The 144179-nt window shown below is 38.2% G+C and overlaps 6 protein-coding genes across 13 annotated transcripts in view; 3 read left to right on the plus strand and 3 right to left on the minus strand.

Annotated features, from left to right (window-relative positions):
- The first annotated feature begins 1067 nt into the window (after nt 1-1067).
- On the plus strand, nt 1068-3081 carry LOC103713851 (serine/arginine repetitive matrix protein 1-like). 2 transcript variants are annotated; one of them, XM_008800894.4, is made up of 2 exons: nt 1068-1309; nt 1407-3081. In XM_008800894.4, exons 1-2 carry the CDS (start codon nt 1205-1207, stop codon nt 2961-2963), a joined length of 1662 nt encoding a protein of 553 aa, XP_008799116.3. In that variant the 5' UTR covers nt 1068-1204; the 3' UTR covers nt 2964-3081. The 2 variants fall into 2 exon arrangements, with proteins under 2 accessions (XP_008799116.3, XP_038971787.1); XM_039115859.1 differs by having other exon boundaries at nt 1141-1309; nt 1404-3081.
- A 3286-nt stretch (nt 3082-6367) lies between these two features.
- On the minus strand, nt 6368-13145 carry LOC103713840 (reactive oxygen species modulator 1). Its single transcript, XM_008800880.3, has 3 exons — nt 12887-13145; nt 10818-10855; nt 6368-6734 (listed from the first exon to the last, which is right to left on the minus strand). The coding sequence occupies exons 1-3, from the start codon at nt 12957-12959 to the stop codon at nt 6621-6623; spliced, it is 225 nt and encodes a 74-aa protein (XP_008799102.1). The 5' UTR covers nt 12960-13145; the 3' UTR covers nt 6368-6620.
- A 1782-nt stretch (nt 13146-14927) lies between these two features.
- LOC103713841 (PH, RCC1 and FYVE domains-containing protein 1-like) lies at nt 14928-31561 on the minus strand. The gene is made up of 9 exons (XM_008800881.3): nt 31068-31561; nt 27851-27937; nt 25523-25612; nt 24043-24123; nt 23681-23875; nt 21451-23589; nt 20304-20450; nt 16620-16993; nt 14928-15612 (listed from the first exon to the last, which is right to left on the minus strand). Exons 1-9 carry the CDS (start codon nt 31122-31124, stop codon nt 15480-15482), a joined length of 3303 nt encoding a protein of 1100 aa, XP_008799103.2. The 5' UTR covers nt 31125-31561; the 3' UTR covers nt 14928-15479.
- Nucleotides 31562-44443: 12882 nt separating this feature from the next.
- On the minus strand, nt 44444-59412 carry LOC103713842. The gene is made up of 7 exons (XM_008800882.3): nt 59234-59412; nt 54257-54361; nt 53507-54166; nt 51450-51520; nt 46168-46638; nt 45830-45921; nt 44444-45097 (listed from the first exon to the last, which is right to left on the minus strand). The coding sequence occupies exons 1-7, from the start codon at nt 59238-59240 to the stop codon at nt 45028-45030; spliced, it is 1476 nt and encodes a 491-aa protein (XP_008799104.2). The 5' UTR covers nt 59241-59412; the 3' UTR covers nt 44444-45027.
- Nucleotides 59413-93045: 33633 nt separating this feature from the next.
- Nucleotides 93046-95820, plus strand: LOC103713843 (two-component response regulator ORR9-like). Of its 2 annotated transcripts, XM_008800884.4 has the most exons (5): nt 93050-93543; nt 93659-93750; nt 93850-93927; nt 94092-94162; nt 95288-95582. In XM_008800884.4, exons 1-5 carry the CDS (start codon nt 93054-93056, stop codon nt 95580-95582), a joined length of 1026 nt encoding a protein of 341 aa, XP_008799106.2. In that variant the 5' UTR covers nt 93050-93053. The 2 variants fall into 2 exon arrangements, with proteins under 2 accessions (XP_008799105.2, XP_008799106.2); XM_008800883.4 differs by having other exon boundaries at nt 93046-93543; nt 93659-93927; nt 95288-95820.
- A 5868-nt stretch (nt 95821-101688) lies between these two features.
- The window catches only part of LOC103713844 (beta-galactosidase), a 60377-nt gene continuing 17886 nt past the window's right edge, over nt 101689-144179 (plus strand). For 2 of the 6 annotated variants that reach the window (XM_008800885.4, XM_008800890.4), the window contains exons 1-8: nt 101689-101789; nt 101892-102068; nt 102212-102385; nt 104592-104778; nt 105489-105728; nt 107062-107208; nt 122882-122960; nt 127624-127807. In XM_008800885.4, the coding sequence (XP_008799107.2) occupies nt 102329-102385; nt 104592-104778; nt 105489-105728; nt 107062-107208; nt 122882-122960; nt 127624-127807 (894 nt within the window). In that variant the 5' untranslated portion in view covers nt 101689-101789; nt 101892-102068; nt 102212-102328. Of the gene's footprint in view, nt 101790-101891; nt 102069-102211; nt 102759-104591; nt 104779-105488; nt 105729-107061; nt 107209-122881; nt 122961-127623; nt 127808-144179 lie in introns of all 6 variants that reach the window. The other 4 variants (XM_008800888.4, XM_039115861.1, XM_008800886.4 and 1 more) reach the window with 4 other exon arrangements.

The following is a 144179-nucleotide window of genomic DNA, read 5'->3' on the forward strand; positions in this document are numbered from 1 at the left end:
CTTAAAAAAAAAAGACCCTCTGAAAAGAGGAGTCTTATTTTTTTTTTTTTTTTAGCTCGGCCCAATCTGATTTATATAATATCCTGGTGTGGTTGGATCTAATCTAGTTTGGGCCTGATCTAACCCAACCCAAAAACCTAAATCACATAAAGCCCTATCCTTTCTATCCTCCTAATTTATTAAATAAATAATTATTTAAACTAAATCCTTCATTGAATTACTCTCTCTTTATTTACCTTAACAAACATATCTCCTCTCACCTATTTCAGTTAAATATAATTTATGCTGATGGATTTTTATTTATAATGCTCTCAACTATATCAATATATAAATCTATAAATATTGCAGTTTGCATGCATATATCCTAAAAATGATGAATTTCTTATATGAAACTAAAGGTTTTTTTTGACAAAACAATTTTTTCATCTAATTTAATAATCTTTGGTTAGATTACAGGTGCCTTTGCCTGGGAAAAAAAACAAACCTAGTATAAATAAGAGGTTCATCCATTTATCCTTACATGGTTATATTATGTTCGGTATTGACAACTTTAACCAAAACAACTATTCATTATTTACACATATTTTACAAGCTATCAAAGTGGGCAAAGCTATACCAAGAATTTAAACAGACCAATGATTTTTTTTTTTTTGGTACTTTAATAGCCATTTTAAGATTTATGCTGATAGAAAAAAATTAGAATGCTTTGAGAGCTGTGCAAGAGGCATGGAAGGCTGCAAGCTTATACCCAACAGATTTGAGTTGTATTTTTAGCATGAAATAATGATCGATTTTTTTTTTGGTAATATGAATTAACGGATAACCCCTTGTGCGAATCTTCCACTTTGAATACTTCTTCATTTATCTATCTGTACATATTGAAGGCGGCTATTGCACGTTCGTAATCTAGGTTTAGAAGATTAATCCTTTCTCGGCGCCTGAGGAGGCAACCTGAACCCATACCAAACAACGAATACACGGCGGGGCCCACAGATGAAGCCGAAACCACAGGTCTGCACTTGGTCGGAGCGCCATGCAGGTACAAGCGGTGCTCTCCGCCAACCTTCTACCTGCCTCGCTTCAAAGGAGAATCTGAAAAGAGAAAGTGCTTTTTTTTTTTTGGCGGACAGAGCGAGTGCTTATCAAAAGAGGGAGAGAGAGCTCCCCATCTCCGCATGCCTCAGAAACTTATTTTTCTAATATAATGGAGGCAAATAACGAAGAAGCCGAAGCCCCCCTTCGCCATCCCTCCAATGTTGCAGCGCCAAGACCGAGACGACCCACCCCCGACCATCCTCCCTACGCCGAGGTATGAATGATATCTATTTCTTTCTTTGCTATCACCTCTTCCATCTTTTTAGTCACACATCGTTTGTGTTCTTGATGTGGGACTGCTGGATTAGTAGATGGTTCGGGTGGCGCTGCGAGAGCTGGCGGAGGAGGGCGGCTCCTCGGAGGCCTCCATCTCCCGCTACATCCAGTCCAGCTACACTCAGCTCCCTCCCGGCCACTCCAGGCTCCTCCCTTACTACCTCGGCAAGTTCGTCGCCGCCGGCGACGTCTCCATGCCTTCTCCCAATCGCTTTGCCCTCCCCCCAATTCCTCCTTCCCCTCCTCTCTTCCTGCCTCGCCACTATCCCATTCCAACCCCCAATCATCATCCTAATAACCCTAACCCTCGTCGATCGTCCTTTCGGCAAAAACCCGCCGGTCCTCAAATTCCGCGCCGCCGTGGGAGGCCACCTAAGAGGAAAAAGGCCGCCGCCCCCTCTGGCTCCGCCGCCGGATGCCTTATGCTTCCTCCTTGGCCAACAACAAGCCCATGTCATGTAACGGATTCGAGCGCATCGCCGCCGCCGCGCCGGGGAAGGGGCAGGCCGCGTAAGAACCCTGAGACGAAGGCTCCGACTCCCGCTGTGCCGGCGACTGTTGGTGAGCCGGTTCCGAGGCCGCGGCTGATCATTCGGCTACGAAGCAAACCTTCCAACCCCATGCCTGATACTGCTGCTGCTGCTGCTGCTTCCGAGATGACGACGGTGATGCAGTCGGAGCTTTCCGAGCCCGATGTCGAAATGCTGCATATGGATCAAATGCAGCCAGAGCCAGAGGGTGGTTTGTTGCTGCTACAGCCTGAGTCTGAATTTTTGCTGCCAGCTCAGGAGCCACCTGAGAACAATGAAGATCAATCACTGCCAACTTCAGCAAAGCCCGAGACCAGGAAAGATCGATCGGTGCCAGCGACAATTAGGCTCAAATCCATAGAGGAGTCATCGCCGCCGGCCGTTCAGGCTAATGCGGAGTCACTGTTTCCGGCCAGTGTGCACCTGGAGCCAGAGCCTAGTGAGGAACCATTGGCATCTGCCCAACTGCATATTGAAGCGAAAGAACTAAACGAATCAATGTTGCCCCAGGTTTCAGCGTATTCCGAACCTTGCAAGGAATTGCTGGTTTTGGACCCAATGCGGGCCGAGCTAGAGGAAGAGTTGTTGCGGCTCCTCCCGCTGCAATCTGAGACTGAATTAGAGTTGTGGCCGCCGCCAGGCCCTGCACAGTCTGCGCTTCATGAAGAACCAATGCTGTCAATCTCTGCACAGCCTGAGACTGAAGAGCAACTGGCACTGCCAGCCCCATGGAGGATGGAGCTTATGGAAATCTCATCACATCTAGCACCAGAGCAACCTGAGTCTATTGAGGAGACATTACTGCAGCCGGAGCTAGATGAGGAATATTTGCCACCTGCCCTACTTCTGCCCGAGCCCAAAGAAGAGCCGTTGCTGCTACCTTCCATTCGGATAGAGCCCAGAGAAGAGCTTTTGTCATTGGCCTCCATAGAGCCTGAGGTTAAAGAAGGGTCATCCCCTCCGGCTCCATTCCCTGCTGCGGAGAAGAGCGAGAAGAGCGGGCATTCTAGTAAGCACAGAAGAACTCATGCTAAACATAGGAGACTCTGGTTTGAATGTTGAGAAGGAGAATGGCCTTCTTTTCCCTCTTCTTCTCTGTCTTGTGCTGTTTATGAATTTGCTTAACTATCTGCTTCTGTTAAGTTTATATGAAACTGCTGACATTGCCTCTGCTTCTCTACTTTTTCATTTATCATGCCATGGTCCAGTTGGTTTGGCTTGTGAGGCTGATGCAGCAAAGTTGATGGCACTTTGATTGGATAAAAGAAGGGCCTGGAGGGATCATACTGGGCTTAACTCTCCTGGGTGAGTGAGGTTTGGTAAGGGAAGACATTTTTTAACAAGAGCCATGCTAGAATTCTGACTAGCTAGTTGCTTATCATTGCTGCTTCCAGTCAGGTAGAAGAATTCACTTCGATAGCGGATGGTTATGATTCTTCAATCCAAATAGTGAGATGCTAAGAATAAATAGATAGGAAGATGATCATAGTTTAATTGAGCAAAGCCTCATTAAACAGGGTTTAGTCTCCAAGTAATCGTGCTTTGGGGCAGTGGGCCAAGTGCCTAGGTGGCAGTGGCCTAGCCCTGTTTTAAGGGTTATTGTTATTTTAGTAGTGCTCTTTTCTTGTTATGCGCCAATTGACATGGCAAGGAAATGGAGGCTCGAAGGAGCATGAAGTCTCAAGCTTGCATATCATCTCAGACAATTTAATTATTATTATTATTATTTTCACTTGTATGAAAGCAATCTTAGATTTACATGATCTGTCGATGAGGACAAAAACTAATATTTTGAGGGTTTGGTGCCTTCAACTACATGAGCATGAAGTCTGAGCACTGCTCTTATCTGAAAGGCAAAGTAACATGGTTGTGATGGAAGTTCTGAAAATTTGATCCTCTGATGTCAAAGTCCAGAATGTTAAGAAAGTTTAAGAGGAGATTCTAGATGATTTTGAAGAACATTATTTGCATTAATATTGATAAATAGATTGAATATTAATTTTGCAAAGAAAAATTTGCAATTTCCTATTATGAATGTTCGATTGATGAGAGCTTCACTGACTGTATCATAAGCAAGAGATGGCTAACAATCTGTCTATAATGCTCTAGAAACTAGTAGATGAAGAAGGATTCAGGGAACAAAGGATGCTCTAAGATAGTTCACACATGGATGGGTGATAAACTAGAAAAAAATGAGGCTATTTATGGATCTTAACCATTTACTATTGATTGTGAAGTTCTGTTGGCGCCTGTTTTGAAGATGTAGTGGTACCAAGGCATCACCACAAATTTTATTGTGTGTGGAAGATATAGTAACATCTGCTATAAACCCACATACATAATGTATCTTGAAGCATTCATCTAAAGAGGTTGATGTTTTGTTCTTTGCCTTCACCAACTTAGGAAGGCTAACTTTGTGGATGGAAGAAAACACAGGCTATTTTATCATGCCTAATGTAAGGTTTTTAGTTTCTAGCATATTTGCTAGCATTCATAGGCAATTAATGCTAACATGGATTAAGATATCTATCTCTCTCAATTAGAATGGAATCTAAAGAATCTCTAGGATAATCAAGGCTTCTAAATATATGTCAATAAATAATGATCAACATATTGCAATATTAGTTAGAATAGGAGCATAGGGTCTTTTTTTTTTTTTTGATAGTATGAGGTTAACTATCATTTTTATTTATTGATCTGAATTTTGGAGATCTGAAAAATTCCAAAAAGAATGTATAAGAGACTACAATACCTCAATATCATGCTGGCCAATCTGCTGGGATAATATATTTGCATCTGCTAAGTTAGTAAGAGATGATATATTTTATTATTATATCAGTGCTAATAGTGACACGTGGTATAAAACTTTGACAATTGTGCAAAATTCATGTGTGAAGGTAGAAGGTATTTTAACAGGAAAATGCATTAGCCTTTTCAGTTTTTATGATAATCCCTCTTTCGTTCTCTTTCTCTACCCTCAATGAAATAAAACTGTGCATATCCTTACTTTAAATTCCACTCTTGGATGGACTGCTTTTTTATTCTCATGCATAACCATTACCACCCTGCTTCCAGCCAATGATATTTATATTTTGAATTGACTAAAATCCCACTCCTTGTGCTGTACAATATACATTTTATTAACCATTGATTAGTTCTTTTCTTTAATCTTTAAATCCTACATCATCACTAACTGCAATAATACAAAATGTTGATGTCCTACTAGGCTTCTCCATAGGAGTCTGTTAGGCTGTTTAATGCACTATTACAACACAAAATCTTGCAATAGGAGACCATCAACTCTGCATTTCTATACTTTCATTAAAATCCACCTATGCTTCCCCCCCTAGACAATGATACAAACTCCTCAGTTTAATAAGAAATTTCATGGCTTCACTCCTTTTTAAGAATCCTAGATTTGAACTAGGATATGAATATAAAGAATGAAATTATACATACATGCATATAGGCGGTTATCTCAAAGTTCGAGTTCGACTCTATTTTTCATAACTGAATCACTGACAGTGGATGGCATGACATATGTATCATGATCTAAATTAATGCTCACACTAAAGTTGCAAGTCAGAAGTAATTCATCTAAAAATAGATAATTTTGTGTTCACCAATTAAGTGTTATTCTGATGTGATTCATTAAAACAGAAACATCATCTTGTTTTACTAATAACAAAGTTAACCGGGTACGACATCGATCTGTTCTTGTCTGCTGCCCCTTTTGAATAAACTTCAAGCAATTTGCGCCTTGTGCATTGCCACAGATGCATGCAATAGCATCATGTTTGCACTAACTCAAAGAGTAATATCACCTCAACAAAGAGTGGAGCCTTGTTAAGTTTTAAGCAACATAGTGGTGCACCGGAAAATTGTTTCAGAATGGTACTGCTTGGCCCCTCTCCTGATCCCTGACTTTTGTTCTTGTTTGGACTAGAATTTATTTGGGGGCACATGAACACTCATAGAATAATTACCAGACAAACTAGGTGATGGTTATAAAGATCAATCGATCTATCAGACCAATTAATTTTTGATCAAATAGAATCAAGGATTTAAGTCTTATCGAAATGGGATAATACTTATAATAGAAAACCAAGACCCAAGATTGCTTCCCATCCGCGTCCATCCCATCCATCATGGTTGGGAACACACCGGATGGTCAGAACAGACTAGGGAATAATTTGAAGCAATTTCTGTTTTTTTTTTAAGGTGTTGATGAGTAAATAAACCCACAACTTAGGTTCTATTGTGTGTAGGCATCCTCCTGTCATGCATGAGATTCTACATTCGCATGCAAACACTTTGAAAAAACTAAATTTAATTTGATCAAATGCAGCTCAGAATGATGAGATGTACTGATTGATCACGGCATCTCTAGTTATTTCCATCTGTAACAGTTGACATATTCAGAAATATTTTGAAAAAATAAATTCAATTTGATCAAATGCAGCTCAGAATGATAACATGTATCGATCGATCTCGGCATCTCTAATTATTTCCATCTGTAACAGTTGACATATTCAGAAAAAAAACAGTTGCCCTTCTTCATCATCAAGCTTTCACTTGGTTGAGAACTCAACCACAGTATCAAACTTTAATACATCAAACGGAAAATAATGTCACATACTCAGAAAACCGGGGGCTTCGCAAGATCTTTATGCAATGAACTCTCAACCCCAAAAGAGTGCAGAAGCGCTCAAGAGGTAGTCAGTAAGATCTCCCACAGTGTATCAAGCTCCCAGCCCCCAAAAAGAGCCCAAAAACTGCTGCGCTTCCGAGCGTGGTTTGTCCGATATATCTGATTTTCAATAATCCTGGAACCTGTAAAACATGTAATCACTAAATTGCGAACATGGTATTTAGTCATGGTGAAAATTTATCTAAAACTGCATCTCGCTAGGTGACAATGGACCTCATAAACTCTGATCAACTGGTGCATGTATGTGTGTGAGTTGGGTTACATCAGAACCAATAGCTTAAATGATTTTTACATGCAAGAACCTACATACAGGCACATATTCATGCACCATTAAAAGTGAAACCACATTCCACAACATTAAAAGTGAATTGGAAACCAATGGTCTAGCATGTTTCAGTTTCCTTTTCGCCCTTCCCATTCTGGTCAAGGGAAAAAGAAAGAAAAGAAAAAAAAGAAATCATACTGGGGGTTTCTATAGTTCAAAAACTATCCATGTGATGATGAATCCAAACATCTTTGTTCTAAAGGACAAACCTTTGTTTCCTCACATGTGATAGGTTCACATCTTTTTTTGCAAGATACTTCTTCATGCATGTTTTTTTTATGGGTCAAACCTCACTCTATGTGAAGGAACCTTGTGACCACTCCCTTTATAGGGAAGATAAAGACAGTTGAATTAAAGATCCTATGATTCATAAGATATGCATGCGATAATGAACCCAAACATCTTTGAAAAGAGAAAGGATAATCCTTCATACTAAAAGATTTACACCTTGCCGTATAGGTATTGAGATGGTATACAGGCATATACTGGTCTGTGCCTGTCCTTATCAGTCCAAATCTTTGCAAGCGGGCTAGTCTGAATTGCACGAGCAAGGACTCGTCTTTGCAGTGAGGCCTAACAAGTGAGTGGTACATGACTGGCACATCATGTCACAGCACAGTAATGTCATGATAACATGCCTAGCCAGCATGTGATTAGCATGGGCATTGAACATTTAATCCTTGCCAAGTTTAAATAGAAGAAAAGAATGACAACATGGAGAAAATTGTTGTGAACTGCAGAAAAGAAATTCTAGGCAAAACAGAAGTCTAATAAGAATGAAATGGTTCTTATGAACTCAACAGATTCTAAGTCCACAATTACTTTGAAATGGCATACTCCCTTGACTTAGAATCTCAGACACATAAAACCTGGTCATACAGAAATTGAACTCTGCAAGTATCTTTATAAAACCTGTAAAAAGAGGTAGGAAGCAGAAAACCTGCTTTCCAAAATCTTGTTTCTCAACATGTAGAAGATGATCACATATCATAACACAATGGTATTTGCATTGTTCCTTTGTTCATGTATTTCTTCAAGCATCTCATGCTGTTCAACTTTCAACCTTGCTACAGGTTATGGACTATCATTTTTCCTGAGCATGTCATACAAGAGCCGAAAAATACTTTCTAAAGTTAGCCTAGACCTCTCAGCTCCAATGATGATTAAAACCAACAAGAAGAATATTTATGTCTGCACAACTAAGAAAACACTCTAGCCTGTCAAACCCATAGACAGACAATATCAATTGCTCCTCAACAACATCCTTTATGTCTACACAACTAATAAAACACCAACATGAAGGATTCCAAAGATGAAATTTATTAACAAAGTGCAATTTAGTTGTGTACAGCCAGGCATGATATATTAGACAATTTACCGCACCTCAAAGGACCTCCTCCACCCCAACCATCACCCTCCTCCCGAATCTCCAAAATAAGAAATAAAAAATAAAAACAAGAACAAGAACTTGAGTTGATGCCATATATTGTTTTGCTGGTTACCTTACACTTAGATCCATAAACATCAAACCAGAAAAGACTCCATGATAATTATACATAATGCTCATAGCCTCAGTATAGCATGTGGCCAGAACTTTTCAGAAGTTTTGAAAAACCAAGATTACAGAAAATGAACATGATCTATGCTAGATGTGACTTATTGATGTCTACAATTTCAGGGGTCCCATCATACCTATATGAGATGAGGTATACACATGGTTGTGTAGGTGGAGAAAACACTTCAGAGTTATTAACAATCAATTCCCATCAATGTTACTTGGACACGCAACACTAGTGTCAAGTGCCCAGAAGAATTCGACATGGGAAACTTCTAAAAGTCGAACAAAGGGACATGTCTATATCTTACATATGTATTGATATATGCATGCAATGAATAACGAGCCAGATCTATGATCCTTAAGTTCATAAAATTTGAATAAATGCTCGCCAACTATTATGTTAGAACTAAAAACTTTCATATATAAGTGCCAATAATAGAGATGTAATATTGATGCATTAACAACATGTTGCTATTGAGTGTCTCGGAGTGTCATGAAGTGTCCCAAGGGCCCAAGGGTCCAATATATTGAAAAATCCAAAATTTGGTGTGTTTAGGTAACACCAAATACCATGATAGACAATAGATAATTAATTTGGTAATGGTAACTGATTAATATGTACAATTTATTACCATATTATACCAGGAGGGCATGAGAGACATCAGGTTAAAATATACCTCCATATATCATGCACATTTTGAATTGACCAATGCAACCCTCACCTCATCTAATTCCAAGTTCATTATCGACAATAGTCCATACTCACCTTTTAGCTGATAATTGGAATCATAATCCAAGTACCATTTGCTAAAATTTCCTCTGTAGACACTTGAAAATTCATTGTCTGCTGATATACAAAATCATGAAGATGCTCGGAGATCAAGTGGATCTTCTGGGGAAAAACTATATATTTAATGAACCATTAGATGAGCGAATCATGCAAATCACTTATTTTCAATGGCTCAATATCAACTATACATTTGTTGTTGCCATATCATATATTGCCTACCAAATAAATGGAAAAGCAAACAATCATTAATAATTTATATCATAAATAGCATGCATCCATAAGACCATACCCATTGCATGGGTATATACATGTAATTAGAATTATACACCATACAAATAAGATATGAAGATGCATATATAAAAGTTATGAATACAAATTCATCATTACTAACTTCAAGTATTACATGTTACTTTTTTGCTACAGGTACTTAAAATAAATAAAACTTAATGTGATAGATAGTAAGAAACTTTAGAATCCTCTTTTGATGCTTCTATTGCGAGCGATCATCCTAAATCTCAAAGGGCATAACCAAATGGTTCTGTGACTCCTATTAAACTATTAATTGTCATTGATAAAATGCGATCATTTGCTTCAATTCTTTGCATGCCTTCAAAATTGAATGGAGAAATTCATAAGACAGGTCACAGCAATAGGCCCACACTGAATGTTGGGGAGTTTGTGCTAAAAGCTTTAAAAAGTAGGAAGAGAAAATAAGCCCATCATCTGAACCAATTGAGCTTGAAGTGATTGCAAACTGCTATTGATCCTGTTGGTCTGCACAAGGAAGATATGATAAATTCTGGTAAAGAAGGCCTCAAAGTTGCATTGAAGGGACATGGGGAAAAGCAACGCAAAAAGTACATTAGATAAAAGTTGCAAGGACCCCAAAATGCTCAAGCTGAGAGAAAAAAGATAGCACACGTTAAGAACACATGGCAAGATAGGACTTCTAAATGTGACACCAAACTGTTGCAGTAAGGCATGTTGTTTATAATAAAGGGCAGTATATGCGTGTGAATAAGGTTATAGTAGACATACATCATATCCAGAGTGTTTAGACAAATCAGTGAGAGGACTAAAACAACTTCTGACTTAATTTACATTGAACAGAAAAGGCCTTAGGTCACTTGCCAGCCATGTGATAAAACTAAAATATTCATACACCCACTACTATTTCTTATTTACATTACATACATGAATAGTTAAACAATTTGCTACTTTTCAACTTTTCAGCTCCTATAGACAGCATGCAATTAGGAAAAAAAAAAGTATCTTTTAAGTCTTCGGGGCACTTTTGTCCTAGCATGCAAAATTTCCACAAACTTGCTCGATGCCATTCACTCGTTACATTTAAATTTGCCTTAATCAGACTACAGTACTAATATAGATTAAGTATAAGCAATAACATGAAGACAAGTACAAGATCAGGGCAACAAGTTTATGGAATTAAGATAATATGATTGACATAAAATATTATAAACAGTTGACAAAATAAAGATGTTTAAATTCGTGACATGATTTAAGAATACTACCTTGTACCTAATAGCTTCATAGGTCCCATAAACCGCACCTGCAAAGAATCATGCTACTCAAACACCATCTACAGTAAATTAAAAAAGTTTAACCTCTTAAAACATACTAACAAATTTAAAACAATATTATAACAAAATTGAAAGCAGATCAAAGCTAAAGAGAATGAAAACATGGGGGAAGGGAAGCACTTTTAAATGAGCATGTGACTTATGCAACAAATGCTGCAGTATCATAGACTGGAACTTGGGAAATTCTTCTTTTTCTTGTTCAGAAAAAAGGGCAATAAGACCAACATCCAAAGATGTGCCAATCATCTTAACATTGCAGGTTATAAATGAGAGACTGATATCTTTTTGATTGAAAGCCTGAGGCACGAAGAAGGAAAAGTAGGGATTTGTGAAAGAAAACTAGCTTAGATATGAAATGTTTGAGGTGGATGAGGTTCTAACAATGTAGAACTTTAAAAAATGACTAAAAAGAGGAAAAGCTAAAATTTCAAGAGGTATAAATAGAGGGTTAGGGAGTTAGGATTGTGAATTTGAATGGAATGTAAGAATCTTCAAAGGGAAGTAACTTCTAATAAACTTTTAATTCAATTTGGTTAAAAGATAACATCAGAAGGTTCACGACTACAATCAATGCAGCATATATCAATTTTTTAAAATCAATGGTAGAAAGTTGGAGAGAAAGGGAGAGACTTGTGGAAAATAAAAAAGTTCCTTGTGGAGGAAAGAAGATGAGAGAAGTAAACCTCATTTTTTTCTTTTTCATTTTTTTTTTTTTGGTACAACGGCTCACAGCCGACAGGTGTGAATGCATCCAACAGAGTCGGAAAAAGGAAGATGATACAATGGAGTATGAACCGACCTGTCGTCAACCCAGGTGAAGCCCCTAGAGTGATCAGCCGCGAAGGAGGCCACCCATTCAAATTGACAAGTTTGAATTAATTTTGGAAGGGCAAATTAGAAAAGTGTGTAAAAATCTGGGGAAGAAAGCAGCTGAACGACATAGTAAAACCCCTTGGTATTGACAATTCTTTATAAGCACATACTCAATTATATAAGTCAATTTAAGGAATTGTTCCTTCATAGAGTTTCTTTGAGGACTATTTACTTCACATTTTCTCATCCCGAGAGTATGTAAGATATAAGATGCAGCAGTCTTATTAATGAGCTAAGTTGAAATAACAAAATAACTCCTAACCAGGGCAAGACTATCCTAAAAAAGGAAAGTGGAAATGGATACATGGTATGCTCCTTGTCGGGTTTAGGTGAAGAAATTTTGCATCATCTTCATTGCCTTCACATGTAGGCTTAGCAAACTTGGCATGCATTTATCGCTGATTAACATATTGACATATTCTAGAGTGCTTCATCATCCTATACCACCCTTCTCATACTGAGGGAAAGAAGATTTAGAGCTTTATACAGAATATGGTTTCGTAGGAAGTTCTGAATCAGAGAAAATGCAGCAAGTTTTTTGGTTCCCAGCTGCTTGATTGGATTGCAGTTTGTACATCAGTGCAAAACAAAACCTGAAAACATAAATCCCAGGAAGGGAAAGAAGATGGTGGAGGGATCATAAAGGCCACCGTTCTAGCAATCCAACATCTTCCTGAATAAGTGTGACATATAAGTAAATTATATGGTGGAAAAATCATATACTAGCTTAGTTGAAAAAAAAACAAAAAAACTGGCTTTCATTCCGACAATTCATGCAGTTATAAAACAACCTATTGATGTTAAATTCGAATCTATTTTCATACAGAATAAATTCGAAGTATATACCAATTTAAGAATTGTGCCCCTATACCTAAATAGCATTTAAAAGAGGAAAAAATGAGATTTTTCACAGCGATAAAACATCCTATCCTCCGTTAATATAAAACAACGAAAAATCTTAACCTCGGGATTCTTGTAACCTAGGAAGAGTATCATAGAGAAGCCTGCGACCCTTTTGAGAAACCTAGAAGATTTATACTTCACAGGGATTATAGGTTTAGGGTTTTAGGGTTTTAAGTGATCGTCGCATAGCCATAGCGCGAGCGTGAGAGTGAGGGATTACATACCGACCGCGCCGCCGACCGCGCCGCCGACGGCAGCTCCAGCGGCGACGCGAGCCAAGCAGCTGTCCCGTGCCATGTTTCCTCTCGGCCTCCACCCGCGTACCCAATCTACTGTAACCCAAAAGAATGGACCTTTGCAGCGAACCGCGCTTTGACCTTATATGAGTCCGGGTCGCGGGGTGAAACTAGGGTTTTTCCGGCGCACCTGGATTTGGTCCCACCGCATTGTCTTTTGGGTGAATCAAGGCACGCAAGAGATGCACCCCAGGTTGCCACCATGAGTCACAAGTGACCTCGGCAAGCACTTTTATCCATCTATCACAAAAAAAAAAAAAAAAAAAATTCTATGATCACAGTTGACAATAGGGAAAATTTAGTATTAGCTCGGTGGTCACACCTAGGGATGCATACAAGCCAAATACGTGCAAGCTAAGTCTAGTTCTAGGTTGACTTATTTTATAATCAATCCGAGTTGCAGCTAGCTCATTTAAATTCTGAGTCAAACTTGAGTTGTTTGGAAAGGGCTCTTTAAAAAGATTTTGTGAGAAGATCTTTCAAAACTTTCATTTATATTTCATTCTTCATAAATTATATTAATTTATAATAATAAATATAAATATATATTTTATATTGGTAATATTTATGAATAATGTAGTTTTGTTTTAGCTCAGCTTGCTTGCTTATTGGACGAGCCAAATTTAGAGAATTATCTTACAAACAACTTGCTAGTCACACCTTCTTGCTTCCAAGGGATTCATTCGAGCTTTGAGTGGTGTTATCTATCAGGATGACCTTACCTAGAATTCTTCAAGTAAAAATTTTAGATTTGCGAGGAAAAGTTTTTCCTCTTGTATCTCATAAACAAAATGAACAACATGAATATCCTAAAGAACTGGTATTTAATTAAAAAATAATAATTTGTTGAGAAGGCACTCTCTTTACTCAGTAAAGTAAATTAATTGTTTGTTAGGGAAAGAATAGAGACAAGATAGGAGTGACGCGATCTGGAATCCATGAGTAAGAGTTTTTGTAAAGGAAGCTGTGAGGGAATGAACTTAGTCTTGGCACCAACCTTCCGATAATTTTTGAAAGTTGCCATAGACATGTTTATTTCCAGGGTATGAACTTTGGAGAAACTTGGAGTAGGATTTTTTTAGGTAAAATATGAACCAGTCGAGGAAAACAGGATGCAGAAACTTGCCTGATAAGTTTTCGTCAAAGATGAACTAGTCCCTGCATATGGCCTGCCGAGACTAGTTCAAACTTCTAATAAGGATTATTGTATAATATCTTTGTCTAAGTGGGGTTAAATGCAATAATTTGAGTCCTAATTCTTGCTTCGTGGTTCAAACTGAATGCAAGAGGTGGAGGTGGCAGAGGAGGAGATGATCCCTGTTCCATATGACTTTGCATTTTAATTTTTCCTTTCTTTTTTCTATTTCAATTCCTTGTCGATTCCTTTTGATAATTATTTTCCATATTATCCCCTCGATCCACATATGCGTCCCCTTGATCTGAAATCTCCTTTGAGAAGGCATCCAAACTTACCTTCTCAGGGGTAACTCATAGCCTTCTTACTTTGATGCAGGCTAGCATGACAAAGTTGGCTTTTGAAGGCATTCCTGCATGGAGAATGAGTTTCCCTACTCAGTTTTGTATGGAAAGATCAGATATTGTTGCCATTCTGAAGTTATTAGCTTGGACACAAGCTAATTTTGGCTCACTCCTTTTCCTCAGCAAAAAAAGTTCAGCCAATTTGCACGTTTGGAACAAAGCTTCATGTTACGAGGGAAAGGAAATTAAAACACAAGTTTGTTTTTGCGGCATTCCTGGCTATCCCCTGACTTTCCTCAGCAAGGCATCATTTCAATTTCACAGAACCAGAAAATGGTAGCCAACACCGTAGAGGTTCTTTGTTTTTGTTCTTGTTTTTCTTCTTGATACAAAGAAAGACTGGCGCGCCAGGATTGGCTCAATGATAGAACTGAAAATTTTATAACCTCTTTCCATCAATTACACCAGAACTCGTCTAATCCAGTGATTCTTCTCAATTTTCATTTATTTCTTTCTTCATAAAAGACAGACATCACAGCCACCATTATCAGATTTTGTCAATCAAAAGTACTGTCTAAATTCAGCAATCAAGGCAGCTGTTTTTATATTACAACTTATCAAGACATAAAATCTTCATGGAGCTCTTGCAGCTGAAATACTAATGCACAAGCCCACTCTTGCACAAATTGTCAGCAGGCAGCTCAACCGTTGAAAATGTGACTTCCTTTCATAGGTTATTGAAAGAAAGAAAGAAAAAGAGAAGGGATGGGAGATGATGCACTTGCTTATGAATTTACAAGGCAGGATATTGCTAGCTGCCTAATGAGAATTTACATTCCTCATGCTCAAACCCACTCTATTTTTCCACACAACAAGGGGGGAAAAATCGTGCAGAATACCAACCACATCTTATACCAGGGCCCTCCGATCTTTCATAGGGCAAAATAAAATATACCCACATTTACAACCATTCAATCAGTGAGAGCTTCCTCATTTCTGCAGCTTGGCTCCAATTTAGGTAACCAATAATTGCAAGTCAATTTCAATGAGATCCTTCATCATTCCCAGCACTCGAGGCAGACCTGTCGACCATGCGCACGTTGTACTGCTCGTAAACCCTTGCCCGGTTCTCAGCCCACCATTGTTCAGCTTGTTTCTCACTGAACCGCTTCCGGCTGATTCCAAACAAAGAATTAGAGAGTTGCTCATAAAGGTGAGAAAATAATATAAGGAGCAAAATGAGACTGATTTTGATGTTATATGTATAGAGTTGCAAACCGTTATGTAGCCAACCAATCAACATGATGATTTGTATTTAAAATCACCACTACATCAGATACAGTATTTCACCAACAGCTAATTTATCATTTGCTTTAAATTACCCTATCAACTCCAATAACTACCGGCTATAAAGTATATGACCACCTTCAAACATTGAAAAATGGAAAAAAAGATGTTAAATTTTAATCATAAAAGTACTTAATGAGCTGATAATGATATACTTATTATCTAACATATATTAAAATGGAAAAACATTTTGCATGGAGAACAGACAGCAAGTTATACACTTCCCTAGCAGATCTTCTGTATCCTGATGTTGTCATACCTAACAATGCAAAATGATCCCCACACATATACATATAATTCAAATGGCAGTTATTTGGTGCTTGCCGTTTGATACAGTCTAATAATATATAATGGGAAAAGCTTGAGGCCAGGTTCACTCCTCCAGCCTCGTAGCTTCAGCAGTTCCCATTTTTTTTTAAAAAAAAGTTCTGGTTTTTCATATTTCCCTGACGCACCTCCCCCCAGAATCATATATACCGGGGTTCCAAAAAAGAAAAAACATCTTGTTTTCCCATTTCCTCTATGAACCAAAGGTATTTATCTTGAAAAAACAAAAAATATAAAAAAATCCTGTTTTCCATAGGATAGAGGCATCTCTCACCAACTGAAAAAAAAATCTTGCTTCAACAAGGCATGGCACCTCTTGATATATTATTAAAAAAAAAAGAAAAAAAAACTTGCAGATGCATTGCACGTGCTGTACTTTAATCCAATATAATAGTACGTAACAGTTATGCAAAGAAAAAGCAGAGTTCTCTGTAAGTAACCATGTGCAAGATAGTTATTTTGTATTCTATTTTGGGATGCGAATCAGAATTTAGTGCTTCAGACATACCTGAACCGGACCCTTTTGAGATCTTTGACACCCCCAGGTAGAGAAGTGAGGGTAATATATACACCTGGCTCATCTTGCTCAACCCATTCAGACTCTTGATGGGGGTCTGCATTTGTCACTTTGCTTCCATTCCTTACTGCTTCCGAATGACCTACTTTGCTCCGATTGCTAATGGAACTTACTCTACTAGAAACTAATGACCCATTTGAACCATTTGACTCTGGGTCATGAGACAAAGTGGTAGGACTGCTCATCTGATAAACAGCTGCAGCTGAAATATCACTTGAAGCAGGATTAGTATTGAAGGATGCCAATGAAGGGAGTTTACTGTTTCTGGCTGCTCCAATGGGTAACCTTTCAGCCATATCCTTCAACTGCTCCAACAAGAAGATTACATCAGAAACAAGACAGAACAGCCAGTACATGCTTAGAAAACAGCAATAAGCACATGAACAGAAATTTCCTTCTAAAATTGCATCTATATTTGGTGATGGCTTTCGCTACTAAGTAGAACTCAGAATAGCAAAAAAACTCATGTACAAAGTGCACTTTGTTTTGCCTCGTAATGTCAAATCTAAAATCTTCCATCAAGAAGAGATAAGGGGCACAAAGTGTCTAGATCATTAGCAAGTAACAGCCACATATCAATTGAAATACTTAATCAACCACTTATATGATTGCAAATCCCTGTCCATTCCATAGAAATATGAAAACCAATTTAACTGCTTCTATGACTACAAATCCTTGTCCATCCCTCCCGAGGAGTTAGATGTTTGATCAGCCCTGCACAAAGCATGTGAAAACTGTACTCATAGGACAAATAGAGCAGAAAAGATAATTGGCCATATAATATAACGATTTGTCCTATGAGCTGAGGCCAAAACATTGAGCTAGTTGATAGTGCAAGCAAATCCCCCTCAAAGCAAAGCTTGGATATACCCATGTCATCAATTTTCTTAAGTCATGCTTCTGTATCCAGAATATATCTTAGAAAGATCTAGCCTGTACATACTTAATGACATTAACAGTGCTCAAATCAATGACTAGTTCATTCATTGAAGACATTAAACTGAAGTTTAACATATCCTACTCTTTAACTTCCCCATAAACCAAGAATTGAGATTATTGTCTGCATGGGTAATGATAGTTCCCAAAAGTATCAAAATACACATTACCATGAGCTGAAACTAAAGATTTAGAAAGCCATTTTCTGCCTGAGATGACTAAGTAGCAGGAACCTGCCTTGCACAAATTTTTTTGAACATGATCAGTGTGCATCTTGGAGGTTTCACTATTCTTGCTCAAACATAAGAACCTAAGGTAGCACACAAGGACACCAAGCAATAAGTTCTATGCCGCTATGAATATATTTTATATAGAATGAGGGTTTTGTGGAGGTGCAGGGAAAAAGAATCCCAAGTTATCTTGGACATAACTCTAGGTTCTTTTAGCAAGTAAATTATGATTAAAATAACCCATACCACAAATTTATGCAGGAACTTTTTACTCAACATCCTAGTCCTCCATGTAGCAGTAAAGGCCTACACAGGATCCTTATGGAGATGCCCAACTTATTTGCTAGCTTCCCAAAATCTAGATTTGGTCATGATCTCACAAACCGATGTTAGTCTACCAAACACAAAATCATATTCCCCATCAACAGTAGAAAAGGGCAAAATTTGCAACGCCAATTTCTTAAGAGTAAATTGTTAAAAGGAGGTTGACATCCTTTGTGGTTCATGATTAGCTAAAAGTTTTGGATGCCACTGGCTGAGTTCATATTTCTACATACTGGCTACTAACTTAAGATAATTTATACATTTTTGTCAGTGACGCATAATTACATATACTTCATACAAGCATAGAAAACAAACTCATCTCACTGATATAGTTGCGCTTTCACATTCTTTTTTTGTAATGCCTTATCACTCCCCATCTCGTAATGGACAACATCAAGAATGGTTCCATGAGGTATCCATGTCAACAATTTAAATTTGAGGGGATCTACAAGATGCAGTCCAGATAAAACTAAGATGCATTCCAGAATCTGCTATGATTTCTGAGAGTGACTTAGGTGCAAACTTTTATTTTTTTAGGTCTTAATGAGCCTATTAGAAATAAGATAATTATATGCAACAAAGAGATTTATTTTCCTTCAAAATGGTAAGATGTAGGATATCTGTATTTTATATTTTGGACATCTTTAATTTTACAATTTGATTTTTTTCTACATCCTTTTACATTGTATTCAGGGGACTGAATGATATAATTCGTGCCTATAACCTTATGCTATCCACGTGTCATATGACATCTCATAACTACACTTCTTTTGTGGCTTTGTAAGTTAAATGTGACACTATAACAGTACCTATTCACAGTTTAACTAGAATGGCATTTTGGTTCCTGTGGTTGAATATTATAGTGACTTTCTAAGTAAACAAAAATAAAACACAAGGATCGTATACTTTTTACCATTGCATGAGAATAACTAGAGAAGATATTACTTTATATAACCAAATACTCTCTTTTTGGTGGGCATATAATCAAATCTTCTGTTAAGACAAACCCTCTTTAGTTTGCCATGTCTATGGTTTCTTCTTTCATCTTGCAATCCAACAACAAATGACTAGCCTTCCCCCTTGGTGGGACTAAATGCTTAAAGCTACGGTGCTTTGCTACTGATGCAACTGCAATAAAGGAAAGTGATGATAGAATTCAGCATTCTCTAAGTTCTTCGTGAATGATATAAGCTTAATTCACTAAGCAAAGTTGCTTCATGCCCGAACTGAAATAAACCACTTTAATCTGTCCCAAATCAAGCAGTCTGGGGTGGATCAAGGTCTATTGGTCCCAAACTTGATTCGTCCCCTAAGCTCAAACCAGCTCGAACTGCAGTGTTCGATGACTAAAACACTCTTTTGCAATCATCCACCACCAATGGAAGGTGGAAACAAAGTGAGGGGGAGTAGTTTATAGGATCGAAGCTTGGTTCTCAATTTTCGAGGCTAGAAAATCATCCTAGCTAGGTAAATCTTCTCCCTTCTCTTTCTTATTTCTTAAAAAATTCAAGTGGAATTTCGTCTTTGATTGAAAAAAATTGAGGGGATTTTGTGAAGTCAAATGTTGTTTGATCATTGGATTCATGTGTTAGAGCATGAATTAACACGAGTCCAGGATAAAAATTAATGATTCCTTATGTTTTGTTGGAACCGAAAACCTACAACCAAAAACTGCATAAATCCAAAAAAAAACTGAAAAAGCTCTTATCAAGGGCATACCAGCCATATCTATCCATACCCATCAATACCCTTTGTTGGCAAAATCCTTGATCTTAGCATGTCTTGCACCCAATTTCAATTGGTTCATCCATGTACTTTGATATTTTGAACCTTAGTTTGTATATATTTTAAAGTAGAGTATGTAACAACAGTTTCAAGACCTGTCCGAAATAACTATAAACTAGCTCTAATCTACAACTGCAATTTAGTATAAACTATCCATTTAATTGCAAGCATGCTTTGCAATATAACTTATAAATAGCTTTGCCCAAAACACAATGCCTAAAAATTCAGAAGTAACAAAGTAATTCAAATCATGTTATTGACTCCAAAACGACATCAGCAAATTGAATATGTAATAAATCATAACTGCAATCATATCATGGTTCAAAATGATGATCCTTACTTGGGAAGTAAGTGACTTTATAACTTCTTTTGCTGCCTTGCACTTTGCAGTTTCTTCCCCTGCAATTGCAATAGCCTCCTTCAACTGTTTGGTTGTTCTTTCCAACTCAGCTTCTTGAAGCTGGGCCTTGCGTGTAAGATTCTCCACCTATAAAACATGCTTCATCAGGAATCATGCATAAGAAATCCAACACATTGCCAAATTTTCCAACAAAAATTAGTGATCTGCACTTGCTTTGCAAAAACTACAAATAGCTGACTACTGAAAGATGTGACATGGATCCACATATAAATAAACAAGTGTAAAGTATATACACCATGCTCATACTGATCAGCCATCCATATATGACAAACGGTTCCATGTCACGTTAGGAATTGGCATGCACTAAAACAGAAAGATACAACATGCTATCCAGATATGCTCAGGAGATTTCCTGTCAACTCAACTTTTTATAGAATACAGTACTTTTGGACTGCTATGGGGGGATGAACTAATTGATTTGAACATTTAAATCACAGAATTTGTTCTTTCACAGAAAATCTAAACAAAACTTTCCAAATAACCATCTTGAAATATACAAATTGAAGAGCAAATTCATAAATTTGTAATAGACCTGTGTGTATCTGACAGGAGCAGTTGTTTTGTACATAAACTATAAATTAAATCAATCAAGTTTAAACCGATGATTCTTCTTGGCTTATCCATATGTGACATATACTTTCAACAGAGATTAAAATAGATATCATCACTAAAGGCACTCTCAGCTCTAAGATGCATAATAGAAGATGAAGCTCAACCATTAGAATTAGGCTCTTCTCGGTATGATATGTATTAATATGATGGTAGTTGTCTATTTTCTCCAGCATAGCACATATCATCTCTAAAGCCTCCGTCAAAATCCGGTAAGCTTTAAATACCTATTTAATGAATGGGTGGCTGACTCTTTGCAGTAGCACCAATCAAAGGTCTATCAGCTCCAGAAGAAGTTGTTCTTGATGCACAGCCCAATATTACATATACTAGAAGTGGATATACAGATTCTCTTTTATTATCATTGAATGTCATGCTTAATAGAATATAATGACATATCATAGAAAAAAGAACATAAAATTAAAGATATGCATGATATGTCAGGTTAAGCACGTACCTGAGTTCTTAATCTAAGAACTTCTTGGCTTAGGCTATCATTTGTCCTTTTTGCATCATCAACAATGACTTTTGGAGATGCAAGCCCTCCCAGAGTGGGTGTTGGTGTTGTAGAACGAGGGGGGCTGGGCCTTCTTGATATTGGTGAAGTTGCACGAGAAACAATTCTTGATCCAGGAACTGAAGCAGAAAAGAACTTCTTTGATGCTCCGAATACTGGATTCAGTGATTTTGAGATGTTAAGGGTGCTCCAATGTGAAGTTCCATTTGGGATGGGAGATACACGATTGCTATTGAATTCAAATTTCTTGTTTCTCTTGGAAGATCTACTTTCTATTTGCTTAAATGACTCCATTGAAGAAAGTCTAGAGGTTTTTATGTGTGATCTAGGATCCAACTTATCCTCCTTCTCAATCATTTCACTGAACCCCTGAATTACACTACCCTTTTTAGTTGCTGCAGAATGAGATGATGAATCACTTTCCAAAACCTTGCTTAACTTGTTAAAACAGCTGTCACAGACACGATACGGTTTGTTAGGATTGGGTGCCATAGAAGCCCTAAGAGACTTTTTACTGCTGCAGGAATGACAAAAGACGAGTGCACAGTGGTAGCAATTATGGCGTTTTCTCTTGAAATTAAATGGCAGGCGGCAGCCTGAGCACATAGAGTGTTCAACACCAGACACCCACTTATGAATACAGATTGCTGCAGTAAAGTTAGTGCCACAAACAACACTTCGGACTTGTTTATCTTTTAAAGCTTCGACCAGTGTTGGGGTATTCCTGTCATCAGTATCGCCATGACCTAATCGGCCATTTGCTCCTTTACCCCAAGTGTACACTTCAGTTCTTGAAGTTAGGACAGCAACATGATATGCCCCACATGATATTTCCTCCACGAAGTTCTTTAGTAGCTTACCTTCAACACGGACAGGGAGCTTTCCATCTGCCTGAGGATTCCCAAGTTGACCATAAACAGTACTACCCATTGTATAGAGATGGCCTGAGGTTGTAAGTGCTACAGTTAGGCTGTGCCCACAGGCAACTTGACAAAAGTTTGGTTCAACCAAGGCAGCCACATAAGTAGGCACAAGTCTTGGTTCTTTGTCACCATGTCCTAGGCGGCCTTTATCTCCATCCCCCCATGTAAACAGCTTCCCTGAAGAACAGTTACTAGAACTAGAATTTCCAGCCATAACTTCAACAACTGCAGCAGTATGCCAAACACCACAAGCTGCTCGCACTGTGCGTAGTCCTTTGAGGGATTCTACTTCCCTAGGCACTGAGACACTTTTGCGATCTCCATGACCTAGAACACCAAAAGTTCCATCTCCGAAAGTAAACAATCGTCCAGAAGAGGTTACAACAGCGGTATGCCAAGGCCCACAAGAAATTGATGAAACATGTACGCCCTCTAAAGGCCCATCAACCCTTTTCGGGACCCAATGGCTCACTTCATTTCCATGCCCAAGGAGCCCAAAATTAAAAGTACCATCACCCCATGTGTAGAGTTCTCCAGAGAGTGTAACAGCACATGTATGGTACTCCCCACATGCTACAAGTTCAATATTCACATTGACAAGAGCATCAATGAGTTTTGGTTGTGCCACATCAGCATCTACTCCATGTCCAAGCCTGCCCCCCGATTCCTCTCCCCAGGTGTAGATCTCTCCTTGTTTCGTGACAAGTGCAGCATGTCTGCCTCCACAAGATATGTTTTGAACATCAAGTATTACAGCAGATTCTAAGGCTTTTGGCACAAGAGAATCCATTTTAACGCCTAAACAGCTTCCAACCCTATGACCACCACCACCTAGAATTCCATCCCCAGTTCCGTCACCCCATATGAAAACATCACCTAAAGCATCACCATCGTCATGACCAGAGCCTTGACTCGATGAGCTAACAGCACTTGACAGACTTACCCTAAATGTGTCCATCACAATGCCCCTTGGATGCCCGTTTGCATTATCTGAGCATCCTGATGACAAAGAGTGCACCGATGCACTAGCAGAATCTGAAGGAAAGAAAACTTTAGGAGGCACAGCATATAACAAACCATCAGACAATGCCTTGTCCAAGCCATTCTTCGGTGGACTTTCATATGGACTTCGAAGTCGAAGGGTTTCACTGCCATCCTGAATTAAATAAAAACCAAGGACTTCCTGTTTTAAAGAATACAATAGTGACAACAACAAATAGAGGGAAATTAAGATGAACAAGGAGCACCTTCTGCATGCTATCACTGCTACCAAAAGGAGAGCTCAAAGGTGAACTTCTACGGGTGTATGTTCTTGGACTATTAGTACCAGAAGACATTCCATCACTTCTAGATTCTGTTCTCCATTTCCGGTGATGACTTCGTGATATCAGTGTTTTAAGACCAGCAAACCAGACTTCAGCTTCATCCTTATCCTTGCAGATCTGGTATAGATTAGAAAGAGATGACAGAACAACTATTCAGCTTTCAAAATTGCGAAAATTATTAAATGGAAACAGAAAAATAATCAAGCAAAACAGGATAACTGCACCCAAGAGTCAATAAAAGCAATAACAACCATAGAAAATGCTCAAAATGCAACAGCACTTACAAGATCCAATGATCTATCGTCATAGATAAGAGAAAATGACTGGCACTCCTTCTCAGGCCGTGGGTACCTCTGAAATATTGCCTGAAAAATAGAAAAGTTTTTCTAATCAATATTTTGTATATTTGAAGAAGTAAACTGCTAAAATATAAATCTTCCAACTTACAAGGATCCGCAAACATTAGTTTCAAGGACCAAAAAAAGTTACATAAAATATTAATAACCCTATAAAATATCCTCCAGTTGTCATTAAGCATCATTATCACTAATCTTTTTATGACACAGATAAGGAAGAGATGTCTGGAAAGAATCCTATTATGCATATCGACCTACGCCTAATCCAAATGGTTGGTTTTAAAAAAATTCTTGACTAGGTCAATTTTGGTCAGATTGGATCAGAAACATCAACCCAATCTGATTACAGCGCTACTCTCTGCCCCCACTGCAAAGGTCCAATTACCCCATATCAAATGAAATTTAACAGAAGTTGAAGTTGCATAAGAATTAGAGTCATTGTACAACTCAAAATCCATCACGAGGTGGTTCGGGAGCATTAGGTGTCCTAGTGTCTCTCCAGATGTTTATGAGAAGGTTTTAGAGGCGGTCAACAAAGACAACCTCACTGCATCTAGTATAATGATTGCCTAAAGAGTCATGTTCGCACCACTATTTCTCCACCCAACTCCTTGAGAAACTGTACAAGGAAAAGATGAAAGAGTCACACATAAACTCATCCAATATGGAGAATCCAATAGAAGATGTAAGGGCACAAATCAGGCAACCCAGCCATGTGTATGTGGCAATCTACCTACATTAGGAGAGGTGATGAAGCAATCTTTGTCTAACACAAGTTTTCTACTTTGAAAGTTTCTCTGAAAGTTGGTAGCATAGCTTTGCTGCTACTTTAGAAATTAATGAACTACACTAAATATCCTTCATAAGAGAGAGGGCCTAAGCACAATGGTAAGGTTCTCCACTCTAACCTAGGTATCGTGGATTTGAAACATAAAAACAGCCTCTCCATGCGTGGGGATAAGACTGCATACATCTGACCATTCCCAGACCCCACAGCGGCGGGAGCCTTGTGCACTGGGTTTCCCTTTTATAGAGAATATTCCTTATAGATTTTTTCTTCTCTCTAATATACTATAATTCTAGGTTAACATTATATTAACAACTTATTGAATAAAATAGACAACTTGCAAACATCAGGAAATTTGATTACTTATACATTCCCAAGGAAGAAATGTATTCACAACTCACATCTTCTTGAATCTGCCTAATGTGACTAACTAGTTTTTCTCTGCACAAATATCTTGCTCAAATGAATAAGGAAACATGTTCATACAAAATGTCACAACTTTTGTTTACTTAGAACTGTTAGGTCATATGCAGTTTTTTTTTTCAGGAATGGGGTGGGGCAGGGGACAGTGATTGGATGCATTCTTCTGAAAACTTAAAACTCTGAAATAGTAGAACTTACAGTGCGTTGTCCAGGCATGATTCTGGATACATGGCTTAATTTGAGGTGTTTCTCGTCTTTGCCTGAGAACCATATTAATACTGATTCATCCTGAAAATGCACAATATGGATAGAGCCATGTTAAGAAAAATACGTACTATAACACATTAATAAAGAATTTCGATAATGAAGAAACCAATGCATAGGTAGCGACAACCAAAAAATTCAGAGTTGTCGACAGATACCATACATGAACGCTCACCACATAAGTGTGGCACACAAGTGCACAGAGTCTATATATCCATTCATGCATGCCTTAATTAACAAATATGTGAGTTGTATGATATGATACCAGAATCAATTGACAACGATGCATCATGGCACCATTACAAATAAAAGCATCCATAGACAATAAATTAATTTGTGCTCTAATTCAAGCAGTATATAGAAAGTTCTCAACTATATAACTTTCACTCTTCTACTTTAGAGATTTAACTATTTAAGGGTTCATGGAACCGTATATTAAGCCTTTTTTGTCAACACAAAGAATGTGTGCATAAGGTTTTTGCCTGTTCAGCCAAAACTAGCTTGCAATCCGTTCACGTTCATGACAAACTAAGCCTCTCAATGTTAGTCCAGTACAGAGTTTGAAGTATTTGGTTTAGCTCAAGCATAAATTAGTTGAGCTGCGGCCAGGAGTCAATCAAGAACAAAGAATAGTACCATGCATACTGTGGTATGCCCTCATACCAGCACAGGCAGGCACCCCAGCAGGGTATAAGCAGTACAGGCTGATAACTGCAGTACATAGCAAGCAGTATGCTCCCACTTCAATCAGTATGTGAATCCATGATACAAGATTTTAACCATAGCTGGTATTATCCAAATATTTCAGTTGTTAGAATATGATCTAACAGCTCAATATTCTTTAATGATTAACACACATATATAGATATTTATCTAAATTATATAATATTCATTGAGCTGAACACAAGCTCACTCCTTTTGAATTGCAAACTCATATTCCAGGCTCAAACATTGCCTCACCCACTAACTAAGGAGCCTTGTCATGTTAAATTCCAAAATTCAGAATGATACTTCTATATTAAGAGACAACAGAAGATACAATATTTTTTAACCATTCTTAATTTGAAAGGCAAAAGAACCCAAGGAAACAATAAATGATAATCGAAGGAAGCTCTTAGTAACCGGAAGCCCAACGTAGGCACCTACCTCTTTTACTCCTTTTGTCTGGTTATTGATCTTTATGGAAATTGGTGATTATAGTTACTTCTAAGGACAGACTTCTTTTTTGCACTAATGCCGCTATGCTGGCATTAGCGAGTGTGTGTTGGGTTAGCCAGCCACTATAGGAACACAATGTTCGAGGTGATTTTGAAAATATGGTGCTCCCAACCAGATGAAGGATAAAGGCATGGACTACTGATGGACTTGATATCACTCCTGATCTTATCCTTCAGTGGTGCCCTCCGAGGATGGTCAAGCAACATCCAATATGGATTATCAACTTCCTGCTACCACCGGCATTTATCAAAAGGGAGGCACAAGATGGTGATGACATCCTCCAAGGTGCTGGTCATTTTACACAATGCTCTATGTATTGTTAGGCTTCATCTCTAAGGTGTTATTGCTCAAATACAGAACTAATTAGTAGTAATCCTAATGCCCAAACTGAATCAACCATTGCAAATTATAATATAGTTATGCTTAGAAGGGGTGGCAGGCATGCTTATCCAACTTACTATACTAACAGAACAGTGGAAGAAAACACTTCTATAAAATAATCGATAACATAATCAGATCAGCATTGCCCTATTCCTGTCAAAAGAGCTTCTAACATTGACAGTATATAATGAGGGTTATGTTCATCAGCTCCGACTCACATATCCAAGATATACCACAATGTATGCTTCCATAAAGTGGCATATTTTTTGATTATTAAACAATTCATATCTACATGAAAAGGTGAGAATTGACTAGAAAGTCATGTTTCTGTTATATCTTTGGTATTTCATGACCTTGTGAATCCACATCTGAAGAGTGCACCAGTTCTTAAAAGACTATTATCTTTCTCAATAGAGCTTACATGACACCTGTAACCTTAGCTAAAACATTGCCACTAGTTTTAAAATAGTACTCTTCAGTGGTAGCACTCAATGGACACATGTACAACATAGTTCCGAAAAATAATGGAAGACCAAATATTGATAAATTTTCTGCCCAAGGAAAAAATAATACAACTAAAAATATGGTAAGTGCAGTATATGAATTTTCCAACCATTCCTGATGAAAAATAGATATTCAAAAATACAATGTAAATATGCTTACATTAGACAGCCTAAATGGGCAAAATTTAGGCTTTCCTCTGCGTCCATACTTGAGCAAGTATGCTCCTTTCTTAAGAGCAGTGATAGCCTGTAATAAAAAAAGTCTGTTAAAATGCCATCTACTCTCTATTAACAATATATTCATGTGATCTTGAGAAAGAACCACTGAAAACAAAAATTAAGTGCAGTAAGATATGTGAAATATCTGCCTTAGAATAACTCTAAAATCAAATAAATGAATGATGATTGCACCATATTAAACCCAGATATTATATACTACACATTTGCATTTTGCAAGACTACAGGACTCTGCACCAGAATGCAATATCATAAGTGAGAGCAAAGCATAAGAATCACTAGAAAAGACATCAATAACCAAAAGCAAAAAAATATAAAAGAGCATGAAAGAGTGTGGAAGTGACTTATGATGATGTAGGAAAACAATGCATGATGTAACAACATAAGGAGACCAATGTTTTGATTATTTGATGGCAAAATATGTCATATTATACAAGTCAGCAAGTTCCAATCTGTAAGATATCTTGTATCCTTTGCAGCATACAGTTATGTTTCATATGCAAGCTTGTTTACACTGTTAACCTTTTGGTGGTCTAAGGTACTAATCATCATTACTCGCATAAGAGTTCGAATCGGGACTTGATATTAGATGTTTCATGAATTTCAATAGAGTACAATGCATAAAACAGTACAAGGAATGTTTGTGCTGGGTGATTTATTGCATCATAGCAGATCAGATTACAATCTGTCATGTCAACTGTCATTGATCCAAAGGATAGTATGTCAGGAGATTTACAAATGCAATTTAATCAATCATGGAAACATTAGTTTGGGACTATCAATAGTTGCTTTAGCTACAGATCCAACAGATCCAACCTCCTACAGGAGAGAATACTAGGGCATCTTGATCAGTTTCTAATGCATCTAAGGTTGAATTGAATCAATCCTCAAGGAAATCCGTTGTCTTCTCTCCTTTCTCTAAATTTTGCTCTAGAAAAGTTGGTTTCTAGGGATATACATCTTCAAGTTCTTTTCACACTACATCTAGCTTCTTGAAGATCAGGATTTTTCCATCAAGGTCGGCGGAATCGGTACCGGGCACCGTACCGGTTTTCCGGCGGCACGAGTCGATACGGGTCATGCTGGGCCTGTATCGACAGAGGAGACGACACAGATTGTGGAAGAGAGAAAGAGAGAGAAGGGGGAGAGATGAAGAAGGGAGGGAGGCCAGCGGAGGGTGATGGATGCTGGTGGAGGGCCGGCCTCGGCCGCGGTCGCTTCCCCTATTTCAAATGAAACGGGGGTCTGGCCGCGGCCTTAAAAAATTTCGCGATTTTTAAGTGAAGTCGGCAAGTTTTACTTTCACGATTGTTGCCACTAGTGCCACCTAACCAGGTGCTTAAGCATTTTAGGTAATGATTGCCCAGTCACCATCAGTTAGAAAGCCTCGAGTTGGCCGGCCAGCAACATGTCGACAAACTCATGCATGCTGCTCTTGTTTGTGAGAGGAGGCAAAGGACCACGGTTAACTATAAAAAGACCTTTATAGGTTAGATATATCTAACTTCAGTTTAACTAACATAGATGTATTGACTCTTTCAATTCTTCCTCTGCACTTCATTTCCTTTCTTTCCTCTACACTTCCTTTGTATTCTTCTTATTCTTGCTCATCCCTTTTCTAACCTTATTCAATATCATTGATTCTTCTTTATTCTCTTCGTTTTCTTTTTCATCCATTTTTTCTTTCTTGTTGATCTCAACAGAAGTAAATGTTACCTTTCCTTGCTTATTTTCCTATTTTCTTTTGTTCTTTATTTGTTTCTTTTCTTCTTACATTGTTTTCTTGTTCCCTTTTCTACTCCTTTTTCTCCTTGTCTTCCTTTTATTTATTTACACAACTTCTCCATCTTCTCTCTAAAAGAAGGGGGAAGGGGGGCAGCGATCATTTGACCTATGTGGACTGACTAGTCATAAGCATCATTTACACATTTAGGCAGCTACACCATTGAGAACCCTTTTAGCTTCTTTGAAAACCTCACCTCCATCCCAGTTTTTTTTGGTCTCCAGTTGCTCATGGACAAACATTTTAACATTATTGACACCTTTCACTGTACCAACACCGTCTCCACCCTACTTCATATGTCCAAATCATCATAAACAATTTTTTTTTAATTTATTCCATATAGATATCACTTTTATTATCATTTTTATGATAATGGACCATCCTCATTAACCAGTACTTTGATGCATATAATAGGGCTAGTCTTGGCTTCTTTATGAATTTTTTCTATTATTTTAACCATATAGTATTCATATGCTTGTTGACTTCATCCGCCCCGCTTATCCCCTATAAAAGACATGCTCAATTATCTCTTAGTTCTTTTTCTAAAATAGACGCAAGGTAGGAGAACAAACTTGACCGAGAATCACTTATCTCTCATTCCAAACAAATCACCGCTGACCTATAAACCCCTCGTTAATCATCAAAGGAACAGATTTAGCATCATAAAGAATGATAAGAACCCGATAAGAGTTGCACGGGAGTTAGGCACTTGCCAGGTCAAAAGACATCACCAAATTCATAATAAATAGGAATTGGGAAACACCAGTATACATATCCCGGAAAAGAAATGAAAGATAATCTTGCAAATGTAGAGTTCCAGGGAATTCAGAGGTAGCAATCAAATAAAAATTATTTTTTAAAAAAAGTCCGTTAAGAAGAATTAGTGTGTAGTGGAAAGACGATCACAAACTAACAAGAAGTTAATAGAACTTAAGAAGAAAGTTCACTAGTTACTCTCGGCAGCTGAAATCAGCTACCAAACTCACTCCAATGATTCTCAGAACCATCATCATATATCAGTTCAAATTTGCAATATGAGTTTTGGCCCGGTAACTTCCATTTCAGAAGAAAAGACCAAAAAGCTTGCAATGAGACACTAGTTGGAGCAATTACTCTACTTTATAAACTCTAATGCGAACACCACAAATCCAAATGCAAGCAAAATGATATTTTTACCAACTATAACACTTAACAAAACCAGCATAAACTACTCTTCTCATCCTTGACTCATCCACCAATACTACAACGACTCCAAATTCAACCATATAAACCAAAAATAAATAATAAAAAAAAATCCTACTTTCAAGAACTAAAAGGGAAAAAAATCAACTAATTCCTCAAAAAAAGAAGCCATTACCTGCTCGATATCCCTCTCGACAGGGGCCGTCCTGCCATGATCCGCCGCTGCCGACATCCCCTTCACCACGAACCAATATTTAGCAGCTCCTCCTCCGCTCCTCCCCGACCGAATCGGACCCCGCACCCATTCTCTCCAAGCAGAGACCTTTCATCCACCCATCCGATCCAAATCCACCAAAAAGCGAGTCAAACTCACAGACTGCTCTCAATGCCTCCAGGATCCACCGAAATTGGTCTCGATTCCTCTTCTCCGGCTACAGATTCGTTCAAAACCTCTCCAAAATCACAGTCCTCGCTTTCTCCTAGTGCTGCTCGGATCCAAATGTCGCAAGCTCCGAGCTCCGAGTGCAGGGGAATCGAGGAGGGGAAAAAGGCAAGAGATCAGTCGCCGAGCCGAGGAAGAGAAGAGAGAGGGCTAGAGAGAGCGTGTGAGAGATGAGGAAAAGAGCTCTCTTCTCTCCTCTCTTAGCTTTTCTTTTACAAAAAAATAAAAAACCAATCTTGCCGTCTTTTATTTAGTTTTTTATTTTGTTTACTGCCGGTGGATCCAATAAAAAGGGAGAAGTGGGAGTAAAATGGAAAGCTTAAGGGTAGTTCTATATACACCCCCCCTATTGCTCAGGACACCCCCCCAAAACCAAAAAAAAAAAATACCCAAACTAACCTTTAGTGTAATTACCATATTGCCCTTGAAATTTTCTCATACACCCCCCTTCCTCCTCCTCCGTTTCGTTTTGAAAAGAAAAAAAAAACACCCCTCAAACCCTCCTTAAACCCCTCCTCCCCCGTTCCCCCTTCTCCCTCTCGTCGCCGGCATTCTCCCGATCTCCGACCACCTCGCCGGCTTCTCCCGGAACCACCTCGCCGGCTTCTCCCGAAATTTTTTTTTTTCACGGTTCGTGCTCCGTTCGGCACTGGATCGCCGAACAAAAGGCTTCTGTTCGGCTGAACAGTGCCGAACAGAAGCCTTCTGTTCGGCAACCCTCAACCGAACAGATCTGTTCGGCTGCACAGTGCCGAACAGAAGGCTTCTGTCCGGCACTGTTCAGCCGAACAGAAGCCTTTTGTTTGGCGATCCAATGCCGAACGGAGCACGAACCGTAAAAAAAAAAAATTTCGGGAGAAGCCGGCGAGGTGGTCGGAGATCGGGAGAATGCCGGCGACGAGAGGGAGAAGGGGGAACGGGGGGGTTTTGGGCGTTGGCGAGGTGTTTTGGAGGGGAAGAGCGGGGTGGGGGGGGTTTCGGGGGTGTAGAGAGCAATTTAGGTGAGGGGGTGGGGAGGGTGGGGGGTAATTTAGAAATTTTTAATTTTTTAGGGGTGTCCTTAGCAAATGGGGGGGGGGTGTAGAGAGTATTTAATTTTTTTTTAATTTTTGGGGGGTGTCCTGAGCAATAGGGGGGGTGTATATAGAACCACCCAAAGCTTAAGGAGACGGGGGACGGAAGGAGATGCAAATGCCATTGGGTTTGTGGCTTATTTACGTCCGTGCCCCTTAGCTTTGCCTTTGCTTTGGAAGTCCATCGGGGAGTTGAGTCGGCGGCGGTCTGGTCCTCCGCCAACTGGCGCTCGTGGAGTTATGGTACCGTACGCGGACGCAGGCCCCGGAGTTCTGCGGACTGGGGTGTGGAATGTGAGTCCGGTCACCGCTCACCCCTCACCCCTCAATCCCCCCAGGTGGGATCACGGTAACAACACCCCCCTTTGATTTTCTCATGCTGGGATAAGCTTTGTTAGTTCTAGTTTTCAAAAAAATATTCATTGGATCCGGAAGGGCAAGAGGTAATAATTGCGTCCACTTTTTGCTCCGAAACATCTGGGTATTGGTGAAGGACGAAGGAGCCTTTCAGGCTAAGTATATTTTTCGTGAAGTCAATAAAACTGCGGACTGGATGGCTGGATATCTAGCTAGTCACTCTGTTAGTACTCTGTGGACTGGAGATGAAGAGCTATCTGTGGCACCCCGAGGTATTTTGTTTTTTGATTTTATTGAGTGTATCCAAACTTGTCAGGTATGATCCACCCGCCTTAGCAAATATATATATATATATATGATGTTTTATTTGATTGGGTAATTCTCCAAATTTTTTTTGTTACCCCTCTGAAGATGAGAAAATACTATTCTATTGTATCTTTTGGTTTCTTAAATAGAGTTGATGAAAAAAGTTAGAAAAGTGCAAAGTTTTGCGAGCCGAAGATGGAATCACAATCTCAAAAGTAGATATCATATAGCAGTAGATGATGAATTATTCGAATATCAGTGACAGGTCTTGTGAAGTTTCTAAGTGTTGATGCTAGAGGGTCGGGTTTAATTTCACCTCAAGTAATTGAAAAAAAAGAAAGGCAAGGCCTATATCGACTATCTTCCTGAAAGTGAGAAAAAAATCACATTACAAGTTAATCATTCATGATTAGTTCAAAACTCCGCTGAGAATTATATATTAGTGTATATGCTGTTGATGGTGATATTATTTTGCTATTTCTATCTTTTCATCTCTCCCATGTTTCATTTTGACATCAATAAATATATAGATTTTTTAAAATTATGTCCTTCCAATTTTTTAAGCTGTCTGAATTCTTTATTGTTCTCTTGATGAGTTTCATCATATATTTTGTAGAATTCTGAATGTCCAACTGTAGATGAATTGCTCCTGAACACCAAACTTGTGACTATTGTAACCATGATATTTCAAAGAATGGACCATGCAAGATAAAGATTGAAGTAGGTGTGAGTGGATGAGGGACCATAAGGAAGATCATGACCAAATGGAAGCCAATATTTTGATCTCTAAAGAGAGAGAGAGTGGAGTGTTTGGTTTGTTAGGAGTTATAATAGTCCATTAGGCTTTCTTTTAGGGCAAAGTTCTCCTTCTGGTTGACTCCATGGGATGAGCAATGTTTAACTGAGATGGTACATTGGCTAAAGAGTGCAGGTGGCTTACTTTCCAAAGACCAAAAGTTGGTTCCTTCATGTGGAGGTGTAGTCAGTAGTGGATGGCCTTATCAATTAGCCTACCCACAATCACATCACTGCTCCAAAGGAAAAGGGATTGGGAGGCCATTGAAACACGCAGCTCCTCAACGTTCCATCAAGGGTCCCCCATGCTAAGGCGAAGGACTTATTACACCCATAACATTCCCTTTTGAGACTAGGCTTTCTAATGGGTGGTGGTGTTTGGTGCGTAACCTTTTTGGTTTGTAGGTCTCTTCATTGCCATGTGATATATCCTTCATGTCCCTCTTTTTCGATTAACCCTCTATTCCACTCTATGAAAGGCGTGGTTTGAACCTTGTTACGAATTTGAGAATCTAACTCGATTGCTTGCTATCCACACATTAATCATCAGAAGATAATTGAATAGACGAGACATGAAGCGAAAGTGCTCTTCATTATCTATACATGCTCTCCTCAATCGCTTGCCATTAATTGATGTTTTGGCTACTTTGGTGCCCTAGGTATCGAAATTCTTTTCGAAGGTGGTATCGTGTCTCCAAAAAAATTCTCTAGTTTCTTTTTTCGATATTTTGCTATCTCAATAATAACAAAAATCTTGATGTATCTTGTTTTTTCTTTATGCATTTCTCAAGCCAGCCTCCTTGACACAAAACATTTTGCCTTGCCAGCTAGTTGTAACAGTGACCTTTTTATTCCAAAGTATAAGCTGAAGAAGAGAAAAGAGAAGGACAGAGCTATGGTCCTTTTTGCCAAGTCACACACCTTCATCCCCAGCTGTGCTATCGCAATCCATGGTCACCTTTTATAAGAAGGTAGGATATACCCTATTCAGTACGCAGTGCAAGGACAAGGCGCAGAAGTGCGCACGAGGCTCACAGAGTAGTGGCGTTCTCGTAATTCCGGTTGACGACAAGGGTCTTTGACGTATCTCTCCATACGAGAGGAAGAAATTAGATAAAAGTTACTGATATACGCACGCCTTATTTTCCCTTTTATGTATCTGCATGTAGCGTGTAGCTAATCGTTGTGAATAAAAATTGGGCGTGTAGTTATAAGGAATCGAGGATTTTTCCAGGGGCTTGGGCCTTTGGGCGCAAGTGCGTCGCGTCAGAGCTCCCGCACGTGCGACCACATTGAGGTTCGGAGCCCAATCGATGACCCAAATGGGCTGCAATCTGACGTGGCGTTAGGACATTGATGCTTTTCACAACGACCCCACGTTTTCCTTCATTAATCTCGTGCCACGGGTGACAGACACACCGCGAAGGAGCGGGCCCGCCATACGCTGACACGTAGGACGGTAATGCCACGTTGGATTCCCTCGGCTTGTGGGGCCCACGGGAGGGATCGCGAGGAGGAGTCCGGACGTAAACGTCATATCAAATGGAGCTCATTTTGTTAGTGATTTGCGGGGATTAATTAATGCGGGCTTCGTTAGACATTGAGTAATATTAAAGTAACCATTTGACTATTTAATAAAGAGTACTAAAAACACTGGTGGGAAAGGAGTTGGTTTGATTTGATTTGATGTAATGGATGAGAAGGGGGGCAAGCTTCTGGTCTAGACCTGTGTTCTAATAAACTAGCCTGACAAGTGTTTTTGTTCTTGGCAACACCTAGATTGCCTCATTGTGTTTCTCCTTTGTTTCTCCTCATTGTGTTCTGGGCAACCTCTCTCTCCATCTTCCTCTAAGTAAATCACACCAACCCCACAAGGGTGGGAGTAATTATAAATTTTCATCTAATATTTTGAAAATTCACAATCCACTATTTTATTTATTTTATTTATTATTATTATTATTTTTTTAGCTTTAGCGGGCGCCTCACAATATACGAGTACGGATGCATCCAATAAAATTAGAAAACAAAATATTATGGAGAGCCCTGGCAGCTCTTCGTCCTACATCCACAGAGTACCGTCTGAGTGATTAGCCACGTATGAGGTCACCAAATCGGTAGCCCTATTAGCCTCCCTATAGACATGCTCAGCAAGAAAGGTCTCGCTAGCAAATTTTCTATTATTATCTTCTTTTTTTTGGTCAAAACGGTATTTCATTTCAGATACCTCTAACGTGAATACAACCAGACATATCAAAAAAAAGTAAACAAAATAAAGCGTGTGGGACGCCATCTAAACTAGACCAGAAGGCCTCCCCAGTATGCCGGGCAAAATAAGAGGCGACCTAGTCTGCTGCACTATTCGCCTCTCGATAGATATGGGCAATCTGACAGGAAGTCAGCTCCCGCACCAAGCTGCGAGTGTCCCGTATCAAGGGGTGACCATTCCCATATGTGTCCACACCTCGTATCCAGTCAATCACTGTAGAGCAGTCACCCTCGAGAACAAGTCTGTCGACCCCCAGAACACGTCTCGCAAATAAACCGCCCTCCCAAGCAGCCTGCAGCTCTGCTCTCACCACCGAACAGCCAAGAATGCTCCGTTCTCCAGTAGCGATAAAAGTACCCCGATGGTCCCTGATCACGAAACCCACGCCTCCAGAGGCGCCATCCTCCGCCATACCACCATCGAAATTACCTTAAGATAACCAGGGGGTGGGGGTACCCAAGAGAAGAAACAAAAACAAAAAACAAAACAAATTATTATTATCTTTCTATTAAATAAACTAACATGCCTTGCTAGCAACATCACTTTTTATATTTTTTTTATTTTTTTGTTATTTGAAATTTTTTCAAACTTCAAATTTTTATATTTGGTCATATTATTTTCAAATATTAAGATTGTAATAATGATGAGAACTTAGACAAGAGGGGCATGCTTATTAAAATTCAAAATATTTATATATAGTTTACTAGATTTAGGCTTTGAAAGTCTAATTATGTCATGTGACTATTCATGACTACTAGAATCTATGGTTGGGAGCAGCATGACCCATTTCAAAGCCATGGCACTAATGGAGCAATTTACAAAAAATATATTACTTTGTCGATGCTCAAAAATAAGAAAATGAAAATGATAGAGATAAAAGGCATGACAAAAATGGAGTAATTTATGATCTATATGTGTATACATAAGTAGATTAGGCAGGACTTACCTACAATATGCAGATGTGCACCAACATGGGTAAACAACTCTTTAGTGTTTAATTCTCAATTACAATTAGATCCCCAATCACACATTAGCAGACTAAAATAATCAAGTCATTCAAATGGAAGCCTTCTTGCTGTGACTAAATTTGAATTGGTGTAAGAAAAACTATTGGAATATGTTCTCAATCACATTTAGCAAAATTTCAACAGCTAGTTTTATATTTTTTATAAATATATAACTTATTGCATGGTGCTAGTCCAAGGTGAATATGTGTGTCATGATACCGTGCATATCGTGGAATATAAATTATGTGGGCTTGTATTTATAATAGTTCAAGACCTCATGAAAAAAAGAGACTAGCCAAAAATTACGTTACGTATCCCTCCCACCCTCCCCTCACCATACACGCTTGTCTGTTTAAGTTATAGCAACAAACAATCTAAATTCAATTAAATCTAATTACAAAAACCTTGCAATGTCCTCTGGTCCTCATGAATTGTTAGCTAAGTCTACTTTGATACCATTTAAAATAATTCGAGATTTCATCTTAAAAAAACTAGCCAAAAATTTGAAGTTTTTAGCTCTATATGGGTACCTAAATAACCTAATGCACAATCGAAATGGGACTAAATATAGATTTGCATGGATTCTCGCATCATCAACATATGTTAGTTTGGCATGGAACAATATGGCTTCTTCTTGCTCCTACTTATACTAGATTTTTAAAATAATACACAATTACAATAGTTTTTGCACATACTAATACCATCCATGTACGCATATGTGTGTGTGTGTATATATATATGGATGTATTTATATCTCTGTGCGCACACATGGTTAGTTGTAACCATGTATAGAGCCAGGGATTAAAAAATCAAATAAATAGGCTAAGAATGGGAATTAAATTTTCGAAGCAACAAAGATTAAATATCAAATGATGGTCAACCAAGAGATTGGTTGTCCATTACCTCGTTTTAGAAATAGTAAAATACAACCATGTGTATCAACAAATACTCAAACTTAAGGCTGCATATGTCAATGTTAAAGCAATAGAAAAATTTAACAATGATCATAGACTAAAATGATAATGAGAAAGAAATATTTAGTGTTTGAGCATAGATATCTAATTTATATCTACTTTCATTTAAACTAAATATAGAACAAATATAAATTCTGATTTTAATACCTAATTAGTACTTGTATGTATATTTTTATTTGTTGAAAAATTATAGATATAGCATTATCCGACCGAATTTGGTCGGTTCTCAGTCTTAATCTTGCAAATAAAAAAAACAAAGGAATGTGTCAAAGGATGGGGAGCCGGTCATTGGGCCATCGTCTTGTCGTGGTGTCACGCAAAAGATAGAACTAATCCCATCAAGAAGTTTGAAGAATCTCTAGATGGATACCAAAGATATTCGTGGTCCCATAAAGATGTCTTGATGCGAGAAATCTTCCAATATTCTTAAGCTGATTGGACTACTCATATCATACACGTACCATTAATCTCAAACGATATTACCCATCTTTTCAAATCCGGTTCATAAATTATTATTTACTAACAACCGCAGTGATGTCTGAGTCACGAAAAACATTGGATTTGACTTCACAGCACCCCGTGCTCCCTTTATGCAACAAGGCAGAGTCTTCCCAAAAGAATGAAAAAAAAAATCTTAATCCTACGTAAATACCCGAAATCAATCTGAAGCATCCTTAATTTACCTAAATTATGAATCAAGTCCGCTCTGATACTATTTATAACAACACAGAATCTTATCTAAAAAAAATTAGCCGAAAAATATTATTTGAGTTTGTCGATTCTATATAAATATTTAAGATCTACTAAGCGAATCATTGATATGAAACTAAACACACGTCCGCACGAATCCTCATACTTTGACATTTTATGGTCACCAAAATGATGATTATTTTTATAGTAAATTGTAACTAGGTTTGAACAACACCAAAACGGTGTTGGAGCCTGAAGTTAAGGACTTCAGGGTTCATGTCCCAACATCCTGATCCGTCACACTCTATATAAAAGCAGCTAAACTTTTCAACTTTTCAATTTCTATAATGATCCTGATTAGATTTCTTGTTTAGATGTTTAAGTTATGATAAACTTTTATATAAAGGAATTCTAATTCTCTTTGAGTTATGCTTGTTTAGATGCTATCTATGACAATCTTTTTAAATTTATTCTACATCTAAAATCTTTGATGGTAGCCGCATGCAATTCAAGTGTACTGCACTTCATCATTAAGGTGTATGTTGAGATCCAGGGATTATGTCTGCTAACTATGTTAGGTTGGCTCAAGTACCAACACTCTAATTCATAGTGAACTTAAAGCAGACTGCAGAACTTTATTTGTATAGGAATGCGGTTCCTTTCTTTGGAAAGGTGATTGCTCACTTTGTGGAGGGAAAATGCTATGGGTTGTCACGCAATCACCCATCATTCCATGGGTCCATGCAGCCTAAACCAACACACCAACTTCTTGTGAGTTGCATCAAACCCTAGTGATTACCATTTTGGCCTTAGAAACTTGGTGTAAGTGGCTGGTTCCAACTATTTTAGCTGGTATATGCACAAGATGTTGGATATCAATCACTTGGAGCCAATCCTGCCCTCATCCCGACTTTAGGCTTGGCTTCCTCAGTTTCTCCCATCCTAGTTCTTAAAAATAACTTTGCGAAAATGATAGCCTTTAATCTTCACCATTTTGTAAGGAATGATGAGTATACACAAGCATCTCTTGTTAATCATTCATTCTCTAACGCTCTCGACCCTGAATAACCATGCGAGCCCAATTGACCGATCTCTTAGGTCAAATTAACCGATAGAATGTCGTATTATAGTAGATTCGAGTTAGACATGCCGATGCAAGCTGTATCATTAGCAATCGACCGAGCGTTTGCCTTATGTGTAGATAGAAATAAAAATATGTCGAAATGTTGTCTCTCTTCCCTTCAATTTTTTTTCTCGACATCTATCGTGCCCGGTTCGTGCATGCTCTCTTTTTTTTTTTTTTGGATGAAAAGTGAAAAGGGAGGTAAAGAACCAGCCAAGATCTGGGTGTGCCATCTTTTGGCAAGGGACATGGTAGTTAGACTCAACCAATGAACTAATCAATCCACACCCACCCAAACCATTTGCAAACCTAGCTGGACCCCAAGGAAGGGAGCAAACAAAGCATGAGGAGGATGCCCAAAAAGCTCAATAAGTGGTTTGGTTGGAGCAAGTTGACGATGAGAAGGGGATGTCCATGCCCTTTAAGCCCCTTTTTCATAAAGTCCATGCACACAAGCGATATCACCGGCCGGTTCGCAGTGTGGGGGACAAACTGGGAGGACGGCGAATGGGAAGGATGGCTGCGGTTTGCTGATTGTCGCAGCTCGGACAAGACCACAAACGTATCCTTTTCCACTCGCACAAAGAATGAGATCAAATCATTTAATATTTTGAGATTCTCTTCGACCTTTCTCTCCATTAATCTTTCATCACTTTGGCTGATTAAAGAGCTGTGCATGCTTGGATTGCCATCATGGCATCCATCTTGTAAAACTAGGATCTCTTGCACAGTTTTACTACTCAATGTGTTTGGCAATTAAGACGATCTTAATTTGCGAAATAAGCGAGAGCCTTCTATTTCTGAGATGAATGATATGGTAGCATTTCGTGTATACATAACTCTTTGCAGCATAAAAAATGTATATAGATATGTATGCGTGTATGTACGAATGAATTATAAATGTTTTGAATCTCTAATATATATTTATATTTGGATATCACTTTGGAAAACGACAGTGGTCTTTATTCTAGTGCTGAAGAATTGTGCTCGGAGATCAAGTTGGGTAATTGAATTCTATTCAGGTTTAGTCTGTCATTTTAAAAACAGACAAGGCCGTGTCTTCTTATTCCTCTGTTTTGATAATTTGGATGAGAAAACGGCAGCTGAGAAACAAAAACAGTAGATTAGATTGCAATACGAAAACGAAACACAACTTCATCCATAAGCATAGAAACACATGGATGCAACGTCACATTCTTAAAGAATCTTCGGCTTCAAATCTAATTATGACATTGAAGATGATGATGATTATGAGTTGATGATGATTGTGATGGTGATGGTGATGGGATGTTCTCCAGTCAAGTTCCAGTATCTCGCATCAAGCTACAATCCCTGGCTCAGTTCAATATCAACTTCTCCTAGAAACGAATGCTTAGGATAAAAGCTGCAGGTGCTGTAACTATTACATTTTTAACACTCTTGAGTGACATTCTTTGCCAAATAAAACACTATGAGCCAAAAATTCTATAATGAATCCTGTGCAGGATATTACTTCATAATTCCCACAATACATAATAGTTTCCTTTGGCAAATGAATCGATGCCAGGTGTTCTCCAAGAGCCTCCATATAAAGCTTGTTCTGCCACAATATTTTTTTTAGGACAGTGATTATGTTGGCAATTTTTCCACCGCATGCCAAAGTTTGCTAAATTGATAGGATTGAAACCCTGGCCTTCCTTCATACAGAGGACACCCTCTGCTTGGGCTGGCAATTTGCCAATAGTTCATGATGCGGGATTTGCACCCTGACACCAGCCCGCACACCGGCCGAGCAGGGAAAGCATCCGCGTCCCTTCCAGAGGTATTGTCCGCTTTGGGGATCGGGTGAACCGGCCCAGCGGCCGCCGCCCCCCAGCACGGTTTTGTCCTCATCAGGGCCCGCTCCAGGGATCGGGTGAACCGGCCCAGCGGCTGCCGCCCCCCTTCACGGTTTTGCCCCACAAAAGGGCCCTCTGGAGGAAAGGTTTGCACCTCCTCATTATAAGGCACAGACCTTTCTGCTGATTAGCCGATGTGGGATTAAACTGGGAACCCCATCCCACAACAGTTCGCTTCAAAACTGCACAAGAAATGATTTATGAATCAAATATCCAAAAGTTTTAGGTGAAGAGGTCCAACTTAATTTACATAAATAATCATGTAATCCATTCTTCTATTGCTAGGAAATAAGTTTACAGCACAATGGCTAAAGCCATCTTATGGAAATCTATGGCAACTCGTTAGTAACAAAGACCAAAATGGTAATTCCTTGTGTGATTCCTAACCTTGTATTTTCCTATCCTAAGATGCTTGAGTTTATGAATGGTAATTAAAGAAGGAATTTTAACCAATGTTAGCCAGGATGAACCCACTTATTAGTCTTTTCATGGATTGCAAGTTATTATCTATCCTACTATGTTAGGGCTTTAAGCATTAACCATCACAAAATTTTAATTAGACGGTCGAACAAGGCAAGTGTATATAAAGAATTAAAAGACTGACCGTTCTAGTTGCTTCTTGTCTAAATTTGATAGAGATACGCAAAATAGATGCTAGAAACTCCAAAATTGTACACAATTCTGAATGCTTAAAGTTGTACAAACACATGTTGAAAATCAGATCGGAGAACATAACCAAGTTTGGTCTGGCATGACTAGAATATTGAAACTAGGGATCAAGCAAATGTGTTGCACCGAGATTAGCCTGGGTAGCTGAGGCTAAGTTAGTTTGTTTGAGCACTTGTGCGGGCGTGTATTTTGTCAAATATTAACTATGCACTAGATAGATCTTGAGTACTTAAACATGACCGACTTATCGAAATAATACCTACTGATTAATTTTTTTAAATGAGGTCTTGGGTTATTTGATTCTTAGCCTGGCAAGGACGTCAAGACTTAAATAGGATAAGTATTTAAGGACCCATGTGGGCGTGTATTTAGTCCTATATTGATTATATATTAGGTAGATTTTTGGTACTTATGTTAGATCAATGAAACTAAATAACATATTTAGGCTAGCCTTTTTAGATGAAGTTCTGGACTGTTGCAAATACTATTAGAGCAGATCCAATCCTTATCTCATATGGACAAGGGCATATTGTAGCACAGTCTTATTTGAGTTGATTACATGCTGATTATGGTGTTTATGATTGGATTTCTGATACTTGTGATTGGATTCGAATGGACTTGGACCCTTAGTCTGGCGAAAATGCTAAGGCTTAAATGGAAGAAGCATGTGAGGACCTATCGAGCGTATGTTTAATCTCACATCGGCTATACACTAGAAAGATCTTGGGTACTTATATAGGACCAAAGAACCTAAATAATATTTTCCAGGTAGCCTTTTTAGATGAAGTCCTGGGTTGTTATAAATGCTATTACATTGGACTTGGCCCATGGCTCATGTGAACTAGGGGATACTGCAGTACAAGCCCATTTCAATTGACCATAGGTTGATCGTGGTTTTGTGATTAGATTTGTGGTACTTGTGATTGAATTTGAATGGATTTGGATCTTTAGCCTGATGAGAATGCCAAGATGTAAATGAGAAGAGTATGCGAGTACTCGTGCAGGCGTGTGTTTAGTTTCACATTAACCATATACTAGATAGATCTTGAAAACTTATACAGGGCTAGAGAACTCAAACATCACTTTCAAACTAGCCTTTTTTCTGAGTGAGGTCATGAATCATTACATTATGTTTGACCATTAACATTGCATTAGATCAATATATCAAGATTGCCTAGTTTAGGGTTTGTCTCATTGTCCCACTTTCAACATAAAATATTTTTTTTGGGTTTTTTCCCATTTCTATTTTTTTTCTTTTCTTTTCTCGACTTTTTTGTGGGCTCACTATTGTTTTGATTTTTTTTTTCTTTTTTCTTGGTATGATATTTCCAAATTATTCATCAAATCATGCATTTTCCTCTAATGTGCACCCAGTAAAGGCAATGCTTATCCATTCTCAATTATGGTTATGTTATATCGAGCATCTAGCTAGAACTTGAATGCTCATGGTTTTATCCGACATTCATTGATCATGAATATATCTCTGTTGATCAGGCCATGCTAGTATTTATGAACTTGCTTTGTATCAGTCATTTTGCCTTCGCATGTCATATTTAATCACCTGCACAAAAAGTGTTCAAGTTCAGTGACCCCTTGTCTGCATAGACTAAACAAGGGCAGAGAACTGTCAAAAATGAACAAATGTTTACTGGGCTGAGCAGCGAATGCATTTCATCCTATAACCCCAATGCTGCATATTATAACACGAGATTTATATTTGAGCAAAATCAAATTTATCAATTAGTTAAGTTGGTCAAGGTTCCAACAATCATGTTAAAGCTAAGTTTTGTCGACATCTTCAATTCATAATAACAGTACAATATCCTGTAACGTACCTTTTGAGTTGCATCTGGATATATGATATTAAAGAGTTCCCAACCCCATTGATAAAGTATGAATACCATTTCCATTGTCATCACCAGCCAAATAGAAGACCCTTTAGAAGATGCACCCAAGTAGCATGAGTCAGAACTACGGAACTCTAAAACTACTAGGCCTAGATTCATCTTTAAGTCAATCTCAAAAGACTCTTCACATCCAAGATGCTACAAACAAATGCAAATTCTACTCTTTTTTTTTCCAGTTACAGATAAAGCTGCCTGCATCTACCGGAGAAGTATACAAAATTACAGAGTAACTCGAATGAGTTTGGAATCTTTTTACAACAAAAAACCCATCATAGATCCTCCACCAGGTAACGAGTTGAGAGTCATTTGCTGTGCATAGAAAACGTTACGGAACCAGACGAGGAGAGCATAGATCAAGTCACATTTTTTTGGCTGAAAGTTCCTCTCATATCAGCCTTGTTCTAAGTGACTTATGGGAATATGTATATATATATATATATGTACAACAGTTTTCTTGAAATGGGTGGCATAACCATGTCCAACACTTGAAATTAGATGCAGCTTGCTGGGGCACCATGCCTATCCATGCAGCACATTTCTAATGCCATGAAATATGGCTGTTCCTTTGATTGTACACCTCCCAAGTTTCAGATTCTTCCTTGAGAGATCTTTCACAACAACATGGATCCACTTTCAGTTGACACCCTTCCTACTCTATGGAAGAAGCAGTGCCACCAGTTTCATCCTCACTTAAAGTAGTTGCCATATTTCCATTATTCCTATCAGACAAACAACGTATGTCAGCAAACTCACAAAAATTGCATGGTATTATTAGCTATTACTCATATTTTTAGGTCCAGGGAAATCTCCTTCTATGTGTTGGACTAGTTGGTAGAGCATCATATTCATTTGAATATTTACAAGAGTCTCTAAAAGAATTATTTAAAGAAAAGAGAGACTAATGAATTGTGCAAGTTATCAGGTATCTGAAAGATTTTGCTGTTCCAACGCAAAATGTTTTCAACTGGGAGAGTACCCAGCTGAAAATATCCAATCTGAAGCTCAGGCTAAACCCAGACAGCCAAGAAGAGGACCAAGCTTGGTGGCCCAACTCAAACCTTGGACCATGTCCACCATATTTGGCTCGCCACATCCAGGTGTGCTACTGTTAAGTAAGCTAACTGAATTGTGATAATATATTAGAAGAACACTGCTTATCTCAGTATAATACCTGGTAAGAAACTCAGATATTGGTTGGACAAAATATCACACTTAGAAATATCAATGTGTCTCATTTTACCGCGTAGGATTGTATACCAATGATGATAAATCCAGAAACAAAACCACAAAAATTAAGCTATGCGAACATTATTTCAAGGGAAGATGCAAGAAATGGATATTTAGTATAGGTTATTTTTCTTCTAGAAAAGAAACATAACCCAACTACAAATCTACATGCAAAAATTTATAAAAAAATATTCTGAAATGTTAGCTATGTTAGTGACACAAACCTTATGACTGGTTTTCTCCATGAGTGTTTCACAGAACTTTTGGTTACATAATCCTGCTGTTGAAATTGCATGCTGCTCACCTTCCTGCCCAACTGCATGAAGATGATATGAAACATCATGAAATTAAAATGAGTAAATGGTAATTAGAGGACTCTGAGTAAAAAAAAAAACCATCATAAGCATTTTGGGTTGAGTGGGATCAGGACATTTCTGCGCATAAATAAGTTAAGCTCTAGGGAGACATTTTATGAGCAAAAAAGGATACAAAGAAAAATGTTTTCAGATAGTCAAGTACTGCAAAAGCCCTAAGTTTCTGGTGACATGGGTGTTATGAATACCTTCAGGGATCTTCTGGGTATCAGTACATCCTCAGTATCAAGAAAATTGTTGCTTTTACATGCTGATTTTGAAAACTTGGATTTCTTGAATTCTTCCCTCTGAGACACTTGAGAAATGTAGTTATAATGATTATGAGGATGAGGAAATGCTTTGTTGGTATAAGCTTTTTGACCATTTATATGAAAGAGATGCCCAACACTATTTTCACCCTCTTTAGTTCTGTACTTAGCATGTCTTTTGTTGCTCCGGCTGTTATAGTCAGAAGTTTTGCCTCCAAAATCTTCAATTTTTTCCATTAGACTGGTCTGCTTTGGGACAGAACCACTCTGCTTGGTCAGCGAAGCCTTTGAGTTTAATTGACAGCCAAGCAAGCCATCTTGATCAACAAATCCTTGCATGCTTTTTCTAAAGCCAATTGCTTCCGGATATGAGCCATTTGAAAGTTCCTCGTGCCTATATTTATCATACACCTAGGCAAAATGAAAATAGAAAATTAAAAATTATATAGGTCACATCACTGATGAGAGAGTGAGTTGAGAGCAATATAATCCTCCAGAACATTATCGATCATCTACATACACCAACAAATATGGACTAAAAGGTAATTCAGTCATTTCCAAATAAATATAGAAATGGCAAACCAATGATCCGAAATCAGAACAGATGAACAGCTATTATGCTTTTAACTAATTAACTGAGCTTCTGGTAAATAATATAATGGTACACAAAAATGTAGTACATATGAATAAATTAGCCTATTCAAGGAAAACAACAATACTATTAGTACCTGGCCCAGAATCACACTCAGCAATTATAATGTTTGAGCAATGCCTTCCATTAAGAGATGCTCTGCAACTTAATCAAACTATGATGAACTGAAGCGTCGCCTAGAGTGCCCCATAAAAGCAGTAAGCTCTAGAAGTGCAAAGACACCTAGTTATGCTGATTAATAAGGAAGGAATCTTGAATAAAATATGGCCAGTAAATGAACTCATACTCCAAATGGGGGAACCCCATACCATCACTTGAAATGTGGTCAGTTTAATAGGAAGAAGCATTGATTTATTGGGTATGATGGTGAATCCATGGGGCATGACTATAGGAGACCAAGTTGATAAAAGAAATATGGCATCGAGTGCAAGGGTAAACAGTAGTAGCGGGAACACCAAAGATATTTTATTAGTTAGAGATAACGAGAATAACAAATCTGAAGTTTGATATTCTAAGAATGCTTCGCAAGTATCCGATAAGTGAGAGGATTTTACATTCATTGTTCAATTCAAAGATGGGGATTCCAAATGAATATCTAAACAGTTGGATATGATTTATTAGTTCTTAAACACCCACAAGCCAAGGGTTTAAATCTTGGTACTAGGCCATCTCAGTTTGCTCCTCGGATAGTATGCTACAATCAATAACAAACATAAAAAAAAGAAAAAAAAATCAATAACAAACATTAAAAAAAGAAAAAAAAATCAATAACAAACATTAAAAAAAGAAAATAAATAAAAATTGCATCGCGGTCTGTCTTGACTATCTCGGTTCATCCCACATGTCAAGACATAACCGGGACAGTTGGGACTTCCCAATTCTCCCAATTCAGGTTGTCTCACACCTATCTGGGGTACCATTTTCTTCCTAAAATGGTAGGATACTGGGATGGGGATGCACATGCGTCCATACATATGTATATACATATATGTATATTTGTATATATGTATATATATACATATGTATATAAGTATGTGTATATATGTATAAATGTGACTACATCACAAAACACCAGTATCAATCATCATTGAGAAATCATGGTACCTTCTATAGGATTCAATCACAAGAAAAAGTATACCTTTAGAGGATAGTGCTCTAAAAACTCTATTAACTATTCCTTGATGATTTTTCAAATTCATGATTGTATGCCATCAAATAGATGATGAAAGGCCGAATAATCATTATTCGAGATAACGCAATATCATCATCCAAGAGGAAGTAAATCAATGGTCTTCTTCAAATTTGGAGATCCACTAGAGCACCATGTGCATAAGTCTACCAAGAGATTCAAACAAGATATATAAGTGCGAGTATCTAATCTAGTTAGCATGATCAACAATGGTTGTGTTGGGTTGGATTGAAACATAGGCATTCAAGAAAACCTATCAACCCAAACCTAACCTGTTTATTAAACAAGTCAGAAATCAAACCTAAATCCGAAATGTTTATTAGAAAAGCAACCCAATTTGACCCGCATAACTCATTAAATAAACAAGTTAGGTCGAGTCAGATCTGTAAGAACAAATCAAACAGGTCTTAAATGGGTTAAACAAGTCTTAACAGTATAAATAGGCCTTAAATAGGCCGAGTTGTAACTATGTTGACACATCCCAAATGTTAAATGGGTCGAAACAGATTAGATAGGCCAAGACTCGAAATTTGAACCCAACCTTCATGAATAGGTCAAGTTAGGTTTTCCCATTTACGATTCAAACTTATTTATGCCAAAACCAAACCCACTTATCTCAGGCAAATTAAAGATCGCGTTGGCAAGTTGGGTCATAAAGTACCACCCCTTGTGGTTAGATGGTTTACTCGGCCCCAACTAGTTTGGAATTAAGGCATGGTTGAGTTGAAGTTGAGTTGAGTAGTTAGATGGTCTGGCAGGGCTTAATTAGGAGCTTTAGTAGATTTACAATTTCTTTTCCTGATAGTTTTGGTTTTATTTATTTCCTACATTAGGAACAGCAATGCCAATTCCTAGCCCTGATGGTTGGTGATAGGATGACAGCTTGTAAAACAAGCATGTCAAGCATTGAATTATGAAAAAGCTTGAAACAACACTAAAGGTTATGTCTGTCCACATCTACCCATCTTAGGACCTCCAGTTATCAGGAACATAACTAAGTAATGACCATTTTTTGAAACAACATTAAAGGCGACCTTAAATGAGAAATCATGCGAACGAGGACTTATAAAGCTGACCCAAATAGTGGAACAAGGCTAGATAGCTATAGTTATGGTAGTGATATAAATTTCTTTGCTGCATAAAAAGGACTAATAATTAAGGGGATATTTTGTAATATATATAGAATCCTTTTCAAAAAATGGAAGCAACAAATTGCATGCCCATTTTTTTAATACAATTTAAGAAGAATTAGACTAGCTAAAGAGAAAGAAAGGAAAGAAGCATTGTTGTCACAGGTAGGCCACCAAGGTTGTCCTGCCTAGGTGCTTGGACAACCCAAGTGCCTATGCACTTTCCATGCCTTCAAAGGCAGCTGCCAAGAGCGAGCACATATTTTCCCTAGGGGCTGGCCTTGTCTTGGCAGATACCTTATTTAATAACTTATTGAGGACATTAAGTTTCAGCTAATTTTCTCCCAAAAGTAAGATGGCATTATTTTATGAGAGAGAAGCTGAGTCCATCTATATGTTGCTCCTTTGGATACTAATTGATGCTCGAACATGTTATGTTTCTAAGAAGCTTTAAATATTCTAAATCATGTAGTAGAAAATATATTAAATAAAACTAAAGCATTTAAATTAAAGATTTCATTTTTGGGTAAGTAGCTAAAACCTTGTTGTATCAATATAATTTCTTTAATGTACTTTCCATGAACTATACGCAACTCTATATATGAAAACTTACAATTGTACTGACTTTTATGATCTTTTTTACCCAGGCCCTACTTGGCCACCTGTCCCAGCTAGGCCTTCACCAAGACCACCTGGAAATTTGACAACCTTGGAAGGAAGAGGTAAGGAATAAGAGAGAAGACAAGAAAGAAGATAAAAGGAGGAGAAACAGAGAAAATATGTAACAAAAAAAGTGGGAGAAAAAGAAGAGGATAAGGGAGAAACTAAGAGAAATAGAATGAGATATAATAAAAGTGGCTGGCCCTATTAGGAAATCCACTTAGGTGGCCAACCAGACCATGCCTATCACATTAGTTATTTAGTTTATGCCATTTTTTTTTTTGTTTTAGGTAATGAGCAAAAGAGAGGATAAGGGAGAAACTAAGAGAAATGGAATGAGATATAATAAAAGTGGCTGGCCCTATTAGGAAACCCACTTAGGTGGCCAACCGGACATACCTATCTCATTAGTTATTTAGCTTATACCATTTTTTTGTATTAGGTAATGAGCACAAAAGCACTATTATACTTTAAAAGATTTAGTAATTTAGAGTCCTATTACTACTAAGCACTTGCTCGGATGGTATCCCCCCTTGCCACATGGGCAAAGGGGCAGAGGTTTGATTCCGGTTGAAGTCGGCCCTTGAGGAGTAGGGTTGGTATAGGGAAGAAAGCTGAGCATTAGCCCCTCTTGATTAACAAAAAAACAAAAATAGAAAATACAAAGAAAATAGAACATTTAGAGCCTATTCACTTGTGAGATAACTAACAATCATTGAAATCCTATAAAGGGAAGCCACACAGTTTTCTTTAAAAAAAATGTAGTCAATTGAGAAAAGAAAGATTTTAGCTTTTTTTGCTCCTTTTTTTAATTTATCTTTTACCTCTTCTACTCGCTTCTCTTTCTTTTGAGTTTGAGGAGTTACTCCAGGAACATGGAATTATCCTTGCATCAGATTTTTGTATAGATCGATGATCTATCTGTGTTTATTATCCAGATTTCTGTAGTTACAGCAAATTTGTAATAAATTTCAGATCCTGATTAGATGTAGAAACAATCATTTAGAACTGCTCTATGCCAACTTATATTTGAGGAAAAATTGTCTCTTGTTTAGACAGATACCATTACTATGTGTGCTCCTAGGCCAGAAAATATTTCACCAATATGATAATACGGTCAAGGAAAGAGAGGCTCTTTTCAATTAATCATCGTCTCCTCCAACAAATGTTTCGTATTCCACTCCTAGGATTAACACAACCCTCATTGTTGAACAACAATCACCCGTTAGATACACTAAAGCTCTCTCAAGTTGCCTCCTATCAAAAAGGGAATCTAATTACTAGCGATAGTGGAAATAAGTATGTTATTTGTCTACAAATATCAAAATGAAGTATGTTATTTGTCTACAAATATCAAAATGAAGTATGTTATTTGTCTACAAATATCAAAATGAAGTATGCTATTTGTCTACAAATATCAAAATGGAACTACAGTAACCCCTTTCTTTACCACATGGACGGCATTAAATCTTATGAGTAACCATTTGTTGACATCACAAAAGAACGATCAAATTTTGATTTGGTAGAGGATTCCTTTTTCTACATGCAGCAGCAAAATAATAGAGCAAAATTAGAGAAGTGGAGAATCTACCTTAGTTTCCTTTGTAATCCTAGGGATGCAACTAGCACCATGGAGCATAGAATCTCCCACATAATATGGTTCTGCCAAAAAAATTGGAAAAGAAATAAGATACGATCTAAACTAAACAACCAATTAAAAATAAGATGCATTCTAACATAAGAGAATTACAAAGAAGAAAAGAAAAATGACCATATACAACTAACATCATTTAAACGCATGATATTGCAATAAACCATCATAATCTACTTGGCTAACTGATCATATACAACTGGCATCATTCTTAGAGAATAAGCAGAGAGCTAGTATACGACCGTATACATTCTCTTCAAGCTGATGAATAAAAAAACAAGATTGAAAAAAAAGGTATTCCAGTGAAATGATAAGAATAGGATTAAGCAGGAACCTCCAATGCTACCACCATGAGGCGGTTAGGTTGGATATATTAACTGTGAGCATCAGCCATCCTTGGGCAAGTTGATCTCCGCTTTGCAGATCAACTAAATTGTTCACCTTAATCAATTGATTATTCATTCACAGTTTCACATAATACACAAATTTTCCACGCTTCCCAACTAGAAAATTGTACAGCATTTTTTTTGGTAGGAAAATAAAGTTATGACATTAAAAGCAAACAACGACGAATGACCAACTTTTTCATACAAACTTGATGTATTTAAACCACGTGGTGAAACGTCTGTAACAATAACAACTAAGCAGCCCCATACATGACCATATGGTAAAATCAATCTAAATGGCCCTCACTACGTCGTCCAGGTACCAGGCCTTGTAGTGGTGCCACCCTGTTACTATGTTGGTACGTCCGGTACAGGCCGATTTGGCATACTGAGTACTGGTACACCTCCTATACCACATACCGGTACCAAACCGGTACGGTATGGTACGCTCCGTACCGCTCGGTTTGGTACGGTATGGCATACCTTGCGCACCAATATTTTCTTGCATGAGGGGGCACCAAACAACCAGAATATATGGTCACAAAAAATAGTATTGATACAAATATGCTGGCAAGAATATCAGGAAAAGTTGCTGAGAAATCTTTTGAAAATTTTATCCCCTTGTGCAAGGGGCAAGTGATTACAATGGTGATGTTCTCTGATCATAACAGGCCCACGTAAGTGGTGATAATCTTAAAAGGTACCAGGCATCAGGGTTATCTTGAAATAAATGGAAAAGAATTGAAATGGCCGACCTATATCACGCCTTTCTGTATGCAAGAAAAGTATAAAGAAAAGCTGCCAAAAAGCTTCTACTGAGGATTTGATGCCCCAAGTACAGCAACAACCATGGCAATATTCTCATCAACAGTAAGAGACTCGCAAAGGCAGCTAGAAGCTAAAACTACAACATAAAAGATTCTACCGTTAGATATTACAATCCTAAGAAATGACTTCTGCATTTTGTTTTTTTTAAACAAAAAATGTACAATACCATTAGAGACTTACTGCTCACATCTCAGATGAATAAATCAAGTTAGCTGCACCTTAAACCAAGGAAAGCAATACTAGGGTCAAAGAATGGCAACAAAATGTGGAGGACATATCTTTTCACTATATCAGAATTGCAAAAGTTTAAATCAAAAGTTATCAATTTTGATGATCCTATACATTATAAGCTGCACATGTAACACCAGAATTAGCCAGCAGTGAAAGAAGACCAACCGTGAACGGCAATGACTTATTATTACAATTTCTGAGGTTTCATTCATTATTTTATTCATTATAAACAAACTTATAATAAAATGTAGAAAATGTAAAGATGTATGAGAACACCTTTGACTCTGAACTAGCCCTTCGTGTGGTATATGTAGAATGCAACTCCTGTATAAATAATGGAAAACTTGAGCAGCTTAATTCTCAGCATCTTGACTATGAAACATGAAATATGGATCAAAAACAATGATTACAATATCTGTAGCATGATTGTGATGATGATGTTAATCATAACCATGATAAACTGAATACAAAGCCAAATATAAGCTTACAAATATAAGCAAAGGAACACCAACAAAATAAAACTTTAATCACCAAAACAAATCCGTGCATTACCAAAATTTGAATCTCGAATTGGTGAATCGAATGCACCAGGTGGAAGTGGGTCAAAATTGACACCAAGAGGTGGACCATCTTCACAGTAATGTCTTCCTAATTTGCGCTTAACAGAAGAGATAGCTGGATGCTCATTCTCAACCTGAAAATATGAGCATCTGGAATGCATCATAGGTCCTCTGCTCTTTACACCCCTGGTATTCATCAACATGTAATTGTCACCCTGGGATGGATACCCTGAGGACACCAAAGAAGGAGGATCCTCAACCTGTTGCAGCAACCTTCCTTGTGATGCTGAGCTACTTCCTGAAGATCTATCATCTGCATTAGCATGACATCCAACATTCAACTGCCGACCCCTCGGCTCAAGAGCAAGACCAGCAGATGAAGAAGTCTGGCCATAAGACCTTTTGCTTTGTACTTCTTTCAGATCAAAATACCTATCCCCTTGTTTAGTACTGCTACATGATTCCTGTCTAAGTCCACTAGTGCGATCATGTACTAGACCATTATAATGTTTTCCATTTGCATAAACTTCACCTTGCATTAGTTTCTTGTCTTTCAATCTTCTGTGGCAGAACCATCCAGAGACCTGCTTCTCTGACAACCCTATTTGCTTTGCAAACTGCAACTTCATTAGTTCACTGGGGTATTTGTGCTCTGACAAATGCAAATATTCATTCTTAATGATTTATTCTCTGACAAAACAAAAAATGGCATCTTTACATATTAGAGGAGCAGCAACAATACCATTATAGAATTTCTCTAATGCCTCAACCTGTGCAGGAGTCTTCATCTTTCTCTTGGTTTTTTCGGGAGAGACTGTCTTCTCTTTGTAATACACATCCTGAGACCCTGCGAAATTTGATATATAACCAATGAGCTATTACGTAATGCCCCAAAGATAAATTGCGATTGTAATTTGAAACACGATGCTGTGACTGTGGTCAGACAGATCATAAGAGCTTGGCAGATTATGCATCTAAGAAACAGAGAAATGGGTGGTAAATGCAATAAAAAGAAAAAAAAAATATAGCACCATATTATTCATTCTCTCAAAAAAGTTTTAATGATTGGTGTATATTCTCTCTCTTTCTCTATTTAAACTTTGTGCACATGTACACATGAGCATATATATATATGTGTGTGTGTGTGTGTGTGTGTGTGTGTGTTATATGAAGGAGAGACGCAAGCACAATAGCAGTTCCTAGTGATTTTCCAAGCTTTTTGTTACTTTACATATGTAAGCAGAAGAATAGTATGTAGCACTCCATGTCGCAAAATTACAAGTCAAAAATAAAAATTGATAACAAGCTAAACTTAACAAAAAATGTGTTAATTATAGTTAGAAGCAAGGTTTCCCATCTCGAAACCAGACCCCGTACCTGTATCATGTTGGTACGGTGCCAGTATGCCTTGTATGAGGGTCGGTTCGACATACCGAGACTCGAAATGCACCCCCCCTCCACATACCGAGCTTTGGTTCAATAGTGGTACGATATGGTCTGCTTGGTATGGGGCAGTATGCAATGGCAGTTCCTAGTGATTTTCCAAGCTTTTTGTTACTTTACATATGTAAGCAGAAGAATAGTATGTAGCACTCTATGTCGCAAAATTACAAGTCAAAAATAAAAATTGATAACAAGCTAAACTTAACAAAAAATGTGTTAATTATAGTTAGAAGCAAGGTTTCCCATCTCGAAACCAGACCCCGTACCTGTATCATGTTGGTACGGTGCCAATATGCCTTGTATGAGGGTCGGTTCGACATACCGAGACTCGAAATGCACCCCCCCTCCACATACCGAGCTTTGGTTCAATAGTGGTACGATATGGTCTGCTTGGTATGGGGCAGTATGCAATGGCATGAGGAACCTTAGTTATAAGTGTTGTTTTGCTTGCATCTGAAAATCTCATCTGCAATTTCTACATGAGGTTGCTTAATCTAGAGTGTTTGATCACCCTGCATGGTAAGATTACCTCCATTGACATTATGACATTATTATCATATTATCATGTTATACAATTATTATAACATTTTAATATTATATAATTGTAATATTATTTTAATATTATATAATACAGTATTATCTTATAATATCATATTATAAGATAATGTTATATTATACTATAAGATAAAGTATAACATAACATAACACAATAAATTATTTTATATGATCTATAATATAATATTTTCTTACAATATAATATATGTCATTGTAATTAAATATTATAACAAAATATATATATTATATAACACAACATAACTTAATATAATATAGCAATAAAATACAATATAATGTAATATATTATTATATTATACTATCTTATGTATAATATAAAATATTAAAATATCATACTATAATACAATATAATATAATAATCATACACGTCATGGTATGTCGAACCGACCGAAATCGTTGGGTTCAGCCCGTACCGGACCGGTGCCTGTCGATACAGGGTTGGATTTCGGTTCTTCTAGGTCAGAACCGAATGTTCTGTATATGTACCGGTGTGAACCAGGCCAATTCGCACCAAACCAAGCGTGGGCGCCCCGTGCGCGGGTGCGGGCCCCGTGCCAGCGCGGTTTCTCGCTTTGGGAACCGCGCTCGGGCGGGGTTCCCCGCACAGGAACCGCACTCGAGCGAGGTTCCCCGCACAGGGAACCGCGCCCGCGCGCACTGGGCAGCGCGCCTGTGCGGGGCAGCTCGCCCGCGCGGGGCAGTGTGCGATTCAATGCCATATAGTGGTATTTATCGCGTCTGCTCGCGCGCCCGCGCAGGTTTTTTTTTTGGTCTTCGCCGGTACAGTACCAGTTTGGTTCGATACTGTACCGGTACCGACGTCCACCGGTACGTTGGTACAATCGGTACCGGAAACCTTGATACACATAATATAATATAGTATAATATTTTGTCTAGCTTTAATAATTAACGAGCACTGCTGATATGATATATTATAATAATTATTATCATCCTATTGTAATAATAATTACTATATTTGTATATCTCCAATGAGGATATGTGCAAGCATGCTTTAGTCCCACATTGACCACGCATTGGATAGATCTTGGGTATTTATTCAGGGCCAAGGAACCAAAATAATATCTTTTAGCTAGCTTTTTTGCGTGAGATTCTGGATCATCATAAATAGTATCGGATCAGACTCGGCCTATAGCCTATATAGATTAGGGGATATTGCAACATCAACCAGTTTGGGTTGACACAAGCTAATCATGGTGTTTGTGATTAGATTGGTGAAACTTGCTTAAACAGGAGGAGTATATGAAGACTCGTATAGGCATATATTTAGTCCCATATCGACTATACACTGGGTAGATCTTAAATACTGATACAGGACTAAGAAATCCAAATACTATCTTTTGACTAGCCTTTTTAGATGAGGTCGTGGGTCATTACATCTTCATATCATAATTATATTATATTATTATATTGCAATTCATTACTATAACATTTTGATATTAATTATTAATTTAATATATAAATACTATTTTAATGTGAATTATGATAATACTATGATAATATTTTATTATTGTGATCATATAGTAAAATTATTATCATATGATTACTGGAGAGAATGGGAGGCCATTATAGCCTTTAAGGCTGCACCTAGAGCCTACATTTAAGGATGTGACCATTTTTTGCTACACTTCAAGATTTAGCAAAAGGGCCTTAGGATAATTGCCTACATCTGGCCTAGTTGCAGGCAAGCAAATACCAGGATCTGTCCACCTGCAACTAGGATGCAGCAACTGAGGCTTAAATGCAAGCAACCAAATAGCCCCTTCAGACATTGATACAAGTCATGCTTATGAGCAACTTCATGGAGCCTTAATACCTTGTTCTTTCATCATGCTGCTCAACTTACTAAGGTGAAGCCACGGTCCTCCGTAGAAACCATCATCATTTGATCTTAGTTGCAAGCAAAGAAATACATGAGAAGTCCACATGCGAAATTCACTTCAATGTTCATTTAACATAATTATAGAATTTCCATTCATAACGCAAGAAACCTCAATCATTTAAGTAAGAAATCCTTAATGTCCTCAATGGAAACATACTATCTTACGTTTTCTTTAGTTATCAAACCCCTGATCAATCTGCAAACAAAATAATGACCAATTAATTATCTACAACTCCTTGCCCATAAGTAGATCTAGAACTTAAATAGTATAGGCTATACCAAAATCTAAGCCCAATTTCATTACCCATAGTAAAGCACTCTTGGCATTCCCCTCTTAGTTGCAAAATCTCAAGTGATTGCCTTGTGAACACACACCAACTAATTTCTAGTGCTTCCCCTGCACCACAATGCCAATCTACTGGTCAATCGCATATTATCCTATTTGCCTTGAGCCTTAAATTAAGCACAAAGCAATCATCTAACCAAATATTCTTCCAAGCTCTGTTTTATCACAATGGGAAGGGGAACCAAGGCTGGAGGCGGTACAATCACTATATGTTTATATAAGGACATATTCCTATGAAGTATAAGAAACAACTCTGAAAATTGATCAAGTTTAAGAGAGTGAAATAAAAAAAGTACAGCATCCCAAACTAAGAGAAGAATTGATGATAAAAATTAATTGGTCTTTTTGGGGGATCACAACTATTCATACAAACTCTCATGAGCATCATACATGCCGGATTCTAGTAATATACATGCAATGGCCAGTTGAGATCTACATTATGGACCATAAACTTGCATTGTACCTTTTGACTTGTTTGTCATCAAAGTCTTTATAAGATTTTATAACAAAAGAGTCAAATAAAGAGACAAGTCTGATATAGCTTCTTGATAAATTTGCTTCTCTGTCAACTCTTGAAAATGAGAAGAGTATGATCCGCATTTTTACAATAAAAGAACGGCCACTTATTGGCGGACAATTGAAGATGGTGAAAAAAAAACCCGAACAGAAAATATCCATCATACGAATATGGAAAGATGTTGATAAAACAACTCCAAGATTGAACTCTGCCTGCCGCTTCTTATATCATGCCCATAAATATATATGCCCATAAATATATATACGGCATAGGCTTGAGTATCTTCTTCTAGATTCTTGAGCATAAGTAACAATGATCGGTATTGATCAATTATATATCTAGTGATCTCATGGGTCCAAAAGATCGTAAATACTTCTTTACATGAAACATATATTCATAAAAGTACCAACCCCAATCACGAGACTTTGAATCCTGACAATGACTCCATTAATTCCAAACCAATTCAGAACCATTCAAGCATCTATTTTTATCGTACTATCATTATAAACGTATTGTGAAGCAATATGCTAGCCAGCTATAAGACAATCTTCATTTAAAATCACCATCTTCACAATGCATCCTGCATTTCTTTCCTGTCAAAGAAACAAGGCATGTTGTATTGCCAATTTGCCATACAACAACCCAAATCAAAAAGCGCATTTCTTGCAACCAGAAGCAATTTTGTCATAAAGATAAATAAAAGAAGAGCATTCCCTAGCAACATTACTAGAAGAATCGCATTCCAAAACAAGCCCCAATTTCCATCAAAATCCAAACTTGCACCCAAAGTGAACAATCAACCCAGATTAATCAAAGAAAAAAGAGTTCCTTTACCAACAAAGAATCGAAACATCTCGGCAACATACGTCTTAATCCAAACAAGCTAAAATTTTCAGAAACGAAGCGATCTTGGGGTGGCTGGGCAAAGGGCTTCGCTTACCTTCCATGGCGGAAGGGAGGAGGAGCGAGGAGAAGGCCTTCGAGGAATTCTTTCTCCCGTCCCCAAGGCAATCTACCCTTCTCGAGAAAGCAACACCATCTGTTGATGAGTACGAGAGAGAGAGAGAGAGAGAGAGAGGGAGGAAAAAATAACAGAGAAGGGGAATGGAAAGAGGCGTGAATGCGCTGTTGGTTTGTTTTGTTTATTATTTTTAAGTTTCTGGCGCTTTGTGATTTGAGAAGAGAATATGATGGGGTTTTCCTTTGCCGTTTTCTGGAGGCGCTTTCTTCTTTTACTATTTTTTACTATTTTTTGTACGATGTTATGGTTTATTAATTTTTTAATTGTAGGGAGATGATATTGCCACACTTGTTTGTTTGTTTGAATATTTAATTGGCCTCTTTAATACCAGAGTGGAAGGTGGAAGGTTGAAGGGGATGGAGCAAAATAGCAATGTGGATGGTAAGTATTAGTTAATTATTTTACTCCCTTCTTGGTCCAATGTGGGTCGGTGCTGGTTCCATTTCCCTCATAGGTTTGCTATTAAAGGGAATGGAGGATTGAACTTTCAGCCAACATGAGGGTGTAAGTATCAAGAGCCTCATCATTCATTGGAACTATTGCATTAGTTATTTATTATTAGATGACATGCAAATAGTGAGCCTTGTTGAGCTATGACTTTAGATTATTACAAGTGATCATGAATTTATAATAAGACATGCAATATGTGAAAGTTTATATAGTAATTCTAGGTTTTATGTCTAGAATGAGCCAAAAAAAAAAAAACTTCCTGATCTCTATGTCTATTTTTTAAAGCTTGATCATCAAAATAAGATACATGAAAAACACATCAAACATGTAGGTAGCATAAACCACAATCCATCGCCATATTTTGGATCTTGTATCAATCAGAGATGGAGCGAATTTTGTGGCAGGGACATTTGTGATTTCTGCTACATGTAAATGGTTGTTGCCTCCGATATGCATGTGTAGATTATGTTTCAATAAACCTCCAATATGTGAGAGTGTATATTTAGCATTAGTCTACGATAAATAGTATTTGCTATCTATCTAATAAAACTTCATTTTGCTAGGCAATCTAGTCGATGTTAATTGGCTTGGATCAACTATGAGATATTTAAACAGATTATATTTCATAGAAAGGGAAAGAAAAGCAAATGAGTAAGAAAAACAGAGCATGCGAATTTCTCCTTTCTACATGTAACAAGAAGTATTTTAATAATAACTCAACACCCCTAGAAACAATAGATTGAACACCCAAACTTATGCTTTCTTGCACTAAGTATAATAAACATAAACTAAAAGAAATGATAAAATATGTGATGATTTCCTTATTTTGCTTGATAAAAAGGATGTGCTTGCTGGAGCACCATGAGAGAAAACTCTTGTTGTTCTCATTTTCAATTTTGGTATGGGGTTTTACATTAAATCTAGTATTCTTTTTATCGTGTAGTTATTCGAAATTCAAGTTCAAAAAATAACCCTGTCAGATAGTGTTGGATATTAGTATTGCGCAGAGTAATTTTTGGTGAATAGCCATTTCACAGAATAAATTTTTAATTATTTATATGGATTAACAAATATATATACTCCTACTGTTGATAGACATACTCACCTTATTCTTCCCATAAAGTGAGAGCAAGAACTCAATAAATAGCAATATATTAATGAATTATAGAGACTAGGTTGGAAAATGGAATCAGAGGTTTTACAAATTGTAAAACAACAACTAATGTCTTAAATATATGATGCATTTGAACCGTCATGATATGCCAATTAAAAAGTGATAGGAGAAGCATAGTGTGAAGGACAGCTTCTGCAGCAAAAGGCTCTGTAAACTGGAGATGGAGAAGCACAAGCAGGTCTCTGAAGAGTGTGTTATATATACAAGGATAGACAGAGATTAAGTTTCTTTCTATTTTGTATTTAATCTACAATTTATTAAAAAGATCAAGTTAAGCATATGATCTACCAATTTTATGTTAAGATAGTCATGGATTTTAATGTAAAGCTTTATTAAAGAAACAATTCTAACAGCATCTAGTGTGTGTGCACGTGCGCGCGCTAAAAACGGAAGTATCATACCAAAAATGTATGAATACAGCCAAGAGAGTCAAAATACAAAATATTTTGAAGAGTACTAGGCAACTCCGCCTCACTCACCCATAGATGTCCTCCTGAGTGGTCAGCAACAAACGAAGCCACCCAAACGGCAGCCCCATTGGCCTCCTAGTAGACATGCGTCACCTGAATAGCCATCCCATCTCAAACCAGTCGCCGATCCCCTCGAAAGTCCGTCGAATCCATCCAATGATCGTCGCAGAGTTGCCTTCCAAAAGGACCATCCTCGCCTGCTGGGTATGTCGCACATAGCACAAACTCGATCAAGCCGCTCTTAGCTCCACCGTGGGCACCGAAATATCAAATAACTGACAGCCCCCAGCAGCAATCACTCTAGAATCCGGACCTTTGGCCACAAAGCCCGCACCTCCCCTCATGCCGCCGTGCAGGACGCAGCCATCGAAATTAACTTTGAGGAAACTCGGAGGTGGAGGCTCTCAAGTGAAAAACACCGTACGGAAAACAGCTAGTGTATATAAAACAATATTAAAATACACAAATATCTCCATACTTGACAGCAATAGATCCTTTTGTCTTCAAAGTAGGATAGTCAAATACTAAAATAATAACATCATATTTAAGCATTATAAGCTTACAAATATTAAGATCCTTTTGCACATTTTGGTAACTAGTGGAGGACTGGAACCGGTCATTAATAAAACCCGGCACATACAAACAACAAATTGTATGAACTCTTGTAGTAAAAATGTTATGAGGTCGAGGTCTGCAAGTACGGTGAAACTGTCTTAATACCCCAAAGTAACAAACTTATTATCCTATTAACGTGATATAAAATTGTGAAATGTCACGGTGTAACAAACTTTATTACTTGCCTCCTGGAATCACACACGTAACAAGCGTTCTTCCTTTCCTTTTCATGAAATGCAAGAGCAATTATCGAACAACTGATAATAAAACTAAGCACTTAGATTGCTTATGAAAAAAAAATTAATGACTTTTGCATCATTAATAGTAGGATTAGTCAAGTCTGGCCTTAGTGATGTTAAAATAAGGTGATAATGCATGGTGGGTGTGACAACAATATGGCATGTTTTTGGGCCTGAAACTGCCACTGGCCATCAGCCAGATGTAAACAGATTGGACATCAAACCAGGTTCTGGTGGTTAGGTCCAATTGATGCACAAAGTTGGTCCTGAAAGTCTATCAGAATGGACTGCTTTATTGAAATCCATGGCCATGGCCACTAGTCTTGTAGTGTAATTGCAGTGTTTTGGATTACTGTTGCCCAAAGTGACAATCCAAGAGGGGGGGGGGGGGGTGAATTGGTTTCTTCTAAATTTTGGTGTTTTAAAAACTTTCTTAATTAAGTGCGGTGGTTGCTTTCTTGGATTATTTGAAAGAGTTAAACTGGAATAAAGATGGAAGATAATGCAAGAATAAATGTAAACACAAGCACAACACAAACACAACAATATATAGTGGTTCGGTGCTCTCCTTAGCACCTACATCCACTCCCCAAGCGACCCCTTGGGATTTCACTATAATCTCGCGGATTACAGTTGGATTGTTTTCCGGGCTCACAATCCAAAAACCTTTGTTGGTTTTACGGGCTCACCAACGAACCTATACACTTTGGTTTTCCGGGTTCACCAAAAACCTTCGTTGGTTTTACGGGCTCACCAACGAACCTATACACTTTGGTTTTCCGGGTTCACCAAAAACCTTTGTTGGTTTTGCGGGCTCACCAACGAACCTATACACTTTGGTTTTCCGGGTTCACCAAAAACCTTTGTTGGTTTTGCGGGCTCACCAACGAACCTTTACAAATAGTTCGACAAACAAAAAGAAAGATTCAAACTCCTAAATGAGCAAATGTAACAATATTAACTACAAAGAAGAGTTAGAAAATATTTATCGCTTTGAAGTTGCTTCTCTCTTCTTTGTCAAGGATGCTTCACTTCTTCAAGGGAGGATGGAGCTCTTGATGCCTCTTTGAAACTGCTCAATCCCTTTCTTTGATTCTTGAATGAAGCTCTTGATGAAGAAGATTAGGGCACTTTTGTTTTCTTGTGTATTCTTTGATATTCCTCTCAAAAGATATCCTCTCTGATGAATAGTGCCCCTTTAAATAGTTTCCAACCTTCTTTGGACAAGCCCCAATGGTCAGATTTCAAAAACTAGCCGTTACTCACCTTGGGAAGAGCAAAAAGTACATCTGCAGAACTAGCCGTTACTGTTCAGCCCGTGTTTGGGTCGGCTCAACCTGTCCTTGGGTCGACCCAACTTTCACTTGGGTCGACTCAACCATTCCTTGGGTCGACTCTCTCAGAAAACACAGAAACTTGAATTTTAGACTTCCTTCACTTGGGTCGACCCATCCTTTCTTTGGGTCGACTCAAAGTTCACTTGGGTCGACTCAACTTCTTCTTGGGTCGACCCTCTCAGTAATTCCAGAGAACCCTTTTCTGTCTGCCTTTCTGTCTCGCCTTTGGGTCGACCCTCTCAGGGTTTGGGTCGACTCAAGCTTGGGTTGACTCAACCACTGTTTGGGTCGACCCTCTCAGTAAATCCAGAGAGCATATTTCTTTCATGTTTTGAGGTTCTTGAAGTTTGGGTCGACTCATGCTTACCTTGGGTCGACCCAACTCACTGTTCATTTGTGCCAATTTTGCAGAAGTGTGCTAAATGACTTCTTGATGTGCCGGGGTCGACCCAATCATCCTTTGGGTCGACTCAATCTACACTTTGCGGCATCTCAAGGTTAGATTCATTCAAATGAACAAAGACATGTATCTATATCAATTCATACAAATATACTGAGAGTAATGAACTTAAAAATGAAGTATCAATTTAATTTATAATATGCTCTAGATAATTGCTTGTTAATCATCAAAATAACACTATCATCCTCAATCTCCCCCTTTTTGATGATTACAAAATAAAGAGTATAAGCCTATTGATACTTGTCTTTAAAAACAGTTTATAAAAGGGTTTAAATTGCTGAATTTCAGCTTTTCATATATAAGAATGAAATCTCCCCCTATATCATTTAAATGTTGCCAATTTGACTCTTTGAATTGCTCCCCCTTTCATTTATAATTCATTAGCAATGAAACTTCAAAAATTTGAGATAAAATGTGAGTTTCAAGTTATGTATCGGGTGCGAGAGGTGCGTGCCAAATTCTGAATTTATATGTGCCAAAATCTAAAATTTGATAGAAATTTTTGATTTAATCAATTTCATTGTTACAAATTGCTCCCCCTTAGATGTATAAGCTATCTTATATGATTTTTAATTTGTTTGCCCAATTATTTCTCTTTTCTTGTATAAATTCTTATTATTATATTTTTTTTATTTCTCCTTTCTTTAACTTTCTTTACTTTTGCTCTTATTATTCTTTCTTTACTTACTCTAGAGATATCTTTGCTTCTCCCCTTTTTGTTACTTTGTTTACTCTGAACAATGTCTTTACTTCTCCCCTAAGATCTTTGCTTCTCCTAAAATTAATACTCTTTCTTTACTTCCGAAATTAAATTAATACTCTTTCTTTACTTCCAAAATTAATACTCTTTCTTTACTTCCAAAATTAATACTCTTTCTTTACTTCCAAAATTAATACTCTTTCTTTTCTTCTCCCCCTTTTTGTTATCATCAAAAAGATACATGGGAAAGATGCAACAAACAACAAACTTCAATCTTCATTGATCAAAATAGGAACATTTTAATACAGTCATGCCCAAAATGAAAATAAATACAATGTTCCTCAATCAAGATTTAAAGATACATGATTAAAAGCAAGATACAAATGAGAACTAGATATCTAGCCTAGGCTCTAAACATAGATGCTAAGATCAGCCTAGGGAGACTGTAATGGCTGGGATCTAGTCCTCATCCTCCTAGTATACGTGGCGAGAGGAGGTCGAGCCTGGTGAGACTGTGTCTGGCGTGGAGCACGACGAGCTGGATGACTCTGTGCCGAAATCTCTGACTCAGCAGCCTGTGGCACAGATGGTCCATGGGTCTCTCTCTCTCTCCGGAGTGCTCCTATCTGCTGCCTCAGATCACTGATCTCAGCAGACATGACATCCAACCGGGCGTCCAATCGGCTCGTCAGCCCGTCAGTGATAGTCCTCGCCTGAGCTGACATAAGCTCAGTCATCCTGCTCCAGAACTCATCCGTATCTGTCGGAGGAACGGATGACGATGGTCCAGCCTCTGAGGGTGCAGTAGGATGATCCATATGCTCCTCATCCTCATCCTCTGGTGCATCTCCCTCTGGTGCCTCACCTTGAATGCCTGCTCCAGTGTGAATCCACTGCCCGTTCACTTTCTCATATCCCATGCGTATAAGTGTCCGTGCAGTGTATGTGTCAGTGTGATGCAGACTCTTGGATGCCTCCTCCTCGAGAGGTAAACCATGCTGACGGAAAATCAATGTGAGTATCATACCATAAGATAGAGATACCCTGTTGCTGCACATCACCTTCCTCATCTGTCTAAGTATCATAGCCGGAAGATTTAGGGGAATGCCCCGAATCATACACTCCATCACAGCTAGATCTCGCTCTGTGATGAGATCGAATCTCCCAGTCTTTGGAAATAAAATCCTATTGATCATATTGAGCAGTAATCTCATTTCAGCGGAAAGAGAACTAGCTATTACCTTCATGGAAAAGTCAAAGTTCTCATTTTCCATGATCAACTGTAGAGCTCTCATTTTGTTTTCTGGCTTTTCCGGAGTAGCTCCTATGCAGGGTAGATGAAGTAGCTCACTCAAGCTCTCCTCGGATACTCGAATTCGAACCCCTCGAACTTCTGAAACAAGCCCTCCCATACCAGTCTTGAGGAAGGCATAGAACTCTTGTACCAATCTGGGGTAGATAACCACATCTAGGGAGCAAAGATACTCCCAACCTTGCCTTTGGATCCATTCCCAAATCCGAAACCCTTCTTGATTGAAGAACTCGGAATGGATCCTTCTCCCCGTTGTAACCGGCCTCCCCGCAAATCTTGCAAGTATCACTGAGGGGGAAGGAGGAGGAGGGGCCTCCGCACGTGCCTCACATCGTGGAGACACGGGAGATGGCTCGGTAGGTTGCCTTTCCTCCCGTTGGATCCGTGTCACTCTTCCGGATCTCTTGGCTACGGCTCGTTTGGGTCCCATTTCTCCAAGATCTTAAGGAAATCTACCGTTTGGAGGAGTTTAGTGGCGATTGGAGAGTGGGGACTAGGTTTTTCGGAAGAAGACAAAGGGCAAACAGTGCCCTAGATAAGCTCTCGGGTCTCCTTTTAACAGTGGGTCCCGACGTTGGATCGACTCAAGATTTTTCTTGGGTCGACTCAACGTTGGGTCGACCCATGTTCTGGGTTGGGTCGACCCAAGTGCAGAAATTTTCTTTTCTCTTCCTTTTTGCTTCTAAAAATTTTCCTTGCTTCCAATCCTTATAAATTCTCTCTGGGACAATGATACATGAGTAAGGAATCTCTAGATAACAAATTTGACTCATGTTTCATGGGATTTTAGAAGTTAGAGGGATGTATCATGAGACTACTGGCTCCCTTTTATATTTCTTCAATAAAAAGGATCACATATGCCTAATTCCCTCCTTAGCATGCAGAATCTATCTTCACTCAATGGTTTCGTAAATATGTCGGCTAATTGTTTTTCAGTGCATATATGCTCAATACATACATTTCCATTTTGCACATGATCCCTAATAAAGTGATACCTTATTTCTATGTGTTTGGCTTTAGAGTGCTGAACTGGATTTTTAGTAAGATTGATAGCACTAGTATTATCACACTTAATAGGAATATTATCTAGTTTAACTCCATAGTCCTCTAGTTGTTGCTTGAGCCATAATACTTGAGCACAACAACTACCAGCAGCTATATATTCAGCTTCAGCTGTGGAGAGTGCCACTGAATTCTGCTTCTTACTAAACCATGACACTAAGTTATTTCCTAAAAATTGACATGTGCCACTTGTGCTCTTTCTATCTAATTTGCATCCGGCAAAATCAGCATCTGAATATGCAAGTAAATCTAGACAGGAGTCTCTTGAGTACCATAATCCTATATTGGTAGTTCCTCTTAAATATCTAAGGATTCTCTTAACAGCACTTAAGTGTGACTCCTTAGGATCGGATTGGTATCTAGCACATATTCCTACACTAAAAATAATGTCGGGTCTACTAGCAGTAAGATAGAGCAAGGATCCAATTAGTCCTCTATAGAGCTTAATATCAACACTCTTCCCTTTTTCATCTTTGTCTAGCTTACTAGTAGGATTCATTGGAGTGCCAATTTTCTTATGATTTTCATTCCCAAACTTCTTCAGTATTTCCTTTGTATACTTAGTTTGATGAATGAAAATGCCTTCTTTGGTTTGTTTGATTTGTAAACCTAGAAAGAAGCTTAGTTCTCCCATTAGACTCATTTCAAATTCTCCATGCATTAAATCAGCAAATTCTTTGCACAGAGTATCATTAGTGGCACCAAAGATTATGTCATCTACATATATTTGTACCACTAACAGATTTTTGTCCTTTCTTTTGAGAAATAGAGTTTTATCTACATTTCCTCTACTAAAGTCATTATCAAGCAGAAATTTACTTAAACGATCATACCAAGCCCTAGGTGCTTGCTTTAATCCATATAATGCCTTATGTAATTTAAACACATGATTTGGCAATTCATGATTTTCAAATCCTGGAGGTTGTTCTACATATACTTCCTCCTCAATAATACCATTTAAGAATGCACTCTTCACATCCATTTGATATAATTTAAAATCCATGAAACATGCAAATGCTAGAAGCAATCTAATAGCCTCTAATCTAGCTACAGGAGCAAATGTCTCATCAAAATCTATTCCTTCTTCTTGATTGTATCCCTTAGCTACAAGTCTAGCCTTATTTCTTATAACTAATCCATTTTCATCTAATTTATTTCTAAATACCCATTTTGTTCCAATTACTGAATTATGCTTTGGTCTTTCAGTTAATGTCCATACATTACTTCTTTTGAATTGATTTAATTCCTCTTGCATGGCATTTATCCAGTTAGTATCTTTTTCAGCTTCTTCATAAGTCTTAGGTTCTAATTGTGAAACGAAAGCAAGATAATCATTTAAATTTCTAAGAGATGATCGAGTTCTTACCCCTTGAGATGGATCACCAATGATTAAGTCTTTAGGATGTCCATGTGCATACCTCCATTCTTTTGGTACGTCTTGGGGTTGTGGTGGCACGCAATCATCTCCCTTATCTTGATTTGGCACGTCATCAATTTTCAACTTTTCAAAGTCGATAATTCCTGTATCATCATCAACAGTATTTTCTTTCCTAGCAGACTCACTATCAGACTCATCAAATATAATATTGACTGATTCTTCCACCACTAAGGTTCTTTTATTGAATACTCTGTATGCCCTGCTAGATGTGGAGTATCCTAAGAAGATACCTTCATCTGACTTGGCATCAAATTTGCTTAGATCCTCCTTGCCATTGTTTAAGATAAAACATCTACACCCAAATACTTTAAAATATTTTGCAGTAGGTTTCTTATTTTTCCAAAGTTCATAAGGGATTTTCTTGATTATTGGTCGTATTAAAACTCGATTTAAAATATGGCAAGCAGTGTTTATAGCTTCAGCCCAAAAGTACTTTGGAAGATTTGACTCACACAACATTGTGCGTGCCATTTCTGCCAATGTCCCATTTTTCCTTTCAACAACCCCATTTTGTTGAGGCGTTCTAGGTGCTGAAAATTGATGTGATATTCCATTTTTAGTGCAAAATTCTTCAAAGTGTTGATTTTCAAATTCCGTACCATGATCACTTCGAATTGCTACTAAGGTGAGTTTCTTTTCATTTATGATTTTATTGTATAATTTCAAAAATTCTGAAAATGCCTCATTCTTGTGTGCCAAAAATGAAACCCATGTATACCTTGAAAAATCATCAACAATAACTAGTCCATATTTCTTTCCTCCTAGACTTGTAGTTCTGGTAGGTCCAAATAAATCCATGTGTATGAGTTCAAATGGTCTAGTTGTTGATACTACATTTTTCGATTTGAAAGATGATTTAGTTTGTTTTCCCAATGAACATGGTCCACATATTTTGTCCTTTTCAAAAATCAATTTTGGCACATCTTTTATTAACTCCTTCTTAACTAGTTTTGATATTAATTCCATACTCGCATGTCCTAGTCTTCGATGCCAAAGCCAACTAGTTTCATTTTTCTTTTCTTCATTAGTAATTAAACATAAACCATTTTTCTTGCCTAACTCATGAAGATCTACTAAATAAATATTTCTTTGCCTTTGTCCTACAAGTACAATACTATTATCTTTAGGATTTGTGATTATACATACAGATGCTTCAAATGTAACTTTAAATCCTTTATCACAAAATTGACTTATGCTAAGAAGGTTATGTTTCAAACCCTTGACTAATAAGACATTTTCTATAAAAATAGATGGAGCAATGAAAATTTTACCCTTTCCAATGATATGCCCTTTACCATTGTCTCCATAGGTTACTACTCCACCTTTCTTTGATTCCAAGGTGACAAATTGATCTACGTCACCGGTCATGTGTCTTGAACAGCCGCTATCTATATACCAACGTTTTTCAACTTTGTCAGCTGTAAGACACACCTGCAATCAAAATTAAGAAGAGACTTTAGGTACCCAAACTAAGTTGGGTCCTTTAGGGTTAGTACTCCATGTTCCTTTTGGAACCCAAACTTTCTTGAATTTAATCTTTTGATTATTACTTGATTTGTTTTGACTGGATTTTCTGAAATCACATTCATATGCTCTATGTCCTAACTTATTGCAGCAATAACAAGTAATACTTTCACTTTTAGCTTTTACAAAAATGTTCTTTAAAAATTTTTGTTTCCTATTTGTTCTATATCCTAAACCGGTCTTATCATATACAGCTTTTTGGCTATCAAGAATCAAATTTAATTTGGTAGAACTAAGGGTAAATTTATCTACCAAGGATTTATATTTTTCAGCATCTTCTTTTAGCTTGATATTTTCAGCAATTAGATTCTTGTTTTCATTTGCAAGTTTCCTACTTAATGTTTCATAGTTATGAGACAGTTTTAATTTATCTTTGATAAGAGATTGATTTTCTTCTTTTAAAACTTTATATTTATTAATCAGTTTCTTATGTTCTTCTATGAGTTCTAAGAATGCATCATGCAATTCATCAACAGTAAAATTACAATCAAGTTCAGAATCTACCTCATCGTCATTGGCCATATGACACATTTGGGCCGTCTCTTGATGATCTTCCTCCTCTGAACTTGATTCCTCACTTTCACTCCATTCAGCCATGAAATTCTTCTTTTTCAACTTTCTTGCCATCCACTTCAAATCTGGGCAATCTATCTTATAATGCCCGGGTTTGTTACACTCATAGCAAATGGGAGTCTCCTTTTCTTTTTCTTTGTCCTTACCCTTTTCTTTGCTTGAGTTACCTTTAAGAAGGGGTTTCTTTTTATGGAATCTATTCTTACCTCTCATGAATTTTCTGAATTTTCTCCCAAGCACGGCCATCCCTTCTTCATCGATTTCCTCATCATCATCTGAATCTTCCGATTCAGTTTGCTGTCTTGGGATGGTAGTCTTTAGGGCAATGGGCTTTCTTCTCTTGACCTCATCTTCTGAATTTTGCCTCATTGTCAACTCATGGGTCATGAGTGATCCTAGAAGCTCCTCTAATTGCAGTGTGTTGAGGTCCTTTGCTTCTTGAATGGCGGTTACCTTGGCCTCCCAATTCCTTGGTAGAGACCTGAGAATTTTTCGCACCAAATCAGAATTAGAATAAGACTTTCCTAAACTCTTAAGCCCATTTATAATATCAGTAAAACGCGTAAACATATCAGTTATGGACTCGGTAGATTCCATTTTAAACAATTCATACTTGTGTACTAATATGTTTATCTTTGACTCCTTAACTTGATTGGTCCCTTCATGTGTGACCTCAAGTCTATCCCAAATTTCTTTGGCAGTGGTGCAAGTGAAAATTCTATTAAATTCATTTACATCTAAAGAACAGTAAAGTATATTTATAGCTTTTGCATTTAACTGTGCTAGTCTTCTATCATTTTCATTCCAATCCATTTTTGGTTTGGGTATGATAGTGCCCTCTATGTTAAGTGTGGGTGTGTGAGGTCCTCTAGTGATGATTTGCCATAGTTCATAATCTGAAGCTTGAATGAATATTCTCATTCTAGCTTTCCAATATGTGTAGTTTGTGCCATTGAATAGAGGTGGTCTATTTGTGGATTGCCCCTCACTCATAGAGCATCCCACTTGGGTTGTCATGATCTTTAACTCTTGATTGTTAGATCAATGAGCACTATTAGAGCACCTCGCTCTGATACCACTTGTTGCCCAAAGTGACAATCCAAGGGGGGGGGGGGGTGAATTGGTTTCTTCTAAATTTTGGTGTTTTAAAAACTTTCTTAATTAAGTGCGGTGGTTGCTTTCTTGGATTATTTGAAAGAGTTAAACTGGAATAAAGATGGAAGATAATGCAAGAGTAAATGTAAACACAAGCACAACACAAACACAACAATATATAGTGGTTCGGTGCTCTCCTTAGCACCTACGTCCACTCCCCAAGCGACCCCTTGGGATTTCACTATAATCTCGCGGATTACAGTTGGATTGTTTTCCGGGCTCACAATCCAAAAACCTTTGTTGGTTTTACGGGCTCACCAACGAACCTATACACTTTGGTTTTCCGGGTTCACCAAAAACCTTTGTTGGTTTTACGGGCTCACCAACAAACCTATACACTTTAGTTTTCCGGGTTCACCAAAAACCTTTGTTGGTTTTGCGGGCTCACCAACGAACCTATACACTTTGGTTTTCCGGGTTCACCAAAAACCTTTGTTGGTTTTGCGGGCTCACCAACGAACCTTTACAAATAGTTCGACAAACAAAAAGAAAGATTCAAACTCCTAAATGAGCAAATGTAACAAGATTAACTACAAAGAAGAGTTAGAAAATATTTATCGCTTTGAAGTTGCTTCTCTCTTCTTTGTCAAGGATGCTTCACTTCTTCAAGGGAGGATGGAGCTCTTGATGCCTCTTTGAAACTGCTCAATCCCTTTCTTTGATTCTTGAATGAAGCTCTTGATGAAGAAGATTAGGGCACTTTTGTTTTCTTGTGTATTCTTTGATATTCCTCTCAAAAGATATCCTCTCTGATGAATAGTGCCCCTTTAAATAGTTTCCAACCTTCTTTGGACAAGCCCCAATGGTCAGATTTCAAAAACTAGCCGTTACTCACCTTGGGAAGAGCAAAAAGTACATCTGCAGAACTAGCCGTTACTGTTCAGCCCGTGTTTGGGTCGGCTCAACCTGTCCTTGGGTCGACCCAACTTTAACTTGGGTCGACTCAACCATTCCTTGGGTCGACTCTCTCAGAAAACACAGAAACTTGAATTTTAGACTTCCTTCACTTGGGTCGACCCATCCTTTCTTTGGGTCGACTCAAAGTTCACTTGGGTCGACTCAACTTCTTCTTGGGTCGACCCTCTCAGTAATTCCAGAGAACCCTTTTCTGTCTGCCTTTCTGTCTCGCCTTTGGGTCGACCCTCTCAGGGTTTGGGTCGACTCAAGCTTGGGTCGACTCAACCACTGTTTGGGTCGACCCTCTCAGTAAATCCAGAGAGCATATTTCTTTCATGTTTTGAGGTTCTTGAAGTTTGGGTCGACTCATGCTTACCTTGGGTCGACCCAACTCACTGTTCATTTGTGCCAATTTTGCAGAAGTGTGCTAAATGACTTCTTGATGTGCCGGGGTCGACCCAATCATCCTTTGGGTCGACTCAATCTACACTTTGCGGCATCTCAAGGTTAGATTCATTCAAATGAACAAAGACATGTATCTATATCAATTCATACAAATATACTGAGAGTAATGAACTTAAAAATGAAGTATCAATTTAACTTATAATATGCTCTAGATAATTGCTTGTTAATCATCAAAATAACTCTATCATCCTCAATTACCACAATCTTGGATCTTTTAGCAGTCAACTCCTAACTTAGTTTGGAGGTCTCCTTGATGACTTGAGACTTTGTCATTGTAATGTTTGGATCTCTTTTCTTGTGATATGGCCCTCTCACAGTGACTGCTGTTTCAGATGCATTTATTCATTGAACATGGGCTGGATGGATTTTTTTCTCCCTTAAAAAGCTTCTTAGTAGGAGCCAAGTTTGGATACATTTCGCATCAACCTGGCTCGAATTTCTTCAAGAGTCTGCTGATTTGTATTTTATTGTACAGCTGAGGGAGCTCCAAAACTTGGTACTTGGCCATTTGGACAACTTTCCAAGCCTTGCATTTGGATCTTTTAAGGCAAAATGAACTGGAAGCCAGATGATGGGCCAATCTGTGTTTGTTTGGGCCGAGCTGTTGGAAGGGCCCTACTGATATTTTCTATATGCTCAACCTAGAAGGGCATTACATTAAGTTATAATGGCATTTGATGACATGGGCTGTCTCGAGGGTGGAGAAGAATCAAATGCTACAAGAAAGGTTAAGGATTTTATTGAATCATCCATATTTGAAACCAAGCACTTTGTGCAAACAGATGCAATCTGAATACTTGTGAGATGGCAGTTTGTCTGCTGTGGGATGCTCGTTATGTGTATAAAATTTGGTTATTCTAAGAAGAGTTTAGCAACATGACATCGACAATGCAATTTAATTATATTGAGATACATGTAGGACTCAATGATTGCTGTCTAATGCGCCATCACACACCTTATTTGCACCAAAAATTGGGTGGATATTTTTGTTGTTTTCTTTATAATATAGAAGCGTAGTAGTGAAAGGGCCTAGTCCATTGATCGGTCCGAGTATAGAGGGCCACACCATTGTCAGCATGTGAAATGTACCGCAAAGAAGAAGAAGAAGAAGAAGAAAATTAAAGCCTCATGCGATTGGCACGTGAGGAGAAAGAGGAGGGTTCCCAAACGGAGTCCGCCTCATCTTCCGATTTTTATCGAAAAAGGGAACCTAGGGTTGCCAAATTCAAGCGGAGCCCTAGGGCTTCTCTATAAAGAACAACACCCTCTTTCCCTTTAAGCATCCCATTGTCGAGATTCACTCTGGTCACTGCTGATTTTGAGAAATTTTCTTTTGGTTCCGCTAGAAAATTTTGCCGATCCGATCTTGATACCTCGCTGAAGTCGAGGTAAGATGCCCAATCTTTATCCTCTTTGTTATTCGGGTTCCAAGGCTGCCAGAAGTCTTGACTTAGTGTGTGAGTAAGATACTCTACACCCTAGTTCCAAGATTGAGGTGTGACCTGGTACACATTGTATTTAAGTCTATCATCGATGGAGGTAAGAATGCTTCAACATAATCATCTACATGATTATAAAAGTTTTGTATATAAGATGTATCTGCATGATTGTGTATATTATATATATATATTGGTATATGTATTATGGGTTGATGAATTGATGGTGCATGGATTAGGATGTTATTGAGTTTAGCTTTGTTGAAATTTACTAATTGTGCTTAATTATTGAAATCATGTAGAGTAAGACAAATTATGACTTTAATATAATTGTATGATGGGGCATGGGCGGCATTTGAACTAGTTAGCCATGCAAGAAATATGGTGTATATGCTGTATCAGCCTTGGGCTAAGATGCAGAATTGTATTTGGCCTACCCTAGGCTGGAGCATTGCTATAACTAGTCCAATGCCGAAAAGTCAATTCCAGATAATGAACTACACGAAATCATATTTTTGTGATATGTGAAGCATGGTCTATCAGATGTGGGTTGAGATAAGATGTTGTGGCTACCATCTATGGGAAGAAGCATGGCATGTAATTGGCTTACCATGGGCTAGAGCATGACTTGACTAGTCCACTATCAAATCAAATCAAGATGATAAATTATGTTTAAATTAAATTTTACATAAGTATAAGATAGAGAAAAAGAGGGGCATCTAGACTAGCTGACTTATGTGAAATGTGGTATATGTGATATCAGTTGTACGTTGAGATGCAATATTATGGTTGCCGGCCACAGAAGGAAACACGATATGTACGTTTGACCTGCCATAAGCTGGAGCGTGGGCAGGACTACTTTAGTATTGGAATGATAATGTTGTTAGGATCTGAACTATGTTAACTAGTTAATAAGTAATCTCATTGAATTGTTACTGAATAGGATTGTTGATTGGATGATATATGATGTGTATAATAGAACTATTTTGATATATGACATGCATCTTGAGATTTCTATTATGGTGATATATATATATATATATATATATATATATATATATATATATATATATATATATATATATATATATATATATATATATATGTTGCCATATGCTTAAAACATGAAGTGTATGCCACCATGGCTTATATTTATATTATATAATGTATACACTAGATCTGTTAAACATTTATTCAATTACTAGATAATTGATGCATGGATCTTACTATTTTTCTATCAACTATATTTACTAAAAGCTGTTTTTCATCTTCATGTTTGTGTGTGCATGGAGGATTTTCACTAGGTTGTAAAGCTCATATCTCTTATTGCATTTTTTTAAGAGTTGTAGGATGCCTAGTTTCGAATGGATTTGGATATAGAGTTAAGCAATGGAGTCGTTAGTTAGATAGTTGATTTTCTGATATCAAATAAACATTTAAAATTTTGTAATTGAATAAACTTTACTATTTGATAATATTGGATTTATTTAGTTGAATTATTTTGGCTTAATTTTATGAATTAATTTGATTTTTCTGGTGTTACTAGAATTGTGATCGTCTTATAGGCTATGCATGATCTCTAGGGCTCCGCTTTAGGATTCATGCAGCTGTGTCATGTGGTTGACCCGGATGATGGGTTCAGGACAAGATAAGTAGAGGGCATGTTCTTTTCTTTTTCTAAGATTTTTCACCTTTCTCTCCAAAGAAAACTTCCAAATCTGTATTTGCTCAAGTTTCTGTGCTTGAATACTGATATACCTCAAAACCAACCTCTACTGATGAGGCAAACCAACAAATGAAAGCTCTTTACCTAGCTGCGGATTGACCATTCAAAGCTTGCTACGTAGCTGACCCAAATGGCGCGCGAAGAGTACTCTACATTTTAAATTCTCTCTCCAATTGGCAACAACTCAGCAATGATCGCTAACTATTTTCTAACAAATGCAATGTCTGAGCAAATCCTTGTGATCGAAAAGCACGGGCATGATTTACAGGCAAGATTTATGGTTTGTTACTTTATCCACCAGTGTATAGCCCCAGACTACTCAGTGGTGGGCTCCGACCCTCGTTTATATATTGCATTCCTGGAGTCTTTTAAGATAAGTTCTCTTTCGACTCTCTTACACTACCTCTTTGTTCCTTTTAGGCCTCTTTCTGTTCTTTGAGAGCTGTGTTTGACTTAGACATCGGAGAGTCCCCTGCGAGACATACACTAGATGAGTAGATTTCTTTTTTTCTACTATTTCAGGTTGGAGCTAGAGTGCTGACCGAAGTCATTCCTCCATCTTCTAGCCCCAATTTGTGGATGCTTGGCTTCGGGATCATCGCCGATTGAGCGCAGCGGCCATCGAACCATCACCGTAGAGGCGTATAGCAACCATATCTATTCTTTCCGATCCGAACGACAAATAAGCCGAGATCTCCAGCGATCCTATTAACTCGGCGCTTAGGTCGGGCTAGTTCCCAACGGCAACAAATACATTTAGCCGGGACAAGATAGGTTTGCAGTGTGGACGGGGTTTGACAAATTTGTCTGATTTTGAATTTAATCCAGCCAATTTGCATCCCTAATCCATCCACCAACCTCTTCAAAAGAATTGATTGAATGGAGCCGCAACTCTTTTTTATTTTAATCACAAAAGGTGAAGTTACAGCCTTGCCACTCCAGATCACAAAATAGAACCTCCTATGCAAGAAAGCCACATCATTGAGATTAGGAGGAAAACCGAGTCCAAATCATAGCTGATAGCCCCACTAATGTAACCCTTAGTTGTTATTTTGTTAGTAAGGTTGCATATTAATTGTTACTTGGCAGGCAAAATCTTCATCCATGTTAGGGTGTTATGTTTTATGTGGTCCAAGTTATGGGGCCTCCGAGAAGCTGACCAAGAACAGAATCAAGATGGATGGGCTTGACTTGATGCTGACTTCTTAAGGGTCTCGATCTTATAGATCAATTAGGATCCAAAATACAATTAAACAGCATTGAAAGCCTTCCCATATTTTCCAAGTGGATATAATTCAGATAACCTAGTAAGAAACCAAAGTTGACATGAGAACTAGGTTACAGCTCAGTGGCTGCACCTCTGTTCCATTTGTAAGGAGGATTTGGTTTCGAATTTTGGTCACATTATTTTTTCAAAATTGTGATTAAGCGTTGTTCTCAATCTTGGGTACAAAAAAAAGCTAGATATCATCCATCAGATCATTGCTTAATCTACTGATTTGATATGAAAGTCAGTAATTAGTTGAGTGATAGGTGAAGTCTGATTGGCACTATTGGATCTATTTTGTATCCCACCAATCCTTGTGTGCGGACCTGTTCATCTTTAGTTCTAGCTTTGCACCTAGTAGATTTGTACACTTATACAAAGTCAAAGAACTTAAATAGTACCTTATTGCTAGCTTTTCTGCATGAGATTTTAGATTGTTGTATCTAGTATCAAAGCAGACCTGGCTAATAATCTATTTAAACTAAGAGACAATGAAGCACGAGCCTTTTTGAATTACATATATACTGATCGTAGTATTTGTGATTGGATTTTAAAAGAATTCAGATTCTTAGCCTAACGTCTTCACTAGAATTTAGACAAACAGAGTATGTGAGGACCGTGTAAGTATGTATTTAGTCTCATATCAGTTATGCGCTATATAAATCTTGATAGCTATATAAAATCAAGGAGTAAAAATAATACCTTATGGCTAATATTATTTGACGGAGGTTTTGGGTTGTTAAACCTTGACTGCTACATTGGTCCGGTAAACTATTAGGCAAGTAATTTTTTTAAAATAATAATAAAAGCTAGTCTTTTTTTTTAGGCCATGCTGACATGTCCGAGTGTCGGGCCATCTACGGATTAGGTCCCCTCAGACATGCCATCAGACATCATCAAAAGACTAGACATTGGATCCATGCACTCATTTTACACCCCTCTGTCATTAGTGTATGTCTCCAAGGTGGCCAAACTCTATCTTTCTCCATGGCATCATCCTTCTGGACCCAACCAACATAGTGAGCAGCCTGTAAAGGGGAAAATAAAATCATGGAAAGGGAACATCCCATGTTCCATCTGCCCTCCAGGGTACATCAAATCAGTGATGCCATCATTTATTTGGAATCAAGAGATTGTGTGGATGAAAAATTCCAAGCAAGGGACTGTTCCATGTGAACTGCAGTTAGTCCAATGGGCCCACCCCACAAATATCCACCTAAGTTTGGCACCCCCTGGAAACACGGGTTGGATCTCGCCGGGCCAATGCCACTTGGGACCATGTGCAACTCTGATCTCGGGCCTCATCATGGTCTCCGGCAAGAACTACAGTAAAAGGGCGTCTCCAGCCCACTTCCCCATGCCGAGTCTCACCTTTGTTTCCTTCACGTGTCCTCCTACAGGAATGGCAATGGACAGGATACCGGCAAAATTTGCTCTATTCTTATCCGAATCTATTTAAAATCCTACTGTTCGGTAGTGGTCGAGAGAGCGCGACTGCTGGCGATGGAGGTCTCTCAGGCGATCCATTTGGATAGATCTTTGATAGCTCGGGACACCTGGGGCTCTACTCCTGCTCGTCGAGCGCACCGAATGGTGTTTTTCACCTGGAAGCCCCCACTCCCGAGTTTTTTTAAGGTCAACTTCGATGGTTGCATCTTGCAGGGCGATGAGAGAAGAGGTGCGGGCTTTGTTGTGACGGCCCAGGATTCTAGGGTGATTGTTGTCGGTGGCTGCCAGCTTTTTGATATCTCGGTATCAGGGGCGGAGCTGAGAGCAGCCTGGTCAGGATTGAGGTATGTGTGGCATGCGTTGCAGGCTAGAACTGTTCTCCTAGAAGATGACTCTGCGATGGTCATTGGATGGCTTCGATAGGTCTCAGGCAGGGTCGGCGATTACCACCCGTTGGTGAGAGATGTCCGAGCCATGGTGCGTGATGGGATAGTCATTCAGATGAGTATGTGTTCAGAGAGGCGAATAGGGCTACGGATTGGGTGGCTTCCTATGTCGCCAACCATTCATGGGACATCTATGGGTGGGAGAGGTGGAATTGCTCGGTGGCCACCGCGATGTTTTATTTTTTGACTTTTTTGCCTGTATCCATATACGTTATGTATGATACTTCCGTTCTGGCAACAAAAAAAAAAAAAATGTCACAAACATGATTAAAAATTTATCCAAAAATCTCAAGTCTGTGCTATCAAAAAATGATAAATCCGTTGGGTACCTAAACTTGCTAGATTAATCCTTATTTGAATTGGATTATTCGGGTCAGATCGGATATCCAACCGTTTTGGGATTCAAGTACCCTCATAATATATATATATATATATATATATATATATATATATATATATATATATATATATATATATATATATATATATATATATATATATATATATATATATATATAATTTCTGTAGCTTAATAGTAAAGGTAGAGATTAGATAACGGATTTTAGTTTAAATTCCAAACTCATTTAAAATCCTATAGAGTCTTGCCCGATGGATCCTTTTTGGGTTCAAGATGAGTCGGATACCCGAAAAATCCATTTGGCTACCACCCTACCCTCCTGGTATTATCATGGTTTTTGCCTGCTAGGGTTGGGTACTGTTTATGGCCAAATTTAATGTTATTAATTCTTCAGCATGATGGGAGGGACCGCTGCGAAAGTCAGTAGGATATTTATCTGTGTAAGATTTATAGGCAATAAAAAATTCTAGCTAGAAGTGATTAAAAGGAGAATCTGGCCCCTAATTTTTGTTTGACTGTCATTTTATGAACCAGATACTCGGTTTGTTACATTTGTTTTGCACACACTTACAGCCATTTCTGAACTAAAATGACCATCGAAGTTAAGAGATGAGGATAAAAATTTTCAGACAAAAAATCAAATATAAAATGGTAATCAAACAAAGACTTGATGTCAAGTAACAAAAGAGTAATATTATTTTTGTTTTCATGCAGCCTTTTGATGTTGTCAATTACAAGGACTGCTCGTCTCTTAATGTGGATCTTGCAGTGCATGAAAAAGAGAGTATAAAAATCATGTCGACAGAGATTAATGAGATATATAGAAGATTTAATATGTTGTCGGCCGTTATGACATATAGTCAGGTTAGTGAAGATGACATGTAGGATTCAATATGATTGGTGATCCTTGGCAATGAATTCTCAATGCCCAGTTGGATGTTCCAATAATAAATTAATATACTCCAGCAGCCATAATGAGGTACCTTAATTATAATCATGATATATTGTTCCAAAATGAGAAGTGTTCCACTAAGATAAAATGTACTCAGAGATAAAAAGCTATTAAATTGATGTTTTCGAGTGTTTAACTTCTTATTAGTTTGTAGCAAGCATTATTACAAAATTGCAAAACGAGCTGGTAAAAGCTTTTGGTTGTTTGCTGGCATGGAGCAAAATTTTGTGTAGGTAGAGCCAATGACAAGTGTAAATACAAATCTTTTTAAGAAGAATTTGTGTATATATAATAATGTATTAGGTATCTAAGATAATTAATTATTTGCTCCGAAAAAGATAACTAAGGTTATTATATCCAAATGCTTTATTGATCCAATTAGGATGAGTGAAGAATTTTATCAACCTGTTCAACTCGAATCTCTCAAAAGAATTTTAAAAAAAATGGAAAAATTAGCAAAAGTGGGATTTACATCCTATTTGGTTTCATCGATGAACATAAAACCGGGATATATAGTCTTCATTTATAACAATGAAATCCTATCTTTGCACAAATTAGATTAGATTTTTCTCCTACTACTAATAGAACTCACTTTCTTAAAATAGCCATGACTAATAGAAATAAATTTGAAAAAACTGAAATCCTAAAAAAAGTAAATTGAAACTTCTACATTAATTTTATGTTTCATCGCTTCATCTGATTCTTTTTAGATTAGAAGATATGCTGGATTAAATTTTTTTCCGAAAAAAAAAACTTTCATTTTGACCTGCTCGTTTCATGACCAAAACAATGAAATTTAAGCCTGATCACTAGGGGTGTGGCATCCTTTAGGGCAATATATATATCATAATCTTGAAAAGTTACACAATTTCTAAAAAAAGATCATCTCAATTGGGCATTGTATGATCAAGTTATAAAATCTGAAAGTTTGGTGCAAGATTCGATTTTCTGATATGGCGGATTTTGCTCTTAAATCCTTTCAATCCTATCTATAGGTGCCAAAATGATTCGCATCGAGTTTAATGATCATTCCAAATCATCCATAATGCTTTGCAGCATCCACACTCCTACATGCGGCCTTCATAATTTGCATGGATAGGACTTTGTGGGTTCTCCCTTTAACCTAGGTGTATATCTACCATGCTGCCCGACAGGTTATGACTAACTGTGATAGAAGTTGAAAAATATTCATATGAAAAATATTTTAGTTATGTTGTTGTTCTTGATAGTAATTGTCACACAAATTCGTTTCAAAGCATATGACAGATTTTGAGTTTCTTGGGTTAATGAAGGAGCTTACTTCCAAAATATTCACAGCAATCTTCAGAAATCTTTGTTACAAATACCATTTTATAGAAAATATGGTACGACAGGATACATCTGGTAGAGGCATGCTATGTATATATATGTTATATATATATATATTTTAATGCAAAGATGGTAACTTGTTGAAGTCTTAAAGAGTTTGATGGGACTGAATTAGAAAAAGAGCATGCCTTTACCAGCTATATACTTTATTTTCAATAAAAGTTGCACTAATAACGATGTTCTTTGAAGATCACTGCAAACTTTTTGAAAGTAAGATCCTTTATTAAGGCAAGAAACTACAAAAAAAAACATGTGAGAATAATTATTGAACACTAGCATTAACATAAATTAAAGGTTATGATTAGTCAGGTTATGAATACTTTTTAACTTACCAATAATTTTGATAGATACATTCAAAACTAATCAATCATTCACAAAAAAAAAGGGCATCAAACTAATGCTAGAAATACACTCCAACAAATAATTTTTGGTATATATTGTAGATAATATAAAACATCATAATGAACTAGCTTGCTCTAAAATCTCAACCTGGGTAATTATAGTGGAGGTGTGTCTCTCTTCTTTCCTCTCAAAAAGATAAGAATGAAGATAACACAAGACATCATGGACCACTGTAACAATTAATTACAACAGACCACAAGCAATAGGTAGATTTTTTCCATGATCATTTTCAATTCTGCTCTATACCTTTCCTAAGAAGTTAAACAACTTTATAGCAACATGTTCGAAATTAAACAGCTCTATGCATGGTGAAAGGATTAGAACTTATAACAACAACTTTGACCATTTATTTCATTATCTGGAATCATCAGCAAAATCTCCAAAGTGTAAAGTAACGAAGTTTTGACAATAAAGATAATGACCATCATAGTACAATATATAGAAAGGTGAATCAAAACCAATGACCATGCAACCAAACAACCTAACTGCTATAACAAAATCAAAATCACGTAGAATTACAACACAAATTGCGTAGAGCCAAACTTTTTTTTAAGGGTGGCCCTTTTCTCTCTTGTGTTGTTTCGTTCAGACAAATTAAGGACATGGGAACAGGGACACATGAATCCCCTTCATTGCTGCATGGCCCCCTTTACGTCCGGGGAAGGTAAGCGTGACAGTGCATGCATGAACTTTGCCAAGACAAAAAGATTCTGAAAGAACTTCCATGAGATTTCCTCCTTAAATTTGATTGGTTTCCCAGAAGAAAAATATGAGGGGACCGCTGGAAGATAGCCACCCTTGACTTTCTGAGATTTGGAAGATATATGAACAGATTTATTATTAAGACAGAATCTAGTGTCTCAGGGATCTGCTGGTCTCCCATGGGGACCTCTTGAGTCCTTTGCTAAATGACGCCCAAAGTTTCATCAAATGGAGCCCATTAGTTAAACTACCCCTTGCCATAAGACTAATGTTCTATTACCATGGTAATTGGATCTTACGTTATCTTGAGAATTGCCAGACTCACATGGAATTTGGAGAAAGTGATCATCACCTTTGCATGGATATAATAGTCTTCCATGGAGGGAATCATGCTTCAGAGTAAATTCTTGGGTTTGGACCACCTAATTTGAGATCTTTCTAGGTAGCAGCATCCTGCTTGGTTTTGTTTGATGTTTGTGCATGGAGCTTATAGCCCTTGTTTACCAAATGGGAATCATTTTAGTTTGGTTGGTTACCAACTAGTTTTAATTGCGTCAATGAATTTTAGTGCCACATCTTTCTACAATTCATGGCTACCTATGTGTTAGTTCTTTCGTACAAGGGTTGGTGACATTCATTTCAGGCCTAACAAGTTCAAGAAAGATCATAGAAGATGGGCGCCTTTCAACTAAGCTTAAGCAACTTTTTCTTCTTCCTTGAAATTATGGCTTGCTAGTCGCTGTGCTGAAATATATATTGGTATACTTGAGGCATGATAACAAGAGGGCTCTAAAAGGTTATTTATTGATGTTTAAAAATAATCAAGAGAAAATAAATGAGATGTGATGCTGAGAGGAAAAGGAGGAATTAATTTAAACAAGAGTTCATTCAATCAGTTTAGAATGAAGGATAAGGAGGTTTATATGATTTGGATCTTTGGGTCAAGTTAGATTAAGTTCCAATTGAACATGGCCCATATTTTGTTAACCCAAATTAGATTGTACCTGACGATATACAAATTGAGTTGGGTTGGTCGGGTTGATAAATACAAGACCCAAAATTAATGTAGAATTTAGATCAGGTCTAATTTTTGAACCCAGCCCAACCAACTAGTCTTCAGATATAGATTGGTCGGATCTAATCGACTTGGGACTAGATCATGTCAAGAATCGACCCAACCCATCTGTATCTCTACTTAAGATTTTGAAATATCAAGTTCTTAGCTAGTCAAGTAATAAACAAAAATACATAAATATTAACTAATATAAAAAATGGGTGTCTCAATGCATGATGTTTTTATAACTAATATAAACCCAATACCTTGACCATTCATTTTATTGAAAAATAAAAATTAAATCTGGTCTAGCGTTCAGTCTAAAATGGGCGGTCCCAAACTTATATCGTCCTACGTGAAATTATCTTTTCACAGCCTGAACTGAAAAAGAGGACCCCCATAAAAACAAAGTTGTGGGTAAGAGGTGTGATATTTAATGATCATAGCATCCTCCAATCTTAGACCAGATCCTGAGATTAAGGAGAAAAATTAATTTTTAAGAACACAAAGAGAACAATTAATTAAATTACATGAAAGAGATTAGTTAAACGAAATGGCCTAAGGACTTCATTTTCTCAACCAAAAAGTTATTTGTTTTTGCCCGCCCGGGAGCAATTAAACAAAAGAGAATTAGACTATTATTATTGCTAGATTCTACCCCAAGACCATGATATCCCATGAATCACTCCATGCTTCTTTGTGACCAGGGGCTTTCAACCACCATCTCCTAGACCCAATGAATTGGCTTTGGCTGAATCCCGGCACACTAAAGCTACTATCAAGGTTTCAATGACATGTTATTTATTAATTAATAGTCTTGTTTATGGCTGCTATATAGTAGATGTCACTATAGAACGGCATACTACTTGGAGTAGATTGATTGTATCGGCCCAAAATTCAGATCAAACATCAAACAAGAAAAAAAAAATATCTGTAGAGAATTGCAAGAAGAAAATAATAGTGGAAGAAAATTTTGGAAGGAAAAGATAAATTTATTTTAAAAAAAAAGGCCAAAACAATAAGTTTGGCTCTCTCTCACAACCGATGCCTTACAAAAGATGCTCCACACACAAAAAATATTCTCCTATTTTTTTTTCATGTAACTCTCCTCCTCCTATTATAAAACCACGCTCTCTCTCCCACTAAAAGCTAAAAATATCACTATCCTTCTCCAACACAAAAACAAACTGAAATATATTATGCTTAAGGTTCAACTTAACTTAACATAGAGTTGAATACTAAAGTCATTAAAATTAATGACCAACTAAATAAAAATCCTAATTGAATTAGAACTTGGTGATGAATCTCAACAGTCATCTGCCTAATCTAGCATATATAATAAGATAATATCAAAATCATAGTCTTTATTCAAATCTCGATAATATATATTTATAATGTAAAGGGCAGCGATGGAGGATGGAATATAGATTGTGAGAAAGCGTAATTTGGCTTAGTCTTGGGATGATATCAAAGTTTGATGTTGCCATGAAGGCTACTTTCAAAAAGATGTTGCCATAAAGGCAACAAAATGGTTCCTGTTTCAAGCAAAAGCAAGCATCCAACCTCTACCGTTCTTGGGTATAGGAAGAGATTTACGAAGCTTATCTGCAAGTTAGGTGGAAAATTAAAAATTGGAGATCCGGGATCGTTTGATAAGTGATATGTCTTTGTACCAAAGCCTTTCTTTTTCAAGTGAGGACCAAATCGGATGCCATGATTCTCTTGGGATTGTTGTGGTAACTATTTGATCGCGACTTGCAATCTTTTGCTTCCGCTACTATAAGCATATCTTGATATTATTTGGGTTCATTGGTTCAAAAAAGGATTATGCTATTTTCATTATGTACATAGGTTTTTATTTCTCTCAATTTTGCACTTATTACTCTTTTTTTTGTTGTTGTTGTTGTTGTTTCTTTCAAAATTTTAAAGATTCGATTCGGATGTCGTAGAGCCGGTACTGTTGTTGTTTTCGTGTAGGACCATCCCCCACTCCCATCCCAGAGTGCCAAGGGGTTTTGTTTTTGGAGCAGACAGTCGTATTTTGCCGACCCCATTATTATGGATAAAGTGATTAGCTATTTCGAACAAATTTTAAAATTTTATATTATGTTTCATCCAATAAAGATCTAAAATTTCTAATAATAAACCAAAATCTCCTGCATGATTGGTCACAAAAGCTAAGATGGGAGCTCGACTTAACCACTAGAGTATAAAAACTTGAGTTATTATATAAAAGGTTAACAATATATATCAAAACCTAAGGGTGAAAAAACCATCTAATCATGCATAGGGCATATGACGATTCATGAGAATAAACCACATAAATCCAAAAGAATAAATTAACAATCAAGGAATTGCAAACAAGAAACCCCCAACATAATGTAAGACATGTTACGATTGCCCAAGACTAATTTAGTGCAAAGCTAAAGCAGATAGGATTACAAGATCACAAATTCCGTTATTAGATCAGTAATATCATAAGGGTTATCGATCACATCTGTTTATGAATTAGGTTGTTCGACTGATGTGATGGAGTATCATCTAAACCTAATTAGAAATTCAAGCAAATGCTTGAATTGATCTGTTCAGTTGATTTAGGACAAAATTGTTAGAAGTTCTACCAGACTTGCTTAGAAACTTCACAAAGACACATGTGTTTTAGCTTGTATGGAAAGGTAAAATGCTGTATCTGCAAAACTTTCCGAGCTCCCAAATTAGAATGGGTGTTTAATTTTAGAATCATCATTGCCAATTGGAGTTGGGTTAGCTAGGTGGCACCCTCTTCTATAGAGGAGAGGTCTTGTGTTTGAAGCTAATGGTGGTATTGCAATATTTTTCTAAGAAAAAAATCATAACATCTTATGAAAACATCACTTATTTCTCTGAGAGAGATCCTAACATCTCATGAAAACATCACTTGTGTCTCGGGGAGAGAGAGAGAGAGATTGATTTGGCGAGATTCGAGTGAATCTTCGCTCAAATCCATACTTCGATTCGACGAGTTCAGACCAGTGCCATCTATTGCCTCTAAATTGCATACATGCTAAAAGGAATATAATTTGGAGACACCTAGTTTATACATTTAAAACATGCATTTTTTTTATATTATTTGAATTGTCCAATTTTTTGATCACTTGATACATAGACTAAAGATCTCCAAATCATATAATTTTTGCTGCATAAGTAATTTAGTAGTAGATCACATCCGATGGCTTAGATCATCGATGTGGGATCACCTTCATCCAATCTAAATCTGATTAGGTCTGAGTGGAGATCTAGTGTAGTATATGTATAGATTGGTTGAAAGTAAAGCTAAGGCTGTATTTGCTATTGTTTTTACTTTTCTTTTTTAAAAAATATAAAAATAGAATTTTTTTTTTATTTTTTCTAGATTTTTTATGATAGAAAATATGTTTGGTTTTTATCTTTTTTGAAAAAAAATAAAAGTGGAAAACTATGGCATAAGTTGAAATTATGGAACTAAGTAAGCATCGAGAGGGTGATGAGTGAGGGAGGAGGCAATTGGGGACAATGCGACAGGAGCCACTGGAATGGAAGCACGCTCGATTGGATTGGTGGATGCTGTGAATGGACAGACATCACTGTTCTTGAGAGAACGAATGAACGGATGAACGACGATGGAAGACAGATACTGAAAACAAACAAATGGATATTGAAGAATGAAAGAACGAATGAACGATAGCGGAAAATAGATGTCGGGAACAAATTAACGGATGGATAGAAGAGAAGGCGAGATTGAGGAGGATGGAGGCGAGGTGGTGAAGGAAGTCACTGGAGAAGCGGATATCGGTGGAGAGGAGGAGAAGGGTGGCGAAGACCTCGAGGAAGCGGAAGTGCGGCGTCGAGATCGGAAGGTTGGGCAGAGAGGACAGGAGAGAAGTGCAAACCTACTTTTAAGAAAATGGAAGTAAAAGTTTTTCATTTTCATCTTTTGCAAAAATAATGAAAGTTATTTAAAAAAAATGAAAAAAATAGAAGTAAAAGTTTTTCATTTTCATCTTTTGCAAAAATAATGAAAGTTATTTTAAAAAAAAAAAAAACTGAAACAAGATAACCAAATGTATTTTTTTATCGGATTCTGCATTTTTCTTTAAAAAAACAAAGAATTAGGAAAATATGAAACCAAATAGGGTATAAGTATTCCTCTGCCTTTAGACCTCAATCTTGATGCAAACAGTATTTGAAGCCAAGTATAATGCAGCAACTAAAAGGGACTTCACTAGTATGTTAAGCTAGCACATTTGGATTTGTGATAGAGCTTGTTCTAAATTAAAATAGCCTTTGTCTCACTTAGGTAATTATATAAGAGCCCATAAGGGTCCAATAACGGTTTCACTCCACTAAACAGCTTTGTGTGTGTTTGTTTTGTGAAGAAATACCGAATGACCATCTTGGGCACTTGAGTAAGCCATCCAAAACAATCTGTGTCAATGTATTTTACAATAGAATAGGGTGATTTATGTATATCTCATGTGCCTAATTAACTTTTGAAATAGTTTGAAAAGGTTAAAAGTGGCACTTTCTTACCATTTGCCGAGGGAAAAAGAAGGAATAATTTTATTTTCTACCTTTTATAAAGATACACTGGTGCTGCATTGCTGAAAGACTATACATCGGCAGAGTAAAAGCATAACATGACAAACACCATTTTATCCAGACATTTGGATTTGCAGGCTCAAGCAAGTTGTCCTTTAATCCTACCTTCAAAAAGTTTAACCTTTTTGAACAGAGGGAGAGAGAGTACTGTTGAACACCACCAAGATTTACAAGGAAAACACAAGAAGGTAGTCATGAAGTTAATTTTTCTCAATATATCAAAATATTGGTCGCTGAAGAGTAACTACGGTCATAAAGGGAGGTTGATGCACAATGAAATAAAATAATATGAAACGTTAAAACCAAAATTTAAAATGAGGGGGTCCAGAAGAGTCATAAACTTAGTATGTTAGGGAAGTGTTATGAATGATACGAAATTTAAAAAGAATCGTTTGAGATGGCATATTGCATGCACACAAAAGGTTGTTTTGATGAGTTCAATGTCTCAGCAAGATGCTAATTGGTCATTAAAGAAGGAATTGGAGCTAGAAAAAATTTGTACCAAGTAAGTTCTAATATAATTCAAATGAACCATTTCCAGATGATTAGAAGCCAATGCCTAGTGGCCTTATACAACTCCAAAATTGAAGCACAAAATTTATTTTTTAGAATTATGTTTGCATAAATACCTTTCTAAATATCGAATTTTGCATGAATACTTTTCTAAAAGCATTATTTGCATATATATACCCTCGTAAAATACTTATTTTGCTATTCTATTTTTTTTAATTCTTATTTTTTGCATATGTATTCATGCCATTTAACGTGGTTAAAAAGTTAACGGTTTCAAATTAAAATAACTAAAATATCCTTAATTGATATATGTAAAAAAGAAACATTTATAAGACGATTACGATAGAAGATAAAAATATAATTTTAAAATTTTATTTTATTTTTAATTAAAATAAATATAATTTTTATTAATGGTGCTAAAAGAACAGTTATATTAGGGATATTTGTGTAAAATTAGTTTTTTTATAAGGATAGAAAAATAAATATAAATTTTAAGAAAGTATTCATGCAAATTTAAATTTTTTAAAAAAATATTTAAATTTTTTATTATTAACAGACCAAAGATATATGAATGAATAGAAGGTTTGAGATTCAGTACATCGGCGAAAAATTATGAAAGACAACCACTGAGGCGGTAGCACGGTGGGAACGATGCTTTGATTTCATCGGAGTGGCCCAGGTTTGAAACGCGCGGGCGCCGATTAAACGTTGGGACGAATGCCTCCCGCTTGATATTTTCGGTGAAGTCGCTATCTAGTTTGTTGTTACTTAGGTAGTGCTGGTGTGACATACTCATAGGGGATAGGGCTGCCATGCTGGTGGAGCTCTGCCACGGGTAGTAAAAAATGTTCTACCCATATCGAACACTCTTCCGTAGGAAGGGGGCCTAGTGGGGATCACCTACACATTCAAACCCCCCCCCCCCCCCCCCCCCCCCTTCTTTCTAAGGAAAAAAAAAAAAGGAAAAAAAAAAGAAGAAGAAGAAAGGTTTATGGAACAAAGAATTGTTAAAGATTGGCTGGCAGATTACTTCCTTCAAATCAAAGTCTAATCTATACGCAGAGTTGTCATTTAGAGATAAGAGATACTTAAAAATATAACTTTCAACGTCATTTTAAAATAATTAGTCCTAGAGAGAAGGCAATTGAGTGCTATGAAGATCTGAAAAAAATCAAGGAAGATTTGAGATAGCTGGCATGTACTGCATGAACGCAGGTTGCTTCCTTTGATATCAAGGTCTCTTGACTACACCCCCCGGATGGACCTCGAAGAGATGCGGTACAGAAGAGGACTCGTACGGCGTTGGCACATAAAATAATTCAAAATAGCTTAAAAATAATTTAATGATTCCATCCTTAGTCATTAGCCTTAGAGGATGCTAATGGCCAAATATCACCAACTCCCAAGTTCAGAAGCATCTCTTATCATCATGCCATAGGCCGGCAAAAGTAGATTGGATAATATTTATTTATATTTATTTTTATATCTAAATCTATTCAAATATTAATAAAAAATTGAGTATTCGATTAATATTTATATCTATATTAATATCTATCAAAAAAAAATGACATACCCTATATTAACACTTATGAACTTTTAGAATAAATAAATAACTATATTAACATGATATTAATTTGATTCTATGATCATAAAGTTTAATTATTCAAGTTACATCCATATTTATATCTATATTTTTGGTACTTGATTTGCATCAATATCTGTTTAAAATAAATATGAATATAAATATTTGCATCCGATTAACATCCATATTTGCATCGGCATTCATCAAATAAAATAAATATGGATATAAATATGCTAATATTCGATTCATATTCGGTTCGATTCAGCTCTACCTCTCGTTCCTATAGTTAATTATTGACTAGTTTAGAGATCTAATGAGGTGTACTAATGCTCCTTCCATTCATCATACATTGTGTCCCTTGGATCACACAAATATTTAATCCATTATTAATATGGTGTGGAAGATTTGGAGGGTGGTGCTTAGGATTTGGTGTGGAATTATATATTGGCCCCATCACAGTCCAAGAGAAATAATAGAAATGGAAGAAGAGAGAGAAAGAGAGGGAGGCAAATCTGGGGGGTATTCACATGGAAATGCCTCCGGGGTGGGCGTGGAGAAGATACGTTAAAGACCACATGTTTTCATTTGTACCTTTCCAAAAAAAAAAAAAAAAAGACCGCATAATTTCTCACAAATGGAAAAGGGTAGGGACGGGGGACAAGGGTGACATCAGCGGATCTTGGGCGGGGATTGGGCGGGCCGCCACCACCAACACCATCTTGCTTTCAGCTCAACCCATCAAAATACGTAATGAGATCCCCTCCGGAGGACCCCACCTCCCCTGTTCCCAGGGTTTTTGAATACCTCGTTACGATGGCTCTTAATATTTTTAAAATTATATTTTAATAAAAAAATTAATTAAGTTTCTATATAAGATATTAAGCATCAACGAGTTTGGTGCATAAGATTAATTTCTCCATGTGTGAGAGTAAATCTGCATAGACCCAATCCATCTTAAATGTTACAGCAGCTGAAGCTTCGTGCACCAAAATGAAAGCCATCAGCTTTAATTTTTTAAAAAAATATAGAAACTATTTATAAAAAATTTGTAAGAAAAAATAATATTTTTTTATAAAAAATAGTAGCTTTAAGTAAACCTGTTAAACTATTCAACCAGTTGAACAATCATATGAGTGATTTGAAGAATCTATATATCTTCAATATATAACTATGTAAGCTCTGTATCGTAGTGTGGGTCGGCCTTTTTATAAAAAGATAAATTAACGTCTCTCAATGTGCGGCACCAATGTTGCAAGATTATTTTCAAGTTTAAGATAAGAATCAAGCAGCTTCTCTGAACACAAATGCTCCTTGTAAAATAAATAATAAATATTTTTTTTTTCAAGTTGAGAACAATAATTATCTTCATCGAGCAAATAATGATTTTAGTTTTTAGTTAGTTACTGGGGCTAATAATACTAGATCAAATAATATTATTTCATCGCAAATTTGATTGCAAAAATATAATATTTGTTATTATGATGGTGATAAACAATGATATTTGATAGAATCCACTGCCTAGGAATAATTTAAAATTAGTATTATTGTTATAATGAGAATCGCAGCTGCTTTTTTTTTTTTGGCTTTTTCCTTACTCAGCTTCCCAGTTGTTCAATTCGGTTGCATGACACGAACAAATAATAATGTTAGCATTTGATCGTGTATATGATTATGAAATGTTTGCTCAAAAGGATATGTTCGTAAGATGAAGAAGTGTCTTTTAAGTGATACAACAACTGAAATATAAGAATATAAATTCATCACATGAAGAACAAATTAAATAACAAGCATTACCATGAGATAATGGTGGTGCTAATTTGAATGATAATTAATAATAAAGCGAGCCTAAGAAAACACTACGTCAATGGCCGCTACAACGGTCATTAACGTTAAACTGAGGCTTGTGGAGGAAGTGGGGAGGTATTCCAATCTAATCTGTAACTGGGTCCACAGGGCAGCTTAAGGCCAGTCCCTGTAATAAAACAACGCGACCACAATGGGGGGGGGAAAGGAGAGAATAGAAAAGGGGAGGAGGAGGGTGCGAGGATTGCTTGCTCTCCAATTCAAAAATGGGGTGAATTCTTGGGAAGATTTGGACGAAAATCTGGTCGGATCTTGCTTTCCATGCGGTGGCATTTTGGTGGGCTGGCTTATATCTCCTCTCTCATTTCCTTCCTCCCCTCCCCCCCCACAGAGAATCCAATCATCAGAAAGTAAAAGAGAACCAAACCAACACCAACCCAACCCATCCCAACCTCCACCTCCTCTCCTTCTACCCTTTCTCCATCTCCCAAGCTCCTATGATCATTCCTTTATTGCTGCTGTGGTGGTGGAAGGAAATCAACAACAACAACAACAACAACAAGAAGTAGAAGAAGAAGGTATGACAGTGGAGGCAGAAGCACCGTTCCATGTTCTGGCTGTGGATGACAGCCTCATTGACAGGAAGCTCATTGAGAGGCTCCTCAAGACATCCTCCTACCAAGGTACTCCCATTGGTGGTGGTGCAACAAAAATGAAAGGAAAAAGAAAGAAAGAAAGAAAAGAAATCGTTCCATCTTTTATTTTCTTAGTAATTTTCCCATGTTTTTGGTGTCTCAGTTACCACAGTGGAGTCTGGGAGCAAGGCTCTGGAATTGTTGGGATTCAGGGAGGACCAGTCCAGCACACCTTCTGTCTCGCCAAACCAGCATGTATTTTATCTCATCCTAATTTGCTGCATGGTGTTGTTTTTCTTTTGTTTTGAAATAGTAATTTGGATGATTGATATTTTTGATGGGTTTTTATTTCAGGAGATTGAGGTGAATTTGGTTATCACAGATTACTGTATGCCAGGAATGACAGGGTATGATCTGCTGAAGAAGATTAAGGTAAGTTTGATTGCTGCTTTTATTTTTTAACATTCTTGGTTGCTGGCTGCTTTTTTGTTTTCATTGTTGTTGGTTTTATTGGCATTATTTTGGCTGATGGTTGGTTGCTTTCTTTTATTTTGTTTCAAGAGATTTATTATGTTGTGGTTTTATTGTTGACCCAGGGGTCCTCTTCTCTTAAAGATATCCCAGTTGTGATCATGTCATCTGAGAATGTGCCTTCCAGGATCAGCAGGTGAGGCCAATAATCTAGAAACAAAAACAGACTCTGTTTTTTTTTCCCAAAAAAAGATGATTTCATAGAGATTTGTTTTCAATATAATGCAATTCTTTTGCAGATATATAAATGATTTTTTTTTGTTGTAATGATGATACAATTTACAGATAAAAAAAAGAATCAGATGAGATTAAAAGAAATATAGATTGTTGTATGATTCTTTTCTCCAGTTTTTTTTGATGTTCCATTTTTTTGGTTTGGAGCTTTGTAGAGATGGATCTTGCACCAACTTGGGGGTCTATTATCATAAATATGGTGTGATAGGACCATATGAAATTCTCAAAAAGTTGATAGAAGTTAATGCTTGATGTGTACTGCAAGAAATACATGAAATTTTTCTGTCTTTTATATCTGCAGTAAAATTTTAACTGATCTCCAACTTTCAAAAGATCTTTGATATGTTCCATTAACAAGAAAAAAGTTGAGAAGAGAGGTGAAAAAAGCTAGATGGTTTTGGTGCAAATTTAGCTGGGATAGGAGGCTAAGGAGATGAATGAAATATGGGGGGATGGATTTCTGTCCAAAGGGGTCCCTTTTTTTGGGTGTCAATGGATGAAGGAATTATATTTCTGACCTGATAGGACCACTTGGTGCAAAATTCCCCAAGCTTCAAGCTATTCTCTACTTTATTTATGGGTACCACAACAAATGGATGGGATCCTCTATTTATTTTTAATTTCAGCTCATTTCATTCTCTGAAAGGAAACAGAAGGAAAGCAAATAATGGTTCTCAGTTAAAATCAAACCTATCCTGCTTCACTGCTGCCAATTAATACAGTAGACAGTATAGTAGATTTATCCAAAATGCCTCGAAGTTCTGTTTTCATAAAGTTGTTCTGGGGGTGAAAAGTTGCCTTGGGTTCCAACTTTTCTCTAGTCAAATCTGGGAAAGAATCATTGGAAAAAGCAGCACCTTCTGCCAAAGTAGTCAAACATCCCAAAATCTTTTCCTTGTTCTTGTTGGATTTTGTTTGATGTGCTGACCCGATGTGATCACAGAAGAGGGGTAGAAAGCCCCCGCATGAGATGAGATTTCTCTTGTTCCTCCTAAGATGGGATTGCCTTGATGTGTACTGATAACAGGTGCTTGGAAGGAGGAGCGGAGGAGTTCTTTCTCAAGCCAGTACAACTCTCAGACTTGAAAAGGCTTAGACCCCATATACTGAAAGGGAAATCCAATTGCAAAGGGCAAAAACAGCAGCAGCCGCAGCCGGAGAACAACAACAATAATGGGAGCAGCAGCAGCAGCAGCAGCAGCAGTAATAATTGCAGCAACAACCAAAGCAACAAAAGAAAGGCCATGGATGCCATGGACGAGGGGCTTTCACCTGGGAGGACAAGACCAAGATTCTCCAGTGACAGTCTGACAGTTGTGTGATCTTATGAAATCTAATTGTTGCTTCACCTAGAATGATAACTCTCCAAAGTTCTCAATTTTTTGTTTCTTTCATCATGTGGCCCTTTCTTTCTTCTTTTTTTTTTGGATTGGGAAGTCTTTAATCATAACACCTATTCCTCTCCAATTTTGCTGTGGTTAGAAGTGTATCCAAATGTAAATAATGGAGAAGGCAAGATGGATGGATGGTTGTGCATGGTTAGGCTGGAATTTTTGAGCTGTTAGGTGCTTCAGTTCTTCTGTTTTGTATAGCTATTTTGATACTTCTCATTAGAAACTATACTCAGTTCTTTCTAGAAGAAAGAAGGGTATCTTGGATCCCTGGCCCAAAATTTTCGCACACTTACCAATTTTCTCACTCTAATTCTTGTGTCAAAGGCTTTTGAGAATGCTCAACGCTCTTGTCCACAGCCTCTCTTTTCCTGGAACCAACACACAGGTGTCAAAAGGTAACTAGTTTTCAGCTAGTTTTAACCTTTTCATCTTTGGAACACAGGAGTAAAGTTGAGAGGAAAAGCAGAAAGAGATGGGAGCATCAATAAAGCCGGTTGTCAGAGCGGCTTGACTCTTTGAGAATCTGAACGCACCAGTGTTTGAAGCTTTTCAGTGACTTGTAAGGCTTCTTATGATGGGACCATGGGACTTTCATCATAAAAAAAGAAATAAAACACTAAAGTGAAAATTCTTCCCTTGTAAGTGCGGAAATTTATTTATATACCTGGTTTAGGATTACGTTCCTACGCAACTTTTCTCATACTCCATTCTGCTTTGCCAGGGGATTAAATTCCTATATTTTTTTAGATCAGCCTTTGTACCTTTAGTATGCTACAAAGTAAGAGTAGGGTTGGCCATGCTTAACCTTTTTATCTGTTTAATTTATTTTCAATTATAAATCTAGTCAGAATTTTTGATTCGTTTTATAAATAAGTTAAGTTTGAGTTGATAGATTTTTGATTTATCATGTATCTAATTCGATCTGTATCTATCAGACCCGATCCAATTGTCACTTCTAATTAAGATTAGCTCTCCTTTAATTGGATCCCAAGATCTATTCATTTTGTCTTAATCCTTGTCCTCTATGCTATTTTATTCCATCCATTTGATTTGTTCTGCATATCATATCCCACACATACACACTTTCTCTGTGGCAACTCAACCTTGTGCTACAACAGTTTGGAGGATCAAAACATATTCTACATAAATATGGTAGCCTGTGTAAAGAAAGCAAAAAAAAACAAACTCTACCTCATGAAATATAGTTTTATTTTTATGCTACTAGATAATATCAACCTATCTACTTCCAGGGGTGCAAGTGTTTTGGAGTAGATAGATTCCCAAAGTTGGGACCCATGGGTCTGAGAATTGTCTGTTTCAACATGACTCAGATAATCCAAAACTGCATAGTTTGACAGTTTACTTATGCTTGCTAATTAAGATTTTTTTTTCTTTTTTCACTCTTTGGGTCTAGTAGCCATCCAATGAAGAAAAAGTGCCATCTTACCAAGATAAAGATGATTTAGAGGAAACACTTTGGCCCTTACATTATTCTGCCTTGTGAGCTATATCCAAATTCCAATATACTTGATCAAGTAGGGTCTGCTGAAGTTTGAGAACTTGTGGTAACTCTCAACCTAATATTGACATTCTGTAAACTGGTGTCAGCCTTTAGCTTTCTAAAGAGGGCAGCTTATGATAGGTGTTCCCCTCAAATTTGAAATAAAAGAAATGATGAAGGGAGAGTAATGAAATATTTGATAGCAATCAAGTTCTTTGATTGGTTAAATGTATTTTTTTTTACATTATACCAGCAAATGAGGTATAAATAGGGTTCATGTCAGGACCCGTGCGGACGTGTGTTTAGTCCTACATCAGTTATTTGTTGGGTAGATTTTGTGTATTTATACAGGATCAAGAAACCTAAATAATACCTTCTGGCTAGCCATTTTGGAAGAACTCCTGGGTTGTTACAAATGGTATCAGAGCGGATCCGACCCATAACCTATGGGACTAGGGAACACTGCAGTACGGATCCATTAGGGCTGACCACGGGCCAATCGTGGTGTTTGTGATTAGATTTGAATAGATTTGAACCCTTAGCCTGACAAGGATGTCAGGGCTTGAACGGAGGGAGTATGTGAAGACCCGTGCGGGCGTATGTTTAGTCCTACATCGGTTATTCACTGGGTAGATTTTGGATACTTATACAGGATCAAGAAACACAAATAATACCTTCCGGCTAGCCATTTTGGGTGAGGTCCTGGGTTGTTACGGTTCATGTTCTTCATGTTATATATAGCTCATCGGCATGATGATTGGGCTCACTTCTATATAAGCTTGCCAACGAGCCCCAAGGTAATTTTTATGAAGCTTGCCTCAATGCCTAAACTAAAGCTAAGGTGAGACTGAAGCAAGTCTTTATGAACCATTGGAAACATGCACCAAAGCAAGGTTCTAGAATAAAAAGTATGAGCCCATATTTTCACCTACACTCCTTATATTGTATGGTATAGCATCTAAAGCCAATGCAGAGGTGAAAATCGGATTGAAGAGAGGGTTGGGAGTGCTTTCTTTTGGATGGAGTTGATTAAAGAGGAAACTAAGGAGTCTGGCACCTTTTGATGAAGTCTCTAAGGTACTTCCGGGGAGTTAGAAAAGCACAAGACAAATGGAGTATACTGTTTATGTCCTTTCACTGCGTGAGTTGCACTGTTTTTGGGAAAGCATGGCCTGAAACCTACATAATTCTTCCAAAATTCAAAAAGATCTGGAAAACTATTTTTGCATCTATATAAACTGGGAACAACTTTTCTTGGGTGGAGGTAGGGGGCTCAATAAAATGACTAATGTAAGCGGCATTATTTGATATAAAATAAGGCAGAAAAACTGCCGCCCAAAATTTTATTAAGATAAATTTTAAAAATTATATAACAACCTGCATCATCCATAATATTTTTTTTATTAATATGATTTTATATCAATCTATATTATTTTTTTTTTGTTAACATGATCTTGTTAGAATAATTTTAAAAATCAGATAACAACTTATATTGCCTATACTATTTTTTTTGTTAGTGTGGTTTTATATCAGCATATATTATTTTTTTATATGAAGTCTATACGCGAGTATATATAACCTATGAAATGTACCGAATATGATAAAATAAAAAAATAAAAAAACTTTTTTTCTCTCTTTTTTTATTTTTTTTTTCTTCTATAAACATTTCAACAATACAATTCAACAGAACTATGTTTCACCGGTAAACAACAGGACAGAGAAACATTAGCACCTATGAATCTCTCTCACTTGAAACAGGGGCGCAGTTGAACCGACAAAGAATCAATAGCGTCCAAAGTCTAGCGAGATGGAGAGGTTCTTGATTTGTTCCAAACTTTGCCAAATTTCAGAAGTAGCTTATGATTCATAGCAGTGGAGGAGATTGGAGAATAGTTGTTGCGAAAAATTCTAGTGTTACACTCCTTCTAACAGGCCCACGCCATGGCTGCAAAGAGCAAAAGAAGTGCGGGCTTCGGAACTGGACAATATATGGCAGGAAAGCCTTGTGTTCCCTCCTCATGTGGCCTCCACATGGGCACTGGGTGCCTCACGTGCCCCGCGCAGGCGGAGATGTGACAATTTGGAATCAGAGCAGAGGACGGCTCTAGTCTGAGGATGGGTGAATGAAAGATCCCACATCGACTAGACTCGTTTCAGAGCCTGTGCATATGAAGCGAATGCCTCCAAATTCTGCGGATGCATTTTGAGTGGAAAATAAAACCGGGATGAGTCTGAGTGGCACGTGCGACGTGCGTGCAGATCCCAGAATCGGACAATATCTAACAAGAGAGTCCCACGATCCCTCCTTATATAGCCCCCATATGGGCACCAGGTGCCACGTGCCTCGCCGGGCGGAGCGTGACAGGGCCGAGCAGCTTCTTCCAAGATATGCACAAATATTCAAATGGAATACGTGGATGCAGAACTCCAAGAAGTAAGCAAATGGTCATCCAAATAGTGACAGGTTGAGAATATGTGGTTCCACGGATTCCTCATCATGACCGTAAAGCAAGCCCAAAGCCCCCCAAGATAGCTCCCGATTTTCTTCCTCAGCACATCCGCGTCTTTTTCCGAGAGAGCCGCAAGAAGCACCCATGAAATACTTTATATTTGGTTAGAATTTTCAAAAAAAATAGTTTACTAGAAAAAATAAAATTTCTATTTTTAATTAAAAAATCTACATAAGATATGAAAAAATTCAATTTACATATGATAAGATCTTATTCCTCATTAAGAGTATAATAGATATTTTACCCAATTTTTTCAAGTGCTCAACTGAATATGCCACTTTAATATATACCATTATTTTTATGATCAACCAAATATGTAAAAACTATTTTTTCAAATATCATATATCAAGACATCTGCTTTTCAAAAAAAACATTCAAATATATATATTTTTTTTTGATCCCTCGTGTTGACGAATGGTAGTAGGATGCGTTTGAAAAAGTATTCTTGGTATCAAATTTGCAAATTACCTAATCACAGCCCAGGTTTAGAGAGACTGACTTGGAAGCTCATCAGTTTGAGAAAATTTTTAATAAGTGGAACTTGTTTGATAGAACATTTTATGTTGCAAGAAACGTTTTTATTCTTTTGTTGAAAAGAATTACAGAACTTGCATGGGTAGACATAACTATTGCTGCAGTGATATGAGTGTTTTGTCTGACTGTTAAGACTTTGGGACATGGACAAAATTGCCTTCTGAATGGTAGATATTGCAATATGATGCTTTTAACTTGGCTTATGAATTAATCATACCTCACAAAATAGGATATCCTTGGTCTATGGATGTTACTAACTGATTTAATAACTTCGACCATCCCTTGATTTTGTTGAGAAGGAGAGAGGAAACCCAGAAGTTGCTCAGAGAATTATTCCAAACTTTGGATGGTCACCTGTCCTGAGTTTTATCACTTGGCTTGATGTTAAAAGTATTCTTTTTTTTTTTTTTTGTACTGATATGAATCTTTATATTGTTGCTGGTCATCCTAAGAATGAAGCAATCTTATCAGTAAAACATGAGGCAGATATCCAGAAGTTTTTTTCATTTATGGCTATCAACTACTTGACCTAACATGTACCAGCCTACATGGGCAAGAAAATTGAATTTGACAAGCTGATGGAACGACAGTTATCGATCATAAGTTAAATGTATTCTCTAGACTTCTTCACTCAGGATGTTTAGGATGTAGGTATACTCAATGCAGCCTAATCAGGAGCGGCTCCATGCATTTGGAGGCTTAAGGCGAACTTAAAGGTCCCAACATAAATGTATTTGGGGCTTCAATGTATAAATATGAAAAAAGCTTAATAAATTTCTTTAGATAAGGAATACGTCCCAACATAAATATATTTGGATGCCTCAATACATTTGAACGTTTACCTTGAAACTCACTATCATAAATGCATTTCGAGATTGGGGTCTTAAGCATCCGCCTTAGTCGCCTAATAGTTGAGCCGACCCTGAGCCTAATGTATGAATTCAGAAAATGAGGACATAAAAGAGATATTAAAAGTCTTTCTAATGTATGTAATCTCCAACTTCCCAACAATTAAATATAAACATATTAAAAGTATTTCTAAATGAATAATAATTAAAAATAACAGCTGCCATCCACAACAAAATGAGAGCCTGGGAAGAAAACGGGGTTGGGGGACACCAAATTTAGAAAAAAAATAACTAACTTATAGCCCACACGGGATGCAGTTTTTTTTTCCATTTTTGTAATTATTTTTGAAATGCATATAAAATAGATATAATGAAATAAATAAATGAAATATAATAAATTTAGACGACGAAGAAGAAAAAAAATATAATTAAATGTTTTTGAGAGGTCATTACTACTACCAAACTATAATTAAATGTTTTTGAGAGAAAACTTCGAACGAAATATTAATTATGACGTAGATTACAGAAAATTAATTAATACTAACAAACTTTGTGAATCCAATGCATAGGCTGACACTTGGCACACCCTATGACCCCCTTTTAAGCGTCTATGACATCACCCTGGAGCCGCATCTATCAATCTATCTATCTGTCGTGTCGTCAACCGGGTGGATTTCCAAAGAAGGAAGCGGCGGCTGCTGGGAAGTCCGTCGTCTGCTGCGGTGATCTTCCAGTCCAAAAGGTTTCTTGAAATTCTGTATCCCATCCCATCTTCTTTTATTAAAATTCCTAGTTTTTTTTATAAAAAAAACCAAATCAAGAAGAGTTTTTCGATATCATCTAGAGTGAGGCACCTTGGTGGGGAATGCCAAGGGTATGAAACAGTGAAGAGAGAGATCACTGGAATTTCCACGTCCTCGATCGGTGATTCATGAGCATGTTGTTATTGGTGAAGAAAAGCTGAAAAATCATTATTGAACATGGCAGTGGAGAAGTTGAAGGTTTCAACTGTGATTCAACTGTAGGACTTTTACCATGCAAGAGTTCTAGTTTGATTATTTGATCTCTTGATGCTCTTCTAGAGGAAGCTTCTTCTTCAGTTAGAGGGGCTTTGGAAGCTTTTATGATATTATTCACTTATGTTTTGATTCATTGATTGTATAGGCTGCTGCTGTTCATGCTGCTGTGAACCTGGATCTGCTCTGAATGTAGAAGATTGGATGTGTTGCTAAAGAGACTGTCCATGCTTTCTATCTTGGATTTATTTCTAAATTGAAGTAGATGTGGATTTCTTTTGTCAGCTTCTGTTTGGGACTTGGTTTCAGTTTTAAGCTCTTGGTGCTTTATTGATCTCTTTATGCCTCAGGAATTCTTCTTTTGTTTTTCCCCCGAGTTTTGTTATGCCTTCTTTTTTTCCTGGGCGCTCGTTTATGCCATTTTGTTGTTTTCGACCTTCATCACTGTTTTGAAACCTCTCATTTAGTTCTGGATGGGATATTGAGAGGAGCATCTCTCGCGTTTTCAGCTTGCTTGTGCATAGCTTTTTCTTTTTGCCCCTTTCCCCCCGTTCTAGGATTTGATCGATATTACTTTTCTCTATTGATTTCCTGTCTATGAACTTGTTGGAGTCTGACAAAACCCCCTGTGCCCTTTAAATGGCTTTCTTGGAGGGAAGTAAAAAAGGGACGTTCGATGAGCTCTTCTGAAAATGGTATGAGATTGTTTTAGATGAAGTGTGCAGAAACTGCAGGTGGTCACTCTACAGAGGCTTACTGTAATTGGTTTGAAGTTAGGAATTACTAGTGTTTATTTTGCTAATCTTGTATTAGCGGGAGTTTGTGCTATACTTAGAAAACTTGTTTACACACTGTCAAATCTATTTATTGAATCGTGTGGATGTTTACAAGGAGGCATCATGGCTCTCTATGATCTGATCAATCTGTACCTTGTAGGGGACATCACTAATAGAAAAGTGGCTGCTTGTTATGTTTCAGTGGCTTGACTTCTTGATTGTGTAACTGGTTATAAAGAGCAGATGTTTGCTTGGATCTTTATGTATTTCTTAATTTGCACCAAGTTGGGAGATCCCTGTAGAATTTGGTTCTCAATATCTTTTAGTGCCTTAAAAGTTGCTGCTTGCTTGGCAAAGTATTTTCATGAAAACAGTAACAAAGACAAGACTTCAGTTAATGTTGATAGACGAGAGATACCACGAAGTTATTGGTTCTGGTATCTGTGATCTATCATACGAAATAATGGAGAGATGGATGAAGATGTGTAATAGAATTAGAGCTGGTTTGATAAAAAGGAGAGGTGCTTTTGGGATATCATGTGACCTACAAATACTTTGTTGATTTGAAGGAAAGTTTATAGAATGGCTTTAAGGCCTGTAGTTTTGCACGACTATGAATGTTAGACTGTAAAAAAGGTCTAGAAAACAAGTTTCCTGTCAAAGAAATGAGAATGCTAAGATGAATGCATGGTGAAATTAGGAAGGATAGCTTGAGAAATGAGTACGCTAAAGAGTTGTAAGTGTTACATAAATTAAGAACAAAATGATGGAGGAACAATTAAGCTGGTAGAAATATTATACAACATAAACCTGAGAGGGCTCCTATAGCAAGGGGAAGGGGTACTTCAATTTCCGCTGCTGGACGGAGGAAAAGGAGAAGACATTACATAACATGAATAGATATTGTGATAAAAGATATGGAAAATCCTGTAATAAGATTGGAGTTGGTTGTAAGCAGAAATGCTTGGCAAATGGGGATCATTAAAGCTAAACCCAAATATTTGGAAGAATGCTGGATGGTTATGGAGAGTTGCAACTTGCTTCCCTGACCTGTTGCATTTTCTGGGCTATCTTCTTGGAAATGATGCTGTAAATGTTTCTATTGACTATATCAAGAGTAACAAGAATGTGGGAGGCCTGGGATTTAGATAGGAGGGAGCCTGTAAGACATTCTATTAGTGAGATAACCAGCCATCCATATAAGTTTGTCTGACCTTATTTGCTCTTTACCTTGTTTTTCCTTGCTTTTCTTTTATTGGCTCTTTAGGTGAAGCTTATCATAATTTATATAAAGGAAATCTTCCTTCGCAGTCTTTTTCTGTACTCTAGTAGTCATGGACAGCAACATGAACATTTCTTTGTAAATATTTTGTTTAAAATATTTCACAATTTCAGTACACCTTTTCTAAGATCACTGTCAACATTATCAGAGCTAATGCAGAGTTTGAAAGGTGTATGTTTGGGGAGAATTTCTATCTTCATATTTGTAACAACCCAAGATCGATCCAGCGAATAACCGATGTGGGACTAAACACATGCCCGCACAGATACTCACAATATTGTTTTTAATGCAAAGTAAAAGGGAAATTGAAACTACATAATATCTTGTGCTACTATATTTTTGACACAATTTATGAAATCAATAATGGGATTTCTGAAATCTTGAAGTTTTGAACTTCAATTCTTTTATGAGTTCCAGTGGCAGTTATGGACACTATTTTTTTCATTTTATTTCTTTGTGTGTGCATGCAGGGCATATATGGTATTACTTTGTCGAAACATATTTTGAGCAAATTTTCTGTCACCATGCCTGTGGATTTTCCAGTTGGACCCTTCTCTCCCTTAAATAATTATCATAGAGTTTGGGAAGATCCATCCTTTATCAAGTGGAGAAAGCGTGATGCACATGTGCCACTGTACTCACACGATACAGTTGAAGGTGAGCACACCCTATTCTACACCAACTGTGTGTCAGTTCCATGTACTAAGATTATAGCTCGATTTGAATTTTCTCCATTATTTAAGTAGGTCAACTAAGTAAACTATACATGATCATAGCTTGATACTTCAACAATTCTTTTGCGAAGGACATGTGATGTGCATGCTATTTTGTTAACAAAAAATTACAATTCATGATTTGATAGGCTGATGACTTTTATGGCTTATTCTTTTGACCATAAAACTTGAGGAGTGAATCTGGACTGGATTCTATATTGCAGAGTCCATTTCTAGATGTGGCCAGATAAACATCTCATATTGATTTAAGCCAGTGACATTCGCACATCGCACAGAAATATGCACCATGCTTCTGTTCCTTTTCAGTATCAAAGTGGTGATTATTCCTGACTACAGATATGCTAGTATTTTTCACTCTGAGTTAAGCAGTCGAGAAATTGTATGGCTGGGAGGATAATTTCATCGGTTCATTGTATCCATTTTTCATCATGTCTGTTAATTTATTGTGTTCCGTGTCTCTCATCTTAGCATTGTCAAGCTTTTCCCTGGACCTTGTCGTAGCTGTTCACTTGTGTAATACTTAAGATGCTGACCGATATCAGTCAATAATCTCTGTAGAGAAACTTCCCTCCAGCTAATGCTGTCGAAATCCTGAAGTGATTTGTGCAGTGGTCTATTTTTTACTCTGAACAGGATCTCTTAGATATTGGTATGAGCGCAGCAAGGTGAATTTGCTGAATTCAAATTCAGCTGTTTGGAATGATGATGCTATTTTTGCTGCCCTTGAGAGTGCTGCTTTCTGGGTCAAGGGCTTACCTTTTGTAAAGTCTTTAAGTGGGCAGTGGAAGTTCTTTTTGGCCTCTTCTCCTACAAGTGTTCCAGGAAACTTTTGTGATAGCACTTATGATGATTCTCTTTGGGAAACACTGCCAGGCAAGTTTTCATGACTTAAAAGTTGTTAATATCCATTATTTATACATCTCATTATTGGTTCTTTTCTTTGTATTTTTAACTTATTATAGTATTACTTTAATATTTTCCCTATATCTCATTGATTCTAATATGCAGTTCATTACTTAGTAAATGAACTCGAATTTCAAGAAAAAACTGTTAATTGTTGAATATAGTATTTTAGCAAAACGAGAGGGCTGCAAAACATGCCTAATTGTTAGCTTTCAGAAATATGGTTGGTAAATCCTTGTAAAATGGGATACCTTTTAATAATAGATAGTTTCATAGATTAGAAAACAAAATCAGCAGTGAAATGACTAGTTCTAATGCTTAATTTGTTAAACTAGAGGAAAGGGATAGAATTGCTAGTGGTTCATTGTTTCTTGTTGGTCGTTTAGTCTTTACTCTGTTCCTTTTTGCTTCAGTTTTTATGCTTTTAAGAATGATCTAATCATATTAATTTGTTAGCCTTTTGGAATGTTGAGTAAAGTTGATCCATTTATATACTCTTTATAAAATATATATACTATCTGTTCTATCAATTTGTGAAGGTGCAAACTGACCAAAACATATTAGCACCTGGAAGTAAAAATTCCAGGTCCTCTGATTATTAAATTGACAAAAGATTCATATATATCGAGCTATTTCATTTTGCGTACACTTTGTTAATGTATCTGGCTATATCATTTGAATATTTCTGTTTATTATCTTTCTAAAGTCTATAAACCTATGTCTAGATTTTTTTAATTATACAAATGGGATTTCTTTACTCTCCATTATAAGCAAGGTTTAAAAAACCGAAGTACAAGACTAGTATATACCACCAATATTGGCCTATATCAAGGTTCGCCGTACCGGTACCGAACCCCGTACCGGTGCCGCACTAGTATAGGCGTACCGAGTGTTGGTACGGTACGGTATGCGGTACGCCAGACGTACTGACATTGGTGTACCGATACCGGTACCCATCGGTACGGGTACGGTACGCTCGATATCGACCGGTACCGATCGGTACAGCGAACCTTGGCCCATATCGACCCATATCATTACAGGAACTGTCTTGTCATGGCTGAATTGTGAGTACATACTGGCTGCCACACTGATTCGGCTGCCACACTGATTCATGACCTATACTAGTCTGTATTGTGTTTCTTTCTTTTTTTTAAAGATTAAATACTTCTTTACTTGTGCTATATTAGGGGTATAAACTAAGTAATTGCCACAGTCTGTTTCTCTCTCCCTCTTCTCTCAGACACTTGACACACACTTTTATTTCTAGAGGACCTTCTGATGTGATTGTGCTTTGTTAAGGCAGTTCCTTCAAATTGGCAGATGCATGGTTTTGATCGTCCTATTTATACAAATATTCTTTATCCATTTCCTGTGAATCCACCCTATGTTCCTTCGGACAATCCCACTGGCTGTTATAGGAAATATTTTCAAATTCCAAGAGAATGGAGAGGTATGTTTTACATACATTTTTTTTATATCTTATTCGTACCATATTTTCATTCTTACTGATATTTTCTTCCTTTTTTTAATATATGCCAGTTAACATACTCCTATTGATGTATCTCTTATTTATTTTGATTGTTGTCACAAGCTATCTAAAATGGTCATCTGCATTCTTGGCTATTTGCTCAATTCTGGACCTTTGATATTCTATTATATCTTCTGATGCACTAAAAAAGAAAAAAAGAAAAAAATAAAGAAAGGAAAGAGATGGAATGGGAGATGTGATAAACACATTCTAATGAACCGAACTATACAAATGTTTTTCCTGTAGAAGTGAAAATGTGAGGAGAAGGCTACTAGTAAGAGAAAAAGATATAGGCTTCTCGGATATAAACTTAAAAGGGTACTTTTAGGGTATGTAATGAGTTTTGCTTTAGTAGAAAATTGATCCAGGAAGATCACCAGACTCGATGTAGACCAGTTTAACCCTTACGGGTAAGGCTGAACAGGGTCTAGGAGTGAGATCCGTCATATTGTCAAGCTGAATCACACAAACTTCTGGAGGCCATAACTTGGCCATATCATGCCCGATTGAGATGATATTTTATTTCTTATTTAAATTGGATAACTTTTTGAGATCTACGATGTGGTGCTATGCCCTAAAGGAGGTGGTGCAACTAGTGATAACGCCCAAATCGAGACAGGCTGGTCCAACCGATTTTTTTTTCTTTTCAAAAAGGATTTTGACCAGTTGTATCTTCCAATTCAGGAAGAATTAGGCAGAGTGACAGAAAGCAAAGCCGATATAGAAGTTGAGATTTACTTTCTATAGGATTTTTAGATTTTTCGTGTTTATATTTACTAGTTATGTCTATTTTTGAAAAGCTAGCCCTATTCAAACTAGGATAGGAATTCGACCTGAATTGTGCAAGGACAAATGTCGCTATTATAATAGAGTCTTTGTATCTCGGTTTATGAATAATCAATAAAAGAAAAGAGGAGCTAGATTGTACTTTCGTCAATCTTTTTACTTTTTTTTTCTAAATTTTTTTTGAGAGATTCGTGTTGATCAAGTTAAGGAAATTACTTCCTTCTCCCCGATTGGTTCAAAATTTATCCGAAACTTTAGTCATTAAAGTTTAACATCACTTTTAGATTTGATAAACATATGAAAATCTGGAACCATTAGATTAAGATGTCACGGTTGGATCTTCTTTCCTAAGTAAATATTATTCTTGTCTGATAATAATTGATAAATGTAGAAATATTTATGTAGTTAAGTAATGAATAATATAATTTATATTATTAGATATTTATACCTTGAGGTATATTGAGCGAAGCATGAGCAAGTTGGACATAATTCGTTCTCAGCTTATTAATTTTCCAGCTCAAAGTATTAGCTCGTTTTGCTTGTTTTCAAGATTAACTCAAGCTTCTCACAAACTTCATTTATTAGACAGTGCTATCCACAATAGTCTTTTAGTCCGTTTCAATCTATACTTTAACATGGTTTTCTTTCACCTATGTGACTTACTCCTGCACTCAGTAGTTGAACATAGATCATACAAAGGCCAACAAAGGATAGCAATAGGAATAAAAATATCCCTATCTTCATTTATTTGTAGATCTCTAGAAGTATAATTTGACTGATGAATTGAGCCATTGGAGTTTTTCTTCAACCACCTACTAAGTGTTCGGATCCATTGGAAAGAAACGGGAGTTTTTTATTTATTTATTTTTTTTGCTCACAAGGCAACATTCAGTAAAAATTCCATATGTAGCTGTCATTGTACTGATAGCCTCAACTTCCAATCTGCAATAACATTAGAGAAGATAGTATTATCTTTTTCAGCAAAGCCACATTCAAATGCATGCCTACTTTATTGCCAAATATCAAGGTTCACCGTCTCGGTACCAGACCTCATACCGGTACCATACTAGCACAGTATTGGTACGATATGGTACGAAATTTTTTTAGCGTACCGAGTGTCGGTACGTCATCCGTACCGAGTACCGGTACTGAACCGGTTTGGTACGGTACACACTGTACCATCCGGTTTGGGACGATACGATGTACCATGCCAAATATACCATATTACAACTATTAGGGTACTCTTTATAAGACCTGTCTGGTTCTTGATATGAGAATGAATTGACCACCAAAAACATCTTCTCAGGTCTTATTTAAGATCTTTAGGAACAACAACACATGCAATGCTAAACATTCTTTTTGTAGAATTTATTTTATATGTTATAATATGAGGTAATAGCATATCAATTTGATTCTCCTGAAATGTATAGAATTTCTTATCTTATTTATATGTGGGCTTTTGTGTTGTTTTGGTTGCTACTATGACCTCCTACTGCAGAGTTGCTTTTGCAATGTGGTGGTGATGCCCAGTGTTGCTGATGCTTGGCTTTTGCTCTTAATGCAAGATTTTAACTTTGCAACTATTTCTGCATGACCTTTTTGATATGTTTCTTTGTTATATTTCTTCATACTGACTTGCTCCATATTTGTATTTTTGCTATTTAAACCTTTCTTGGTTTTTAGGCTATGGTTTATGTTTTAAGGTGAACACATGATTTAGTAAGCTTTTCTAAATAGAACACAACAACTATTGGTTAAACAACATATATATATATATATACATATATATATACATATATACATATATATATATATATACATACATACATACATACATGCATACATATATATATACATATATACATACATGCATACATATATGCATACATACATACATGCATACATACATGCATACATACATACATGCATACATATATGCATACATACATACATGCATACATAGATGCATAGATGCATATATACATACATAGATGCATAGATGCATATATACATACATAGATGCATAGATGCATATATACATACATACATACATAGATGCATATATTATATATATATACATATATACATACATACATACATACATGCATACATATATACATACATACATACATACATGCATACATATATACATATATACATACATACATCCATACATGCATACATACATACATAGATGCATAGATGCATATATACATACATAGATGCATAGATGCATATATACATACATAGATGCATAGATGCATATATACATCCATAGATGCATAGATGCATATATACATACATACATCCATAGATGCATATATACATACATACATACATAGATGCATATATACATACATACATACATAGATGCATATATACATACATACATCCATAGATGCATATATACATATATACATCCATAGATGCATATATACATCCATATATGCATATATACATACATATATGCATATATACATACATATATGCATATATACATACATATATGCATATATACATACATATATGCATATATACATACATATATGCATATATATATATACATATATCCATATATATGCATATATACATATATATATGCATATATATACATATATATATATATATACATATATATACATATATATATGCATATATATATATATATGTATATATATATATATATTAAGGATATAGATGATGGAAAATGAACTAGAAAACCATTCCTAGGATGGCTAAATTTTATTTAAGGAAACTAATTTCAGTAGGGAATGTCTCTATACAACAGTGAAATAATGAAATTTTATACCTTTCATTTCGTTATGTGGAATATGTACTAATCCATAAATCCCATAACCGAAAAAGGGAAAATTATCACAAGCTTACAACAAATCACAACAAGGTGATGACTGATTGTTTGATTTCAAATTTGAATTTTAAACTTGAATTTTAAATTTGAATTTAATTTTGAAAATAGCCAAATTTTTCTGCTCCATCTGGAGCTTTAGCATTCTTTACACCCTACGAAGATAAAAAAGCAAAAATTATTCGTCACCAAAAACTTTGATAAACATATCAGTTTGTTGTTGACAGGTTGGAATATAATTGTGCGGTGCTATTGGTCTAGAATCCCCCATCTAGGTTTGGAACTACCGTCCAAATTCTAACCCAAACTCTTATCATCTAGGAATTAGGTTAGGTTTAGGTCTAAGTAGGACTTTGTAAGACCTATCACTTCTATTCTATGAGTCAGGTATAGGTATGTGAAATAGTCATTGGTTCTAAATTGGATATGGATCGGGTTTGGGATGGTGTAGGATTGGATTGGGGCAGTGTTCTTGGGGCTTGGGATGGTGCTAGTGTTAGCCATGATTGCTTTATTGCCACTGGTGGTAGGAGAAGGGTCATGTGGTTATGAATGTTGAATGAGGCCAGGAGGTTCAAACAAGGAAAGGGAAAATAAATTAGAAGAATTTTATATAGAGAAGGAAATTTTAAAGTGAGATTTTCTAGGGCATTGTCTAATGAGTGAGTGTTGAAATAGAGGGATGATTTTCTAGAGATGGAGTTTAAGTCAAGAGGAGGGGTGTGGGATCGAAGAAATTATGTAGTCATTATAAGGGGCAAAGAATCAGTGGAAGCCTACATGTCAAAAATAAGAGAGGGAGAGGGATAAAGAGTTGGTAAGGGATGGGCAGAAGTTATTGGAGACCTGAGTCATGAGAGAAGGAGGTGGGAGGTGAGGGTGATTTGAGGGACTTTGAGACCAGAAGGGGCCTCAATGTGGGAAATCAGTGTCGGGAGTAGCCTGATGCAAAAGGCTAGTGGCCTAAGGAGCATGATGCAAAGGGCCAGAGTAGCCAATGTTATGAAGGGTGTCAACACCAGGAGGTATAAAGAGGAGGATAGGGCTTGAGTTTTTGAAGAAGATATAAGGGGATTAGAGATTTGGTAGGTCCAGTTCTCTTAATGCCAATACAAAGAAATAAAAATCTTCAGGGAATTACATATACACTTTACAAACTTTCATACACAGACGGTGATATATTATGATCAAGTTGGATCTAGGTTGGCCGCACAGTTACTAGATCTAAACCAAGACCTGAAATCTTTCCTGTCGTTCATTGGATCCATTCCTGGCCTGTAAGTCTCCAAGTCAGGATATGGTCTGCATTCGCATGTCTTAGTGACAACTCACAATTAAGTGCAATCTGGCTAAGAGCTCTAAAAGATATTACTACAATATCTTGTAGTGATGTTTTGGTGTCTTGTCTAAAAGTAATGCATCAGGTTAGTGGAAATTTTCATGTATAATGCAGTCTTTTGATCCAAGGTAGCTCAGGAAAGGAATCAAAAGGAAAAGGATCAAAATTTACTGAATTGTTAGTTTGGTAAGTTTGAGAATTGTCTTTTCATAAATGCTGCCTAAACTATTTGAAACCCATGGTTTGCTGCCAGCTTCATGGCAAGTGTAAATTTGTAGTATAGGTAGTTCCAAAATGAGCATTGATGATTATTATTGGCCAATTTCAAATTTGATCAATAATCATTTATGTAGTTTGTGAGGTTGTGTTTTTATAATTATTAGTCGGATGTACTGGTTTAAACACCTATGCTTACAAAACATGGAAAGTAGAAAAACCTTACCGGTATATAGGCATCTTCCTTTATCGAAGTAAATATCTGCAAGGACTGAATGCTATCTATAGGTTCTTTTGATGTAATGTGCAATTTTTTATTGTGCTTGATATGATTACACTATGTATGCTTGAAGGAAATTTTGAACCTAAACATATTATTATGCTTGTTTCTTACATATGCTATTGACTCCTATATTACTAGTCAAGGTTCACTGTCTTGGTACTGGACTCCGTACGTATGCCACACTAACACTATGTCGGTATGGTACGGTATGGTATGAAATTTTTTCGATGTATCGAGTGTCGGTATGCCACTTATACCGGGTACCGATTCCGAATGGGTACAATACACTCCATACCGCCCGGTTCGGGCTGGTATGGCAAACCATGTTACTAGCCAATGATTCAAATCTTATGGGGTGGGCCTGTCCTGGGTTTTCTATGCAATGGGATTTGTCACCGTCCCACCCCATCTCGACACTTGGGAAAATGCCTGCTCCCGAGTACCGCTAGACATCCCATTGGGACTTGAATAATTGTTACTAGCTACATATGTTCATCTAATATGCAAGTAATACTTGGTAATCTACACAAGCTTAACTTAAAACCTGATTTATCCTCATTGTATTAATGGGTGGGTCCCCTTCCATCAAATAAAAACAAAAAAAAGATTCATTAAGTAAAATCTAGTAAAAATTTAAACATCAGATTCACCTCATGGGGAAAGAAATTAAGTCCCTTGTTTCAGTATACACTTACTGTCACGCCCCAAACCCATCACTCGGGTCGACCACGTGACACGGCCACATAATCCCTAAAGTAGAACCCTAGAGATCATGTAAGGCCTAGAAGGTACAATATTCACATAAATGCCAAAATTAATGATTAATGTACTGATTAATTACAAAATTTCAGATGTCCATAAGCAAAAGATAAATTAACTTCTATCTATCTAGCAGTCAAACTCCATGCTGATCTCATTTCTCGTCCCACCCGATGGACTCTACAAATCCAGTGCCTCTGAAAAAGAAAGTAAGAGTAGTATGAGCTTTTCCAGCTCAGTAAGAATCCCAACAGCCACACAGTAATAACGATAAAATCATCAAAGTAACAAATAAATGTCATTTCATCATTTCAAAAGCTCAACAAACAACAAGTATATATAACCATTTTATATACATAAATCCTTTTTCACATTATGTGATCCATTCACGTATTACTCTGATTTCCAAGTTTTAGAATTTATCACTTCTGGCTTTGGACTAACCAAGATCATGTCCCAGTCCAAGACTGCAAAATACCACGCATAAGCTCGTGGCAGCTATTCCACGCGTAAGCCCGTGGAGGCTATTCTACGCATAAGCTCGTAGAGGCTATTCCATGCATCAGCTCGTGGCAGCTATCCTACGCATAAGCTCATAGAGGCTATTTCATGACAAGGTTAGTCCAACCCATTTTACATGTCTAGCTTTACATGTTTAATCATATTTCAATCACATCACGTATTTCCATAAATTCTCAAAAATATATTAATCCTTCCTAATTTAATTATTTCAGTATTTTCATAATAAACACAATGCACACCTCGTATGTGTCATATCAGCTCATAAAACAAATAACAACATAATTATAAAATAAACCCAACGATAAATCAAATATATGCATAGAGGTGCTCAGATGTAGGGATTCTTATAAGAAATTGTAGACTGACTCAAACACGAATCCGAATCACAACCTACGCGCTGGGGTGCCGAGTTCCCTGATCAAAATCTCCTGGCACCGCTGACTCTTCCCCTACAACATCAATTATAAATCACAAACTAAATTATTTAATAATTAGATATTTTAAACCATAATTCACATATACTATGGGGTCCATTACCAGGTCCCCAAACATCTCAATCCCTCCAAATCTAGGGGCAATCGGGGTGGCCCGACCCCCATCCTTGTACCACCGGCCTATGTCGTCGCCATCTGTCACGCCCCGAGCCCGAGGCGCGGCAGACGCCGCACGCCCGCACGGCGGGCCGCACAGGCGTGCAAGGCATCGGATCATATCAAAGCAAATACAGATGTTCAAAACTGGCATAATTATTTAAATTGTTCAAAAGCAGTTTTACAAAATTTCCAATAACAAATGCTTACATAAATCAAATACTTTCATCAATCTAACTAAAGGACTAATAACTGAAGGAATCGTCGGAAAATCTAACGCACTCCCCAATCCCGTGCGATCAAGCCTCTGGATCTGAAAAATAGAGAAAATAAAATAATGAGCTACACTAGCCCAGTAAGCAACAAAATACCCCAAAGTGGGGTCAGAGCATATCAGATCAAATACAGGATAATAACTAAAATAAGTTATAAATAACATCATTTTTCTATTTTCAAAATTTATTATCATTTTTCCAAAAAACTCTGATATCAGAATCTCAACATGATAGGCTACGGCCACATAACCCAGTGGCATGGGTTGCACAGAGTGCCAGAAACCACTATTATTAGTCACCGGTGGAAACGGTGTCCAGAAACCACTATTCTAATCACCGGTGGCGCGGTGTCGAAACCGGTTCCTCACAGATTACAAGTCGACAGGTCCAACGTATAATCCCCATTGGCGGGGCCAGAATAGAACAGAACAGATCATAGCCATGCTGAGAATGCATATGTATATAAAAATATATTTCAGAAATTGTTCAATTATATTTCACGAATTTCAGAGCATATAACATGATTTTCAAATAAAATTTAATATGCCTGACCCATTTTACTGAATACAAAACATATATCAAAACATAATCAGTTTATCAAATAATTTATAAATCACACTTGAAGTATTAAGTTACTTACCTCTTCTCGCTTGATTCCTACTTCAGGTAGACGGATCAGGTTCACCTGTTTAAATTTAATTAATTCCTTGTTAATTTCAGAGCTGAGCAAAATCTAGAAATAATACTACTAGGCACGGCCCAACAGGGCCCAAAGTTGGCCCATAATAGGTATGGCCCGATAGGGCCCATATCGGACACGGCCCAATGGGCCCGCACAGACCCGGCTAAATAGGGCCCCCAATGTTGGCTTCTAATTTGTTCATTTATACAATAAGATTTATTGCAGGGACTAATACTTAATTACAGGGTATTATTCTATAATAAAACTTGAGTGAGGGGACTAAATAAATATAGTTGGGGACCTTTATGTAATAAATCTTTCCTATAGGGATCAAATACAAATTGCAGAAGTCCCCATTTCTGAAATAGCATACTGCCAAGGGCTTAACTGCAAAAATCTGTTTATTAGTCGAATGGGTTGGGTTTCGGGTCCCTTGTTTCGGGTTCGGGTTCGGGTTCCAGTTCGGGTTCGGGTTCGGGTTCGGGTTCGGGTTCGGGTTCGGGTTTCAGATTTCAGGTTCGGGTTCGGGTTCCGGGCTTGGGTCTGAACTGGGCCCAAGTTGGGCCCACAAGGATACTGCCCCACTGGGCCCAACCGGACTGGACTGGGCCGAAGTTGGGCATGCAGGGGACTGGGCCGAAGTTGGGCCTGCAGGGGACTGGGCCCAAGTTCGGCCTGCAGGGGACTGGGCCCAACGGCCCAGTTTGGCCCGTGATGGGCCTCCTCCTTCCCCAAACCCCCCCACGAATAGGGGGAGAAGGAGAGACGGAGGAGAGAGGGAGGGCCGGCGGGGTGGCCGGCCTGGGTGGCCGGAGGCTGACGCCCGGTCGACGGCCAGCCGACCGCAGTGGTGGCCGGCGGCCGCTGCGGCGACCGGTGTGAAGGAGCAACCGAGAAGATCTTGGTTTGGGGCCGAAACAGGGAAAGAAGCATCATGTTATTTGGCATGGGAACAAAGGCAAGGAGGAGGGATGCTCACCGGCGGTCGACGGAGGTGGTGGGTCTCGGCCAAGGGAAGCTCGATCCGGTGTCAAGCGGCGGCGGCGGCGGCGGTGCTTTCCGAAGAGGAAGGAGGTCTCGAAACAGGGGAGGCTCGGATGGTGGTGGTGGTTGATCGGGCGGCACGCCGGCCACTTGGGAGGTAAGAACAGAGGGAGGAGAGGGAGAGGAGAAGGAGAAGAGGAAGAAGAGGGAGCTCGGCCATGATATGGAGGAGGAGGAAAAAGGGGTTTTATAACCCCATTTCACAGCTCTCCGCCGCGAAAATCGCGGCGGTGGGGCGAAATCAACGGCCGCTCGTGCGGCCGTGGGGTGGCCGCGGAATGACCGCAGGGCTGCCGCGTAACGCCCGCGGTGCCCCGCCCTCGCTGCGCCCGAAGAAGCCGGAGGGGATCGCGTCTGCGATCCCCTGCTCTGGCCCCCTTCCAAAAAAAGAAGAAGGGGCTGAAGTCGGCTGGGGCTGCCGACTTCAGCCCGTATCTCACATTCTCTCCCTCTTAAAAAATTTCGTCCTCGAAATTTAAGAGATCCAGGCCTTTCAGATGCTCAGCCCATTGAGTAATATAAATTCAAGATCTCATTCTCCTCGATCAAAATCAGTGTGATAGATAGCTTTGGATCAACTATCAAAAATTTCATATAACTCGCAAGATTAACACTAGATAAGTGACTGATTAACATCTCATATTGAAATTATCGTCTTGATGCATGTTCACTCGAAATTGGATCAGGATCGATTCACAACAGGATTGATTAAAATTAGTTGTGTTTGGGATAGAACTTGAAATGAAATAGATCTCATACACTTATCATGGTAGTGTGCTGATCCCTCAAAGGATAATGACCAACCTTAGAGTCAAATCATTATATTGCTAAGAATATGATTCACAAAATGAACATGTACTAATGATCATTAGATAGCAACGATTTATCTCAAAAATGATTTGCATCAAATCACAAAAGCAGGTCTAAGAAGACAGTATTGATACCATGATTCAATATGCCACAAAGCTTTTAACTTAAACTTAAAAATCATAAGACGAGAGCAATTAATGCATGGTTTATTCAGATACTTAACAAATTAGACCATATTGGATCAACAATCAACTAACCTGAGTCATGATACGTTCAAATTATCATTATTATTATTATTTTCTTAGCATACCCAAAAATAGCAAATTCTATCTAAGAGATAACATAATCATATCATGATTGACCTGAGAATCAATAGTATACACCTTCCCTTATTAACAAAATCTTTCATTATTGAACAACATAGTCTTTCATAATAACATGTTGCCAAAACACAGTCAATATTTTTGACCAGTTTAAATTGACTCAGTCCATCATACTTTCGCCGCGCAACTTTGATCAAGATTCTCCAAAATTTCTTAATGATCCCAGATCATCAACATTTTTTTTTTATATATAATATCCAAGCAAAATTTTATCCTTGCTTTCCAAGTACACTAGGTCATGATTAACCCTTGAGATAGTTGTCGTATTTGTACCATCATATAGTCAAGTAGTCATATTCTAGATCCAGATTTGAACTAAGCCAATTCTAGTTTCCCTTGACAATTCCATTATACAAGTTAATATTTATTCTAAGCTTTGATAATTAAAAGATTCTAGATTAACTTACTCAGGAGCTTACTCAATCATTCCGAATCTTTTCTTTTAGGCTAAACTTATTTGGGCCTCTCATGAAATCCCACTTGCATTTCTCATATGGTGATACAAAATCCACAATGAACTCATAGCCTTGATTAATAAATATTTAACTCACAAAAATCAAATAATCTGGTTCAAAGATTTACAAGAAATTCCTCCAAGATATAAGCTCTATGATTTTACATTGAGATCCATCAAAATATCAATCTTAATTGTTTCAAGTCTCAAGGGTTAGGGCCAAATAAAAATTCTTAAGTCTCATCCCCAAGTATATTTTCCTTCTATGTACGAGTTCCATGCATGATCCACATACAGATTTCAATAAATATTTTCTAGTCCAAACTTTAAACATTTTTTTTTTATAGATGAATCTTAATTTGCCACCAAAATAATTAACTTCAACTAGAAGCAATATCCACAGTGCCTGATATCAAGTTAAACTTCCAAAATAATTACATTGCATGATAATATCTCATGATTAATATTCCTTCACTTAATTTCGTCAAAATCTAATTAATCATAACTTGAAATACAAATTGCTCTACCAAGAAAACTATCAGAATAACTTATTCACACTTTGGTTACAGCCATAATTAGGTTGCATTCTAATTTTAGCATTTCAAAATTATGATAAAATAACTCAAATTTATCAATAACAAAAGCAAATAAATGTCTTCATCTAATGGCCTAATGTCTACCCATCTCTCAAACTTTCTGACGAATCCTAAAGATCCTAAAACTTAAGCTCCATCTGACTATTTCAAATACAATCCCTAGGAATCTGAAACCTAAGCTCTGATACCACTAAATCTGTCACGCCCCGAGCCCGAGGCGCGGCAGACGCCGCACGCCCGCACGGCGGGCCGCACAGGCGTGCAAGGCATCGGATCATATCAAAGCAAATACAGATGTTCAAAACTGGCATAATTATTTAAATTGTTCAAAAGCAGTTTTACAAAATTTCCAATAACAAATGCTTACATAAATCAAATACTTTCATCAATCTAACTAAAGGACTAATAACTGAAGGAATCGTCGGAAAATCTAACGCACTCCCCAATCCCGTGCGATCAAGCCTCTGGATCTGAAAAATAGAGAAAATAAAATAATGAGCTACACTAGCCCAGTAAGCAACAAAATACCCCAAAGTGGGGTCAGAGCATATCAGATCAAATACAGGATAATAACTAAAATAAGTTATAAATAACATCATTTTTCTATTTTCAAAATTTATTATCATTTTTCCAAAAAACTCTGATATCAGAATCTCAACATGATAGGCTACGGCCACATAACCCAGTGGCATGGGTTGCACAGAGTGCCAGAAACCACTATTATTAGTCACCGGTGGAAACGGTGTCCAGAAACCACTATTCTAATCACCGGTGGCGCGGTGTCGAAACCGGTTCCTCACAGATTACAAGTCGACAGGTCCAACGTATAATCCCCATTGGCGGGGCCAGAATAGAACAGAACAGATCATAGCCATGCTGAGAATGCATATGTATATAAAAATATATTTCAGAAATTGTTCAATTATATTTCACGAATTTCAGAGCATATAACATGATTTTCAAATAAAATTTAATATGCCTGACCCATTTTACTGAATACAAAACATATATCAAAACATAATCAGTTTATCAAATAATTTATAAATCACACTTGAAGTATTAAGTTACTTACCTCTTCTCGCTTGATTCCTACTTCAGGTAGACGGATCAGGTTCACCTGTTTAAATTTAATTAATTCCTTGTTAATTTCAGAGCTGAGCAAAATCTAGAAATAATACTACTAGGCACGGCCCAACAGGGCCCAAAGTTGGCCCATAATAGGTATGGCCCGATAGGGCCCATATCGGACACGGCCCAATGGGCCCGCACAGACCCGGCTAAATAGGGCCCCCAATGTTGGCTTCTAATTTGTTCATTTATACAATAAGATTTATTGCAGGGACTAATACTTAATTACAGGGTATTATTCTATAATAAAACTTGAGTGAGGGGACTAAATAAATATAGTTGGGGACCTTTATGTAATAAATCTTTCCTATAGGGATCAAATACAAATTGCAGAAGTCCCCATTTCTGAAATAGCATACTGCCAAGGGCTTAACTGCAAAAATCTGTTTATTAGTCGAATGGGTTGGGTTTCGGGTCCCTTGTTTCGGGTTCGGGTTCGGGTTCCAGTTCAGGTTCGGGTTCGGGTTCGGGTTCGGGTTCGGGTTTCAGATTTCAGGTTCGGGTTCGGGTTCCGGGCTTGGGTCTGAACTGGGCCCAAGTTGGGCCCACAAGGATACTGCCCCACTGGGCCCAACCGGACTGGACTGGGCCGAAGTTGGGCATGCAGGGGACTGGGCCGAAGTTGGGCCTGCAGGGGACTGGGCCCAAGTTCGGCCTGCAGGGGACTGGGCCCAACGGCCCAGTTTGGCCCGTGATGGGCCTCCTCCTTCCCCAAATCCCCCCACGAATAGGGGGAGAAGGAGAGACGGAGGAGAGAGGGAGGGCCGGCGGGGTGGCCGGCCTGGGTGGCCGGAGGCTGACGCCCGGTCGACGGCCAGCCGACCGCAGTGGTGGCCGGCGGCCGCTGCGGCGACCGGTGTGAAGGAGCAACCGAGAAGATCTTGGTTTGGGGCCGAAACAGGGAAAGAAGCATCATGTTATTTGGCATGGGAACAAAGGCAAGGAGGAGGGATGCTCACCGGCGGTCGACGGAGGTGGTGGGTCTCGGCCAAGGGAAGCTCGATTCGGTGTCAAGCGGCGGCGGCGGCGGCGGCGGTGCTTTCCGAAGAGGAAGGAGGTCTCGAAACAGGGGAGGCTCGGATGGTGGTGGTGGTTGATCGGGCGGCACGCCGGCCACTTGGGAGGTAAGAACAGAGGGAGGAGAGGGAGAGGAGAAGGAGAAGAGGAAGAAGAGGGAGCTCGGCCATGATATGGAGGAGGAAAAAGGGGTTTTATAACCCCATTTCACAGCTCTCCGCCGCGAAAATCGCGGCGGTGGGGCGAAATCAACGGCCGCTCGTGCGGCCGTGGGGTGGCCGCGGAATGACCGCAGGGCTGCCGCGTAACGCCCGCGGTGCCCCGCCCTCGCTGCGCCCGAAGAAGCCGGAGGGGATCGCGTCTGCGATCCCCTGCTCTGGCCCCCTTCCAAAAAAAGAAGAAGGGGCTGAAGTCGGCTGGGGCTGCCGACTTCAGCCCGTATCTCACACCAGCCGTGGCCGCAGCCACGCCGGCGACGATGGCCGGTCCTGGTGAAGAGACCAAGAGAAAGAAAGATCCCCCTCTCTTCATGGTTGGGAGTACATCCCCCTCCCTCAAATCTCTTTGGTCCAAGGGTAATAGTCATGGTGGCTGCCCTCTCCTTCCCCAACCTAACACACCTCGGCCACCACTGGCCGAACCATCGCCGGCTGCCACTGTTGCAGTTGCCGGTGATGGTGGCCGGCCAAGAGAAAGGGAGAAGAAGAGATCTCCTCTTCTTCTTCTTCCTCCTAAGAACCGGCAAAGGGTCTCTTTCCTCCCTTCCCCCTCCTCCATTATCAACAGAAAAACCACCGAGATGGTGGCTCGGCCTTCATCCGACAGCAGCCACACAGTGGCTCAGCTCCCACCGTCGTCGCTGGCCGGCGGCCAACCAACGAGGGGAAGGAAAGGAGATGGGATCACGAGGAAGGAGATCTCGGTCCACCTCTCCCCATCCCCACTAAAACCCTAGAAATCCCTCTCCGACCCTCACACAGACCCGATCAACCCCACCCGCCATGAATCCCGGCCAACCCGGCCGCCGGCGGCGGTGAGATCTGGAAGAGGGAGGCCGAAACAGGGGTACCCTGTTTTCGGACTCTTCTCCGACGATTCACCGGCCAAAACCCCACCAACATTGAGTACATGACCCAATAATCTAGCAAATGCAGCGCAAAGGGAATGTGCCCCGCTTACCTCCGTCCGTTGGGTGTTCCGGCGACCTTTCCGGCGAGAAATCGGAGGAGGAAGTCGTGAGCAACCCGGGTCAACGCGCACGGCTCCAAGACCTCTTCACTCGATTTGTCAGGGGTCTTCGTTGAAGAGGGAAGGCTGATGGCTTCCACCGCCCCTTCTCCGGCGATCAACCTCCTCCGACGATCGGCCTCTTCTCCGGCGGCTACCCCCCCTCTTCTCGTTTCTTCTCCCACGATCGTGCCTAGGGCACGATCGTAAATGGTGGATGGGCCCGGTCTTTTCGGGCCGGCCCGTCAACCATTTTTTTTTTTCCGGGGTATTACACTTACATGCTCTGAACTTCTAGAAGACATGTGAAGGTTTGATCATGCTGCTTATTGCAATATGAGTTCATGCTACAAATGTAGCTTACTCTAACTAAAGTTCCAACAAGCTAATTAAGTAGAATCACATAAAATTTCATCTCTTTGAACAGGGTTCCCTTCATAGTTTTCTAATTTACTTGCAAACTTGGTCAAACTTAATAAAATGAGATATAGCTGTACCAGTTCTCCTTTTTACTACCTTCATATAGACATATTGTTTGGTGACATGATTTGTATATATTTTGATGTTTCAGCTACATGCTTCATAATTATTGATTGATCTAAAAGTGATAATTGATAGGTCGTCAAATCTTGCTGCATTTTGAGGCTGTTGATTCTTCCTTTTTTGCTTGGGTAAATGGAATCCTCATCGGATACAGGTGTGGACTAAAATATTGATGTTTTTTTATTAATTGTATTGTTATAGTGCTGCATTTTGTTTTTCACATAATTCTTGTTGACATTTAGATTTAGTTTGTCTTCTTAATCCATTTGCAATTGATCCATTTGTTTTAATGCAATGCTCAATATCACAACCTTTTTTTTCAGAAACTGATGTCATTGGAAGCATAATGATGTAATTTCTTGTGAAGTAATGTTAGTAATTCTAAATTAAAAAACTTTATTTTTTGGAAAACTTTTAGCTTTGTAGCTTGTTATCTATTGGCCATCATATACTTGTTAATATTATTGAAACTTTGTAGCATGAACAAGTTTTGGGCACTTGGGAGTGGCTCTATGGGGTTGACGCAACTAAGAGTGAATAATTGGAAGTTGCTTCTGTTTGTTATTTTTTGGAAAAGTGCATATGTATATGTGGGGGGAGGATAAGGTCAAGCAAGATTGCAGTTGCTAAACCACATAGAGTGAGGTCACTAATGATGGTTAGGAAAACTCAAGCATCATCACCTTTCTTAGGAATTGTCGCATATGCTGGATTTTAGTCATCTTGGGTTGGTCAAGATTGATAACAAATTTTTATTAAAAATGTGCTTGACTTAAAAAATATCAATATAGAGAAAACAAAAGTAAGAAAATGCAGAAAAAAATAAATTGGTAGGAATGCTGAAAAAAAATTAGCAAATCAATGTTGGTTATGCTTCAAGAAGCTTGAGCTCTTCTAAAGAGTGCTTGAGATGGATTTCTTGGGCAGCAAGGCCTGCCTTGCTTGATTGCTTATAAAAATCAAAATAGCAAATACAAGCAATGCAATATTGAGATGTGAGTCATGTGATTAAGGAAGAAAATGAGCTAACAGGCAAAGTAAGACAAAATTGACGGCAAAGAGAGATGTATTATACCTTATGGCAGTGTTTAGGAAAACTATCCTGAGAGATGTAGTCTTGCTGCCAAAAACTTGGTGACTATCCTGAGAATTCCAGTCATAAGAGAAATCGGTTGATAGTCTTTCACAACTTCATTTTTTTGCTTCTTTGGAACCAGTGTCATGAATTCTTAGCCGATGTAATTCAACTCTTCAAGCATACAATTCCTTGAACAACCAGAAGATGTCTCCCTTGATTACATCTCAAAAATGCTGATGAAGAACATTGGGAATCCATCAGGCCCAGGTGCCTTCTCCATGTCTAATTAGAAAACTGCTACTTTGACCTCCTCCTCAGTGAATGCAGTCTCTAGCTGAGCAAGGAGATCAGCTTGGTTGTCATATTGTGAGGACCCGTGCGGGCGTGTGTTTAGTCCCACATCGGTTATTCGCTGCGTAGATCTTGGGTACTTATACAGGATCAAGGAACCCAAATAATAACTTCCGGCTAGCCATTTTGGGTGAGGTCCTGGGTTGTTACAAATGGTATCAGAGCGGACCCGACCTATAACCTATGTGAACTAGGGGACACTACAGCACGGATCCATTGGGGCTGACCACGGGCCAATCGTGGTATTTGTGATTAGATTTGAATAGATATGAACTCTTAGCCTGACGAGGACGTCAGGGCTTGAACAGGGAGAGTATGTGAGGACCCGTGCGGGCGTGTGTTTAATCCCACATCGGTTATTCGCTGGGTAGATCTTGGGTACTTATACAGGATCAAGGAACCCAAAGAATAACTTTCGGCTAGCCATTTTGGGTGAGGTCCTGGGTTGTGACACATATAATTAAGGCCAGCGTACTCTGATCACACCTTAAAAGGATAGGAGTGAATGCACATGGTGGGATTTAAGGTTTTTGAGGTGCATTAGAAGAAGAAGGACATTATTGGGTTTTGAGAAATTGTAGTGCACTTGGTAGAAATAATGATTGCGTGGGCAGCAAAATGTGCACCAAAAGAGTCTGACACATGTAAGGAATTTTGCCTTGGAGAGATTAAGGTTGTTAGTGGTGTGATCATGATATTTGTCCTTATTCACTCCCTAACATAGTTATTAAAATTGGACCAAACTGGCCAGTTTCGCCGCAAAACTGGTGAATCAGATTTCATATAGGACTAGAAATGTGGTCGAACTGGTTGAGGACTGCTGACCTGGCTGGCTTTCAGAAAAAAAATGGGGAACCAGGTGGGTGAAAAGTGGGTGAACTAGCTAGCAACACTCCTTCAAAATTATGGTTGAGTAGGGGTTCGAAATAGCTAATCAAGAATTTGTTTTGAGAGCTCTCAACCACATGGACAAAAAATTATTCCTGACAATTTATCAAGTGACAAGATTCGTATATATTCTATTCAAAAGATGTTATTTGCTCAATATTTTAATAATCAGTTCTTTCCAATGATAAAAGAAAAATAATCAATTTCTTTTCTCTTTTTTGCATAATTAAAGAATACACCATTTTATGCATTTAGATACTTGTAAGTTTTATTATTTAAAAATTAAAATACCAATAAATTTTAAATATTTTCCTACATTATAAACAACCTTGTGTACATTTTTTAAAATTAAATGAATCATGATTTGCTTCTATTCGTGCTGCAATTAAAGAGTAGTATAGAATGTAGATAAAAATGTTTAAAGAGTAGTATGTGAAGTAAAATGATTATAAATAATTTTCATTGAAAAAATTACAAATGATGTTTTTATATTATATCTGATTTACTTGGATATATTTAATTTTTTAATATTTGTAATTATAACATGGTTCGACTGGTCAACCTGGTCGTTGGACTAATGAGTTAGTGACTTGGGTGCTTGGCTAGGTCGGTCATTGGTTTGGTTTTATAACTATGGGTCTGGGCATAGATTTCCATATATAATACGAGGCATTTGGTGTCTCAATGAGGGATAGGGGACATTAATTAACACTCCCATGCCAATATTTGCTTTAATATTAGGAATACCAGCATCTTATGCATTTCAAGAACATCAAGAACATGTTTTTTTTTTGGGTGGAAGGGTGGCTGTGGAATGGGTGAATTTAGATAAAAGAAGTTATAAAGCTATTACAAGAAATTATTTCATGGCTAAAGATAGGCTAGTTTCATTGAAAATGGTGCATGACACAAGGATTATCTTTCTAATGAGATTCAAAGGGAGTGGATTTCAACAAGGGTGTTTCTTGTTGGCTATGGTGTGAGATGGACAATATTAGACTCTGCAAAAGGCATTCAAAAGTGGAGCAATAAAAAAATAAATTAGTTGCACAAGATGGCTTGTAGTTTATTGGTATTACTTGTTTTCTATCCACCTCCACTATGCATGGTTTATTGAAATTTGGAATTAAGCCAAGAACATAAACTCTTGACTCTTGAGTTCATAAGCAAACTTAGCCCTGAAACTTGAAGAAATTGTTACTACTTAGTCCCAGGTAGAGTGAACTCATCTTTTCCGGTTGTGAGAATGTAAGCAATACAAGTATGGGAGTGATAGGGCACCTAGAATACTTAAATTATATGGTATCAAGTATCAACCAAGTGCTGCAAATTGGTACTGAGAACCATAACCATTCACTACCGGTTCGGTATGGTATGGTACAACACATACCCTGTATTAAGACAGGCTTCCAACATTTTTTATCACTACTAGCCATGGTATCGCCTGAAATGGGATGATATGGGTTGGTATTGGGTGGTATTAGGTGGTTTGACTTGGTTCAAATTGGTACAAACTGGTTCAACTTGTATACCGAACCAAACCTTAGTATCATACTGGTACTTTACTAGTATAGTCCGGTCGGTATGGATCGGTACATCATATTAGTGTCAGAATTAATTCTAAGTTCAAACTTAGCCTTGAATGTAAATCCGGTGCAGTCTGATCGGTACGAGTCGGTACACTATATTAGTGTTAGAATTAATTTTAAGTTTGAACTTAGCCTTTACACTTTACATTCAAGTCTTAAAGTATATTTACTCGAGCTGTTCGAAACCTCAAACAATCCATGGTAAGAGATTAACCTTTTAATTTAAGGTTTATTATTTCAAGATGAAGTGCTGATCTTGTAGTGGTCGGAGAATATGAGCTAATGCAGGCAAAGATCTTGATGCACATCCATCACTAGAGAGTTTTTGACCAAAGTAATAATCAGAATCATATAGTCCATCTCTCTCTCTCACACTCCCCCTTTCTAGATATTTATTATAGTACATATATTTATATACACACACATAAATATGCATATATATATATATATATATATATATATATATATATATATATATATATATATATATATATATATATAGATATACACACACACACACACACATACATACATATGCATGTGTTTATGTATTTATGACACCACCAGACTAGAGTACTTGGTGCTTTAGACAAATTCTTTGTTAAGAGTGGCCTGGCTCACCAACCGATACTATAAAAAACTCTTGTCACTGCTTTATATTTTACTTTCCAAGTTTGACTTTGAGAAGTGCATTTAGTTATTGAGAGTTCAAATAGCTTTTTCCTTCCTTAATGTCCTATTGATTGATATGGCAAATCTTGTCTAGATATGCTGTTCAATATTTTCCTCTGCATTGGATTAAATTTGTACAGAACTATGCTGAAAAATCTCTTACATGTTTCCTGGGATAACTTTAATTATTGTTTCTTCTAAATACTTAATGAAACTACGTTATTTATGTGCTTATGCAGCCAGGATAGCAGACTACCTGCTGAATTTGATATCACGGGTTGCTGCCATCCTTGTGATTCAGACAAAGAAAATGTTCTTGCTGTTCAAGTCATGAGATGGAGTGATGGTTCCTATTTAGAAGATCAAGACCATTGGTGGTTGTCTGGTATTCACCGAGATGTGCTTCTTCTATCAAAGCCACAGGTTGGTTTGCTTATACTTGGTCTTTTTCTGTAGATTATATATATGTATCTATGCATACTTATATAACATTCACATTTAAATTAGGGGAACTTGCTCAGCGGTCCATTTATTGACCGAACTTTAACATTAAATCCCTGTTGACCGGTTGTTTAACAACCGGTCCATATATATTTTAACATTGCTTTATGGGACAAAAATGCCCCCGCCTCTCCCATTCCCACCGAAGAAGGAGAAGAAAAAGGCAGCCGCCGGCCACGGCCCACCCCCTCCCGCGCCTGCCGCCGGCCACGGCCCACCCCCTCCCGCGCCTGCCGCCGCGCCCGCCGCCCGCCGCCTCCCGCACCCGCTGCCCCCTTCCGCGCCGCCGGAAATACCTCCGCCCCCACGGTGGGGAGGTGCCAAAGAAGAGGAGCTGCTGCCCCCCCCGGTGGCCCCATCCTGCGGCCGCCACCGTCCGACCCCCTTCCGTAGCTGCCGGCCTCGCGAGAGGAGAAGGAAGAAGAAAGAAGGAGAAGGGAAGAAGAGAAGAAAAAAAAAGAAAAAGAAAAGAAAAAAAAGAGAATGAAAGAAAAAGAAGAAAAGAAAATAAAATAAAAATAAAAATAAAGTTAACTGTGTTCCTAGACAAGTTAACTGTGTTCCCAAATAATTTAACTGTGTTCCTAAAAAACTGTGTTCCTAGACAACTTAACTGTGTTCCTAGACAACTTAACTGTGTTCCCAGACAACTTAACTGTGTTCCTAGACAACTTAACTATGTTCCCAGACAAGTTAACTGTGTTCCCAAACAACTTAACTGTGTTCCTAAACAACTGTGTTCCTAGACAACTTAACTGTGTTCCCAGACAAGTTAACTGTGTTCCCAAACAACTTAACTATGTTCTTAGACAAATTAACTGTGTTCCTAGATAAGTTAACTGTGTTCCTAGACAAGTTAACTGTGTTCCTAGACAAGTTAACTGTGTTCCAAGACAACTGTGTTCCTAGACAAGTTAACTGTGTTCCTAGACAAGTTAACTGTGTTCCCAAACAATTTAACTGTGTTCCTAAACAACTGTTCCTAGACAAGTTAACTGTGTTTCCAGACAACTTAACTGTGTTCCTAGACAAGTTAACTGTGTTCCCAGACAACTTAACTGTGTTCCCAGACAACTGTGTTCCTAGACAACTTAACTGTGTTCACAGACAACTTAACTGTGTTCCTAGACAAGTTAATTGTGTTCCTGGACAAGTTAACTGTGTTCACAGACAACTTAACTGTGTTCACAGACCTGGGGTCGACCCCTGCTCACCTGGAGTCGACTCTCTCAGGCTTTCCAGAGAGCTGTTTTTCTGCCTGATTTCAGGGGTCGACTCCAGCTCTTTAGGGGTCGACCCCAGCTCTTCAGGGGTCGACCCCAGCTCTTCAGGGGTCGACCTCAGCATAAGTCTACAATAATTTTCTAATAACACTTAACTGTGTGCACAGTCGAAATAACTGTGTTCTGGGATAGAATAAGTGTGTTCCGGGGTAGACAACTTAACTGTGTTCCCAGACAAGTTAACTGTGTTCCCAAACAACTTAACTGTGTTCCCAGACAAGTTAACTGTGTTCCTAGACAAGTTAACTGTGTTCCCAAACAACTTAACTGTATGCTTAGATAACTGTGTTCCTAAACAACTTAACTGTGTTCACAGACAACTTAACTGTGTTCCTAGACAACTGTGTTCCTAGACAAGTTAACTGTGTTCCTAGACAAGTTAACTGTGTTCCTAGACAATTTAACTGTGTTCCTAAAAAACTGTGTTCCTAGACAAGTTAATTGTGTTCCTAGACAACTTAACTGTGTTCCCAGACAAGTTAAGTGTATTCCTAGACAACTTAACTGTGTTCCCAGACAAGTTAATTGTGTTCCCAAACAACTTAACTGTGTTCCTAGACAAATTAACTGTGTTCCTAGACAAGTTAACTGTGTTCCCAAACAACTTAACTGTATTCTTAGATAACTGTGTTCCTAAACAACTTAATTGTGTTCACAGACAACTTAACTGTGTTCGTAGACAACAGTGTTCCTAGACAAGTTAACTGTGTTCCTAGACAAGTTAACTGTGTTCCCAAACAACTTAACTGTGTTCCTAGACAACTGTGTTCCTAGACAAATTAACTGTGTTCCTAGATAAGTTAATTGTGTTCCCAAACAACTTAACTGTATTCTTAGATACCTGTGTTCCTAAACAACTTAACTGTGTTCACAGACAAGTTAACTGTGTTCCTAGACAACTGTGTTCCTAGACAAGTTAACTGTGTTCCTAGACAAGTTAACTGTGTTCCCAAACAATTTAACTGTGTTCCTAAACAACTGTGTTCCTAGACAAGTTAACTGTGTTCCTAGACAAATTAACTGTGTTCCTAGACAACTTAACTGTGTTCCCAAACAACTTAACTGTGTTCCTAGACAACTTAACTGTGTTCACAGACAACTTAACTGTGTTCACAGACAACTTAACTGTGTTCCTAGACAAGTTAACTGTGTTCCTAGACAAGTTAACTGTGTTCACAGACAACTTAACTGTGTTCACAGACCTGGGGTCGACCCCTGCTCACCTGGAGTCGACTCTCTCAGGCTTTCCATAGAGCTGTTTTTCTGCCTGATTTCAGGGGTCGACTCCAGCTCTTCAGGGGTCGACCCCAGCTCTTCAATAAGACTTAACTAATAACACTTAACTGTGTGCACAGTCGAAATAACTGTGTTCTGGGGTAGAATATGTGTGTTCCGGGATGATTTAAATATGTTCCAAGCTTATTTAACCGTGTCATGTTAGATTAAGTGTGTTCCAAACTTATTTAATTGTTCCAAGCTTATTTAACTTTATTTTTATTTTTTCCTTTTTTTCTTCTTTTTTTTTCTTTTTTTTTCTTCTCTTCTTCCCTTCTTCTTCTTTCTTCTTTTTTCTCCTTCCGCGAGCTGGCGGCACACAGTTAAGTTGTCTGCGAACACAGTTAACAGGACTGTGCATACAGTTAAGTGTTCTTAGAAAATTGTTGTAGAAGTGAGCGAGTCGACCCAAGATTCACACGAGTCGACCCCAGCAGAGCAGGAGTCGACCCCAGTTCAAACTTTTTCTTTTCTTTTTCTTATTTTTCTTCTCTTCTTCCCTTCTTGTTCTTTCTTCTCTTCCCGCGAGGCCGGCGGCGCCGGAAAGGGGTTGGGCCACGGCGGACGCTGGAGGAGGGCGGGCCGTGGCCGGCGACAACCGCAGGACGCGGGACGGCGCCCTTCTTCCTCTTCTTCGGCACCTTCCCACCATGGGGGCAGGGGCGGAGGCATTCCCGGCGGCGCGGCCGCGGGAGGGGGCTCGGGAGGAGGCGAGCCGGGCCGGCGGCGGCCGTGGGAGGGGGCAGGCCGCGGTCGGCAGCAGCCGCGGCTGGGAGATTACAGTTTGGAAAGTCTCTGAAATTCTTCTTCTTCGGAAGGATGGGAGATTATGAGGGAAGGGGCATTTTCGGTATCTTATTTCAAAATAAAAGGGGCTCAGGGACCGGGAATTACAGTTTGGAAAGTTTCTGGACCGGTTGTTTTAGATTTAATTAACAAGGACTTTTTGTTACAGTGGAGTCTTTAGAGGGATGGGAAAGTCAATTACCCTTTAAATTATTTATTTATGCATCTATATGTGCAGACACTTACATGTCCATGAATAATGTACGCGTGTATGTGCCTATTTATGTTTGTGGGTATGTCTATAATTATTCTGTTCTGTTGAAAGTTGGAATACTAAAAAAATTAAGACTTTCTCAATTTCTCCTAGAGGGTGCTGGCCTTCTATTTCCTTAGATAACCAGAGAACTTGGAATGGTGTCCATTGTCCAAGCTTGCCTATATGATTCCTGCAACTCTCCTATATAAAGAACATGTATCAATACCACCACATGTTACTAGAGAAAGTAAAACATGAGCATGCCATCAATCCCTATGTTCTTGCAAGTAAAGCTTAAAATCCATGTGCCCAACCTTGACCAATTATTGCTAGGACTACTATTCTCAAAAATTGCTGCTTAATTTCCCATTAACATGGCTTTATAAGCATCCAGTAAAATGTGTAACAGCCATTTGATCTACTAAACTACTTAACTATCATCTAGCAGTTGTTTAGAAATTTGTTGCCATGCTAGGATAAATATGAGTGAGGACATAACCCACTATATGAGTTTGTTCACTCTTTATCAAGGTCTGCCGAATCGGTATTGAGTGCTGTATTGTTCGGCGATTGGTATCGACCAGTATGACACGGTACCGGTTCAGTATTATACCGACATGGCATGGAATAACTTACCGGCCATTTGACCAGTGTGCCATACTCTTTTTTTGTTTTTTTTTTCAGTTACTATTTTAATCATTATGGTTGTCTAATTTAGATTTTGATATCGTTTAAATGTCTTTTTTGTCATCAAATGGACTTGAAGTACTATCAGTACAATTGTAACACAACTAAAAGAATGAGTACATATAATATATCAAATGGACTTAAAGTATAAAAAATACATATAAATACCTAAAATTTTATGGGTTGTCTATATCTTTTGTAGATGTTAGTATCCCAGTCACAATCCGGGCCAGGGATATTACTCCAACTTTCTAGATAATTTGCACTCATAACCTGTGCCTGCTGGATAGCCATCTTGATAATGATCCTCTATCTGATATTGGACTGGCCATTCGAAGGTTGCAGAAGTGAAATCTAACATGTAAATTGCCTGAGGCTATGGAGGGTGGTAGCTGCTCGACTCTAACACCTTAGATGAAGGATATCCATGCGATTCATGCCTAGCTATGTGTAGTAAGATCCAATGCATGACTTGAATTCAGATACGTTTAGGGATCCTACTCCACGTGCAAGGTTATCTCAGTAGCAATACCATATCTTGAATTACCTCGAGGGGCCCATCTTCTGTATGCAATGGTATCCTCGCAGGCTTTACTAGGTTTGTTGCCCAGATAGACAACCCAAGAGGGGGGGGGGGTGAATTGGGTTTTAAAATTAAGTTAGATATTTAAAACTTATGGATGACTAATTAAAAACTATTGTAAGTTATTTAATTAATGCTAAGTGCTGTGAGTGATGTGAGAGGAAGAAGAAAAGAGCCAATCAATCACAAACACAAGGTTTTATAGTGGTTCGGAGCTAACCCTTGCTCCTACGTCCACTCCCCAAGTCTCACTTGGGAATTTCACTATAACCCCCTTGGATTACAGCCGGTTGTTTTGCAAGCTCACAACCAAACTTGTTGTTTTATGAGCTCACAACGAACTCGGTCGGTTTTCCCAGGCTCACCGACTAGAACCAACCCCGATTGTTTTCCCGGGCTCACAATCAAACCCTTACACACGTTGGTTTTATCTTGGCTCACCAACAAACCTTAATCCCCTTGATTCAATCCCCCGATTGAACCAAGTAAATACAAGTTACAGAAAGAAAACAGAAAATAAGCTTCTCAAAAGCAGATTTAAAACAATATAATCAAAGAGGAGTTTAGAAGCCCTCAAACGCTTTTAAGCTGGAGAAGAGGTAAGGCTTCTTGAACTCTGGTCTCCTCTTGAATGTGTAGTCGACTTGAATGCTGGAGGAGAATGCTTTAATTGCTGGGAAGATGTAGGTGGAGCAGTAAATGCAGATCTTCCCTTTTTCGTTGAAGAGCACGTTGCAGAGCTTGGATGCTTGATTGGTTGGAGTGGAATGGTTGTTCTCTGCCTTGCTACAGTCTTCTGTGGCTATTTAAGCCAACCCCCACGGAAACTAGCCGTTACACTGCTTTTTCTGCCCGTTCTGCACACTCTGCGCAGCCTGACAATATGACCGTTGGTGGGTTGGAGTCGACTCGCGCGATCAGGAGTCGACTCGGCTGTAGCGGGAGTCGACTCACGCTTTTCCGGAGTCGACTCGGCAACTGTTCCAAATTTGAATTAAAGTTGCCGTCACGACTGGGAGTCGACTCGTCTTGACCCGGAGTCGACTCGCCAACTTCTGGAGCTGACCTGGCAATTTTGGAGTCGGCTCATCCACTGAAGTCCGTGGATCCAATTTTGAATTTTGTCCACTCGAGTCGACTCGACTGTCCTTGGAGTCGACTCGAATCTCAGAGCCCGAACTCCCGATTCTCTGTCTTTTGGCTCATCCAGTCTTGGAGTCGACTCGAACTTCCTTGGAGTCGACTCGGCTCTCAGTTTCCGAAAGTTGGTCTTCTGCCTTTTGACGTGAAGCTTGTCTTGGAGTCGACTCGAGCTGTCTGGGAGTCGACTCGAATCTCAGAGGCAGTAACATGGTTTTCTGTCTGTCGATGGTCGCACAGTCTCGGAGTCGACTCGCGTATTGCGGGAGTCGACTCGAATCTCAGAGTCCATAAAATGCTCTCTGACCTTTTCTTTGTGTACCGCTGAGAGTCGACTCTTGCTTTCTCTGGAGTCGACTTGCCAACCATCGGAGTCGACTCGCGTTCCACTGGAGTCGACTCGAATCTCAGACTCGAAAACTGCTCTCTGACTTTTCTTTGTGTTCCTCTTGGAGTCGACTCTTACTACCCTGGAGTCGACTCGTTGAACATTGGAGTCGACTCGCGCACTTCGGGAGTCGACTCGCTGACAGGTTCTGAGTTGGAGCTTTCTGTCCTTCTGTCTGTTCTCAGTCGGAGTCGACTCGTACTGAACAGGAGTCGACTCGAGCTCGTGCCAGTGAACTTGATACGCTTGGAGTCGACTCGTGATACTCTGGAGTCGACTCGAGTCTCAGACATTGGTTCATGCAGACTTCTTAACTTATCCAAAATACTATGAACCAAGTCTAGAGACACTTGGACAGGATTTTCACTGAAACACTCAATTGAATTCATTAGTAATCACAAGATATACTCAAATGCTTTGAGCTCATCAAAATCAAATGGGGTTTTAATCAATCACTCCACAATCTCCCCCTTTTTGATGATGACAAAACTTTGAGTATATGTAAAATGACTTGCTCAATAAATAATGAAGTAAAATCCATAAATGAATTCAAATGTCTGATAATTTAATTTATCCAAGTTTGAAAGGAGTGAAACAATAAATTTCGGAGTTAAAGCTCCCCCTTTCATTTGGAATTATATAAGCCTTCATATTATGCAATCAATTGTTTGGCTTATATGTCATTAATGATTTAGCTTGATTAAAATTCAGATTCTCCCCCTCAACATATGCATTCAACTATGTTTTGATTTTCTGAATTTCCTTTTCATGTTTTGAAGTTTTTGAACTGAATTTTTTGTTTTTAGAGGGAAAATCTGTCAATTTGTTCTTGAGTAGGATTCAGCTAATCTCCGAATATCCCTTGAATAGATTCTGGAGATTACTCCATTAGGAGCCCCAAAAGAGAGATAATGAGCCTCGAGGTACCAAATCCACTTAGAACAAATTTGTGTGTGTTTTTAAGAGTTTATCTTTTTATTGATTTCTTTTACATATTTTATCCATATTTCTCCCCTTTTACATATTTTACACATATTTCTCCCCCTTTTTGTCATCATATCAAAAAGGAGGTAATCACACACAATCAATGGCACAACCAATCATCAAATGGCACATAATTGAAGATAAAAATGTCTACTCATTGTATTGATATGAATGTGAATACATTTGAGCATACACTAAGTAAAGTAAAACAAGACAAAACACAACTCAAACACATCTATGTCCTCCTCGAGGATGAAGCTCCCCCTCTCGAGGATGCATCTCCTCCTCTGGAGGATGTGGCTCCTCCTCTCGAGGATGTGGCTCCTCCTCTCGAGGATGGTGCTCCTCCTCTCAATCGGCTCTGCTCCATGAGGAGGGTGACTGCATCTGTGACATGGCCAAGCTGTGTGATGATAGACGTGGTGGCTCTGCTATGTGTAGTGGAGAGCTCAGTCACCGACGTCTGAAGCGCAGTCACCGACGTCTGAAGTGTGTCCAACTTGTCGATGAGCACATTCGACAAGCGCTCGGCCCCCTGGGTGGTGGTGCTCATGTCCTTCCGGATGTCATCGCGCATCTTCCGAGTGATGCCCGTGACTTCACTCATACTGGAGGACTGATCCTGGACCAAGCTCCGGACATTGTAGATCTCTTCCCGTACATGAGCCGTCATGTCAGTCACGGCTGTCAAGGAAGGGACCAACTGAGAAGATACGGGTGCAGGAGTGGGAGCAGGCACCGAGCCTCTGAGCTCCCGAAGCAGCTCATCCCTCAGATCTCGGACGATCTCCTGCCGCAGCTCCCGGAGCTGCTCAGGATCAATCCAGACCTCCATAGATGGTGGAGCCGAGGAGGAAGGTCCGGCGGAGGTGGTAGGAGCAGGAGGAGTGGATGGAAGGTCTGGATAGTCGGAGTCGGGCTCAGGACTAGGTGAAGGTCTGGTGGTCTGAGCGGTGAGGGACGACTTCCTAACCCAGATCCCTTCTCTCTTCCGAAACCGCATCCTGTGCATGGTCCCCGTACACAAGCGATCTGTCCATCGCAATGCACGAGAGGGTTCCCTCTCAGGAATGGAAATCTCGTACTCCCTAAAGAGAAGAGTAAAAATCATGCCGTATGGGAGGGTGAGCCTAGGTCTATCTAGGGGCTCACACATATACCTATAGATGAGTTTGGGGAAGTTGACCGGGGTGTCCTGAAGAATGTAAGACATAATAGCTAGGTCCCTCTCATTTACAAAATCAAATCTTCCTGTCTTAGGGAAGACGGACCTGGACAGAATACTCAAAAGGATTCTCACTTCAATAGGAAGTGAGCTAGCAGATACCTCGTCTAGGGGGGACTGAGGTGGATGCCCTAGGACGGCCGTAAGGGCCTCAACCCTATCCTCAGGGTGTGCGGGAGCCACCCCTACTAATGGAAGATGGAGGATGTGGGCAATAAGATCCTCCGTGACACGCAAAGGGACACCTACTACTGTGCCCTCGATACCTCCATCTCCCCGATGGACGGTACTATAAAACTCTTGAACAAGGCCAGGGTAAGTGGGAAGGTCCAAAGTGAGGAAGTACTCTAGGCCCTGGGCTCTAAGCCTATCACCTATGGTGAATCCTTCCCGGGAGAGATAGTCGAAGTCGACATACCTCCCGGTGGTGACGGCTTTGCCGGCCAATGGCCTCACGGGAACCGCCCTAGGCGGGGAACGAGCCGGAGGTGGTTGCCTCGCGGGATCGTGCCGCGCCTTGGAGCGCCGCTCGGGACCGGCCTCGGGACGGGACCTCTTCCTAACCACGGTCTTGCGAGGCATCTTGACCTAAACGGGAAGAAACACCTAAAGGACGGAGGAAGGTCGACGGAGGAGACTCGGGACGGACCGGAGACGACCTAGGAACGGACGAAAACCCTAAGAACCGGTGAAAAATCGACCGAACAGAGGTTGGAGACGATCGGGGACGACCTAGGAGTCGGCTCTAGGGCTTTTTGAACAGTGGCGGCTTGAAAGAAAAGTGTTTGCGAAACGACAAACCTAGGGTTAAAAAGTCGGATCCCGACTGCGAGTCGACTCCCCTGAGTCGCGAGTCGACTCGACCTCGAGTCGACTCCAGAATATGCGCGAGTCGACTCTCCTTATGCGTCTGTGGACCTCGAGTCGACTCCCGACAGTATGCGAGTCGACTCCCCCTCAGCTGCCATCTTTGCGAGTCGACTCCCGCAAATGCGCGAGTCGACTCCCCCTTAGGAGCCGGCTCTGAAACTTACTCGAGTCGTCTCTAACCTTGGCACGCACCTAAAAATCATGCTATAACCGTGCCAAATGAGGGAAAATCACCTAATTGGGATCTGATTTGATGATCATTGAATAGAAACTCTATTTTAACCACATTCTAATCATCAAAATCAATTAATCTAGTGGAAACTCCCACTAGGATGGATCAATCACTCCTAATCCCCTCCTAAGCACGCTAAACCTCTCTTCACTTAGGGGTTTTGTAAAAATATCTGCTAATTGATTATCAGTACAAACAAATTGGAGTGACACATCACCATTCAATACATGATCTCTTATGAAGTGATGTCTTATCTCAATGTGTTTAGTTCTTGAATGTTGAATTGGATTTTTAGTTAGATTTATGGCACTTGTATTATCACAATTAATGGGGATTTTATCTTGTTTAATGCCATAATCTTCTAATTGTTGTTTAATCCATAAGATTTGAGCACAACAACTCCCGGCTGCCACATATTCAGCTTCTGCAGTGGATAATGCAACCGAGTTTTGTTTCTTGCTAAACCATGAGATTAGGTTTTCTCTACACGACCCGCTGGTACTTTTTCTATCAAGCTTACATCCAGCGAAGTCTGAATCTGTGTATCCTATTAAGTTTAGGCTAGATTCTTTAGAGTACCATAGCCCTATATTCTTAGTTCCTATTAAGTATTTAAAAATTCTCTTAACTGCAGCTAGGTGTGATTCTTTAGGATTAGCCTGATATCTAGCACACATGCAAACACTAAACATAATATCAGGTCTACTTGCAGTAAGATATAGTAAAGATCCTATCATACCTCTATAAAGTTTTTGATCTACAGATTTACCTGATTCATCTTGATCTAATTTGCATGATGAGCTCATGGGGGTGCTGATTGATTTGTTTCCTTCCATATCAAACTTCTTGAGCATCTCCTTGACATATTTTGCTTGATTGATGAAGATGCCTCCTTCAGATTGTTTGATTTGAAGCCCGAGGAAGTAGTTCAGCTCTCCCATCATGCTCATCTCAAACTCACTCTGCATCAAATCAGCAAACTCTTCGCAGAGGCGATTGTTAGTAGCACCGAAAATGATATCATCAACATAAATCTGTACTAATAACATCTCCTTATTTTGCTTTTTCAGAAATAATGTTGTGTCTACATTTCTCCTAGAGAATTCATGTTCTAATAGGAATTTACTAAGTCTCTCATACCATGCTCTAGGTGCTTGTTTTAATCCATAAAGTGCTTTGTTCAGTTTATACACATGATTAGGGTATTGATGATTTTCAAAACCAGGAGGTTGTTCTACATACACTTCCTCATTAATATATCCATTTAAAAATGCACTTTTTACATCCATTTGGAATAGTTTGAAATCCTTAGAGCATGCATATGCTAATAATAGTCTAATAGCCTCAAATCTAGCTACGGGAGCAAAGGTTTCATCAAAATCTATACCTTCTTCTTGATTATAACCCTTTGCTACTAGTCTAGCCTTATTCCTTATAACAATTCCATTTTCATCTAGTTTATTTTTATATATCCATTTTGTGCCTATAATTGGATATTCAGAAGGTCTCTCTACTAGATCCCACACTTTGTTTCTAGTAAATTGGTTTAGTTCTTCTTGCATTGCATTTATCCAATTTACATCATTTTCGGCTTCTTCTATATGTTTGGGCTCAAAGTGTGAAACAAAAGCTAGATGGTTATTCAAATTTCTAAGTGAAGCTCTAGTCCTAACCGGTTGAGATGGATCATCTAGAATGAGTTCCTTAGGATGCCCGTGAGCATACCTCCAAGCTTTTGTTAGCCCATGATCCACAATAAGCTCTTGGCTTGATGATGCTTCTTCAATCAATTTTTGATTATCATCTTGTAATCCCATCTCATCTATCTTTTCTTCAAGTATTTCAACATCATCATCAAAATTAACCTTCTTACTAGATGAGATGTCACTAGAGTCATCAAAAACAACATGTATAGATTCTTCTATAACTAGGGTTCTTTTATTAAAGACTCTATAGGCTTTACTAGTTGTAGAATAACCTAAGAATATTCCTTCATCAGATTTAGGATCAAATTTTCCTAGATTATCTTTCCCATTATTATGTACAAAACACCTACATCCAAAGACATGAAAGTAATTAACTTTTGGTTTTCTGTTTTTCCAAAGTTCATAAGGTGTTTTCTTTATAATGGGTCTTAATAAAACTCTATTTAATATGTGACAAGAGGTATTAATGGCTTCTCCCCAAAAGTACTTAGGGAGGTTGCTTTCACATAACATAGTTCTTGCCATTTCCTCTAGTGTTCTATTTTTCCTCTCCACAACTCCATTTTGTTGTGGTGTCCTAGGTGCAGAAAAATTATGGGTTATCCCCTTTTTACTACAAAATTCATTAAATAATTGATTTTCGAATTCGGTACCATGGTCACTTCTAATGGCTATGACTGAAGACTCTCTAGCATTTGTTACTTCCTTATGGAATTTCTTAAATACAGAAAATGCTTGATCCTTATGTGCTAGGAACATGACCCATGTGTACCTAGAGTAATCATCTACAATAACTAGACCATATTTATTTCCACCTAGGCTTGTTGTTCTAGTTGGACCGAATAGGTCCATGTGTAATAATTCTAGAGGCCTAGAGGTAGAGACACATTTTATGGATTTAAAAGAGTTCCTAGATTGTTTGCCAAATTGACATGCTTCACATATTTTGTTCTTTTCAAATTTTAATTTTGGTAAACCTATCACGGAGTCTCTTTTAACTAGTTTAGTTATTGTGTCCATGCTTGCATGACCTAACTTACGGTGCCATAACCAACTAGCATCATTATCTTTAGTTTCATTTACAACTAGACATTGGTTATGTTTTGCAAGATCTTCTAGATCTACAACATATACATTTCCACGTCTAATTCCCTTAAAAACTAAACTATTATCATTAGGATTTGTTATAATACATAGTGATGGTTTAAACATAACATCATATCCTTTATCACATAATTGACTAATGCTTAACAAGTTATGCTTAAGACCATCAACATATCTAACATTATCTATAAAAGTAGAAGGGGTGATTTGAACTTTACCAATATCAATGATGTGACCTTGGTTGTTGTCTCCAAAAGTCACAGCACCTCCCTTCTTAGCTTCAAGGGTGAAAAATTGATCTTTATCACCCGTCATGTGCCTTGAGCAGCCACTATCCAAATACCAGCAGTTTTTGTTGACCTTGGCTGCAAGACACTCCTACACAAACAAATCATGTCATCTTAGGTACCCAAGTTTTCTTGGGTCCTTCATGGTTAGTCAAGTTGGTTCCTTTTGGAACCCATACCCTTTTAACTTTTCTTTTAGTTATACTTTTCCTAAAATTACACACATTTGCTTTATGACCTACTGTACCACAGCAAAAGCAAGTTATTTTCTTAGTTTTAGTTTCTCCAGCTTTAACAAAGAAGTTACTAAGAAGTTTTTGTTTATTTCTTGGTTTATACCCTAAACCCGCTTTATTAAATACGGCTCGTTGACTATTTAGTATCATGTTTAATTTTTCAGAACTATATGTAAATTTTTCAACTAAGGGTTTGTATTTGTTAAGTTCTTTAGTTAGTGTTTGATTTTCAGCTTTTAGATCATTAAGTTCTTTTGTAAGATCCTTATCTAAGGTTTGTTTATATTTTTTAAGTTCTGAAAATTCCTTAGTTAGTTTTTCATTATCTTTAGTTAAGGTGTTAGTCTTTTGAGTTAAAAGTTGGTTGCTTGTTTTAAGTTCTATATTTTCTTTGGTGATTAAATCCTTATCCTTAACTAACTTATCGTATTTATGTAGGTGTGATTGATTAGCTATTTTTAGTTCTTTATTCTTAAGATTTATAGCCTTATATTCTACCATTAATTCATTAAATGCATCATAAAGTTCATCAAAAGAAAAATCAAGATGCGTATCGGAAGTTACCTCGTTTTCGTTGGCCATGAAGCAGAAATTGGCCTTCTCTTCTTGTTCATCATCTGATGAGGAGGATGATGAGTCGGAGTCGGATAGTGTAGTGACAAGAGCCTTCTTCTTCTTGTACTTACTCCCCTTCTTCAGTAAGGGGCACTCTGCTCTTATGTGACCCGACTTCTTGCACTCGTAACATCCTATCCCCTCATTTTCCCTTTCCTTACCCTTATCCTTTCGATAGGAATTTGAGGGGCCTCTCCTTTGATGATACGCCTTCTTGTGATTGATGAATTTCTTGAACTTACGCACAAGAAGCGCCTCACCATCATCTTCCTCATGTTCTTGTTCTTCCTGCTGCTACTGCAAGATAAGTCTTTGTTAGATGAAGTAGATTTTAAAGCTATTACCTTTTTCTTATGGGAGGACTCTTCCTCGTTGTGTTGTTTCATGGTGAGCTCGTGCGTCATAAGGGATCCAAGGAGCTCCTCAAGTGGTAACTTGTTCAAGTTCTTGGCTTCTTGGATTGCCGTCACTTTAGCTTCCCACGACCTTGGTAGACACCGAAGGATTTTCCTGACAAGTTCACTGTTAGTATAGTTCTTGCCAAGGCTTTTTAGGCCATTGACAATATCAGTAAACCTAGTGAACATGCTAGTGATTGTCTCATTAGAATCCATTTTAAATAGTTCATACTTATGAACCAATATATTAATTTTGGATTCTTTAACTTGATTTGTGCCCTCATGGATCACTTCAAGCCTATCCCAGATCTCTTTTGCAGAGTTGCAAGTAGAGACCCTATTGAATTCATTTCGGTCTAAGGCACAATAAAACACATTCATAGCTTTAGAGTTTAATTGTGCCTTCCTCATGTCATGTTCATCCCAATCCTTTTCTAATTTGGGTACCTTAACACCCTCTACATATGTGGATGGGATGTATGGGCCATTCACTACAATGGTCCACATCTCATAGTCTTGGGCTTGGATGAATATTCTCATCCTAGCCTTTCAGTATGAGTAGTCGGATCCATTGAAGAAAGGGGGTCTTTGGGTGGACTGACCCTCAATGTGAGAAGATCCAAATGGGGTTGTCATTTTGATCTTTTAACTCTTGAGTGGAAGAGTTTTTGGCTCTGATACCACTTGTTGCCCAGATAGACAACCCAAGAGGGGGGGGGGTGAATTGGGTTTTAAAATTAAGTTAGATATTTAAAACTTATGGATGACTAATTAAAAACTATTGTAAGTTATTTAATTAATGCTAAGTGCTGTGAGTGATGTGAGAGGAAGAAGAAAAGAGCCAATCAATCACAAACACAAGGTTTTATAGTGGTTCAGAGCTAACCCTTGCTCCTACGTCCACTCCCCAAGTCTCACTTGGGAATTTCACTATAACCCCCTTGGATTACAGCCGGTTGTTTTGCAAGCTCACAACCAAACTTGTTGTTTTACGAGCTCACAACGAACTCGGTCGGTTTTCCCAGGCTCACCGACTAGAACCAACCCCGATTGTTTTCCCGGGCTCACAATCAAACCCTTACACACGTTGGTTTTATCTTGGCTCACCAACAAACCTTAATCCCCTTGATTCAATCCCCCGATTGAACCAAGTAAATACAAGTTACAGAAAGAAAACAGAAAATAAGCTTCTCAAAAGCAGATTTAAAACAATATAATCAAAGAGGAGTTTAGAAGCCCTCAAACGCTTTTAAGCTGGAGAAGAGGTAAGGCTTCTTGAACTCCGGTCTCCTCTTGAATGTGTAGTCGACTTGAATGCTGGAGGAGAATGCTTTAATTGCTGGGAAGATGTAGGTGGAGCAGTAAATGCAGATCTTCCCTTTTTCGTTGAAGAGCACGTTGCAGAGCTTGGATGCTTGATTGGTTGGAGTGGAATGGTTGTTCTCTGCCTTGCTACAGTCTTCTGTGGCTATTTAAGCCAACCCCCACGGAAACTAGCCGTTACACTGCTTTTTCTGCCCGTTCTGCACACTCTGCGCAGCCTGACAATATGACCGTTGGTGGGTTGGAGTCGACTCGCGCGATCAGGAGTCGACTCGGCTGTAGCGGGAGTCGACTCACGCTTTTCCGGAGTCGACTCGGCAACTGTTCCAAATTTGAATTAAAGTTGCCGTCACGACTGGGAGTCGACTCGTCTTGACCCGGAGTCGACTCGCCAACTTCTGGAGCTGACCTAGCAATTTTGGAGTCGGCTCATCCACTGAAGTCCGTGGATCCAATTTTGAATTTTGTCCACTCGAGTCGACTCGACTGTCCTTGGAGTCGACTCGAATCTCAGAGCCCGAACTCCCGATTCTCTGTCTTTTGGCTCATCCAGTCTTGAAGTCGACTCGAACTTCCTTGGAGTCGACTCGGCTCTCAGTTTCCGAAAGTTGGTCTTCTGCCTTTTGACGTGAAGCTTGTCTTGGAGTCGACTCGAGCTGTCTGGGAGTCGACTCGAATCTCAGAGGCAGTAACATGGTTTTCTGTCTGTCGATGGTCGCACAGTCTCGGAGTCGACTCGCGTATTGCGGGAGTCGACTCGAATCTCAGAGTCCATAAAATGCTCTCTGACCTTTTCTTTGTGTACCGCTGAGAGTCGACTCTTGCTTTCTCTGGAGTCGACTTGCCAACCATCGGAGTCGACTCGCGTTCCACTGGAGTCGACTCGAATCTCAGACTCGAAAACTGCTCTCTGACT

Source organism: Phoenix dactylifera, unplaced genomic scaffold (genome assembly GCF_009389715.1).
Source record: "Phoenix dactylifera cultivar Barhee BC4 unplaced genomic scaffold, palm_55x_up_171113_PBpolish2nd_filt_p 000026F, whole genome shotgun sequence".
NCBI lineage: Eukaryota > Viridiplantae > Streptophyta > Magnoliopsida > Arecales > Arecaceae > Phoenix > Phoenix dactylifera.

Excerpts from the sequence above, each read along its gene's own strand:
- LOC103713851 (XM_008800894.4), top strand. The coding sequence starts at position 1,205 with ATGGAGGCAAATAACGAAGAAGCCGAAGCCCCCCTTCGCCATCCCTCC. Across the intron at positions 1,310-1,406 it reads ACCATCCTCCCTACGCCGAG|ATGGTTCGGGTGGCGCTGCG; the intron begins GTATGAATGATA and ends CTGGATTAGTAG.
- LOC103713840 (XM_008800880.3), bottom strand. The coding sequence starts at position 12,959 with ATGGCACGGGACAGCTGCTTGGCTCGCGTCGCCGCTGGAGCTGCCGTC. Across the intron at positions 10,856-12,886 it reads CGCGGTCGGCGGCGCGGTCG|GTGCGGTTTATGGGACCTAT; the intron begins GTATGTAATCCC and ends GATTCTTTGCAG. Across the intron at positions 6,735-10,817 it reads ATGAAGCTATTAGGTACAAG|GTTCCAGGATTATTGAAAAT; the intron begins GTAGTATTCTTA and ends CATGTTTTACAG.
- LOC103713841 (XM_008800881.3), bottom strand. The coding sequence starts at position 31,124 with ATGTCGGCAGCGGCGGATCATGGCAGGACGGCCCCTGTCGAGAGGGAT. Across the intron at positions 25,613-27,850 it reads GCCCATTTAGGCTGTCTAAT|GATGAATCAGTATTAATATG; the intron begins GTAAGCATATTT and ends GTGCATTTTCAG. Across the intron at positions 23,876-24,042 it reads ACGATAGATCATTGGATCTT|ATCTGCAAGGATAAGGATGA; the intron begins GTAAGTGCTGTT and ends AATCTATACCAG.
- LOC103713842 (XM_008800882.3), bottom strand. Across the intron at positions 45,922-46,167 it reads TACCCAGAAGATCCCTGAAG|TTGGGCAGGAAGGTGAGCAG; the intron begins GTATTCATAACA and ends ATCTTCATGCAG. Across the intron at positions 45,098-45,829 it reads TGGAGAAAACCAGTCATAAG|GAATAATGGAAATATGGCAA; the intron begins GTTTGTGTCACT and ends TTTGTCTGATAG.
- LOC103713843 (XM_008800883.4), top strand. The coding sequence starts at position 93,054 with ATGGGGGGGGGAAAGGAGAGAATAGAAAAGGGGAGGAGGAGGGTGCGA. Across the intron at positions 93,544-93,658 it reads CAAGACATCCTCCTACCAAG|TTACCACAGTGGAGTCTGGG; the intron begins GTACTCCCATTG and ends TTGGTGTCTCAG. Across the intron at positions 93,928-94,091 it reads ATCTGCTGAAGAAGATTAAG|GGGTCCTCTTCTCTTAAAGA; the intron begins GTAAGTTTGATT and ends TTGTTGACCCAG.